At 56.5% G+C, this 121,896-nt stretch overlaps 4 protein-coding genes across 8 annotated transcripts; all 4 read right to left on the bottom strand.

Annotated features, from left to right (window-relative positions):
• Positions 1-17,368: 17,368 nt before the first annotated feature.
• On the bottom strand, positions 17,369-21,475 carry FDX2 (ferredoxin 2). 2 transcript variants are annotated; one of them, XM_077838430.1, is made up of 5 exons: positions 21,356-21,475; positions 20,269-20,320; positions 19,328-19,434; positions 18,630-18,717; positions 17,369-18,144 (listed from the first exon to the last, which is right to left on the bottom strand). In XM_077838430.1, exons 1-5 carry the CDS (start codon positions 21,456-21,458, stop codon positions 17,988-17,990), a joined length of 507 nt encoding a protein of 168 aa, XP_077694556.1. In that variant the 5' UTR covers positions 21,459-21,475; the 3' UTR covers positions 17,369-17,987. The 2 variants fall into 2 exon arrangements, with proteins under 2 accessions (XP_077694556.1, XP_077694555.1); XM_077838429.1 differs by lacking the exon at positions 21,356-21,475 and adding an exon at positions 20,534-20,990.
• Positions 21,476-24,229: 2,754 nt separating this feature from the next.
• On the bottom strand, positions 24,230-45,332 carry RAVER1 (ribonucleoprotein, PTB binding 1). 2 transcript variants are annotated; one of them, XM_077838657.1, is made up of 15 exons: positions 45,296-45,332; positions 44,299-44,530; positions 39,898-39,964; positions 38,224-38,693; positions 36,710-36,901; positions 35,075-35,204; positions 34,199-34,299; positions 31,017-31,128; positions 30,188-30,432; positions 29,843-29,936; positions 28,757-28,899; positions 28,457-28,537; positions 26,969-27,097; positions 26,107-26,190; positions 24,230-25,992 (listed from the first exon to the last, which is right to left on the bottom strand). In XM_077838657.1, the coding sequence occupies exons 1-15, from the start codon at positions 45,301-45,303 to the stop codon at positions 25,846-25,848; spliced, it is 2,235 nt and encodes a 744-aa protein (XP_077694783.1). In that variant the 5' UTR covers positions 45,304-45,332; the 3' UTR covers positions 24,230-25,845. The 2 variants fall into 2 exon arrangements, with proteins under 2 accessions (XP_077694783.1, XP_077694782.1); XM_077838656.1 differs by lacking the exon at positions 45,296-45,332 and having other exon boundaries at positions 44,299-44,613.
• Positions 45,333-47,959: 2,627 nt separating this feature from the next.
• TYK2 (tyrosine kinase 2) lies at positions 47,960-79,982 on the bottom strand. 3 transcript variants are annotated; one of them, XM_077838654.1, is made up of 24 exons: positions 79,905-79,982; positions 73,315-73,509; positions 71,240-71,363; positions 67,125-67,269; positions 66,189-66,352; positions 65,343-65,727; positions 64,097-64,291; positions 63,208-63,365; positions 63,007-63,127; positions 60,380-60,572; positions 60,090-60,196; positions 59,640-59,816; positions 59,164-59,251; positions 58,727-58,854; positions 57,801-57,936; positions 56,534-56,685; positions 55,967-56,117; positions 55,429-55,526; positions 54,634-54,826; positions 53,977-54,095; positions 53,404-53,576; positions 52,572-52,689; positions 52,349-52,459; positions 47,960-51,483 (listed from the first exon to the last, which is right to left on the bottom strand). In XM_077838654.1, exons 2-24 carry the CDS (start codon positions 73,496-73,498, stop codon positions 51,349-51,351), a joined length of 3,555 nt encoding a protein of 1,184 aa, XP_077694780.1. In that variant the 5' UTR covers positions 73,499-73,509; positions 79,905-79,982; the 3' UTR covers positions 47,960-51,348. The 3 variants fall into 3 exon arrangements, 2 of the variants coding, with proteins under 2 accessions (XP_077694780.1, XP_077694781.1); XM_077838655.1 differs by lacking the exon at positions 79,905-79,982 and adding an exon at positions 74,833-74,896; XR_013348478.1 differs by lacking the exons at positions 47,960-51,483; positions 52,349-52,459; positions 53,977-54,095.
• A 5,588-nt stretch (positions 79,983-85,570) lies between these two features.
• Positions 85,571-95,359, bottom strand: CDC37 (cell division cycle 37, HSP90 cochaperone). Its single transcript, XM_077838568.1, has 8 exons — positions 95,175-95,359; positions 90,957-91,238; positions 90,701-90,806; positions 89,104-89,219; positions 88,347-88,469; positions 87,053-87,235; positions 86,422-86,493; positions 85,571-86,096 (listed from the first exon to the last, which is right to left on the bottom strand). Exons 1-8 carry the CDS (start codon positions 95,274-95,276, stop codon positions 85,941-85,943), a joined length of 1,140 nt encoding a protein of 379 aa, XP_077694694.1. The 5' UTR covers positions 95,277-95,359; the 3' UTR covers positions 85,571-85,940.
• Between the last annotated feature and the right edge of the window lie 26,537 nt (positions 95,360-121,896).

Here is a 121,896-nt window from a genome sequence, read left to right as displayed (position 1 = left end):
CCCGCGTGCTCCCTGCGGTGCTGGCCTCAGCTTGGGAATGGTTTTAATACGTGTTTCCCCGAGGGATAAGAAAGGGCAAGGCTGTAAAGCTGGGTTTAAAAAAAAAGGGCAAAAAAAGGGTTGATAATAGTTCCATAATGCCCCCCCTGCTGTGCCCGAGTGCTCACAGCGTGGCAGAAATGAGTCGTTTGGCGCTCCTCCACTATGGATCAAAAGCCCCAGTGAACTCCCCCCGTGGCACTCCACGGTGGCTGTCATACCCGAGGGCTATACAGACTTTGCTACAAGGTAAATATCAATAGCCACGTGCTCAGATATTCATTCTGTTAGCTAAGGTTGCAGCGTGTTTAATTTTATGAACTAAAATGGCACATAAACGACAGGAAACCAGGAGCTCCGTGGGTGTCAGAGCAGCGGGGCGAGAGTGACAGTGAGCGACGGTCGTTTCTGTTTGAGAGGTTGGATGTGGACTTGCCCTTGTCTTCGCTAGGCGCCTCTGCACGTGTGAGCGTGGGTTTTGGGGCAGCGTTAAGAAGCCATGGAGGCCCAGTGCTCTCCCTGGGGCGAGTTTCCGTGCCAGTTATCGAGCAGATGGAACACTGGCCTCTTCCCCCTGGCCCCAGCCGCCATGCTGACATCAGGGTTTTATTGCTGAGGGCACGGCCAGCAGCTCGTCCTGCCTCTCCAGAATGGGCAGCTGGGTAACGGGTGAAATTTTGGAGCATCAGACTTGCCTGAGCGCCTGAGGCCGTCTCTCGCCCCGAGGGCAGCTGGGCTGGTGAAGATGCAGCCTATACCAACGAAAGGGGTTTGGCCCCCGGCACAGGAACACCCCGTCCCCACGCACGGGTAGTGAGGCCGGCGGAAGCCTTCGGCCACCCCCGGAGTTCTGTCTACACCAAGCGTCAGGGGGCAGAACTCCACGGCTTTCTTCACACCCCAACCGCCGTAGTTCTGGGCAAATCTCTGCTCGTGGGCCACGGCTCTGGGGCCGCCGCTATTGTGCCGTAGCACGGGCATTTCCTACCCCCCGGAGAGGGGTTTCCAGCACCGAGGTTCATCCACCTCGCTGAGGGGCTGGAGCTGGGGCGAGGGAACGATTCTTCCATCGTCCCAGCTGCAGTTACAGGGTGTGTGCGTGCGTGTGGGGGGGGGGGGGGGGGGTGTGGGGGGGGGGGGGGGTTTAGCTGGTCTCAAAACACAACGTTTTTCCCAGCCCTCGGCCGTGCAGCGAGGTCGAGGTCAGCGTCAACCAGGCCTCAGTGCCTGAGGGCTTGGCTACCCCCAGCCGCTGTCGCACTTTAACAGTACCTGTCTCGTTAAAGCAGCCCGCGCCGCCCGGCCTGGGGAGTGGCTTACCCCAGCGTAAAGGCGTTTATACCAGGACAGCTCTGCCGAGGACGGGGACCAAGCCTGACTGGTAGAACAGGGCCACGCTCATTGATAGATCTAATGTTGGCCAAAAATCACACGCGCCACCCCGCTGAGACAGTTCTGTTGCTACGGAAGCTGCACGGAGCAGCCCGTAGGAGCGCACGTCGGCCTGTGCCCCTAGGGCCCCGGGACGAGTCCAGCTCCACCCGCGGGGAGAGCTGGACCCAGGCAATGACCCACAAAGCACGTGCTTAAATTTTCAGTACGTAGTCAAAGGGACGTGCATACACGAGGGCGGCAGCATTGCCTAATGGATGGAGCAGGGGCCTGGGAGTCGGGGTTCCTGGGCTCTGACGCTGGCCTGCAGGGTGCCCTTGCTGTGCCTCGGTTTCCCCACCTGTAAAATGAGGCTAATGCCGTTGCCCTCCTGTGCAAAGTGCCCTGGGGAGGAGACGTGCTAATTGCGCTTTGCTGCATCACCGGCACGAGTGGCATCTGTCGGCCTCCTCGTGTGCTGACTGTTAAGTACGGGGCGGGGCGGGGCAGGGGGCGGCACGGGGAGTGGAAGCTCCCTGCAAATAGGAGGGGGAGCTACTGAGACTGGCCAGGGGGCCAGCAGCCCAGGGCTGGGAAGGAGCTTTCCAGTTGCTCCTAAAGCTGCTCCTGTGTCCGTTCCTCTACGGGTGGTGCCCAGAGCCCTGCTCTCCCCCCACTGGCAGTAGCAGGTGCCCTGGGCACTGCTGACCCCCCACCCCACCCTGGTGGTGGACACAGGCTCCTGCCCCTCCCGCACTGGACAGTGGGCCAGAGAGTCCCACCTGCTCCCCCACGGCTGGATCCATCTCAGGGGCTGCTCGAGCCTGTCCGCTACACCCCCTCTTCCGGCCCCCCGCCTCCAGTCGCTCCCACTCGCCTCGGAGCTCGCAGTCTCCTGCTTCCGGGACCATGTGATCCTTCTGACTGTTGGCCCGGGAGACATTCCTGTGTTTTGCTCTGGGGAGAGCCAAATCAAAAACGGTTGCATTTTAACAAGTGCCAGCTCCCGGCCCGGCAGGGCCTGCACCCAAGCCAGCAATGCACCAAATCGATTCCCCACAGCCTGGGCTAGAAAGCTGGAATGCCCTGACTCCAGGACCCCGTCTCCCGCCCCACCGTCTCCGAGCCCTGCAGCCTTCACTGTGTTTAACCTCACAATGCCCCAAGAAATGTAAACCCCACTGTAGAGATGGGAAACAGGCACAGAGAGGCTGGCCAAGGCGAAGCGCTCTGTGTCAGCACCAAAGTCGGGCCAATGCAAGATATTCCCCCCCCTGCCTTGTCCCTCTGACTTGGCCCAGGTCATGGCACAACAGGGAATCGAACCCAACGGCTGCACTGGGAGTTTGGTTCCACGGCTAATCGGGCCGTTTGCGTTCATCCTTTTGCAGGCTGATTCTCTTTTAAAGAGAACCTGCTCTTAAAAATCCCCAATGGCGGAGATTCCACAGCCTCCCTGGGCAATTTATTCCAGAGCTTCACCGATAATGGTGGGTGCTGGGCCCTTATCAATCTGGTCCTGAGCTCTGCAAACTTTGGTCCTCAAGCACAGACTAGCCGAGCAGGATTATTATTATTTACTAGTTGGCTGCTAACAAGGTGTGCTCCCATACCATGACAACTGCCCTACAATACGGTAACGGACAGGCCAACCCACCGGGCACTGACCCAGGGACCTGCAGGACCAAAAGCATCAGCTACTAGAGCTTGACCTAAGGAATCAGGGCTCCCCTATCCCCTGCGGCTTGGGAGCAAGGGGGCCTGACCCGTGACACGCATTTGCCCGGGGGTTACACTGTGTTTATTATACAACATCACAACTCATCCCATAATAAATCCTGAAACCCCGGACTCTGAATCCCGCATTGGTCTCGTGCTCTGCACGTCAGAAGCTTTTCAGTCAATTCAGCCCAGCACTTGGGCATTCATTCGGTTTTAATTTTGACTTCAGTGGAGTTAAACCCATCAGTAAAGTCAGCCACACGCCCAAACGCTTCGCTGAATCAGAGCCTTAATAGCGAGCAGGAGCAGCACCACCAAGCAGCTTAAGCAAGAAACTGCGTAAACAGGAATCCCAAGGCTGGATCAGATCCAAGGTCCCTCTCGACCACTGTCTCATTTCCTAGAGTGCCCAGTCCAGATGCTGTATAGGAAGCTATAAGAACCGCCCCCCCCCCCCACAGTAGCAGATGTGAGATAAGCTGCTCCTGGTGTCTACTAGTTAGATTGGCTTAAACCCTGAAGCACAAGGTTCAAAATCCCTCTCAAAATCTGTGTAGCTAATTAGGAGAACTCTGGGTACTCTTGCTATCCATATAAATTTCCAATTCCCCTTTGAATCTTGCTAATTTTTTTGCCTTCTGTGACTTCCAGTGGCAGTGAGTTCCACAGACTAATCACACAGTATGAAAAAGCATTTGCTTTCATCTGTTTTGAAGTGGGCTTCTTTTAACTGAGCATCCCCCTGGCCCTTGCGTGATAAGACATGGGAGAGCAGAAACTCCCGCTCTCCTTTCTCTGCCCCACTCTTTATTTTATGTACCAACCTCACTTCATCGCCTTTCTGAGGTCAACACTTCTAAGCTTTCCACTCTCTTTTCATAGCGGGTCTTTTCCATGCCAAAGCAGAGACCAGTCCGTTCTCAGGGTTTTCATTGTTTTGAGAAGTTCATTGGCAGAATAAACCAAGCCCATAGTCACTGTCCAGAGACAGGAAGATAATGCCCCTGAGATGGGTTTCTCTAGTAATAGCTAATGCATCCAGCCAAGGAACATCTGAATTCACTGCCTATTGGCTTCCTATTAAGGCCCTGACATGGCAAAGACCTTGACTTTAAGCACATGCTTAAGTGCTGTGTTGAATAGGGATGGGATTGCTCATGGTAATGTTCTCAGAAGCAGCTAAGCCTCTAAGTCACTTAGGCCTAGCTCCTCTAAGGTGTTTAGGCATCTAACACCCATTGATTTCAAGACTCTTTTTGCCGCTTGTAAACCACTGAGACAGCACCTTGAATGGATTGAACCAGCTGGGAATAGGGGAGGCCTGGCTTTATATCTCCCGTGAGAAACAAACATGTCACATCAAAACTCAAAAGGGACGCAGGGAGTAGAGTCTTTCCATACACAGCTACAAGAAACCAGTTTTATTCTAAAGTGCAACCATTAGACTTCTGAACGAAAGCCAAAAACCCAACAACACTTGATCACCTTACACCAGATCTCTTCCCCGTATTGTCACCACATTGAAGTGCTTGAACATTTGTACCAGAAAGGAGAAAACATGACAATTTTCATCCATATTTACAACTTGGCACATAAACTGTGTGTGTGTGTGTGTGAACAATGTCACACTGCAAAAATAAATATATTATTTACACATATAAATATATCTAGATAATCATTTTGTACAAGAATGCCCCATAGGAACTATTTTACGTAACAAACTAATTGAGAATTGACATAAATTTCTGAAATACATAACAAGCTAATGAAGGAGATAATAGCTATTCAACAAGTGCAACCCTTACTAAGTTTAGTGCAACAAAACAAATGAGGTTCATGTTAATTATCCCCAACTAACTTCTTGTTGTTTAGTTTTTTAAATTAGCAAATATAAAAGCTTTGAAGTCTGAGCCCTGAATTCACTAAGTTTACAAGTCTTAGTGTCTCTCCTTGGAAAGACATCAGCACGTTAACAGGAAAGCTCTTCATTGGGGTCTGTGAATGAATATTGATCTAAAACATTCTTAAACCCTTAACAAGGCTTCATTTCATTTTGAGCGGGTTTTTTTAAGCATTGCCAGAATCTACATGGTTGCTGGCACAGGTGCACATTACTATCTGAAGGGAGCTAATATTTTATTCTCCTTAACGTCTTTTGTTTTTTCTTTAACATCCAGAGTGATCTCAATTTTTTCTGGATTCTACATTTGCCCCATAAACAGGCCTGACAGAAAGAGCCACGCTGCAGTGATCTATTCTACTGTCAAGGCAGGTTAGACCCAGGCCGTATCACTGCTGGCCAGGGTACCCTGGGGTCCGAACAAGCAGCCACCCACACTCACAAACACGGCTAGCCAGGAGCAAGCTTAAGATTCAAACTCTTATTTTCCCACCCCTTATTCAATCTCTAACAACTTCACCTGTGCAAAAACATGGGTTCATTTTCTCGTCCACTTCCCGAGTTGCTCGCGCAAACCAAAGGCAGGATCGAACATTCCTTTTACAGAAAACAACAGCATGAGAGGAAGGGAAAAAAGCAACAACTGGTCTTAAAGGCAACTGGACTGAGCCAACGCTTCTTGCAAACCTCCGCTCAGACTGCAGGGCAGCGTTGGCCTACTGCTCACTCCAGCAGATACCAGCGCCCTCTGCTATGCAGCCTGCTGTCCGGCTAATAGCAAAGAGTCCTTGCTTGAGATTTAAGGAAGTCGTCGCATTTTCTAGAAATTGAAACAAAAGGAGCCTAATTCAGTTATGTCCTTTAACCCTACAGTTACTATGATTGTTCCCCGTTCGAGCTCTAGGGATGAAAAGGGCTGGATCTGAGGCAGGCATCCATCGTCATGGGGAAGTGTGTGCATTATAGCGGCATGAGAAGACCCCAAGTGAGACTGGGGCCCTGTTGGGCCGGGTGCTGCACAAACATAGTGCAAGAGACACTCCCAGCCCCAAAGAGCAGGAAACAGAGACCTTGAGAGGCAACTCAGCGGAGGTCAGTACAGAGCCAGGCCTGGAACCCAGAGCTCCTGACTCGCCGGCCGCTGGACCATCCAGCACCCAGCTGACTCTTGTTAAAGATGCACTGAGAGTGCAGAGAGAGACAGAGGTGCAGGATGGACACATTTCAGAGTGTTCAGCCTCCAAAATACTTGAGACCAGGCCAGAGTAGGGAGCTGGGAGAGGGAGGGACGACAAACCACTCTAGAACCAGTGCTACTGGGAGAGCTTGTTGCACTTAACTACAATCAGCCACTTCCCTCTTGCTAATCTGAGCCCCCAGCCTGCCCCGGCTCTTTTCAACTCTGTCACTTTGCTAAACGAACGCAGGCGAACGCTGCAGCAGAAAACAAATGCAACACAACAGAGAGAAAAGCCAGCGAAAGACATGTGACAAAGGAAGGAGGCTGGTAACATGTTTAAATATCTGGTGCATAAGGCAACCTCTGGCTGCAGACATGTCCAGCTGTGTCAGGTGTGCGTTGTTTCTACTTGGAGGCAATTCCTTCCTGCCTCACAACACACATAGAGGGCAGGACTCATCTCTTCCAGCAGGGCCAGGGAAGGAGGGACACACACACGCGTGCACACACTCCCAAAGTACAGAGAGGATGAGAATGTTTCTACTGCAAAATAACTTCTTGTAGCAAAATAATATCTATTTTCCAGGGGAAAAATATCTCCAATAAGTGAAACTTAACATGTGGGAAGAGCCAGTACAAGGCTCCCTGCTTAAATGGAACAAAAGTCCCTAGATTTTGTTCTGACTCCCTGCAAAAGGGTAAATTTCACCTTCAAAGCACAAACTAACTTCACTGTAACCAAGAGCTGCCTCCATGGACACATTTAAACCATTCACACCTTCCATTCCCCTTCACTAGGGTAAACAATTTCACTGGATCAGATCTGTGGCTTCCACACCCCAACTTGTCTGATCAAAGGCTCTGGAAGGGGAGCAGGGGTTAATTTTAAAATAAGGATGTTGCAATTCAGCCAAAGCTGTTCCTTTTTTAAACATAAATAAATAAAATGGGAATGACCTTTTCACGGTTCTCTGCTGGGCCACGGCCACGCGCAGTCTGTCTCCACAGTTAGAGCAACGGGAGTAAGGTTTTCCACTTTTCTTCGGGATATTCCAGCAGCGGAAACATCGTATCCTGTACTTTTTGTACCTGGGGGGGAACGGGGGGGGGAGAGAAATCAGTTGGTTCAGATAATTACATTTTTAGCCAAAAGTGGAATAATCATTTTATTTCCCCTTAGTCTTTTGAAATGTTCCCTCTGCTTAGAAGGGGAATACTTAGGGTGGAATTTATTTAGGAAAATGCCTTGGGCCAAGTTTTTTGGAAATGGGGCCCAGATTCTCAAAGGTCTTTAGGTGCCTTGAAATCAAGAGGAGTTAGGCAACTTTTGAGAATCTGGGCCTGGGTTCAGGTCTTAAATCCATATTTAGGGGCCTTGCCAGCCCCAAGTGTCCAAAACCTACGAGTCAGCAGACCCTCAAAAAAAATCAAGGGATTAGCTTAAAAATCAAACAAACAAAAAATAAAATGTTGATTTTTTTTGTAATTGCTGTCAGGCTTCAGAGCCTTTATATGGTAGACTAGGGTCATGTTTTCAGCTCTGTCATTTTTCAAAGTTTAAAGCTTTTTTTCTGAACCGTTTTTCAAAAATTAAAGCTTAGTGTTGTGGGTAATCACATGACTCTGGGAGATGGAGCTTCCAGCAAAATACCAGTTATGGCAAGATTCCCAATAAGATCATGGGAGCCAGCAATATTGATTTAGGCACCTAAATAAGAGCCTGGCGTCACTGCCATCTTACGCCAGGCACCTACCCAGTTTTAACCTAAACTGCTGCATCAGTGGGAACTGCTGGGTGCTCAGAACGTGGAAACAAGCTGCTCGTTTAGGTGCCTGAATACAGGAATCTAACCTCAGTCCTGCAAACACTTACCCACATAGTTAATTTTGCACAGACCTTGGCCTGGCCCTTTTGTGCACAGTTTCAGAAAGCAACATCAGCAGCACGATGTCACAGGTACCTGATGCCACAAGCGTTGCAGAGTGGGGTGCCGTCCTCAGCAATCCTCCACAGGGGAGTTTTCCTCGTCTGGCAGGACGCACAACACTTACTACCTAAGGAACAGACAAAGCGTCAGACGTGGGCTGCGTGGTGGCTTTATGGCGTAGTTTCATGGAGTTTAAGGCCAGAAGGCATCATGCATTGAGTGCAGGGGACTGCACTATGACCTATTGACATCCCTTCCAGCCCTACCCTTCTATGATTAGATCATCTAGCCTGACCTCCTACCTGCCACAGGCCATTACATTTCACCCGTTTATTTACCCCTATATTGAGCCCAATAACTTGTGTTTTGCTAAAACACCTCCCCAGTCTGGATATAAAGACCTCATGAGATGAAGAACCCACCACTTCCCTTGGTAGTGTTTTTCCAATGGTGAGTCACCCTCCCTGTTAAAAATTTGTGCCTAATTTCTGATGTGCCTTATGTCACAGCAAGACAAAGCAACAGCTCTGGGTGTATTAAAACCACAATCCCCAGGAACTGGAAAACAAGTGAAAGGGCTTAGAGATCTATTTATTTTCTGGTGGATAAACATGGTTTTAGTTTGTGGTGTGGCAGAAGAAAAGGAAAAGAAAGTCACAATAGGTACAGTACCGTTGCGACTTCATTTTGTCATAGCTTTTCCTATCAACTGTATCTCCAGAACTAACCCTATAATTAAATAACACAGCTACAAAACCAGTGTCCAGTCATTCAAGTACTATTGTGCTTACAACAATAGAGTATTGCCTGTTGAAAATTAAGGAGACTGCTCACAGCAGTAAGTTCTACACCTGGTAGTAAGTACATATGAGAGGAGGCACTTCAGTTATAAAAGCCCAGATCCTCCATTGGCGTAAATCAGCAGCAGACACCTCAGAAGGTTGTGGAAGTGCCTTCACTGAAGGTTTTCAAAAGGAGGCTGGATAGCCATCTCGGATGGTTTAGACACAACAAATCATAGAATCGCAGAATATCAGGGTGGGAAGGGACCTCAGGAGGTCATCTAGTCCAACCCCCTGCTCAAAGCAGGACCAATCCCCAACTAAATCATCCCAGCCAGGGCTTTGTCAAGCCTGCCCTTAAAAACTTCTAAGGAAGGAGATTCTACCACCTCCCTAGGTAACGCATTCCAGTGTTTCACCACCCTCCTAGTGAAAAAGTTTTTCCTAATATCCAACCTACACCTCCCCCACTGCAACTTGAGACCAAATCCTGCATCTTGGCAGGGAGTTAGACTAGGTGACCCTTGTGGTCCCTTCTAACCCTGTGGTTCTGTGAGTCTATGGCTGATCCTTGGAGTTATGTCTGACTTCCACCAGCTAGGATCTGGCTAGACAGGGATTTAAGTGGAGTATACATCTTAAGCTGGTCTCTGCACAGGACTGAATTTCTCCCTGCAATAGGAGAATCAGACCCAGTATCAGTATTTATAGCTGCCCCAATCATTTCAGAGTGTTACCATTTGATAGTAAAGGTTTCTGTTTCTGAAAAGCAACATACTCTGGACAGAGAGGGAGCCTTGATCCTCCTCAGAACTGCTGGCTCTGCAGAATTCTCTTGTTAAAGAGATTTGCCTTGGATTTGGGTTACGGCTTCTTTTCCCATACATTGCACTGCGGACAGATTAGATGAGACCAATTTTACCAGGTTGTGACATTACTTTCAAACAAACAAACCAAAGAGCAAAAACCAGTGGAACATCATTAAAAAAAAATCTTCCTCCCAAACCAACAAAAATTAGCTACCGAGGGTCAGATTTTCCATCTGCTTGTTGGGCAATCACGGATACCCAGCAAAGTGGCACAGAATGCCCTCAGATCAGCCTGTTGTGTTTTACAGCCTCTTTCCACTGGTGTCAATGACAGTACAAGGTGCAGGACAGAGGAACTGCCATGATGGATCTGACCTACAGGCTGCTTAGTAAGGGGACAGCACAATAGAGTCATAGATTATGGCAGATGTGGGGTAATCTGCCCCCTATGTGGGTCTCATCCTAACCCCTAGTAATTAGGGATTGATATAGGACCTAAGGCAGGAAGTTTAATGTCTCTTCCAAAATGGTTATTAGCACTAACGGTTAGTACTCCGGAGATCCTTATTATCAATATAGTGTCCAATCCCTCTTGGAATCTTGCTAAATTCTTGGCCTCTGTGACCTCCCATGGCAATGTGTTCCATGGCCTAGTTACATATTGCATTTGAAAAAGTATTTCCTATTCTCTGTTTGAATTTGCCAGTTTCTGTTTTCCTTGAATGTGGCAATGGCAAATCAGGCCCCAGCTATCTAAGGACTGAGGGGGAGCTGTTCAAAAATACCTGAAAGGATTTAGGCACAAAAGTCCCTTTCAAAAGTCAATGGAACTTGTGCTCCTAAAACACTTGGGTGGCTAAAAAACACCTCTCCCTCAATACCTGTCCGAATGTGGATTTTCAACATTTCCCCGTATCTCTACAGGCTAAAGGAGGCTGAAAACAGAACCAGAGTGAAGTCTCTTTTCTTCTGCTTCAAAAAATTTTAAAAGGAGTTTGGTGGTTGTATTTTGACAGACACTTTAGGAAGTGGGAGAAGACCAGACTGTCGTACGAGATATTACTGGAAGAGACAGTAAAGCTCATGCTCCAGGGCTTAAACCGCCTCTCTCTGATAGAGACTTAAAGTGGGGAGCAGATTATCCCACAGCTACTACTGCAGGGCTCTTACACCTGCCCTTGAGACAGCTGGTGGTGGCCACTGGCAGAGACTGGATCCTGGACTAGATGGGTGTTGGGGCTGAGCAGGTCTGGCAACGCCTCTGGTCCTAAGTCAGTTTCCACTGGCTGCAGTTTAAAGTGCCAGAGAACAGACGATTTCCCACCCCCAAAAATCAGATCACTATGTAAGCAGAAAGCACTAGAGGAGAGACAATGGAGCCTTTCCTCTGCTGGGATGGGGAAATGACATCATTTGTGTTATGATTACACACTGTCAGAGTGTCAGGACAAATCCCAGCTCAGTATCTCTGACCCCCTCCCGCCGCAGAAAGGGGATCCCTACACAGAGCTGGACAGGTCCCCAGTATCCAAAGGCTGGGGGGGGGGGAAGCTTGGAGGAGAGGTGGCAGGAGTTGGGGCTGGAGTTCCTCGAGCACCTGGAGAAGACACAGACACATACACAATAAACAACCATAAATCAAGGAACCTGCCCTCTTTGGTGTGACACGCCTTCCTATTGCTTTCAGTACCTAGATACCACAGTGACTGGCTCGCCACAACACGTGATAGGAGAGAGCTCCATAGAGAGAGGGTGTGTGCATGGGGAGGGATGGCTAAATAATGGGTGTGTCTGGGGATAGATAGATAGATAGATAGATAGATAGATAGATAGATAGATAGATAGATAGGGTGGATGGGGATAGAGGTGGTGGATGGGGATAGATAGATAGATGGGGTGAATGCGGATAGAGGTGGTGGATGAGGATAGATAGATTAGGTAGATGGGGTGAATGGGGATGGGGGGTGGATGGGGATAGATAGATAGATAGATAGATAGATAGATGGGGATGATGGAGATAGATCGATCGATCGATAGATCATGGGCCTGTTTGGCAAGTGGATGGATAGATAAATCCTGGGTGTGTACAGGGGTAGCTAGCAAGCTAGCTCTGGGTGCCTATGTGGGTCCTTTAGACAGACAGAAAAGCCATGTCTCCCTTAGCAGAGAGCCAGTGATCAGTGCCCGCGCTGTGGCAGGAGCCCTGTACCTGCTGTACTGTGGGCGGATGAGGAGCTGGTACTCATCAGAGCTGCCTTGGCAAAGACACAGGCGCATGCAGAGGGTCACCCCCTGGAAAGAGGGGTCTCGGGCCTCAGCGCTCCGGCTGGGTGCGGGCTGCTTGCGGGGATTTCTCCTCCTGCAGCTTGGCTCAGGCTGGCTGGGGCTGCCGGCCCCTGGCTCCCAGCTCCGCCCCTCCTGCCCGGCCGCCCCGGCCTCTCTGGAGGGGTTGCCATTGCAGTCTATGGGGAGGAGGCAGGGGGACATCGTTTGGGGCCCTGCCCTCGTCTCGGGGCGGCTGGCGGGGGCCGCCGCGCCGGACACCAGATGAGAACAATGCAGGCTGATGAGACTCAGGGTGTCCATGGGGCTGCAGGTGCCCAGGGAAGCGAGGGGGCTGGCGCCGGCCTGGGGCTGCGGGGCGCTGCGCCCTGGGCGCACGGCTGGCCCCGGCGGCGGCGGCGGCTGCGCCCTGGGCGCACGGCTCGGCTCCTCCTGGCCCCCCGGCGCCTGGGGCAGCCGCTGGGCGGACTCCTGCAGGAAGCTCAGGGCGCTGCTGTCGGGGACCTGCAGGCAACAGGCCATGATGGGCAGGGGCTCCGGGCGGGGGCGCCCCGCGGGCCTGGGGGGGAGAACAAGGGCGTTAGGGGGGCGGGGCACCCAGGGGCCCGCGGGAGGGGGGACAGGGGTCAGGGGCAGCTCCCCACTCAGCCCCCCCTCGGGCAGGTCCCCCCCCCGGAGCCTGATCACCCTCCCCGTCGCCCGGGGCAGCTCCCCACTCTGCCCCCCCCAGGGTCAGCTTCCCCCACCCCGTCCCCCTGGGGTCTGATCACTCCCCCCTCCCCCGGGGCAGCTCCCCACTCAGCCCCCCCAGGGTCAGCTTCCCCCCACCCCGTCCCCCTGGGGTCTGATCACTCCCCCCTCCCCCGGGGCAGCTCCCCACTCAGCCCCCCCAGGGTCAGCTCCCCCCCACCGAAGCCTGATCACCCTCCCCCTCCCCCTGGGGTCTGATCACCCTCCCCCTCGGCAGCTCCCCACTCAGCCCCCCCGGGCAGGTCCCCACTCACCCCCCCCGTGGGCAGCTCCCCGCCCGGGGTCTGATCACCCTCCCCCTCGGCAGCTCCCCACTCAGCCCCCCCGGGCAGGTCCCCACTCACCCCCCCCGTGGGCAGCTCCCCCCCCCGGGGTCTGATCACCCTCCCCCTCGGCAGCTCCCCACTCAGCCCCCCCGGGCAGGTCCCCACTCACCCCCCCCGTGGGCAGCTCCCCCCCCGGGGTCTGATCACCCTCCCCCTCGGCAGCTCCCCACTCAGCCCCCCCGGGCAGGTCCCCACTCACCCCCCCCGTGGGCAGCTCCCCCCCCGGGGTCTGATCACCCTCCCCCTCCCCCGGGGCAGCTCTCCTCCTTCTCCCCCCGGCAGCCCCCCTCCCCAGGGGTGGCCCCCCCTCAGCCCCCCACTGGCCCCTCCCAGCCCCCAGGCTCAGGTCCCCATCGACCTGCCCCCTCCCCGGCCTGGGCGCTGCCGGCCTCGGGATCCCGCCCGCAGCCCCGGCCAATGGCAGCTGGAGGCTGCGGCTCGCGAGCTGCCCGCCCAAAACAGCCCCGGAGCTCGCGCCCAGCTCGAGAGCAAGCGCGTGGGGCCGATCCGGATCCTCCCCTCCCGCGGGGCAAGCGCGTGGGGCCGATCCGGATCCCCCTCTCCCGCGGGGCAAGCGCGTGGGGCCGATCCGGATCCTCCCCTCCCGCGGGGCAAGCGCGTGGGGCCGATCCGGATCCCCCCCTCCCGCGGGGCAAGCGCGTGGGGCCGATCCGGATCCTCCCCTCCCGCGGGGCAAGCGCGTGGGGCCGATCCGGATCCTCCCCTCCCGCGGGGCAAGCGCGTGGGGCCGATCCGGATCCCCCCCCTCCCGCGGGGCAAGCGCGTGGGGCCGATCCGGATCCCCCCCTCCCGCGGGGCAAGCGCGTGGGGCCGATCCGGATCCCCCCCTCCCGCGGGGCAAGCGCGTGGGGCCGATCCGGACCCTCCCCTCCCCCGGGGCCGATCCGGATCCCCCCCTCCCCACGAGGCAAGTGCGTGGGGCCGATCCGGATCCCCCCCTCCCCACGAGGCAAGTGCGTGGGGCCGATCCGGATCCCCCCCTCCCCACGGGGCAAGTGCGTGGGGCCGATCCGGATCCCCCCCTCCCCACGGGGCAAGTGCGTGGGGCCGATCCGGATCCCCCCCTCCCCACGGGGCAAGTGCGTGGGGCCGATCCGGATCCCCCCCTCCCCACGGGGCAAGTGCGTGGGGCCGATCCGGATCCCCCCCCTCCCCACGGGGCAAGTGCGTGGGGCCGATCCGGATCCCCCCCTCCCCCCGGGGCAAGTGCGTGGGGCCGATCCGGATCCCCCCCTCCCCCCGGGGCAAGTGCGTGGGGCCGATCCGGATCCCCCCCTCCCCACGGGGCAAGTGCGTGGGGCCGATCCGGATCCCCCCCTCCCCACGGGGCAAGTGCGTGGGGCCGATCCGGATCCCCCCCTCCCCACGGGGCAAGTGCGTGGGGGCCGATCCGGACCCTCCCCTCCCGCGGGGCAAGTGCGTGGGGCCGATCCGGATCCCCCCCCTCCCGCGGGGCAAGTGCGTGGGGCCGATCCGGACCCTCCCCTCCCCCGGGGCCGATCCGGATCCCCCCCTCCCGCGGGGCAAGTGCGTGGGGCCGATCCGGATCCTCCCCTCCCACGGGGCAAGTGCGTGGGGCCGATCCGGACCCTACCCTCCCCCCGGGGCAAGTGCGTGGGGCCAATCCGGACCCTCCCCTCCCCCCGGAGCAAGTGCGTGGGGCCGATCCGGATCCCCCCCCTCCTCCGGGGCAAGCGCTTGAGGCCGATCCGAATTCCCGTCCCTACGGGCAGGTGCCTGGGGAGGAATCGGATCTCCCCTCCCTCCTGGGAGGCATGTCCATGGAACTTATCCCGATTCCTCGTCTCTTCCCCCACTCCCCCTGGGGACGGGTCCATGGGGCTGATCCGGATTCCCCCCGCGCGAGGGGAGGGGTGGGCGCCCAGGGCTGACCTGGCTCCCCGTCCCGGGCTGGCCGGGCCCCGGGCCGGGCTGCCGGGCTCTGGCTCCAGGCAGGGCGGGGAGAGCAGCTGCTGCAGGAGGGAGAAGTCGGGGGGTTGCCCGTCCAGGAACAGCTCCCCCTCCATGCGCGGGCCGGGAGCCTCGCTGCGGGGAGCGGCCGGTGCAAGGAGCAGCCCCAGCTGGGGGGACTTAACCGGACACACCTGGGCAGCGGGGCCCTCGCCCTATAAGAGCCGGGAGGGCCGGGGGTCCTGGGCTGGCTGCAGCAGGAGGACTGGGGGGGAGGTGGAAGAGGTCTGGCTGGTGTATGGGGACAGGAGGGGATCTCATGTCTATTTGTGCTGGTGCCGGGGGTGCTGCCGCGGGGGGGTTAATGTCCACCTGCCCCCCTAGGGGCTGCAGCGGGTTTGCAGCTGGGGAGGGTCAGGGGCCTGTCTAGCTCTGCCAAACCCTGAACCTGCTGAGGAGCCCAGAGCTGCTCCCCCAATACTAGGGGCTCTCAGCCCCATCTAGCTGGGGGAGACCCAGAGCCCCCCGCCCCCAGTGTCCAGACCTGGTCTCCCCCTTGCCCTGGCTGCGGATGGTGAGCGCCACCCGCCAAACAACACAGCCCCTGCCTCCGCTGTTCCCTACCCCCCAGTCAGTGGGGCAGCCCCAGATGCAACCTGGCAGGTGAGTGAGTGCTGTGTGTGACCCCCCCCAGCTGTGAGCGCTGGATGGGGTGGGGGCAGGGACTCCCCCGGGTACTGCTGTAGTAATGCCAAGGGTGAATTTGCTTCCCCCCCCCCGGCCACTCTGGCCTGTGCTTTGCAGGGGGTCCAACTAGGTGCTCCCAAGGGTCCCTTCTGGCCTGGGGGTCTGTGCATACAGCCAGGGCCCCGCTGGGCCTGGGAGCCCCTCGGGCGCTTGGTGCTGCATGTGGCAGAGTGGCTGGATGGGCCCGAGGCCACAGCAAGGGAGCTGGGGCTTGGTTCAATCCCTGGCTATGCCATTGCTGCCCTGGGTGGCTCTGGCGAGTCCTGGTGTGTCTGGGTCCCCATTCCCTCTGTCCTGGCTCGGGGTGAGCTCTCTGGGACTGGGTCTGTGCTGTACCCAGCACGATGGGGCCCATCAGACCTACCATAATACACGCAATGAACAGGGGAAGAGCTGCCCTGGGGCAAGTGCGTGGGGCTGATCTGAATTCCCATCCCTACGGGCAGGTGCCTGGGTTTCAGGTCTCCTGCAGGCTCCGGGTGCCTGGCTTGGCAGAGCTGGGCAAGATGAATCACACAGGGCTGGCTCTGGCATCCCACCCCATGCCGGCGAGCCCTAGGAGGCTGAGCAGCTCCTGGGGACTCAGCTTGGTTCCTGCTGGGTGAATGACCTTGGGCTCAGGAATCCAGACTGTCCATGGACTGAGTCTGTCGGGTCTCAGACCACCTGCCCTCAGCTGCCCTACCAGTGCCAAACCATGCAGGGTGCTCACTGCCCCGTCAGGACACAGAGCTACCCGGGGGCTAGAACATTCCCGCTGCCCCAGGCAGGAGACCAAGTGACCCTGCAAATGCCACCAAAGCTAAAAGGCTTCAGGTCAGACGCCCCAATGACTTGCTAAGCTGCTGTGGCTGTTCACAGCCCCCTAGACCAACCAGCTTCCCAGCTCTTCCCCACAGTGGGGGCTGGGTGGCGAGATGGTGCAGCAGAAGCCAACTCTACCAGTTGCGCACATCTCATGGGAGGGTGGAGGCCGTTCCAAAGGGCAGGGGCACTGCCCCCATCACTACAATGGAGCCACCTCTGGGGCGGGACACAACAGCTGTTTGTCAACCAGACAGCAACAGTTTAGTGCGGGGGGGGGGTGCAGCTGGGAGCAGATGCAGTATCCTCTCTTTGCAGGAACCTAAAATAGTCAGCACCTGGATGGGCGTCCGGCTTGCAAAGCTGGTTCCTGGCTTTCAATGGGATCTGGGGCGTCTGGCAGCTCAGCTCCCCTTAAGCACCGATTCCAAGGGAGGAGAGCAGCAGCAGCCGCCAGCTGTCCTGGGGCTCCCCCCAGCACCAGCCCAGCCAGCGCCTGCGTGTCCCAGTAAGACACCTGCTGGCAGTGTGTGTGCAATCTGGCAAGCCCCTTGTCCTATGTTTGCCCACCTCCCTGTGCTCCATGGGGGGCTGCGGAAGGGTCTGGGTTCTGCAGCTGCCTGTGAACCACTGAAGCCCCTCAGTAGTGGCACCAACAAGGGGTAAATCTTGTGCCACTGACCCTCAGGGCAGCTGTAGCTATTGCTTGGCTCCTGCTGGAAAGCGCGGGGCTCTCTGCTGCGCCCCTGTGGCCAGTCCCAGGCCTGTGGGCCGGGGAAGAGAGCAGGCAGCGCGTCATACAAACGTGAGCTTTAATAATAAAATATGGCTGCGGGAGGGGCGTTGGCCCTGATCCCGAGGTTACAGCGTGACACTGGGTGATCCACAGCGACCAGCCCAGAGAACGTGCTGCTTTGGTCCCTGCCGTCCCACGTCAAATGGCACAGAGAACGCACCAAGGCTCCTAATGCATATTAAAGCACGCCATGAGAAACGGTGACCTCCAGACAGGAAGAATGCAGAGCACCCCCTCCTGGCCCCCCACAACCTGCCCTCCTTCTGCTCCCTGGGACGGGCTGCAGGATTTGGTAACCAACACCAAAAAATGCAGATTCCCTGAACAGAAAAGATAGGGCTGTTGTATGGCCCCACGTCGCCTCTGGGGCTGTGAGCAAAGGTGCTGGGGGGGGGCTATTCTAGCATCTTTGCTTCTGACATCCCCTCCCCACCTTGGCCTGTAGGAAGCTCAGGGCTTCACCCTGGGCCTATAAAACTAACCCCGCCCCGCACCTCTCTGTGTCACCAGCAGTGCTGCAGGCCCCCAGGGGGAGCCTTCTCCAACCAGCCCCCCTTGCTTTGGGCTCTATAAGGCCCAGCCCCATAGCCACGGGCAGCCCAGAGACTCCTCCAGCCTTCAGTGGGGCTTGGGAACATGGCCATCCACATAGAAGTTCCTGGTGATTTTGGGCAGGGTGAACTCCACCCCCTCCAGCTCTTTGGTGAGGATGATCTGACAGCCGAGCCGGGAGTTCTCCTGTAGCTGTGGGGCCAGGTCCAGCATGTCTTCCTCCCTAGGAAAGCCGAAGAGTCAAGGGTGAGCCTGCAGGGCAGGGGGGGCGTTCGCTGGCTGGCAGCATTCTCCAGGCTGACTGCAAGGACCTGTTTCCCTGAAATGCAGCAGCTGCTGCTGTGGGGGAGGGCAGCCGCCTTGCAGTATTGCAAAGGGAAAGAACAGGCTTGGGGCTAAAACATTGGGCCCCAGGAGCCCTGGGTTTGAGTCACAGCTTCGGCAATGCCTGTGGTGACCCGGGGGGAGGCACTGACTGGCTCTGGGCCTCAGTTTCCCTCACTTGTAAAATGGAGATAATTCTTCATTGGTCTGTTCAGACTATGAGGGGCAGGGACACCACTGCTGCACCCAGCACACAGGGGGGCCCGCTCTCGCTCACTTGGCACTCCTGGGGGAGGAATACACTGTTTGGCTCTTGCAGAGCCCTGCCCTCCTGGTGGGGGCGGGGGGAGGGGCAGCAGGGCCCAGGCACCCAGAGGCTGTTACCTTTCGTCAGGGGCAGGCAGCTTGTCCACCAACTCCTGGCTCACATAGACATGGCAGGTGGAGCAAGCCAGGGAGGCTTCGCAGGCACCTGGGAACATAAGAGTGGAAGGTCAGGGTGAAGACAAGGCCCCTGCAGTGGAAAGGGGGGCGGGGGCTGAGCTGCCCCCAGGGAGTAGGGGGAGCCCAGCTGTGTGTCTGTACAGTGAGGGCAGACTTCCCCATGGAACAAACAGGATTCTACTTGAGTCCCTCACCTCTGACCCCTCCCGCTGGCAGCTCCCCCCTCCTGTCCCCGGGCCCAGCTCTGGGACACCCTCCAGCAGCCTGCCTGTCTCAGTGACCCTGCTCCAAACGGACCCACTCTGGATTCTTGGGCCTCCCTCTCATCCTCGGCCTCAGCTCCTGCCGGCTCCTATGGGGAAGAGGAGTCCGGCTACAGGGAGGGATGTGCGAGGACCATGAGCTGGAAGAGCCATGGGAGGAGGTGAGATAGAAGCTACAGCCTTGACCCTGCCCTGCCCCTTCCCACCTCCCTGCACCATGCCACCCTCTGGGGACCTGGCAAATCCCCTGAAATGCAGGGAGCGGCAATGAAGAGATTCCAGTGCTCCCGTGCCCATAGCGGACCCACAGAGCTGTCTGCATCCCCTATTATCTGCCACCCAGCATGGGGGAGGGGAGGGCAGAGCGGCACAGACCTTCCAGTTCAATGTTGTGCCTCTGGGCCAGGCGGAGCACATCCTCCCCCACACGCCCCTGCACGGGGATCCGGAGCCCGGAACGGTCAATGAAAACCACGTTCACTCTAGAGGAGGGAAAGGGGGGTGTTGGGGAAACACAATGAGATCCAGCGACCTCCTGGAACCTGCAGCCACTGGAAGATGGGGGCTAGCAGGATTATACAGAGTGACTGGATCCAGGGCTGCTGACTGGGGTGGGTGGGGATCAGTTCTCGGGGCACACATAGCAAACGTCAGGGAAGCCTGTGAGCCAGCTGGAATGGCACCACAAGGCAATCCTGGTGCTTCTCCCTTCCGCCAGGGCGATTGACAAGCATTAGCCACGCACCTCCCAGCCAGATTGCACAGTGCATTACAGAGCAAGGTCAGGGTCATCCTAGTCATGTGACAGGTGGGGAAACTGAGGCACAGAGCAAGCCAGAGACTCGGCCAAGATCAGCAGCAGAGCTGGGAACAGAACCCTGGTCTCCCGAATCCCAGTCCAGCACTGCACCCACATGGCCATGCTGCCACTCTTGTAGGGCTATAGAGTCCCCCAGGACCCCATTCACTGAGCACCCCTACAGAGGGTCAGGGGCAGGATCTGGAAATATCATTTGGATACATCAGTGTTCACATCCACCTGGTGAGGGAGGCAGATATGATCCTCGTTTTACTGACCAGGGACAAAGAGGGGAAGTGAGTTGCCAGAGGTCACACAGGGAGTTGGTGACTAGAACCCAGGCATCCTGCACTCCAGTGCTGTGCTCAGCCCACTACTATCCCACATCCTTCTGGACCATGTCTGGCAGCCTCTGAAAACAGAGACCATCCTGGCTGAGGAAGCAGCGTAAATCCTCCAACGCAATGGCTGTGAAGAGGGCCTGAGCTTAGTCCCATCCGCGGCTCCTGGTACTCACACGTCGCCCGCGGGCTCTGCTGTGCAGCTCTCATCTTCCGCCTGGAACACCCCTGGGGAAAACACATTGCAGCCCAGGTCGCATCACTCCCCCCCGGGGCCTTTCAGCCCCACCTGAGCAGGGCAGGAGCTTGAAAGCACACGGGGCCCAGTTCAAATAGGCAATGGACGGAACAAGTGTCAGTCTCAAGCCCATCTATACGTCGGGACCATTAATCCCAGCTGGACTGAGACCTAAGGGCATTAGAAGCCGGATTCACACTGACCAGGAGCGGGGAGGGGGGTGCGTCCTGTTGGCACCCAACGGATTTCACGCAGGCTCCCGCAGAACAAATCCAGCTGGAAACCGCAGCCTTGTCCCCAGCCGGGATCGGCCCCCGTGCACACCCCATTGGCTCCAGCACTGTGCGACTGGCACGGAGGAGGGTCAGGCCGGGTTGCGATCACGCCCCACCAGGGTGAAGATGAGAATTTGGGTCCCTTTGGTGGCTCCCCAGGTGACATGAGTCTGGTGGGTCTCAGCCCAGTTCACAGGGGTCCAAGCCCCCCCCGGCCCCATGGCAGCTTCAGCAGGGAGGCCCAAGGCGGGGCCGACCAGAGGCTGAGCCTGCTTCCCCCCCAGGCCTCCGCCCGCCCGCGGCTGGGAACCACCAACGGGGGGGATCCCGCTCGGGGGGGCCGGCCCCCTCCTCTACTGCCTGGGCCCCCAATGCTGCCACCCCATAGAGACCGGGGGGAGCTGGGCAGCCCCCCGGTTCCCAGCCCCCCCCTCCCTCACCCCCTCGGCCTGGCCTCCTGGTTCCCAGCCCCCCCCGGGGCTCGCCCCCCGGTTCCCAGCCCCCCCGGGGCTCGCCCCCCGGTTCCCAGCCCCCCCCCGCCCTCACCCCCCCGGCCCGGCCTCTCGGTTCCCAGCCCCCCCCCCCGGGGCTCGCCCCCCGGTTCCCAGCCCCCCCGGCCCGGCCTCCCGGTTCCCAGCCCCCCCCCCAGGGCTCGCCCCCCAGTTCTCAGCCCCCCCCGCCCTCACCCCCCCGGCCCGGCCTCCCGGTTCCCAGCCCCCCCCCGGGGCTCGCCCCCCGGCCCGGCCCCACCTGCCGTGCGGAAGCCCCGCCCCAGGCGGAGCCGGAGCCCCCCGGCCGCCCCCAGCATCAGGCGAGTCACCGACCCGCCACCGCCGGCCACGGGGGCCGCCATGACACACGTCACGTGATCCAGGCCGGAGTCAGAGGTCACGGGCGTGGCTGCTGAGCCCGGGGGGAGGGGCTGGGACCAGGAGGGAGGTCGGGGGGGGAGGGGGCAGGGCCCTGCTGGGGGGCGAGGGGCTGGGACCAGGAGGGAGGGGTGGGGGGGGGGCCCTGCTGGGGGGTGAGGGGCTGGGACCAGGAGGGGCGCAGGGGGGCAGGGCCCTGCTGGGGGGTGAGGGGCTGGGACCAGGAGGGAGGTGGTGGGGGGCGGGGCCCTGCTGGGGGGTGAGGGGCTGGGACCCAGAGGGGCGCAGGGGGGCAGGGCCCTGCTGGGGGGTGAGGGGCTGGGACCAGGAGGGGGGCACCGCCGATGGGGCCAAAGGGACCTGCCTTGTTCCCGTTTCAGTGGAATCAGACCAAGCCTCCTTGGGTCCCTCTGCCCCAGCGTAACACCGACAGACCCCGCTCCTCTTCGGGCGGGATCGGACCTGGGATCTCTGGAGCTTCGTGCATGAACCTCTACAGCAAGGATCCGTAACCTTTACCTGCACCCCTTTGGTTCACCAGCTGTGTTCTCACCCCCCTTATCAAAAATCGCTGAAGTAGGTCAGTTCTTTAAACCTGTGTTTTTTGTTTGTATGTTACAGTAATCGTTAAAAAAGGTCTCATGTTAATACACACACAGGTTTGATGAAACAAAGTATTTGTACTTACGTGCCTGTGCTTAATTTGTGTTTTCGATGATTTACCTTCTAAAAAAATCTGGCCTGTCTCACACCCCCAGAAAGGGCATCTCGCCGCCTCAGGGGGGAGTGCACCCCAGGTTAAGAACCACTGCTCTACAGCATGAGCTAAAACCCAACGGGCTGCTAGCTAAGGCTGCAGAGGAGACTCGTTCTCTCTCTCTCTCTCTAAGTGGTCTCGGCCAGTAGCCGAGACAGAACCCCACACCCAGAAGGCACGTGGGTCTCACCAGCACCCCAGGAGCTGAGCACCTGAGCGATCGGGCGCCTGGGCCAGGAGCCCCAGCGGATCACACGCTAGCGTGGCATGCAGCAGAGCTGGGTTTTGGTGGCAGGGCTCGCTGCCCAACCTTGGGCACAGCACATCCCTGCTCTACCCTCATTTCCAGAGGCGAGAGCTGAATGTTACCAACCTGCTGCGTAATGCGCTTTGAGATCTGCCCCCGAAAGGCACCTGCTAAGAGCTGGGACGTGCCCTCTCCCTTTGACAGATGAGGAACTGGGCCAAGGAGGCTGCAGCAGAGCTGGGAACTCAGCTGGGAAGTGGGAGAAGGGCTCAGGACCCTCACCCCTGCTCGCCCCCAGCTTAGTGCTGCAGTTTGCACAGGTTCAAGTCTGTTTTGCATTCATTGCGCTGACATGGCGCTGTCCCTGTGTGAGGACGTCATGGCCTAGGCTGAAGGTGCACCGGCCCTGTGCCTGCAGGGTAGCACAAGGTGGAGATGAGCTCAGTGGAAATGCGCCGACAGCAGCCACGTAACCAGCTGACAGATCCTTCTCAGCCAGTTGTCTCCATTAGCTGAAAGCAGGGACAAGCCTCATCAGCCCCCTCAGCATGTAGCAGTTAAGGTGAGATGGGTCTTGCTGCTACTTCCCACCACGGCCATCCCAGGGGCTCTGTATGTGCAAGCTGCAAGGGACAGACTTCCCCGAAGAACCCACAGGGCAGGGAGCAGCTGACGGAATCCACTAAGAAGTTGCCCCTATTCCAGTGCGGGAGATCCCCTCCCGCTTCTCCCCTGATGTCTGCCACCCTCACCTTGTCTTCTTGGGCCACTGCTCCCCTTCTAATTAAATCCACCCCCACCAACATGGAAGGGGACTGCCGGGTACTCCCTCCCCTTGGGGGTTACACCCTTTCTCTCCCCCTCCCCCGGGGCTTGTCAATGCAGAGCGCAAGCTCACTCTCCAGGCAGTGGCTAGTCGCCCAGGAGACCGCGTGGGGTGGGCCTATGCCCCGCCCTACTAAACGTTAATCAGGATAAAGTCAGCCACAGGGAGTTCATTACATGTTTTTTTCCTTTTTTCAATTCAGCAACCAGAAGGCTCGCATGGAGCCGCATTCCCAGCTCAACCCAGACTCAGGCCAGAGCACGAGAGGTGCTACCCACAGCATTCCCGCCTCTCAACAGCAGTGAGCAATGAGCAGAAAAGGGCAGAGATGGGAAACAGAGTCAAGGCAGGGATGAAGTAAAAATGAGAACAAAATCCCCAGCAAACACAACAGCAGAGATGTGAAAGCTCGGACGCAGCAGCTGCACCAGGAGCAGATTCCAAATCCCAAGCCGAGTGGCAGGAAGGGAACTGGGTCTGACAGAAGCTCAGCACAGCTGCAGTCACCAATATAGAGCACCCTGGACATGAGCTATGCTTACCCCAGGCCTTCATGTGTAAGCAAGAGGGGATGCAGCTCAGTGTAGCAAAGGGGGTGTCTGGATGCTGAAAGCTGCCATGAGGTTGTAGGGTGCAGTATTGGAGTGATGGGGCTTGTGAATCACCAGGACTGTTAGTTCAGTGAGGTCTCCCCGGTGACAGAAAGTTGAAGGGTCCAACCTGTAGCTGGATGGACACACATACCAGTGTCTGTAGGACTAGGCACTGGTGTCCATGGACTTAGCCATGGCCAAGAGAAACATGATTAAATCCAGTCTGCCTGGCTCCCAGACCACCCTCTGGCCAATGGCTCCCGGCTCCAGGGGAAGTGTAAGTGTTCAGAAAATGACACATTTTTACAGCAAGTAGAGAAAGGAGACAAGGCTCGATATAAATCTCTCTTTACTTTGGAAAGGCAATGTCCAGCTCTCGAGGGCTTGGAAGCCCCACAAATACAGCAAGCCAGACAGCATCTATAGTAGAAACATGGTAGCAATTTTATAAACCTCAAATCAAAAGAGTGTGGGGAGTCTACATAAAAAGACCTGCAAATCCTCCCCAGAGAAAGCAGCTTCTCACCCTCCCCTCAACAGAGGCCAGCAGGGCACCGTTCTCAATCACTGGACACCGGCTTGCTTTGCAACTCTACGTCCTGCGCGACTATCTCAGCTGGCTAGTGGCTCAGTCCCAAGGCATTAAACAGTCCCATTCTCAGCAGCACACACTGTTAAGGGCTTGACACCCAAAGCTGCCAGCATCCTACTACATTGGCTCAGCTGCATTTAATATGATATTACAAATGGAGCTGGAGAAAGGGTGTAAAGGACTGAGCGTCTCATTCCACACAGAGCACAAGGGCGGCCTTGTGTTGGACATTGCGAAACCACAATCACCCTCCAAGCTTGGTCAACAGAAGGGGAAAGGCAGATCGGCTTCCTGAGAAGCAGTGTCCGGAGGCTGCCTGGCTGCAGGGAAAGCAGGTCTGTTTGCCACGCTGCAGCTGGCTCCTATTGAAAGGCTCAGCAAAACAGAAATCAAGGAAAATGTTTGACTCCCCGCACCACAAAAGAAACTTCTAGAACAAAAGTTCATGCCCAGGAGGGAGAAACTAAAAAAAGGAATGACCAGGCTCAGCAACTTTACAATGGACCAAGATTCCTGCTCCTAGCTAGTTAAAAAAGGAAATAAAAACCAAAGCATGAATTAAAAAGGCAACTTACAAATCTCATTACCAAAGAAAAGTGTAAAATGTCAGCATCTGAAGGGTTTAAAAAAAACAAAACAGAACAGGAATTTGGAGAGGCAGGCAGGGCCCGAGACCTCAAGCTCAGTGTGAGCCTCCAGGGAGCGCTGCATCCCAGATGCAGCTCCGAAGGCTTTGAGCAGGGTGGGACCAGGAACCAGGCAGATCCTGAGTCCCACGGCGTAACTAGAACTCTGTACGTGTATCCAAATCGCCACCCCCTAGATCGCCACCTCTGCGCTACCAGAACTTCCATGCTCACGTTACGGTGAGCAGAGGGCACCTGCTGGAGTCGGTTCCATTCCTGTCTCTGAAGCAGCAGTTTAAGGCAGGGAACATGCATCTCCCTAGGACTTACTGTCCTCACTCAGGACTGTGTGTCGATTCCCAGTTACTGCAATCAGATTACAGCATGACTCCAACAGGTTCTGCCTCGTGGGCCCCGAAACACAGGGAGGCCCCGAGGGCAGCAGTGACAGGGGCCACAGGGGTGAGCTTTGTCCTTACCCCATACAGTATGTTTTCCGAGCGCTTGCCTCTGCTCTGGCTGCCCGTGCTGCAGAGAAGTGCTGGTTCTGGAGCAGGGGGTAACTGGAAGGGCCCATCCTCCGGCAGGAAGCCCATGGGGCTTCCCTCCCCACTCAGAGAAGCCAAGTCTTTCACACACACGTAAAAACCTCAAAATCAAGACTAACGTTAAAAAAAGTTTGTACAGATTTACACGTGGAGGGGACGATAGTGCTTCAGCAGGGAAGGGGTTAAAATATCCTCTTCCGCTTCAGGTAGGAGTCTGCATAGTGCCCTCCCAGGCCCTGAGAATGCTGTCCGACGTAGCCGCCCTCCGGGCTGGGCTCCGGGGATGGCAGCAGGTGGGAGAAGGCCCGTTTCTGGCCCCCGATCGGAGTCTGGAAGAGAGAGCGGGGCGTTGAGCATCAGGGGACTGGCAAAGCACCCGGGGGGGGTGGGGGGGGTTTGCAGGTCAGTAGCAAAGCTCTGCCCTTGTCCCCAGAGCTACTCACCTTGGAGTGGGAGCTGTGGGAATGGCTGTTTGGTCCCACGCCCAGGATATTGTCCCCACTGCCCACAGGTGGCATCCCAACTGCCTGGAAGAGAGGAGTCACCACTGATGTCCCTGTTTAACAGCACTGTGTGCAGCCCACAAGCGCCCTGCAGTCCCACTGTCCCAACACAGCCACCTTCCATTCAAGGGACCCATCAAAGGCCTATTCCCACCTCAAGGGGGCTAGCATCCTGCGCAAACACCTCTCCCCACCCTCTCGGGAACAGGGCTGCAGCTGCATCTCCTGGCCTGCGACCCCAGTGACAGATTTTATGGCACTGAATGGCACATCGAGACAGCAGGAAACGCGCCCATTCTCCTCCAGGGAGAGCAGCTCCCTTTGGGAGCCGGCCCAGTGACTCTTACAGGAAGGGTTGGGCTTCAAATATCAGGCCATTTCTAAATCACTATTGGCTGACCCCAGAGGGAAGGTACCGGCCCCCAGGTCACATCTCAGCGCTCTGCCTTAGCTGAGTGTGCGTCTCTCAGAGCCACCCCGCTGCCTCGAGAGCCTACAACTGGCCGGCTTGCTCAGTTGCCAGGCGGTTCCATTTCACGACAGCACAAGAGCAAGGCGGAGGCCTGGACTTTTCGATTAAAAGCGGAGACCCCACAGCCATTGGTGGCTCCTGCACAACCTGGGTTTTACACAGTCTGGGACCTAGGCTGGCCTCCCAGCCCACAGTCCCTGCCAGGAATCACCGAGCCCGCCTGGCTGGATCTTTGACTAGTGGGAGCGAGCTGACCCACGCCCATCTGCACTGTTAGCAGCCAGAAGCACAGACGCTCCCTTCCTGGCACACACACAAGTGACGTCTCACTTTGTTCAAGTGGCTTTGTTTAAGCCCAGCTTGAAGGCCACTGGTGAAGTAGGAGGTTGGGGATCCTGAGTAGAAGGGCGGCAGGGGTGGCCCCAAGCTGCTCCGCTCAAATCCAGGAGATGAAGACATCTGGAAGAGAAGCGGCTCCGCATCACAAGCTGGATCAAGGCTCGGTTCAGCCCCCCGGAGGCAGAACTGCAGGCTGTGCCTCCGTGCTCTGCAGCATGGAAATAGATCAATGGGCATGTCTACGTCGCGATCAAAGACCCACGGCAGGCCTGGGTCAGCTGACTTGGGCTCGGGCTGCAGGACTGAAAATTGCAGCGTAGGCATTTGGGCTGGGGATCCAAAACTCCGCCGTGGGGAGGGTCTCAGAGCCGGGGCCCCAGCTCGAGCCCAAATGTCTACACCGCAATTTTCACCCCGCAGCCGGAGTCAATTGACCCGGACCCAGGCTTGGTGCCACGGGTTTCATTGCAGTGTAGACGCACCCAATGAGACCAAATTCTCTTTGGCACAGAGGACACAATACCCCCTCTTGCTCAGGGAAAGGGGGCTGCTGGGCGGGATCCCCCTTGAAGCAGGCCCACAGGACTCGTGGAAAAGTGAGACCACGTCACCGTGGACCCCGAAGACCTGGGCTAGCTGAGTATAGAAAGGCGTGAGGCTAGGGATTGGCTAGTGTGGTCTAACACACTGGAAATCGAATGTAGACAAGGTAGACGGTACTTTAACCATGAAGATAGTGAAGTTAACACCCCACCACCCCAGCTCTAACTAGACCCCGCTACAGAGACAGTATGACCCGTCTGCACTGGACTTCCCAGCATGTTAGCTGGAAGACACTGGCCAACACGACCTAACAGCCCTCCCACTTCCCTCCCGATCCTGCTCTGGGCAAGGCGAAAAACGGTTCTCTGAGCAGCGACCAGACACATCACAGATTTTCTAGCCAGCCTGGGAATTGTTTCTCCACTTGGCAGCTTGCCCTGAGGAGATCCACAAATCAGGTCCTTGTTATCGATACCCTCATGAGCAGCCATGGACACCTGGGACAGGCAACTGCCTGGCGCCTCTGTGGCAATGGTGCTGGGAGGAGAAGCCAGAAAGCTGTACAGAGCTGCAGGGCTCACGCAGGGCACAACTCCACATAACCTGATGCATGCCACTAGTGACCCAGGGAGGCGCTTAGGGTGGAATGCTCCTCCCACACCCCAAAACCAGCCAAACCAGGGAGCCCCAACAGCTGCAGGCCACACTCCCAGATAGCAGACGTTAACCCCGTAAGCCACAGGGGTGAAGAATGGGAGAACTGGGAAGGCAGAGACAGAAGGAGCACATGGGGGGGCCGGGAGAGAGCAGAGTCTCAGAGAGCTGCCAGTCCAGTGCATTGTAGCCTATAAAGAGGGAGGATCAGAACCCAGCTGGTCACGTTCAGAACAGCCCCATGGCTCAGCTCCTTCCTAGCTGAATACCAGCAGAAGTTACCTTATGCCTGCTGTGTCCAAATCCACCCAGGATGGGCCCAGCATGGTCTCTCGACTGGGCATACATTCGGGATCCCAAGTCCTTCCAGGAGAAAAAAAAAGAGTAAACAAGACTCTTACATAGGCATTTCCAGAGGCCACAACACAAGATCAGGTGACTCGAGAGTGTGTGTGACCAGGGAGCGAGAAAACAGGACAATAGCAGGCAGGACCCTGGGTTCTGTTCCCAGCTCTGCTGCTTTAATACTCAGAGGACTCCACTTGTCTGGGCTAATGCTCTGTCTTGACCCAAGGTACTTACCGGCTGATAGTCAAAAGCATAGTTATCTCCTGCCAGCCCAGAAGAGGGCAGTGGCGGGTCAGCCATGGCAGGCTGTGGGATTCTGGGATTGGAAACATTGCCGAGCACTCCAGTCTTCAGATTAAATGCTTTATTGGCCCCACCTGCAGAAGAGCATTACTCATTAGCACCACAGCAGCTGGGCAGATAGCCAAGGGCCCAGCTGCACTGGCTCCCTTTCAAGGGTAATTACTGCAGGCTGTCCCATTACCCAACTGCACCATTCAGCCTGGCCCTTTGCCCCCAGGGAGAGGCAGCTCTCCTTGGAAACTCGCAGCCCTAGGGATTCCCTTTCTCCGGACACCTCATGCCTGCTAGAGGGACAGTCCCAGAGAGTACTGTCGCCCTGTGGGGGATTAGCACTGCGCTGGAGATAGAGCCTGGCCTCGCTTTGGTAACGCACGCGAGGCAAAACTAAAGTCATTTGTCCCTCTGCCCTGCCATCCATTGAGTTTAATCCCTCAGCTCAGGAGTCCCCCATGGTGGGAACACAGCTGGATCTCTGCGCTACCCGAGTCAGGGCAGCATGGTGAACTGACAGCTGCTCCTGCTCTTGGCTCTGACACCAACTGCCCCATGGCAAGCGACTTCGCTTCTCAAGTGGGGATCCCCAACCCCGTGGCAGGAGGTCAGTAAGTGAAGTCTTCCCTCCCCACCCCCATTCAAACGGAGTCTCCCGGCAGGCCTGCGCCTGAACAAGCCAAGTGCTAGGTCCCAGGCTGACCTGGTGGTAGCACTGGAGATGCACTCCCGGGCGCTTGTTGGCAGACTCCGAACGTCACCCCGCTGGAGTGACAATCCCTCTCCACTGTGCACACAAGGCACTGAGCTGAAGTAGGAGGAGTCTAGCCCTACTCCCCCAGGTTTGCAGGCAGAGACACGGTCCAGTCTGCAGCCCAGCTCTGGTCCCAGCATGGACAGATCCCTGCCCGGCTCAGGTTCAGTTCTGGCCTTGTTTGCGCCTTTCAGGGCATAGTTCGTTGAGGAGCCATGCCGACATCCAACCTTTCCTACTGCCGGTTTATGGGGCACCCCCCGCCAGCTCACCTCCCAGGTGATTTGCAGGAAGAAGGCTGTGCAGGTTTAAATAAGGGTTGAGAGGAATCTTGAAGTCTTTGGGCGGTTCTCCCAGCAGCGAGGCCTAGGAGAGAAGGAGTCCCGGGGATTAGTGCTGCTGGAGGGTATGCCCCGAGGCAGGCCGCACAGAGGAGCGTCAGGAGGACAGGAAAACGCACAAGCCGCTCAGACTCCTACGCTGCTTTGCCAGGGGACAAGAGGCTGGAAGCGTTACAGACTTTCAAGGATGCACCGAACAGACTGGAGAGTAGGCAGCATATGGAGAGTGTGAAGCACTTGTTCTAGGTAAACTCTGAACACAGCTGCTCTTCTTACCCCATTCTCCACCTGCTTTGGTTTCTGAAGTCCACTGATCACTGATCCCAGGATGGAGGTGGTGAGGCCTGGCAGGGTTGATGGGGTCCCAGGAGATGGGGTCAGCTGGGACACCTGCGTCCCCATTGCCGAGTTCTCTCTATCTGTCCCCACTGGTCCCAGAAAGGATGCCAGGGGCATGCCCCCCGAAGGCAAGATTGGTGACTTCACGTGCCCCTGCGTCATGTCAGCAGGCAGAGGCCCCCCTGGGGAGAGGAGATGCCACCACTTTACAGACAGTCACTCAGCAACATCTTTCACCCTCCCCTTCACCCACACAGGCCTTCAACTGAGCCCGAGAACAGCTAGGTCGGCACCCAGACACTTGCTGCTAGGGTTGGGTCATCCTCCTCTGCAGGCCCACGCCAACGGTTCTACTCCAGAGAGGGCAGAGGGCTCTAACACAAAAACCGAAGACATCTGAACATGCCCCAAGGTTCCCTAAAGGGCTCTGCCCTCCTCCAGGGTTATCTGCAGACCAACATGCCCGTGCTTTAGACCCCCAAGTGCTTCTCAGGCCCCCAAAGTCAATGCCAGCACAGTAATCTCCAGGGACGCGTGTGGCAGCTATTTCTCTATGCGCGAGGTGGCATGGTGAACTGGCAGTGCCCAGGGTGGCAGGCGGACGCCTGCGGTGGAAATGCAAACCCCAGCGTCTGGGATGGGGCACTGCACAGAGAACAGAAGCTGCACTCACGTGAGCTGCTGCAGCTCTGCCCAGCATCCAGCACATGCTGCAGGAATCACGACTCCTGAGCAATCGCCTCGTGCCACAAACCCACAGCGTTACCTGAGGCGAGTTCTCCCAGCAGCGAGCTTCCGGGCTGAGCCGGGGCAGTCGCCAACCCCAAGGTGCCGTGCTGTAGAGAACTGAGAGGAGAGTCCCCCAAGATCCCGGGTTTCTGCAAACAAGAGGCAGGTTAAGGCCAGGCAGAAGGCACAGCGGGAAACTCGGTTAGTATGCAATGCCAGCGGTGCAGCCAAGCGGTGAGAGCGCTGCAAGAAGCCAGCCCAAGCAAATCAGCGCCCACATGAGCAGTTCGTGCACGGCGTGCAGGGGCGGAACCTGCAGCGTACTAGCCTGCCCTGTGCTAACTAGCCCTGTGCACATGAAGAGTTCCCTAGAGCAGTGGTTCTCAACCAGGAGCACACGTAGGGGGTACAGCAACTCATCTAGAGATTTGCCTAGTTCTACAGTAGGTGACATAAAAAGCACTAGCCCAGTCAGTACACACGAAAATTTCATACAATGACTTGTTTATACTGCTCTGTGTGCTATACACTGAAAGGTCAATACTTGTATTCCAACTAATTTATTTGATAATTACATGGTAAAAATGAGGAAGACAGCCATTTTTCAGTCATAGTGGGCTGTGACACTGGTATTTTTAGGTCTGATTTTGTAAGCAAGTAGTGTTAAAGTGAGGTGAAACTTGGGGGTACACAAGACAAATCAGACTCCTGAAAGGGGCATGGTCGTCTGGAAAGGTTGAGAGCCGCTGGCCTAGAGCCCTTTGGCATACTGTTTCAAAACAGAGTCAATCCAAGAGCACTGTACCACACGGACAGGTAGTGCCCTGCAGTTATGCCCCAGCTTGCGACTCACTATCTGTTCATCTAAAAAAAAATCCCCTTGATGTGCATTGAAATAATTGGGTTCTATGCTATCATGGGCAGGACGTTGGCCTGTCATCCTCACCAGCAGAGGTGGCCATTCCAGAAGAGCAGCAGGTGGGGAGGCCGGGCCAAATACTTGATGTCCTGTTGCACCCGGGTGACTTTGTGCTAAGGAACTGCTGCTATGGCTGTCCAAGCACGCCCATCCCAGATAAGGAAGGGTCAGACACAGGAGGGAGGCGGCTGTGCACATTTTCAGATGGGGAGGGGAGGTTGGAGCTTCCCAGGAAGGGAGGAGAAGACAGAAGAGCTGGCGATCTTTGCGTGCTCAAGGACCCAACTTGCTGTTGCAGAGAGTAGGTCTAGCCAGCGCTTCCCAAGGAAACGGGTTTGGAAGCTCGGCTGGCACTGGAGTGATCTAAACACAGCAAGAGGGCCACACCACAGCCGCAGCTTGTCTTTCTAGAGCACAATTTGCATTTCAAAGCTCGCTGGGGGGGAGGGGGGGGCTGCAGCAATTTCATGGCTCTTTAAACAGACAAACCACTGAAAACAGAAACCGGGCTACTCCCACACAGCGCCCTCCCCTCTGTCCAGACCGCTTGCTTCACTAGAATCAAGGGACCAGCTCAGCCCACCCCGGGTCCTGGGTCACTAACAAATGGAGATGTTAACACAGTCCAACAGACCCAGTGCAGAGAGGCCCAAACCCGCCAGCCACAGGATCCGCTTGTGCCACTTATTCCACAGCATGGAGCTCATAAGGCCGCAGCTGAACGCGGCCATGGGCCTGGTCAGCACATGCTCTTCCACTGGCAGAAGCGCAGCACATCTGCCTGAAATCCAGCTAACTGAGCCTTACCCATGATGCGGGGAAGGGGTGGGGGGGGCAGCTCCACTCAGACAGGTTCTCTGGGGGTACTACCAAGCTCAAAAGAGATGCTCAGTTCATTAGGGGCTAGGCTGTGACCTGCAACATGCCCACCCCAGAACCCCCTTACAGCCCTACACAGGTCCCTGGATCCAGGGGCCACACCCCTGCAAGTGGGAGGGAGGGGATGGCTGGAGACCTTACTGCCCCCCAAAGCCACCGGCAGGGCTGAAGGAATCCACTGCTGATACAGGCTGGATCCTGCTCCTGTGGAAGTGCAGACTGCCATTGACTTCCATGGCAGCAGGGTCAAGCCCCTAGACCAGCAGTAAGTTGTGACCGCCCAGGAGCAAGGAGGTGACAGGAGAAACTGTCACAGGTGGCGGCATCACCCCCCAGGACAGTGCAGCGCACACACTGCTCCTTGCACCGCGTGTCACAATCCAGCCCCGAAGGGCAGCGCACAAGTGGAATTCGGACAAGGCCTGAGGGCACATCTGGTGCTGCGTCTCCACACCACACACACAGGAAGCCCCCTACCACTCACATGGAATATGGCTTGGTTCTCCTTGTTCTGCAGCAGCTGCGTCCAGACTTGGTTCTGCAGTAACAGGGAGTTCCCAAGCAATGCCTTCTGGGGCAGAAAGCAAAGCAAGACAGACCAGAAAGACAGATCACTTCATGAACCAGGGGAGGCTAAAGGAGCAGATGTTAGCTAACAACAGCTAGAGTCAGCATTAAGCCAGCCTCCAAATGCTCAGATTTACACCAACCGCTCTGGGGAGGTGGGGAACTCCGTTAGGAGCAAACCCAGTTACATCAGGGTGAAAGAGAGAGCGAGGCAAACAGAGACAGCGAAGTGTAACAGGTGCAATGCAGAGCGCCACTGACTGAGATGGCAAAGAGTTCAGATTCAGTCCTCCAGCTGTAGGTTTGGTGGGCAAGGGCTCAAGGCCAACCACTCCGGAAGAGGTCACTGAACATGTCTCTGTGTGTGATTTGTGTACCCGATCAGAGCTACGGGAAGAGTCAGGCCCAGGGCATCTCAAGCTGGGCACACAAGAAGTGAGGCACATGGATTCAGTGGCCACTTCTGAAAGTCTGGTTGTTATTCAGCTTCCACCCTGACAGAGGGGCCTGTTTATAACTGGGGCTGGGGGGGCTCACCCCACTCCCCCTGAAGTGGGATGTAGCTAGAAGAGGAGGGGCAGCCTCACGGTTAGAGCACTGCTCGCTGCAGAAGAGCTTGGTTCTACTCCTGGCGGCAGCAGACTCGGGGGGCGGTGCTAAGGAAGACAGTTTCTGTCTGCGTCCCCCAGCCTACCACCTCCCGGGGTGCCGTGAGGGCAGATTCGCTTGGGTTCCTGAGGTGCCCTGTTGCTCCAGCGACGGGAGCAATATCAATACAGAGACAAGCACAGGACGTTCTTAACTCTGAAGCAGAGCAGCTTCTAGGACGTTCCAGGAGCGTCTTGGGTGAGTACCTGCTGTGCTTGAGTTTGGTTCTGCAGAGCTAGCTGAAGCAGCGCCGTGGAGAGGGCTGGATTGGTCATGAGTGGCATGGACGGGGGAGCGCCCAGGATTCCTGCAAAGGAAAAGGGCAAGACCATTTTGATACTGGCTGCCGACACACGGACATTGCAGACTCTCGCATGCAGGCGGCATGGCACAGGCCCTCTAGCAACTAGGCATTGTTCTCAGTGGAACAGAATACCTGGTTAACCAGGCTCTGTCCCACCACTCGGCACCTCTGCCTGTGTGCGCTCAGACCTCTGCCTTGGTGTGCATGGCTCCCCGCAGTGACGCGAGACCCTGGGCTAGCACCATGCAAATACAAACAGGAAGTCATCCGTGCACCATGTCAGCACTGCCAGCAGAGCAGAGAACTGGAGCAGGTCGGACTGGGGCCGATACGCTGACAAAACGGGAACAAGCCTGGAAGTGTCAGGCACCTGGGTTCCTACGCAGCGTACGCTTAGCTCAGTAGGAGAACGCTGGGCTCTGTGGCTGGCTGCTGGCCAGCCTCTCTGGAGCTCCACAGAGGACTACAAGCCTGGGCTTGCTAAGGACTAGCTGAACAGGCTCAGCCTCGATCCCGTTCTCTGCTCCCAGCCAGGGTCGGTCATTTTCCTTATTATGAAGGAGTAGCGTGATCATCCAGCTAAAGAGCAACTGTGACCATGGGTACAAGACACCATCTGCTCCTGCTGCTAGAGAAGAGTCAGCAAATCTAGCTGTCTGGGGAGCTTTGGCAGCTCCCACAGTACCTCACGGGCACAGGGCCTGCCGGGGACCTGTTCCCTACAACAGCTACACCAGGGCCGTAGCACCACGTAAGAAAACCCGTTACTCATTCTTACCCTGTTTTCCACTGACGGCTCCGTGAAGTAGGGGGTTGAGTAAGAGCTGGATCGAAGCGGGGTTCCCCAGGCTGTTCAGTATCTGGAGGATATTTGGCTCTGGAAGGAGCCCTTTCCCACGATTAAGTGCCTTAAAAAACGTTGCAGATGTCAGAGTCTGAATTTCTCTATTTCATTACGGCAGTCCAGAGAGCCCAGGCAGGGTCATGCCAAGGGCTGTACACACAGTGCCAGACTGACACAGATATTTAGGCACCTAAAGATGCAGACAGGTGCCCAATGGGATTACAGTACACCTGAGTGAGTTATGCACCTGAGCCTATTGACTTTCCACTGGAAATCCAGAGTCGTGCCCTGGCAAAGCCCCCCCGCAGCTCCAGGGGCCTAAATACCTTTGTCAGCCTAGCTCATGAGGGTTTGACATTTGTTCTGGATTTGAAGGAGCCGGGGTGGGGGGGAGGTACTGACTAACCGAGAACTTCAGCTGACGCTAAGAGCAGTCTGAATTACACAGTTGTACTTCACAATGAAACGGATACCTGGTGGTGACTGGGCAAGCCAGCATCTGCGACAAATCGAGGGCCACTCTACGCTCTGAATACAGGCAGCACATCCCAAAAACCAGACCCTCTGCTGTCCCAGTGACCCAGTTCGGTCACAATCATTACTAGCCCAATTTCTTCCTCAATCTAAAGCCTGGATCCAGCTCTCAAAAAGAGCAGCATATATTTGCTTTACGACTCCAGCACTGAACTATTCCATCACGACCACCAACCTGACATCCCTGGCCACTCCCGATCACCTGGGAGCTGAAGCAGTGCATTCAGCAGGAGCATTTCATCCTGGTGTTCGGGGGAGCACTGGGAGAGGGTTAACAACCCCAGCATGGAGCCAGGTTGCTAACATTGTTAGCGCAGACAGAAACCCTGCGGTACAGGAGCAGTAACACAGAGCTAACAGCTTTCACTACCCAGCCTCCCCTCTCTGCAAAACCTCATGGGTCTTTCAGTATCTTAACTTGCACAGGAAGTGAGTATTTATAACATGGAAGCTGCAGGACACTGGCCTGCAGGGAAGGTGGGACATTCTGATTGCTAGAAAGGAACTGAAATTCCAGAGCTCGGTACATTTTACAGTCCACGTCTTAGGTGCAGAGAGACAGGGCAGATGCCCCGTCCCCTCTGAGCATGGAACGCGAGCATCAAGGCTCTTCATGCAGAACAGCCTGTCGGTTTCTGTCGTGACAACACTGCCACATTAGATGTTGCTACTGTGAACAGTAACTCCCACTTTAGCAGTAAGTTACTTCACCTCCCGTTCCCTTCAGTCCAGCTGAGCGCTAGCCGTATCTGCAGGGGCTCTGCACGCAGACTGACCCTTGTAACAAACACTGGATGCCCGCAAGCAATAGCCGCAGAGGAAGCTCTGCGGGCAGAGAGCTGTTGGAACAAGCACCGTGCCAGTAGTCTGAACTAAGACAGCCTGTTCTAGGCTGGAGATCTGGCCTTGGAAAGGTGCAAGGAGAAGCCCCTGGGGTCTCTGGACAGAGCTGTGAACAGACTGCAGGGAAAATGCGGGGGAAGGGGGAGGTAACACCACAGGGGGCCTGAGCAGATTTGTATAAGTGAGCCTTACCGTCACCTGTGCAGCTGTAAGCGCAGCCAGCATGCTGCGCCCAGGAGGGCCCGGGGCACAGAAGGAGACGCGGATGTGGTTCCCAGCGAGTGGCAGGCCATCTGTGGCCTGCTGGACCAGTTCTGCTATCTCTGCTGACTCATACTCCAGGACTGCAAAGCCTTTCAGCTGGCCATCCTGACCGTACGCCAGCTACACAAAAACAAGGCAGTGAAAAGGAGGTTTAGCACAATAGGGAGAGGACACTGGCTGCTAGCGCATGAAGGCCAGAGGAGCCGTGTGCTGGCCGGTGCTAACAGGACCAGGGGCTTTCAGACCCTTCAGGCGATGAATTTTTCCAATCCACATCCGCACAACTGGAAATGTAACATGCCTGGATCTCAGGCCTGGGCATTGAAACCTTACAATGGGCTCTAATGGAGCTCAAAGCCCTGGGCTGAGCAGGGGAGCGTGCCAACACGTCACCACCATCCGCAGGCAGGCAGGAGACGCCACATCATCCAGGAACTCAGTGGTTTAGGGTGGGATAGTCAAAGGAATTTGGATACCCAACTGCTCTAGGATGCTTTGGAAATCCCTGCTTTAAAGGCCATGCCTGCCTCACAGAGCTGTGCTTCGCCAGACTGTTTAACTGCAAAGCATTTAGCTTCACGATCTTTTTGTTCCTTAACGCAGGGAGCCTCAGATCATTTCCCCTCCCTTTCTTCGAAGGAGGGAGCTAGAGGCTGTGAGCCGGATGGTAGCATCCCAGCACATGGGAGCAGGTACATTCAGGATGACTGAACAGACACTAGACTGATGGCACAAGGACAAGTCATTTCCACACGGGTGTCGTGGAGCCAGATGGCACTTTCCAGTGGGACAGCCCACAGGTCACTTCCAGGACCTACCCAGAGATGCAAATTTACACTTGTCATTTTCCTAGTGAAAGGCAAGGGCCTGAACCTTTACATCACTGAAAGATCCTAGCTAGGGAGGGAATCCCCTAACCTCACTGCCTTCCTTAACCTTGGCTAGCTTACCCAGCCAGGAACTGCCCCAGGGCAAGATCCAACCTCTCCCATTGACCCTGGCCCCGCCAGCCTAGGGGAAGCCTTTCAGAGGCAGCACTAAGGCATTTGGGGTACAGACCGCGTCTTCCATATAGGCCAGGCCTGCACTGAAAAGCTCTGGCTGGCTCACTAATGTCCATTGGGGTGGGATTGTTTTATGATTTTTTTATTCCAGCAAAAGCCCTAGCGCAGACGCAGTTACACCAGAAAAAGGGCACTCCCCGAGTGAAGTCAGCTATACCGGCAAACCAGCATAAGCTGGACCAGCCAGCGCTCCATTGCTGGCATAAGCTGTGTCTATGCCAAGAGGCTTTGCTAGATAACCACTCTGGCAAAGCTTTTCTAGTGCAGACTAGGTGTCAGCGCACCCTACATGGTGTATGGGGCCAGGTCTGTACAACACCAGACAGACATAGCATCGCGGACACACAGGAAACCCACCCCTGGGGCTGAGCTCCGCACCTGGCAGAAGGTCGGGGCAGAAATTGCTGAGAAGACCTGCCTCAGCTCCTCCAGGTCATGGTAGTTTGGGGGTAATTTGCCCACACTCAAGCACCTGGAATGAACCAGGTCTACGGTCAGCTGGTTGACGTCGGTCCAGTGAACATACAGAGTCCGCGTCCCCAGCTGCTTGCCCAGCAGCTCGGACTTTGCCCTGGCTGCCGAGTCCTTTTTCATGTACTCGACGAAACCGTAGCCTTTAGAGTGGCCTGTCTTCTCACTATACACCAAGAAGCAGCGCTCCAGGTTTCCAAAAGGTCGAACCAGCTCCTCAAACTGCTGTTGCGTATAGAGCTGGGGGAGGTTGGCAATGCACAAGAGGGCATCCGTGGGCTGCAGCTGCACAGAGATCTCCTTGTCCCGGAGCTTGCTCAGGTGGAATTTCTTGATGGCCGACTCGGCCTGTTCCCCATTCAGCAAGGTGACAAACGCTGCAAGCAGAGAAGTTATGACAAGAAACCCTGCAACCCAGCAGCAAGCACTTAGCTAGCGCATCACACCTTCACCAACTCCAGAGTCACACCACATTGTCCATACCCACACATCACAGAGCCACTGAGAGGAGAGGGATAAACTGCAGTGTTAGCGGCTCTAGATTACAAGAAAGGGCTCAAGTCCCCATGAGGCAGTCACTTCGACTGTCGGCTAACAGCGTGTGCTGGCACAGTAGACATCTTGCTTAGAAAACGTATCATGCACTCATGCTTTCTAGCAGCCTTCAGGACAAGGCAGAAGTCTTGGTCTAAGCACTGGAACATTGTAATCAATATTAACAGACGATCAGTCCGCAGGTGTCCTACGGTCCCAGACACTAGCACACCATGCTCCTAACTCTCTGGACTAATGGCCCAACAGGGAGGAGACTGGGAGCATCCAGTGATTGCTAGCAATGCCCAAGACATAATGGCAGCTAGAGGCTCAAACCATTCGCGTCCCAACCTCCACCTTGGCACTCAGACGGACAGTGAATGGCCCAGCATCACAGTAACCTCATGCAACCCCACAAGCTTTTCACATCCACGGGAACCTTTAGCCACACAGATTGTACGAGTGTTAGAGAGGCAGAGCAAAGTGCTGCCATGAAAAATCTGCAAGGAGAGTCAGGGGCTGGCTTGACTGAAAATCCCTCAGGTCAGCACCGCACAGGAGAAGCAGTCCTGTGGGTTCCATAAAGTAATGCAACCCCACATTGCAGGCACATTACAGCCCCACATCATCTGCTGGGGCCGTAAGCCCCAAGTTTCCTTACAGATGCTACTAGCCCCCTTGCTAATAGGATCCGATGTGTACAACTGACGGAAGACCTACCCAAAGAACAGTAAGAAAAACAGTTCCCAGCCCTGCCAGAGAACAACCCGGCAAGCTGTGTTTACACTGAGGTAGATTAGCACTCGGATAAAGCAAAACCGCATTTTAATAAAGTGCAGGCACCACACCCCCTTCCAGGGCACCAGAGACGCTGTCCTGAGGTCTTGGAGTTGGGAAAAGGACCCATTCACTCACACAGCACCCTGTGAGTGGGCTGCCCGATAGCTGCATCCTGGCATAGATTAGCCTGAATCTGAGAAGATTCAACATTTAAACAGAATGTCCCCTTTGTGGGAGACTTGCTCTCTGCAACAGACGCTTACTCACCAGTCCCTTTGTATTTGTCCACAAAGCAGTACTTCAGTTCATAGTCGTTCAGCAGATCATGAACTTCCTGCATAAACAAAGTCAAAGAGAAATCAGCTCCCGAGGAGAGAGTGACATTACCTCTTGCATTTAACAGCCCCAGAGAAGAGCATTACCTGCCCTCCATTCCCAGGCTCCCAAGCAGAGTATCTGGAGCCAGTCAGGACTGTGCTCCTCATGGCAGAATTCTCCAGGACCCTAATTAGCTAGTGGGAAAGGGCAGCATGTCGTCCCCACCCCCCTACACAGCCAGGGAGAAGAGTCCATCAGCAGCAGGGCTGACCACAAAAACAAGCAGGGCTGGTTCTCACCGCCACACTCCAGCAGAGCCGAAGGTCTTGGGCATTTCCTGCCTCAGAAGTACTTACCTGCACTTGGGCAGGTCTGGGGTACATGCCTGAATAAACAAGGCCCAACAGAGCATACCTCACACTGCTCCAGCTAGACAGCTTTTCACAGAGCTAGTTTTTAACAGGTCCCTCTGGTTTCACGGGATGACTGAGGCTAAGGCAAGACCTGTGGCTGGCAGTTTGAATTAGGAGCTCCACAGAATGCCACAAAGCTGCTGCTACTTCAGTCCTTGAGTTTAAAAGTCACAGAGTTCAATCTGGACACAAGAAATCGCCCACTCTGCGTATTAGATTTATTTTTACCTCGTGAGACATCGCTTCGAGTCCCAACCAGCTTAGAGCCCGCAGAAAAGTGATTACACTCGTTCGGAGTTCAGCTGCTCCCATGCACTACCTGGTTCCCAGGGTTAACCCTCAGACATGACTAGCTTCCATCACAGCAATGACTGGCCTTGCAAACCAAGGAGGCTTTTCTCCATCTTCATAGCATCGGAAGGCAAGTTCGACACTGCTGCATGCTCATGGGGCGTGCAATCCATGCCTCTGCTGTAGTATTTAGATGCCCTCCCCTGATTGAACACTCACACCCCATGTCACATCAAGGGCAGGGTTATGAAATGGGTAGCAGTGCAGTGGAATTCTCCAGCTGTGAGAGCAAGGGAGCTGGGTTTTGTTGTGGAAGGAGTGGCTGGCATTAGGCTGTAGGATGTCTGTACAGCAAGTTGCTACAGTGGACCTAAGTCACTTAGAGGGACAAAAGAAAAAACAATCTGACCCATCAAATGAAAACAAGATGCACAAACTGTGGGACATCCTGCTACTGATGCCAATCCTTTTAACAGCCACAGGGTTTTGAGGGTGGCTGATGTGTAGTGAGCACTCAATGTTGCTGTTTTGTCTGCCTCAAAGAAACATCCCATTCCAACTATATAGCGTGTGTATCATCCGAGTGGCACAATCCCATCAACCCAAGCAACAGCAGCCTATTTCCCAACAAGAATGTTGGGTGTTTTGCCAGAGCTCTACCCTGAAGTTACACACTTCTCCTTTCAGATAACGATCTTCAAACCAGTGAGTTAACATCTCCATGTTACAGCTGCCCCCGGCAGTAATTTCATGTAATGCTTTACGCAAGACTTTGCCCTTCTCTAGCAGCTCTCAGCTAAGCAGCGCAAGTGACTTATAAACTTTGAACCTTTCATTCCCCACCAGCAGGTGGTTCTCTGTGTTTTACAGATTAAGAGATGGATGTACAGAGAGAGATGACATAACTTGCTCTCAACAACATCGCAAGTCCAAGGTAGAGTTAGAAACAAAGCCCAGAAATCCTGACCCTGGCTCCCTGCTTCATCCAGGAACGTTGACTACCTTCAAGAAAACCCACCCGCCAAAGTGGATGGGCGTGATTCTGTGTGCAACGACAAAGGAGACCTAAGCTGCCGGAGACATTCCAGAAAAAGCCCTACACTGCCCTTCCAATGCGAGCCTGCTGCCCTCCGAGATGGACTGCTCCTTGTTCAGTCTCTTGTGATACAGATTACATGTGCTTCTGGAAAGCCAGGCTGCCACACTCTGGAGGCAATGGACAGCATTAGGAAGTCCTGTGATCCAGCTGAACAATGACAGTAGGTCATGGGATCACACCATTACCTGCTGGCCTGATGAGCTGATTCTGTGGAACGACAATAGAAATGTGTTCACAAGGATTTCCTGCAAAGTCCCATTGTCCTTTCTAACAGCCAGGTCACCTCATCCAAGCTCCCATACAGAGAGCTGAATAGAAACCTTAGCCATGCTGAAGAGAGGACAAGAAAGCCAGGTGCTTTTATGCACAGGGCCCTGTGTTGCTTCTTATGCAGGAGATGGTCTACCGAAGACCAAAGACTAAAGCTGCATTAGATTTTGGAGCAAATGTAAAAATTCACAAGTTCTGGGTTTTGTATCAACTTGAAACAGACCAATTCCAGTAAAAGATTGAAGATTGTGGAAATTTACTGTTTTGCACCTTGAGTAATGCAACATTTCCAGCTTCACGATGAAACGAGGCACTATTGATTATGTTTCTCTTGGTGTTTGAGGGTTCACTTGAACCAGACACTCAGGTGATGAGATCTCAGGAACTCTAGTTGTTTGCACAAACCTCTGAGAAGCAAAAATCAGATGTCCTACTCCCTAAGCAGGATTTGAGAAAAAAAAAATCAGTCTTATTAGAGGAGACCTGCTCCTCCTCCAGAGTTTTTGGGAGTCAGTTTAACAAATCAAAACTATGCAGCAACTAAATTACGAGAAACGCACTTGTCTAAAAAGAAATACTTTGTGCCTCACAAGCATAGCCTGCAATATAGATTTAATTTCTTGTCCAATAAAGTGAGGAAAATAAGGAGAGTATAATTTGGGGAGACAAGAGTGAACTACAGAAAAGAAACCTGCCACCAGATCAGAAGCAAACAGACTTGTGTACACAGTATAAAAATCCATTTCTATTGTGGTGCCTCCTCCCAAACTATTTAACTTTAGCAACAATTGTAACCCTTTAGCTACCCTGAGACACTTGAAGACTCAAAATGCAGGCTGGCTAACTTTCCCAGGAGCACTGGGCAAGTCACTTCCCCTCTCTGCATCCCATCTGCAAACAGGAAAACAGCCTGCAGCAAATTCGGGGATCGAGAGGGTTAGTTGATGTTTGTAAAGTGCTTTGATGCTGGAAAGTCCAACTTTGTGGGTGTGGAGGGAGGAGGACGTCATCTCATGTCTCAGCCAGGGACCAAAGATTACAAAGACACAAACCAACCAGCACGAGACTAGCAAATAGCATAAATGGCCTGTTCAACTCTACCGTTGCGTCATCCAGGAGCTGTTTAGAGGAAAGATTCTAATCACTGCCTGAGACATCAGCTGAAGTTTGAGAAGTTAAATCAGCAAGGAAGCAGGTGACAGCCACCTGAACACCCAGGTAACCCTGGTGAGAAGTCAGGGATCAGAGTCAGACACCAGAAGGGCTGGGGAAGGGAGACACTCGTCACACCCCTCAACTTCAGAAAGTAGCTGACCTCCCGTTACAGCTGAGGGGCTGTTCCATGAGCTAGGGATAAGATAAAGCTTCACCAATTTCATGCTGTTACTACCCTGCTTCTTGAATCCAACTCTCCCCTCCACATCTGCATGATCACAGCCCACGATCAGTCTCCCCCACATCCCTAATTTTCCCTCAGTGGTCACACTTGCAGCCCACCCCCCACATTCCCCCAGATTGACACACCCCTGGGACCTAACAGCTCTTTCTCCCCCTACCCCCACCCCATCTACCTGGGGAGTCACATCCTCACCCATCCTCTGCTCAATCACATTCCTAGCCCAGTCCAGCTGAATACCAGGCCCCCAAACTCAACAGAGTGTGGTTCAGCCTCCCCCCTCCCAGGGCCAGGGTAGTGATGTTAAGAACATAAGAACAGCCAGACTGGGTCAGACCAAAGGTCCATCAAGCCCAGTATCCGGTCTACCGACAATGGCAAATGGCAGGTGCCCCAGAGGGAATGAAGAGAACAGGGAATTGCCCAGTGATCCGTCTATCGCCCATTCCCAGCTTCTGGCAAACAGAGGCTAGGGACACCGTCCCTGCCCATCCTGGCTAATACGTCCCTCAATGGCTATCTTCCATGAATCTATCTAGCTCCCTTTTGAACGCCGTTGTAGTCTTGGCCTTCACAACACCCTCCAGCAAGGAGTTCCACAGGTTGACTGTGCGTTGTGTGACAAAATACTTTCTTGTGTTTGTTTTAAACCTGCTGCCTATTCATTTCATTGGGTGGTCCCTCGTTCTTGTGTTATGAGAAGGAGTAAATACCACGTCCCTACTCACTCGCGATTTTACAGACCTCTGTCACGTCCCCCCTTAGTCGCCTCTTTTCCAAGTTGAAAAGTCCCCGTCTCTCCTCACGCGGCAGCTGTTCCCCGCCCCCGGCGAGTCGCGCCCCCCCGCGGTACCTGGCGAATCGCCCCCCCCCCGCGGTACCTGGTTGGTGACGTCCCCGGGCAGCCCCCGGATCAGGACCTTGCGGCGGTTGCGGAACTGGTGCGAGCTCCGCTCCAGGCGGCTCCGCACCTCGGCCGGGTCCAGCGAGGGCAGCTCCTCTTCGGGGACTCGGGCCGGGCCAGGCCCCGGCTCCAGCCCGGGGGGCTCCGGGCTAGGGACCGACGCGGCGCCTGACACGGACACCACCGCCATCTTGGGAGCCCTCCGCCTCCTGAGACCATAGAGCGGGAGACGGTCAGAAAGGAGCGGCGCCAATATCCCGCCTCCCGATTGGGCCATCGTAACCCCGCCCATCCACCCGCATCCCGCCCGCCCACAGGCCCAATATCTCGTCTGCGCATTGGCTAGTGACACAACCCGCCCGCTAGCATCCGCGCTTCCCATTGGTCGAGAGAGCCCACCCGCACTAGCATCGGGCCGATTGATTGGCTAGGATAGGAAGAGCCTTCAGTCGCTGCAGCTGCCATCCGCCCCGCCCCCCCGCCGGCCCCCCAGTGACCTCGTCCCCCATTGCGTCACTAAGCCCCCCCCGCACGACTCGAGTACCGCACGTCCACCCCTCCCCCACTGACCCCCCAGCCAGCCCCCCTCTCTCCCCCTCCCCCACAGCCAGCCCCTCCTCCCTCTCCCCCCCCAGCCAGCCCCCCTCCCTCTTCCGCCCCCCCTCTCTCCCCCTCCCCCCCAGCCAGCCCCCCCCTTCCGCCCCTCTCTCTCCCCCTCCCCCACAGCCAGCCCCCCTTCTGCCCCCCCTTCTCCCCCCCCCCCCCCCCGGGCTGACTCCAGGGGCCTTCCACTGAGCTAAACGCAACTGGAGGCTGCAACGGCTGCAAACCGCAGATTGTTCAAAAGCCCGGCAACCCCCAACTCAGAAACCTGTGAGAGCCACCCCCCCCCCAAGTCTACCAGAGACAGACAAAAACCAGGACCCTTTAACGAGGGGCAGTCAGACCCCAGCACGGAGAGCACAGGCACCAACCGGCGCATGGAGCATCAAAGTTTAGGGAGGCCCAGAATGAATTTGAAGAGCAACAAGCCAAGGGCACAAAAACTAACAGGAAATAAAGTGAAGTGTCCCAGGAGCCTGCCAAGAAGGAAGTGAGGGCAGGAGCTGATGACCGAGCTAAAGGAGCACATAATAAAGATAAGGCAGGTGTGGAAAAGCTAAGTGAATTCTTTGCATTGGTCTTCACGCCAGAGGACATGGGGGAAATCCCCACTCCTGGGCTGTTCTTTTTCGGTGTCAAATCTGAGGAACTGGCCCAGGTTGAGTGTCATTAGAGTAAATTAAACAGTAATAAGTCAGCAGGACCAGAGTGTATTCATCCAAGAATGCAGAAAGAACTTGTATGAAATTGCAGAACTGCTAACTATGGTCTGTAACCCATCACTTAAAGGAGCAGATGACATTACCGATCTGAGTCATTTTAAAATCAATCAGGAACAAAAAGAATCTTGACCATGATATTGGTCTATTACTAGACAGAAATTGTAGAATTTTCAATAATAATTCAGAAAAGGCAGAAGTGTTCAATATTTCTATTCTGTCATTGGAGAAAAATAATTAGAAAGTCGTCATATGGTGGTAGCTCTTCCCTGTCTACTGGTACCTGTGGAGAATATTAAAGACAAGCTACTGCAGGCAGACATTTTTAAATCATCAGGTCCAAAGTGCTTGCACCTACAAGTTTTATAACTGCTGGCTGAGTAGTTCGGTGGAATGTCCATGTTGATATCTAGTTAAGTCTGGGAGCACTGAAGAAGTTCTAGAAAACTGGAAGAAAGCAAGTGATGTGCTGGTTTAGGGTGTCCTAAATAGGGTGACCTGGGTAATTTATAGGCCTTCAGCCAGACATCACTCTCAAGCAAGATAATAGAGTGGCTGATATGACACCTCATTAATATAGAATTAAAGGAGGGTAACAATTAACATCAACCAACATGAGTTTATGAAAAATAGATCCTGTCAGACTAATGTGATATCTTTTTCTTGATGAGATTGTAAGTGTGATTGATAAAGGTAACAGTATTGATGCAATGTACTTACACGTCTGTAGACTCAGTACCACACATTTTGATTAAACTAGAATATAAAATTAACATGGCACACATTAAAGGCATTAAAAATTGGCTGATAGGTCTCCAAAAAAAAAAAAAAACTAACTATAAATGGGGACTCAAGCAGTTTTTAGGGGGATCTTTTTTTAAAAATCAAGGACCTGGAAGAAAATAAAATCACTGATAAAGTTTACAGATGAGACACACCTTGGGGGAGTGGTAAATCAAATTAAGAGGACCAGTCACTGATTCAGAGCACTCTGGATTGGTTCGTAAATTGGTTAAGCAAACAATGAGTATTAAGACAGCTATATGTGAATGCATACATCTAGAAACAAAAAATGTAGTCCATACTTACAGGATGGAGGGCTATCTTGGGAAGCAGTGACTCTGAATAAGATTTAGGGGTCATGGTGGAGTTAGGTCCCAGTGCAATGTTGTGGCCAAAAGAGCTAATGCGATCCTGGACACAAACAGGGGAATGGTGAGTAGGAATAGAGAAGCTATTTTACATCTGTGTTGGACACTGGTACAACTGTTGCTGGAATATTGTGTCAAGGGTGGATGCCCACAATTCAAAGATGTTGATAAATCAGAGAAGAGCCACGAGAACGATTAAAGGGGTTAGAAAACCTGCCTTTGAGTGAGAAGATAAATAGGTTTAGCTCTTTGTATTTAACAAAGAAAAGGCTAAGGGGTGACTTGATTACAGCGTGCAAGTATCTACATGGGGAAAAAACATTTAAGAATGGGCTCTTCGTTTTTGTAGAGAAAGGTCTAACATGATCCAATGGCTGGAAGTCAAAGCTAGACACATTCAGATTAGAAGTAATGCTTACCTTTTAATGGTGAGTAATTAACCATTGGAACACTTTACTGGGGTCATGGTAGATTCTCCACTACTGAATTTTTAAAATCAAGATGAGATGTTGTTCTAAGAGAGCTGCTCTAGGAATTATTTGGGGGAAGATCTCGGGCCTGTGTTATACAGGAGGTCAGACTAGATGATCACAATGGTTGCTTCCAGCTTCGGAATCTATGAATTTCCTCTCAACCTGCTTCCTTCCACCCCGGACAGGTTCTGTGGGGTTAAGGACCCTTGCAAAAGACATTCCTGAGGTCTGAGAGGCTTGAGCTGCTCTTAGCTGGTGAGGCAGCACGGAGCGTTTATAGGGATGTATGTGCCTTACACCACCAGTTTGCCGTCAGATTACTTCTCTAGCTGCTGAAAGTTGCAAAGAAAGCGAGACTCACACACTAGTGCTCAGAGCGTCTTGCAGGGGCTGCCTAAATGTTCTGCTTTATTCTGCTCTGTGCGATGCAGGACACAGGACATGCTGCGTGGCACTCCGCGCTAAGAGGGGATGCAGTGAAACAGCAGCCCTGGATTTGTATCACCCTAAAAAAATTGTCCCTTCATTTTGTTCCTGCACAGCACGTAGCACAAAGGGACCCAGATCCATAGTTAGGGACTACAAATGTTAAATAACACCAGCGAGAGCCTGCCCTCCTTCTGCAATCTGTTTGGAAGCAGATCCATCAGAGGAGCCCGGGCGCGCAGAGCAGCAGCAAAAAAGAGACCGTACTTTACAGAGTAATTTATTTGAAGAAAAGTTCAGGGATGTTACCAGCTACAGGTTACACTAGCCAGTAGCAGATTAGCACTGAGACCAGTGACGTTCACATTAGATAATCATCTCCCGCTGTCCAATAGAAAAAAGGTCTCTACACACAGGTGCTTTGGCCAGAAGCAAGGAAGCTGCAGCTTGTTCAATCACCCATGCTTCCCTGGTGAGAGAGGAAGTCATAGCTCCAGCACAACGGCAAGACGCAAGGCACATTGCTGCAGTCTGTTTTTGCGTAAAGGTTGACACGCAGACCATGGCGCAGGATGGACCCATGAGGCAGGCAGCATTGCTCCATACTCCAGGCACATGGCTCACTGCAGAGGTTATTTCAATGGCGTTTACATAGCGGACAACAATAAATAAGGGGTGGGGAAATCAACCATTATACAGTTTAACAGCATCATTTTAGGAATAAGTCCAAGGCCTCCCTCTAGAAAGAATGACCTTTGCTAACTCAGGCAAAATGACCCTCCATCCTTTACAAAAACATTGCACTTTTTATACACACAAGTCTCTTCCCAAGCCTTTTATTTACTTTGAACCAAATCAACAAACTGGTTGCATTAGAAGATTCCTCACTAATTGTCCAGGCCAGGAGATAACGAGCCTTTGGAGACAGAGAGACTGGTCAGGGAAGAGCTGTGTATGTGGAAATACAGTGGCAAGATACAAAGGCAAGACTAGAGGTATGTTACAAATACTAAAGGAAGATTTTCTCATGTAGCAGCCTCCGAGGAGGAGAGGTCAGGTGACCACAGCTGTCCAATGCAGTGGCTGGCCAGTGGTGTCCAATCTGTAGCCCTCAAGGGTCACTAAGTTAAGAAAATGCATCTTTGATTATGAAATCGGAAGTGCATTCCCTGACCGTGTCTTGTGATTTTTAAACTGAAGCATTGGCCCCATTACAATGGGAGACTGTGGAAGCAGCTCTGACATACAGCCACGTGCCCTTGGAGCTGCTGAGGGAGGGAGGGAAGGAAGTGGGAGCAGCTCTGGCTGTTCCAATGCCAGAGTCCTTCCTGGACTGCAAACACCTCAGGGCCAGTGGGATTGGCGCTTGAGTGACTATTTCCCTTGGTGCAGGCACCATATTGACTTTGGCTCCTTGACCTCATTGAAATCTGTTTGGCTCTGAGGCTGGGCACCAGGCCATATCACCTGCTCTGGAGCCTGTGGCTACAAGAGATTGAGGGACAGGGGACTCCAGAAATCACATTTGAAAGACCAACCAACTGAGACACCCAACTGCTAACATTTCTTTAGTAATAAAGTGCCACAAATGTTCACTTGCTCAAAGCTGGTGATCATCCCTGGTGAGGAGAGAGAACCAACAGACCCCAAATGTTCTGCAGAGTCAGATGGGCTGGGTATAGCCCACACCCATTTCCTTAGGAAAATACATTCCAGGCATTTAGGTGAGAGAGTGAGCAACTAACACTAAAGGCTACATGCATGCTGGTTGAGTGGATGTTGGCAGTGCATGGAGCTAAGGCCTTGTTCATTCAAGGCTTGAGCCGTCCCTCCACTGGGTTTTGCAACATAACCGAAGATGGCAACGCAGCAGTCTCTGCAGCGCATGGAGAATGAATCTGAGACATCAAGACGAGCACACACGCGACCCCAGCAGACCCTGTTGTTCAAGAGGGCATTCGACTGGATGGTGTTTGCCCTGCTTCTCTAGACACAGCCCCACAACCAGGGCGTACTGGCTTTTTCAGGACCAGTTCGGCTAACGCTGGCGTTAGGTAGCCAGAGGACAGGACGGGGCTGTGATTTGGTGGGCAGATAAAGGCAGTTCGTGTCTTGTGATCTGAATTTGGTTTAAGGCCAGCAGACTCCAGCCCCCTCCCCGACCACATGATCTAATTCACAGTGCTTGGCCCCTGGGAGAGGCGGGAAAAACCTTTGGTTGGCATGTGGACAGCGGCAGCCGAGCGAATGGCCTTGGTACGTCCCTTTGGAGCACGCAGCCCTGGGGGGCACAGGAGGGCGTCGCTCACCAAGGCATTCGAGAGACATGGACGGACAGGCTGGGACAGCTGCTGCCTGTTCAGGGAGGTTTCCCCGTGAATGGGGGTAGTGGCCAAGATGTGGACCCCAAGCAGCCCTTACGGGGGGCACAGGAGCTCCCCTCATTGCTCGCTGGGTGGCAGCCAAGGCTGCAGGAGTGCATCAAAGGGCTACCCCGGAGCAAAGAAAGGCCTCTGACTGAAGGGCCAGCAGAGGCCATGGTCAGCTGCTGTACAGCAAGAGGGGACGGCCCTGGAGAAAGCCAGGCCCCGCAGGCAATGCGGAGAGGGCAGCCCCCGTCAGTCTGCCTGCACCTGCTCCCGGGGTCTTTCGATGGGGGAAACGTCTCTCCGCCCAAGGAGAGATGGGAGCAGAGGGGGGCACAGGCAGCTGCACAGGGGGTTACAGGCCAGGGGGCAGAGCACCTCTGCCAGGGCTCAGGGGTTGCCGGCGGAAGCAGGCACTGTGGTGCTTTATGGTACAAACCAGGCAAGAGCCCAAGCAGCTGGGGGATGGGCCAGAGGTTTCCCCAGCTCAAAGACCAAAGCATCAGTGAAGAGCGGGCAGGGCACAGGCCCGTTCCCAAGCTGCAAACGCACCACAGAGCAGGGCAGGCTGGGAGCCCGTCCGGCTGGAGGAGGGAGCAGGCATGGGCCCAGTGTATCTTTTTTAACGATGCTTCAAGCCCTCACTCGGCAGCCATCTTAACCATACACCCTCCTCCTCCCCTTGCACCAGATGTGGCATTACAGGGCTAAACTCAGGCCTGTACCCACCCCTCAAGCTCCAGCCTCTTCCCCCACAGCTCCCTGCAACGGCTTCAGGAGCTCCTGATAGCGGCCTGGGGTGCGGCGCATTAGGCTCCAAGGAGGCTTTTGCACACGTCCGCCCCTTTCAAGACACGCAATGCTCTGGCTGCACAGCTCCAACACCAGCCAAGAGGTTGGATGAGATGCGCCAGGAAGGCAGTTTGCCCTTTTTGCTAGACAGCCCCACAGCTTCCTCTGGCTGCATTGCCTAGAAGGAAACCACTTTCCGGGATTAAAATCCACCTGACTGGAGAGCCTACGCATCCAGGCCAAAGCGGCAGGTCCGTACTTCAGAAGTGGCAACAGAAGCTTCACCAGCCATCTCTGTTTACACAGGGTTCCCGGGACTCCAAGGCACAAGGTGGAAAACCGGATCGCGTAGGACGGTTCCATGCAGCAGCAAGCACCGAGGCAGCAAGTGGTGAAGTCCCAACCCTCCCCAGCACTTTGAAGTGGCCTTTCCATCTGAGGGATTCCAGCTGAAGGCAGCCGTGGTCCTTCCCCGAGCAAGTTCTCAAGCATCCCACTCAGCACACGCTGAAGACCGAAGGAGCCTGAGCCTTGTATTTCTCGTGGAAGCTCTTCAGGATGGGGACGAGGTTTTTGAACGCTGGGCGGAAGGATGCTTTGGATTCCCAGCAGTTTCTCATTAAGCAGTAGATCTGAGGAAGGAAAGAGCAGGTGAAGGCAGGCGGAGCACATCTCAAACCCACGTCACAACGCAGCCGCCCCCACCCCGAGCCGGAAGGCAGTTGGGAACAGGCCTGTGAGCAGGCAGCCGTGGAACGGCCCTCTGGCCGACATGCACCTTCCCCTGCTCCAAAGCCTGTCAAAACCAAACCCAAGTAACAGAAGCCACCACTGCTCCCTTACTGTGCTAGCTGAGGGTTCTCTCTGCCTGTGGCCATGGGCGTTGGAGGACAGAGCCCCTGCCGAGGGCAGGGCAGGGCGGCTGGCGGGCGAGACTTCAAGCTTGCCCAGTCTGAGTGGAATCCCAGGGAGAGCTCTCGCTGGACTTCAGCAAGGGCTGGATTTCACCCTGCATTCTTTTAGCAGCATGTAGGAGAAAGGCCAGCCTACTGCTTCCATTCCTAATCAGAGTGAAAGCAATTAATCCTTAGCCAGGCCCTCTGGAGGCAAAGCCCCCGTTGGGCAGGCAGAGAGACTGCCTCAGTATGTCAGTCTGTGACATACCGAGTATTTCCGCGCATCGAGGGCCTGCCCGAGCCCAGCACCTGTACAGTTGTGGTGCTCTCCCTGGCGTCACGGGGGAAAGGGAGTCAGTTCTGCTTCCCTGCGTCCCCATGCCGCGTCAGTGGATTCTTCACTTCCTGTCCTAGGCTGCTGAGCAGCAGGAAGTAGCCCTCAGGTCCCACATGAGAGGTGGCTGCATTCCAGGGGCTGAAGAAGCGATCCCTGTACAGTCTGTGAAGCACTTGGGGTTCCGCTGGGATGGAATGGGCTGTAGCGCCGCGTGAAGTTATTAACAAGTGCCACTCAGCGCTGACTACACCGCAACAGCCTCACCTCACAAGGACAGTCCTTCGGGCTTGGGAGCCTCTTCCCCCTGTCCAGCAGCTCGATCAGCCTCAGCACTGTCATCTGACCCTGAGTCGCTCCGATCATCTCAATGAATTTCTAAGAGGGAGGGAGAACAAAGCTGGCTGGTGGGGGTGGGTCCTGCTGGTTACTTGTTCAGCAAACTGAACCCCAGGAGCAGGAAACCCCCCATCAGTCCCTCTCCACTCACCACCGGGGGGCTCTGGCTGGAGTCACAGCGTGTCAGGAGCTCGTAGAGAGTGACCCCGAAGGACCAGACATCGGAGGCGTAATAGAACTTGCACTCCTTCAGGCACTCCATGGCGTACCTGCGGGGTGGGGCGGGGAGACAGGCACCATCAAGCTATAGCTGCAACCACAGGGCATCAGCACAAGGGACCCACAGCCAGAGCGTGGCAAGAATCCCTCCAAACGGCACTTGAGCTCCAAGGGGCTCACAACAGAGAGTCTGCACCATGGCCCTGCACAGCTTCCCAGAGAGTCCCAGGCCAGACCCTGCACGGACAGCAGTTTCCCATTCCTCAGGGCCTCCTAGGCACATCTCTGGCATGGCAGAGAGCGGACAGAAGGAAGCTGTCACGTTCTGACGCAGTCTCTGGGCAGACTTGCTCTGGCAGTCGCCGAAGACACTGGTTACCCAGTCATCGTCCTTGCCACGGCTGCGCTTCAGACCAACCCTCAGAGCACACAGCCTGCGGGTGTTCCCGCGTGCACTGAGCCTGCAGGTTGCATTTCCACCACAGCTCACACGTGGCATGTACAATGGAGTGTACAGGCATGTACTTGTGTGTGGCTCACAAAGACTACAGGTCCCAGCATGCAATGCTCCAACCCGAGCTGTGCTGGGACCTATATTTTCATCAGGCCAACCCTCTCTATTTACAAGAGGCGGCCAGCTAGTCAGCTCCACACAATGCAGATTCACCAGGGCACTGGGATGGCTAGCAAGCTACCGGTGTTGCCCTCAGAGGGAAAAGATGGGGACCCCTGGGAGGGCTCTCTTGGGACACCACAACACTTACCAGAAGACGGGGCTGTCTCCGTCCTCGCAGACGCGGTAATATTCGTGCCCTTCGGGGATGGCTTTGGCCAGTCCAAAATCACCGATCTTCACCACGTTCTCATTCTCCAGCAGCACGTTCCTGGCAGCCAGGTCCCTGTGGATGTAGTGCAGGGAGTGCAGGTAAGCCATGCCCTGTGGAGAGCAAACACCGGATTATCCCCATTCTGCAGCCAGGAACATGAAGCATCCAGAGAGATGGGGACTGGCCCAAGGTCACATGGAGAGTCTGTGACAGAACTGAGGAAAGGACCCAGGAGTCCCAACGCCCAGATTCCCCCCTGCTCTAGCCACTAGACCCCATTCCCCTCCCACAGCTGGCAGCAGAACCCCAGGAGTCCCAGCACTCAGACCCCTTACTCTAGCCACTGGACCCCACTCCTTCCCCTGGACATTGCACTGCACAATCATTGGTTTCCCCAGCCCCCACCCCAGCTCTGGAGCGGCAGACACACAGCATAGCCCCTTCTCGCCTGGGCAGGGGCAGTATCAGCACAGTCCCCCACGCGCTGCCTGGCTTGGGCCCTGTCGTTACCTCACAGATTTGCTGGGCAAAGAGGAGGATGTGGGCCAGGCTGACGTTGTGTTTGGGCAGGTAATCCCGCAGGCTGCCCAGGGGCACGTACTCCATGATGAGCTGCACGATCTTCTCCCCTGGAAGAGGAGCCAGATGTGAGCGATGCACTCGGCGGGATGGGCTGCGGCAGGCAGCAGAGCAGAGAGGCACGTCCGAGGGGGACGCAGCCATGGCCCGAATCCCCAACACTGTCCTACCAGAGGACAAGCCCCCTCCTGCAATGCTGCAGCTTCACGCCTTAAGTCCCACGCTCCTGGAGAGTGACCCCTGGGCAGCTGGGCAGCCTCTGCAGGGAGTGCCTAGGGCTCCCTTCTGCCAGCTGACTGAGAGGTGCAACTGTTCTGCTCTGGCCTGGGGATTCGCACTCGAGACGTAACCTCTCTGGCACCAAGCCACAGCCTCGGGGGGCACATGCATAGTTACCCTGCCTTGGGGGAAGCATAGGAGCCCCACAGCACACTCAGCCTACAGAGGGAGGGGTATCCATAGAGCACGTGCCCTGGGCTGTTAGGGAGGGAGCCATGTACAGCGCAGCACACACAGGACTAGGGGAGACAACGCTCTGCCGCGATCCTCCCCCAGGAGCCCCACTCCGCAGGGGAGGCTGGGCTGTACCTTGCTCGCTGCAGCAGCCCTTGTACTTGACAATGTTCTCGTGGTAGAGCGTCTTGAGGATCTCAATCTCCCTCTTCCAGCTGGTGAGAAGCTGCTGGCTGCAGCCAGACTTCAGTGACTTCACGGCCACCATCTCCCCGGTGCCGTCGTTGGTGGGGTCATAGCAGTACAGGCTCACTTTGCCGAAGTGACCCTGGGAGAGACAGAAACAGGGCTTTGAGATCCTGCCATGGAGCAGGGCTCCAGCTGTCTGATGCGGGGAGAGGCCCCAGTGGGACGCACTAGCTGGGGCAGAAAAGCTCCTCAGACAGAAAGGTCTCCAGTGGAAATGTCCTCTGCCAGAAGCCAGCTCAAGGACTGCTCGTGGCAGGTTGGGAGCAGTGCCCACAGAGCACTGCTAGACAGGGATGGGTGGAGGCCCCCCGCTGGGCTGGAAACGAACAGTAACAGCCAGGGAATCCCAGCTTCCCAAGGGCAGGGCCGCACAGAGCGGACCTAAAAACACAGGCCGGAGCAGACGAGAGGCTCATCTGTCCAAGCACTCTCAGCCAGCAGTCACGCCCTAACCTGCCGGTAGGGCAAGCATCCTCCTGCTGCAGGGCCTCAGCCAGCGGCTTTGCTCTCACTTCCCTGACATACAGCCTATCCTCGCTAAAGTGACAGGGCGAAAATCCCGGATCCTTTTGTGAAACCCGCCAAGCTCTCGGGAAACGCAGCCACTTCTACCTCCCTCTGTCGGTGCATCAACGTGGTGCCACTGAACCAGGGCCAAGGGTTGCTCTGGATGCAATTTACCTCCCCCAGTTCTCGGATCTTCTTCAGGTAGCGTTTCTGAAAGACCGTGGGGTCCGAGACAGGAAAGTCAGGGCTCACAGAGGTGATATCGACGAGGTCTGGAACACAAGGAGAAGAGCCATGTGGCTGACAGGACTGGCACAAGCCACACAACACCAGTGCGACACTTCGCTCAGTGACGACCTCCTCCGGCCAGCCGAGGAGCAGCAAAGGGAGCTCCCTCATGGCCAGAAGGATGCGGGGCACCAGGTGTGAGGCATGGGCTAGGCTGAGGGTAGCTGCACGTGCCTGGCTAGGCTCCAGGGGTGACAGGTTTGTTTTGCCTGGGTCCTCCCTTCTACTGAGGGCCAGGAGGGAGAGTCACGTATTGACGCACGGCAGATGCCAGCAGAGCTGCAATCCCTGCTGAGGGCCCCTCACCCTCCCTGCCTGGCCTGAAACAGAGCAGAGCAGCCACCCAGGAGTCAGGAAGTCTCCCTCAGTCTGTTTCCAGCCCCCGCATGGGCTCTGCCAGCTGGCGGGGGGCAGGAGGGCTTACTGTGAGGCTGCAGCTGAGTGAGGTCCCGCAGGATGGTCCGGAAAGAGGGCCGCTCGCTGGGGGCGTATGTCAGACACTGGCTGATCAAGGCGGCCAGCTCCTTGCAGGATGGCTCGGGCAGGCGGTGTTTCTTTTCATAGAAGCGCTCTTTCTACGGGGAAAGGAGGGTCCCACTGAGCTCTCCCAGGGCTGAGCAAGCCGCACCCCAGCTGTGGCAAGCCACACAGCCCCCCGCCCCCCAAGCCCTCCAGTGCACACGGCCCCCACTCCTGCTGTCTCTCAAGACACTCGGTGAATGTTTCCTCTGCAGCCCCCCGGGGCCCAGAGGAGCACTGGCCTGCCACAGAACAGACCAGCCTCTTCCCAGTGGGGTTTAGAGCCCCAGATATTCACCCCACTCAACATGTCCCATTCCCACTGCCACGCCAGCCTCAGAAGAGATGCTAGCCTAGAGTCTGAGCGTTTCCAGCCGCTACAGCTACCCTTGTCACTAGCTGGAGGGCAGCTCGTGAGCATAGCTGAGGTTATGGGACAGGTGCGTTCCAGGCTGGGGGGTACAGGCGTTACCTCGGAGGGGGTGCGCTCCTTCAATGGGACGTCCGCATCAAAGCAGATCTCCAGCAGGGTGGTGCCGAAGCTCCACTTGTCGGCCGCGGTGCTGAGGCTGCTGACATCCTGGACGCACTCGGGGGCGATCCAGGGGATCCGGTCCACTCGCTCTTTGGGGAAGAGGCAAGAGGGGTTCATAGCTGCTGCAGGGACACTGCCTGAGCGACCATGCACACCATTAAGAACTCGGGTTTGGGGAGAGCCCCTTGCAGCGGGACCTCAGAAATGGGGCAGAGGCAGAGGCTGGGAATTTCAGAGACGCCAAAGGAGTCGGCCCCGGTCACCTTTCAAGGGCAGTTTCAAGCCCAGTCACATGTGCAGCTCTGGCAGGAAGAGCTGCCGAGTCCCCAGCCCTGCTTGGGGGAGCAGGAGGGTCCGGGCTCCTGGCTAGGAGAGGACAAAGCAAACACCGACCAAACAGAAGTCCCACGAGCAGGGCTTGGTGGCCGGAGTCACCCACAGGCGTGTAACCCACACCACCGTGTGCGCCAATCCTGTCACATCTCACAAAGGCGAGCCCCTCAGAGACAGGGGTAGGGGACAGGAAATGGAATGGGTGGCTCAGTAGGAGGTGCTCTCCCCCCAGCGTCATTGCTCACCCCAGTGTGGCTGGGGGGCCTGCACTGCAGGGAGTGGGGTTCAGATCTCAGGACTCCAGCATGGTGCTCAGGGGATGGTGGAGATGCAACATCCTGGTCACAGCCAATCCCACCCCTCTTTTGGCCCCAGGGCCCTGGCCAAATTCTAGCATAGATGATTACGTGCTGCATCCAATTCTCCTGACTGTTTCTACCGAAAACTATCCCTCCACTTCCTGTCCTCAGCTGGTACGTAGCGTTGCTGTGCGCTGTTCCAACAGCTGTGACAGCAGACCCCAGAGGTGGCTGCACATCGGGGCAGATGCAGCGAATCCTTGAGTAGCTTCGCAACTGATCGAGGACCCCCTGGGTGGGAAGGTGCCGGAGAAAGGCCTTTTGTTTGCTTATGGGATCCATGCTGGAGCGGGCGACTCACGCAGCTCCGCTCAGGGTCAGAAAGGAGCACATGAGCCAAGCCTGGCTAGTGCTCCCAATGAAACCTGGGATGATTGCACTCAGCCCAGCTGATGCATAATTCACAGGAATCCCCGCTGCAGAGCCTGGCAAGAAAGCACAGGCTGCCGCGGGGAGGTGACCGCACTCTGAACTAGGAACTAGTGAGGGAACTAGGCAGGAGGAGAAGGTACCTTCTCGGGAGAGCACCGTGAAGCTGACCCCAGGGTCGCTGAGCTTCACGAAAGGCAGCAACCCGTCCTCCAGCCCCTTCCTGGCCAGCAGGATGTTCTTGGCACACACATTGCCATGCACCAGGTTTTTGTCCTCCTTTAAAAATAAAACAGGAAACAATGAGAGCTGAGGAGCCCCGACCCTTTAGGTACACCCAGGTGCTCCGCAGGGTCTGAAGACCAGGCTGGGAAGGTGGCCCCAAGCCAGGAGCAGGGCACCAACCTCCTGGGTCCTCGCCACAGCTCCGGCACACAAGCACTCGCTTCCTGCCTCTGTCCCCCTCTGCAAAACAGGCGTGGGGGCAGAACAGGAGCAGGCCGAACCGGCCTTTGTGCAGCTCTGCACAGGGCTACGTCCCGCCACCCACAGCCTTTCCAAGCGGCTGCCGAGCGTGGGAGCACTCCTCAGCCGCTGGCCACGCTCCTAGCAAGGAAGGGAGGCAGCAGCAGTCCACTCCCGGCTCTCTCCAGCCTCCAGGCCTCACTCGGACCAGGGAGCGCGGTTCACGTGTAACCAGAGGAGTCACGAGGTTTCAGACCGAGCGGTGCACCTTGGCGACGGGGCTGGGCCAGGCCTCGGTTCAAGCCCCAGCTCTGCCAGCGTCCCGCTGGGCAACCTCGGGTGAGTCGCTCCTCTGCTTGGTGCTTCCCAGGGGTGGGGAGGTGCTGGGACACTGCAGCGAGGGAGAGGGTTTGAGGACCTACCCAGATCTATCTGCATTGCTGAAGTGGACACCCAGCTGCATGCTGGCAGATGGTGCTCCCCGGGGACTGGAGCAGGGGCAAAAGGTGCCTAAAGAAGCCCGGGGCTCTCCAGAGCAGCCTCACATGAACGCACCAGGGCACGCCCCAGGGAAAGAGCCCAGTTCCAAAGCACAGCTTCTCACCAAGTAGCTCAGGGCGCTGGCGAGCTGCTTCGCGACAGTGACCTTCCAGCCGACGGTCACCCGGCCTTTCTCCTTCCGCAGCAAGACATCCAGGGGGCCGTGCTCGACGTACTCCTCCACCATGATATCTGAGAGGCAGAAGAGGCCGTTCCTTACCAGCCCAGCTCTTTGGCACTGGAGGGCAAGGCAGGGCCGCAGGCTGGGGCCCAGCTGAGGACACTCAGGGCAGACGTGCCGGCAAGTTGCACCCTGATCAACTGTTGCTAGGATGAGACCCCCCCCCCCCCCGCACAGGCCGGATGGGGCGGGGAGGCATTGAGGGAGACTTCTGCCCTCTCAGAGGGTCCCTGAGCCCCTCAGCAGGGGCAAAGGGCCAGGCAGGCTGTTAGGGAGGGATGGTGCAGGGGAGGGCCACGCGCTGGGGAGCCGTTACTCACTCTCGGAGCCCCGCACGCAGACGCCGTGCACGAAGGCCAGGTGGATGTGCGAGACCTGGCTCATGAGGCTGGCCGTCTCGAAGAACGCCTGCAGAGAGAAGCGGGGAAGTCAGGTACTGGCGCGCGGTCCCTGGGATAGCCAGCCACCTTGGGCCAGCTAACCGAAGCGTGGGGAAGAGGGGGTAGCTCAGCAGTTGCAGCCAGCAGGCTTGGGGTGGGGCTTTTGCTAGCAGGACCAATGTGTGGCGATTTCACCCCTCCTCCCGCAGGCTCCTATCCAGATCCAGGGCTGTCTCCCCACATTCAGAGTACCCTCCTCCTCACCCCACGGTCCCCTGGGCTACGGCACCATCGGGAGGCTCCCAGGCAGGGTCCCGCACACACTGCAGAGCTCCGGCCCTGAGCTGCCAGCAGGCTGGGCTCTGCACCTCCGCGTGCCCGGCACTCCCTTCCGCCATCCCCAGGGCTCTGCTCACCAGGGCGATGTCCCGGTGGCTGGGGTCCAGCACCTTGAGCACCACGTGCATCTCGCGACTGTTGTTGTTCTGCTCGGTGGAGAAGTACTCAGCCTCGTCGTCCCCGCCAGCGCCCCCGCAAACATGCAGCACGCCCTCGTAGATGTTGGTGCGGGTGCCCTGGCCCAGGTGAGCTCTCTGCACAGGAGACAGCAATAAGGGGGTCACTCGGTGCCGCAGGGAGAACCCTGCTTGCCCCCCACCATGTCCAGAGGGAGACTGGCCCTAGGCTGAAGGTGCTGCCTTTGCTGAGCCCCCACTCCTGATGGGGTTGCTGGGCCAGGCCCAGTACCTGCTCCCCCGTCCTCCCCATTGCACCAGCTTTCAGCTTCCCTTGCGCACTGATTCTCCTCCAGGACACCGACCCGTCTCCCTGGAGCCTCCCCCCGAGCACTTGTCAGGGAGGCCAACCTGGGTGATCTCATTTTTCCGGATCTGGTGGAAGCTGAGCTGGGTCAGGTTCAGGATCTGCCGGGTGCTGTCCTTCACCTTCCGGGCGATGATCAGATCTGAAATCTCTGTGTGGAGAGGCCCACAGGAAGAGGAGGTCAGAGACCCCATCAGCCTTGACACAAGCCATTTCGGAGACTCTGCTCTGGCTCTCTGCACATGGGAGCTCTGGGCTGGGGCAGAGCCCCGGCTGCTGCCAAAGGCTCCTGGGGAGAATCTCACTCCCCAAGGGCTTGGGACGGGGCTCGTACCTCCTGGCTTCGGCGGGCAGCACCTCCTCACAGCAAAGCTCTCTTCTCCCGACTTGAGCGTGCAGCCTTTGAGAACGTCCATCAGCTCCCGCACGGTGGAGAACTCCCGCTCCCAGCCCTCCAGCACGAAGGAGACGCCTCTCTTTTGGATCCGGAACTGCCTATACGTGGGGGTGGTCTGTGTCCCGGAGCCCTGGGGCAGGGGGAGGAAGGGGAAGAGAGACTGTTGTGACAGGGCAACCCAACGTCCATGGCTCCAGGAACCCCTGCTCAGCACGCTCATGCCCCCTTGACGGTCTTACGCCTGAGCACGCGGACCCTGCTGTCACCCACCCATGCCACGAAAACCCATCAGTGGGCAGCAGGGGCCTGCAGCTTCTCCCTAGTCACTTGCTGGTTCAGAGTGCCGTGCTCCAGCAGGGTCTGGGGTCAGGCCCCTGCGCTTGGCTAACCAGCGTCTCACTACCACGGGCTGCCTAGATTTCATTGCATTCCTTCCAGCTCCTCTCTCCAAGCAGTCAGCCCAGCAGCATCTCTCCCATGTGAGCTGCAGCCAGCTGGCCACACCCCAGGCTCACCAAGGAGACTGCAGCAGGGTTCTGGGCAGTGCTGCCATTTCAGACAGTGGCCGGGCAAGGTCTCTGCCTGTCAATTAAGCCTGTCTGCTGCCACTGCCCTACGCCGGCCGTTCCAGCACGCCCAAGACTGGGAAGGAAATTGTTGCTCGGCTCCAGCATTTCCTGCAGTAACTGGGTCGGCTCAGGAGAACGCACTCACTGCAAGCGAGACGCCAGGGCAGCCCCTACGTTCCCGTCCGGATACACGGCACGCCCAGATTCTGCACCAGCTGCAGCCTTCCTCCCAAGGCTCCTTCTGGCACCGGCCGCCCCCAGGCTCCCTGTGTCTGCTGGCATCGTGGCCTGCGTTCCCCAGGGCGATCATGTGGAGGGTTGCGCTAGGGACCTGCCATGCAAGGCTTGGAGGCGCCAGGGAAAGGGAGTGTGCAGGGCACATGCCCAAGCAGCCCTGCGTTCATGGCAGCTGCATGCTGGGACACGCGTGTACTTGAGCGAGACTAATGAGACTTTCAGACAAGATGCCGTCTGCTGCGCCTGTTTGGGCCCCTCGGGGTCCTGGGAAAATCCCTTGGCTCACCCCAGTGTCTTTGCTCTAAGTCTCCCTTTGCCCCACTCTTGTGTTCTGTGTCCATTAGTCGCCACACTTTCCACGCCAGAGGTGGCTGCACATATTTTTGGCATGCCTGGAGCTGCCCGGATCAGACACAGGTTGGACCAACCCCTCCAAACGCAGGGGGAGCAGTAAAAACCAGCCAGAGCGAGACCGGCTCTGCTGCGTGCCACGCCAACGCGTGGAGTCCACATTTAGCGCTGGGTCTGCAGACTGCGCCCAATTGGAGCACATCACTCCCAAACCCCTGTTGCACCCGGAGCCACTGGCTGGCTCCCGGCCCAGACGCGGTTCAAGACAAGTGGGTCTCATGAGCAGAAAACTAGGTCTCCGACATGCAGTTGGCAGGGCGTCCCAGGAACGAGACCAAGTCTCTGGGTGGGAGACAGGGCTGGGCCGGGACTGGAGAACAAACTTCTCCAGGGAACCAAGTGTGACGAAGCGGGACTGTTCTTAATGTTTCCTCTGAATACTGTAGGGGTGCCTCAGTTTCCCCTAGGCAGTTCTTAAGTATCTAGGGGGTGGGGTAAGGGGGTATGATCATTGCAGAGCCCTAGAGGGCAGGTGTGTGCAGGGGTCTGGACACAGAGAATGGCCGACACCCTGTTTCCTGGCAACTGATGGCCTGGGCCCTTCCCCCCTGCAAGGTGAGAGCTAAAGGATTGGAGAACAAAGGAATCCGGTGACCTCCTGGCCCGGGAAAGGGACAAAGCCCAGAGGAGGAGGGGCTGGAGGGAGTTTCAGTTTGGGGCTGGCTGGGACATGGAGTGAAGGGCAGATGGGGTTGTCTGGCTCACTGCCCCCCAAAATGGACTTGGCTGAGGGGGTCCTGTTCTCTGCACCTACAAGCTCTGTGTTAGACCATGTTCCTGTCATCTAATAAACCTTCTGTTTTACTGGCTGGCTGAGAGTCCCGTCTGACTGCGGAGTTGGGGGGCAGGACCCTCTGGCTTCCCCAGGACCCCACCTGGGCAGACTCGCTGTGGGAAGCGCAGGGAGGGGCAGAGGAGGCTGAATGCTCCGAGGTCAGACCCAGGAAGGTGGAGCCGGGTGAGCTGTGTGTCCTGCAGACAGGCTGCTCCCCGAGAGGAGACTCCCCAGAGTCCTGCCTGGCTTCCAAGGGAGCAGTTCCAGAGCATCGCCCGGGGACGCCGTGACACCAAGGACCATCCCAACCCTCCCCCGACACCACTCCAAGTGCCAGGGCACTGCTCTAACCTGCCTCCTCCCCCCGCCAGCAAACCCTACCAAAACAAGACACTCCTCCGCCCGCACAGTCCTCCCTCTGCAGAGGATGAGTGCGCAACCCACACGTGCTGGCAGGAGCTCTGAGCACAGCGCAAGAACGTACAGCCAACGCAGCAGCGGTCACGCGCACGGGGCCTTTGCTCATTCGAGTCCATCTCGGATGGATGTTGCTCACCCCACGCCTGCCTTACCTGGCCAGGGTCCCTCTTCACCACCGACAGGATCAGCCTGTTGAAGTTGAGGACGCTCCAGCGGATGATGTACAGACCATCCTGCTCCTCCCGCTTCAGCTTGGCGAAGACGAACTCCTCCCTGGGGGCGGGAAAGGCGTCAGACAGGCCCAGGCCCTGCAGAGCCCCCAGGTCTCCCGCTCGGCAGCAGGCGCCACTTACTGCATTGGCCCATGGATGCCATTCAGGACGCTCATCACCAGCCGTGGCGGGGCCACCTCATGGCACAGGTAGTGGCTGGAGTCGGCCGTGAGCCTGAAGTAGCCATCCACCAGCGACACCAGGGACAGGGCCGTTTCGTATGACGGGAGAACCAACTCCTGGGGAGGGGGGAGAACAGCCACAGGGTGTCACCACTGGCTGGCTGAGAGGCTGCCCAGGCCTCATCCCCCCCTTCACCGTCCAAGCTCCGCTTTCTGAGCCAGCCAGTGGTTCAAGGATCAAGCCCTGAGCGCTCAACACATGGGCGGGAACTCCCCCCCGCTGGGCAGGTCAGGAACAGGAACAGCAACACCTGTGGAATCCTGATGCACTATGGGAAAGCCCCAAGATTCTGGTATTGGCCCTCACCCCCTCTGCACACAACCCACAGCTCCCTTAGGTCCCCTCCCCGGCACCCCCCATCCTGGAGATGGGCGGGAGCCAGTAGCTGTTCCTTGGTCTGCCCTCTAATGCCAGTCCCCTCCCATCTCCAACGGACTGACCCTGCTGCCAAGGGGCAGGGGGATGGGAAAGGAGAAATACTCCCCCAACTCGCACTGTCTCGGAGCCACAGGTCTCAAGGCATGGGACAGACATTCAGTGGTAACATCCCCCAGTTACCAGGGAATAGACCCATGCAGGATTGACTTGGCCAAGCCCACACAAGGTGGAGCTGGGGATGAAACCAGGATTTCCCTGCTCTAACCACTAGACCCCACACCCCGTCCAGAGCTGGGGAGAGAACTCGGGAGTCCTGGCTCCCAGGCCCCCTGCTCTAACCCACTAGCCCCCACGGCAAGAGGAAGATAGTCCCCGCTCCAGAGACCCATCACGCAGGGAGAGCCCTCACCAGGCACTTGTTGTCTTGGCGGTTGATGCTGACTTTGCAGTCCTTGAGGACAATGTGCGTGATCTCCTGGAAGTCACAGAAGCGCACCCACTTGGCCTCGCTCCTCTCCACTGGCTGACACAGCCCTTTGGGGTCCAGCTCTTTGGCCCTAGTCTTCCTCCCAAAATAACTCCGGTGGGGGTGGCTTTCTGCACTCTGCGGAAGACAGAAAGCAGGGTCACAGCTCCGGCTTTCCAGGCGGCTGGGCAGTATCCACAGGGCAGGCGAAGCGGTGGCCAGACCTGGCCTGCATTCTCCCACAGCACGAGTACAGGTGAGTGTTCCTCCAGGCTTCACGGCGTCAGCTCCTGCCAGCGAGCATCTAGCCCTTCACCCCGCCACATGCACCTCCCGCCCCACTGCTTTGTCCCACATCAGTTCTGACTCGGCCTGAGCAGGTGCCGTCCCTCGAGGTTTCAGATGCCGCACGCCCCAGGAAGCTGGGCTTGCCCCTTCTTCTTCCAGAGGCAGCCTTTTCAACTCCAGCAGCAGGCATGGCTCGTGCCAGCGCTGAGGCAAGACTGAGCGTGCCATTTCCAGGGCGAACTCTCAGCACTTGCCAGGGCTAGAAACATGCTTTGCAGAGCGGAGCGAGTCCCTGGGGCTAGCAGTGCTTGTGTGGCACTGAACACACTGGCCCGATGCCACCCTCCTTCATTGGGCCAGGCTATTCTGTGCCTTCAGGGAGGGGGGGTTTCCACAGGCGCATACCATTAGCAGCCGCTCCCTGGCTCTTGCCTAGCACTTTTCAGCAGCGGCTCTCTCAGGAGGTTAGAACCGTCACCTATGTGAGTGCCTGAACGGTGCGGAAGAGCCTGCCCAGGGACCTGCCAGGGGAGAGGGGTACCCCTCCCCTGGCCCAGACCTGTCACGGCTGGGGCGCTCCTACCCAGGCCCGGACCGAACACTGACCATCACCCTCATTTTACTGATGGGAAACTGAGGCACAGAGCGGAGCCATGACTCACCCAGCAGGCCAGCAGCAGAGCCAGGAATAGAACCCAGATCTCCTGAGCCCAAGCCCTGGGCTCTATCCACTAGGTCACAGTGCCTTTGAACGAGAGGGGGTCAGCCCTAGCTAGAACAGGGCCAGCACTGCCCATTGCGACCCCCAATGCAGAGGGGCCAGTGCTATCTGCGTTGTGCCGGGCAGGTTCTTGTAGGAGCCAGCGGCCCCCCATGGCAGGGGAGCCGGGTACAAGCCTACCTCAACAGGGACGGTCCGCCACTGAATGCCGTCCGTGCCAGTGACCAAGACTTCGTGGGTGGCGGGCCTGTCCCTGGGAGATGACACGCAGCCGCCCTCCAGCTGCGTGTGCCCTCCATTGACATAGAGCAGCACCTTCTCGCCCTCAGAGGCCGTCTCCAAGGAAAGGACCGGGAAGAGCTCGCTCCCGAAGCGGGGGGCCAGGTTCTCCAAGGTGGCCAGGTACTTGTACATGACGTCCTGCTCCGTCAGCTTCCCAGCACTGACCGTGTGCCGCTGGAAGCGCTGCACGAACTTCCTGAAGACGTTCCTCATGCGGAACCTGGTCAGGTAGTTGTTCTGCTGGATCTGCCGGCAGAAGGAGCGCGGGATGCAACCCTTGAAGCTGCGAGAGAGAGAGGGGAAGGTTAGCACAGCAGGGGCATCACACAGGAGGGAGAGCAAATGGCAAATCAGAGCATGCAGAAAGGAAGTTGCAGTCACGCAACGCTGTTCCACCATGAACCCTAGTACCCGTCGCAGTGCGATGCGTCTTAGGCCCTACCGCCCCCTGGATCGCAGGGGGCCTGCTGGATGAGGGCACAGCCTTTGCACTGTCAAGGAGAAGCAGTGCAATGTGAAAGTGTGCTCTGGGGTCAACTCAATTCCAACACCGGCTGCCAGGGCGAGTACCATGATGGGCTCCAGAAACAACCTCCATGAAAGCCGTGTTATTTTCAGCACTGGCGTGAGGCAAGCTCCACCCCAGAAGAGGCTGCCATTCAGTGGCCACACACCAGCTGCACTGCAGGGCCTGGGAAGGAGGTGGACAGCACAGCCCCAATGCCCATCCACCCCACAAATCACCTGGTTTTTTTGGCCACTTCTTCGAGAGAGATGCCTCGTTTGAGAGCCATGTGAGAGAGGTGAAGGACAGCCATGCCTAAGCTCTCGTTCTTAAACCGGTGGATCTCCTGTTCGCTCTGAAGGTCTTTCAGAGACACAACGTCATTAATGAACTCATATTTCCCCTGCAAAGGGAACCAAAATTAAAAAAAAAAAAAAAAAAAGCGTTATACAAAGAGAAAAGAGGACGCAAAGCATCCACTCAGATTTAGCTGTCTTCCTTCTCAGCCTCACAGAGGGAGCCCTTTGATCAGCTCCTACGGCCTGTAGCATATTTGGAATATCTTTAAATCAAATGAGGCAAAACCTTAAAGACTCTTCTGTGTTGGAAGGGCTGCAGACCCTCCTGCTTCAGGGCAGGCGCCCTGACCTCAAGTTATCAGGGCTCAGGAGGAAATTTCCCTCAGGGGCAGGATATTCCGCACCTTCCTCTGAGGCAGCTGGTGTGGCCCCTGTCGGAGACAGGATACCAGACTAGAGGGACATGGGCCCCTGCTCTGATCCAGTTTGGCCCTTTCCCCAGCCCCCAGCTTGGAGGCCAGGTGGCCTCCTACCACTGAATTCGGAAATGCAAGCGCAGCAGATCGGAGCGCCGGCTCGGGTGACAGGGAAGCTGAGAAAACATTGTGCCAGCGCACTTGGGAAGCCGCGCCCAAGTCCCCGCTGCGGCAGGTGGCAGATCCTTGTCTGTTCCATTCTGCACAGGTTCTCGTCCTGCACTCGGCACGGTCATAGCCGAGCATCAGCGGCGTCCAGCGAGAAGCGCTGGTGAAAGTGGCCCTCATCCCTCGGGAGTCAAGGGTCTCTATCTAGCCCTCTGGGCTGCCGGCCCTTCTCAGAGGCGAACGTCCCAGTCACGGCACCGGGGTTTCCGGTTCGCATAGAGCGGCACCCCACCTGCTCAAAGAGATACTCGAAGGACGACTTGTCCAGAAGCGCACCGCCCTGCAGCTTGTCCTCAGGGGCGTCGCTCTGCCGGGGAACGTTGCGATAAACGGCCGGCTCTTTGTCGCTCATCCCGTGCCAGTTGCGGAAGTAGTACCTGCGGGAGACAGGCACGGACAAGCCTGTGAGAGGCGGGAAAGGCCACAGCACCACTGAGCCCATCAGGCACCTGCTGGAATCAACGCAGAGCCAGTGGTTCAGCAGCTGCCAGACCCCGGCTACAAAATCCTCCCTCTTCTCCTTCTGGCACTCCTGTCCGAGTCAGTCCCCGCAAAGCTGCCCCGAGCAGCAGGCAGGAGCCTGGTCTCCACAGCAGCAGCAGCATGGAAAGCCACAGCTGTGAGGCTCAGCTCTGACGGCCATGCAGCCAGCTTTTCACTAGTGCATCTCCAAGGGAGGCCAGTATCATTACTACCGTTTACAACTGGGGAAACTGAGGCACATAAAGGTGGAGTGACTTGCCCAAGGTCACCCAGCAGGTCAGTGGCAGAGCTGGGAATAGAACCCAGGTCTCCTGGGTCCCAGTCCAGTGCTCTCTCCACTAAACCACGCTGCCTCCCCTCTGGGACTGGCAATACAGCCAAGCAGACCTACACCCTGCTAGAGTTAAGGGCCAGCTCCACAGCTGGTACAAACTAGTACAGTTTCAGGGGTTTATACCAGCAAGGACCTGACCCCACCAGCCTCCCCACTGCTGCAGGGAGAGCGTAGAAAGGAACACGGACCCTCCAGGCGCAGCTTGGCGCAGCCTAGCCAGGCAAGTGCTTTCCTGGTCGGGGCTGAGGTCTCCGCCCCTTGCACTGGTACCCCACAGCTGCTGCCCGAGCCGCGGCACACTACCGGCCGCTCCGTACAGATGAACGAGGGCTGGGGCTTGGCCAGAGAAACGCCTGCCCATGCTCCAGCGAGGAAGGGCACGAGCCAGCGCTCGCCCAAGGTGCAGGCGGTTTAAATCTGGCAGACAGCGCCCATGCCAATGCAGTGAGCTGGGGACCAAAAGCCTCTACTACAGCAGAGATTCAGCCGGAGAAACAGCAGGGCGAGCGTCCCGGGACGTTTTCCCCAATTCTGCCAGCAAGGCCCCGCCGGAGGAGTTCAGACCGCAAGGCCCATTCAGCAGGGACAAGACAGACTCGGGCTGCAAGCGAGGGGGGCAGTGCTGCACTGGCCACGGGGACCAAGACCCCATCCAGGCCACTGAACAGGAATGGCTCTCCGCATATCACAGCCCTGCACCCTCTTTGCCCATCACCCCGATCCAGGGACCCTCCCACACACATCTCCAGCTTGTGTTTCCAGGGGCCAGGTCTTATGGCCAGGGAAACGCGCCAGACTACACACCCCTCTGGGGTGCAGCTGGCTTCTTCCAAAGGAATGCAGTTCACCTGCCTTGTGCTCACTTGGCTGAGAGTGCCCTCTTCTTTCAGTGCCCAGCTCCACATTCACCCAACTTAAATTGTTCTCAGGGCGCAGAGAGGAGACGGGGTTACAAAGGCTCCTGGGATCAGAGGTCTCAGCCAGAGCAGAGATACCTCAGAGCAAAGGACTTTTGGGTTCTACGCCCAGTGCTGCCACTGATTCAGTCACCTTGGGGCAGGCTATGCTGCTCCTCTGGGCCTCAGTTTCCCTGCCTATAAAGTGGCAAGAACATGGCTCTCCATCGAGCACTTCAAAACAAGAGTGCTTCCCCAGGGCGAGCCTGCTCCAGTGGGCGCTGCAGCACCAGAGCTGCTGAGGACAGGAGTCACTTATGTGCAGCGCAAGTGGTCCCCGAGCCCGTCAAGCAGAAATCAACACAGGGATGCTCAGCAGCAAGACTTGCACGGACAGCAAGGCTCCTGAGCCGTTAAACAGCAACGGAATCAAACGACGACCAGTGCGGCAAGCAAGCTACTGTCACAGGCCCTAAGCCTGCCAAAGGCCTCTCCGGACACAGGTGTGGGTAGAATCAGGGGCTCCTCGAAGCACAGAGTGCATCGTCTCACATGGACTGTCCAGCACCTCGCACAGCAAAGCTCTGATCCAGGCTGGATGAGTTAGGAGAGGGAAGCTTGCAGCATGGCCGCTTGCATCCCGGAGGCCCCTCATGCTGGCTGCTGAAGACACAGCAACAGTGCCTGCCCCAGAATGCTCACGGTCTGAAAGGCAAGAGGCAGCAGCCGGGGAGGGAGGAGGTAACAGCAACAAAGGCACATTGTACAAAGACTGGCAGGCCACACAATTGGTAGCCAGAGCACTGTCAGCTCACCAGCTGTCTTGCGCCTGCACTGTGGCTAGAGGCCTCCAGTCTCCCTGCTCGGCACCTCTCCCCAGCACCCTGCTCCGCTATTAAAGACCACCTCTGACGTGTTGCTCTTTGGACTGTATCCAGAGGGGCTAGCCCGGAGCAGGACCCTGCTGTGCTGGGCCCCTTACACCCATATGGGAGAGTCGCTATGGAAATGGGGCAGAGGCACAACCTGCAGCCAAAGCGAGTTTGTTGTTTCCACTGCCCGCGTCCTCCCCAGAACCCTCAAAGCCACAGCTCAGTCTGCGGTAGCGAGCACGAAGGTATTCTGACGCTCACACACACAGAGACGCAATTTCCTGCAGCCGCGCTCCACCGTGGGTGGCTTAGCCACCCATCCGGACTGAGGACAGAGCAGCAACAGAGCTGCACCTAGCTGAGCCTCGGAGGGGAAGGAAACAGAGCGCGGCTGCCGGGAGATCGTAGCATCCAACGTGAGCCATTTGTAATCTCGGGGCTGGATGGGGCCGTTGCATCAGGCTGTCCGTTGTCAATGTGACCTATGCTCTGTCCAACCCAAGGGCTCAGCTGCCAGAAACCTATGCTCTATCTGCACTCAGACTGCATGTGTCCTCACCTTTGGTACAGAGATTGTGGCCTATAGCGATGTTGTTTAGAGCAACACAAAAACTACATATCCCAGCATGCTTTGTCCCACCTTGAGCTGAGCAGCTAAGCATGCTGGGATATGTGGTCTGCGCTGAAGAGGAGGTTGGCAACAGGCTGCTTCTTAGAAGCCCAAGATCCACACTCCAGTACCATGGCAATGCACATGGCCAAAGCCCTCCCACACAGACCCTTTGGCCACTGCTGATTTACAGGCCGGCAGCGCAGTGCCAGTCAGATGGTCTCCTACTGGTCAGCGCAGTCCTCAGCACCTGCATACCGGACAGTGACATCCGAGAGGCCTACAAGCAAACATTCCACTTTCTAATGAGCAGTGCACTGGTGCCAAGGAGGAAAGTTGCCAGAGGGGAGCTTCACAGGACCTAATAAAATCCCAGACCTGTAATCACTGGTCACTTTTGCCTTTATTAGGACTCAGATGCTATAAAAATGAGCCTGAAAGCCCTGCTAATCCGATGGTGACTGCATTCTAGGAGGATATGCTGGGTCACGCAGCTGGATTCCCACGATATGTAAGAGCCTCACCGAGAGGATATCAATAAGCAGAGCCCACACACTACTCTCTTCATACCTGGAGACCTATATCAACACGCTGCCCCCCAGTCACAGGTAGAATGAGTTCAGTGGGTCTTAGCCTATTTCCCTTTGGGCCTTTGTCCACGTCGCCAGCACCACGTAATAACGTGACTGGTAGATTCTGCTCAGGAGAAGCCCAAGTCTGGAAGAGCAGAAGCAGAGCTGACTGTGGGGAGCACAGACTTGAACAGCAGGGGATGTGGGTTGGGATTGAGGGGCACAAAGAACCTTGTGAACAGATTTCCACTGCACCGTCCAGCTCTCAGCCATGCAGTCAGCCCAAGTGAGACCCAGAAAGGCGTGCACAGCCTCTCACCTCCCCAGAGATGCTGCCCGGTCGCCATTTGACCTGACGCTAACCTTCATCCAGGTTTCTTAATTGCTTCTGTTGCCTCCCTTCCCAGGTAACCAGGCAAACCACCAAGGGATGCCTCTCCCCAGCACGAGCGTTCCTATTCAAATGCCTGGCACATTACCCCATAGCATCTGGCTAAGGGGCCCCTCACCCCTGAACTGCAGCTGGCAAAAGCAGAGTGTGTGGGGAGCCACCTGTGACCCCCCAGGGAGCAATTCTCACCTCATGCGGAAGAACAGATTCAGGTTGGTGTCTTTGCTGATTTCAAACACATGGTTGGGAGGGAGCCAGACTCTGGTCTGCACATCACAGAGCGCGAAGAGGCTGTAGCAGAGCGGCGTGATCCCTGCAGGAGACAAGAGAATTCCTGTGTGATGGCAGGGGCTCATTTCCCCTCTGCCCCTGCTTTAAACTGCATGGTTTTATAGCTGCTGCAAAGCTGTTTCTCTCCTTGTCTTGTCCTGAAAGCTGTTTCCAGTTCTCTCCTCCCCATTACAGGATTTTACTGGTAACAGACTCCTTCACTGAGTGCCAACAGCAGGCATAGTGCCTGATGCTCTGAGACTCAAGATCTAGGCCCAAGTCCCACAGTGCGAGCACGGAATTAGCTTTTTCTGAGCCATGCAGACATCACGCGACAGCTCATGAATTTAAAGATACTTATTAAAACTAGCCTGCTTTTAACAATAATCCTCATAGCTAGCTTTTAAATAGCACTTCGGCCGCAGATCTCTAAGGGCTTTACAAAGCAGGTCAGTATCATTAACTCTGTTTTGCAGATGGGGAAACTGAAACACACGGAGGGACAGTGACTTGCCCAAGGTCACCCAGCAGCAGGCCAGTGGTGGAACCAAGATTAGAATCCAGGTCTCCTGAGTCCCAGTCCAGTGCTCTCTGCATTAGGCCACACTGCATCCTCCAGAGACATCGTCACACCCCAGGCTGGTTGCTTAGAGGCAGCCAGTTGGCCTGACAAGCCTCTCAGCAGTGTGACGGGTTTTGTGGGGTTGGGGTTTTTTTAAACTTCACCAAGCAGAAAACACCACGATGGTTTGTCAGCTGGCCTCATGCAGGAGGAAAGGGGGTTTGCAGCAAACCCGGGGTTAACAGGCACTTCAGCCGCTCCCTCCTCCTCCCAGTGGGCAGGGAAATACCCCTGCACAGACAGTCAGGGCAGCCCTGGCAGCTCGGCTCTGACGGGGCCTAAGAACCAGGCCCCGATGACATCTACGGCTCCTGCGGCTCACCAGGGAAAGTCCCTGGAGAGCGGCAGACTGTTTATCGTGCGTGGATGCCAACAAGTCAGAGGCCATGTCACCACACTCGAGCTAGTCATGCTCCGTACCTCAGCCTTCCAGTAAAGCCCGACAGCCAGAGCACAGGGGAAGAGGGAGATTCATCCCAATGCCTAGGAATGCCAGAGACACAGGAGGCTAGAGCCCATGGTCCTGATTAGTAAGAGCTACAGCTCTAATGGACACAGAGCTTCTACGGGCAACGTGAACTCTCAACACATAGCCGGGGGACTCGGTGGTGACAGGGGAAGGTAGGAATTAGAGCCTTTTGCCTCTGGTCAGGGACTGGCTGGCTCAGAGCGGGGAGGTGGTCAGGGGATGGAGTAACAGCCCTTTCAGCTCTACAGCACCAGCCCATGGCTGGTATCGTCCTAATGACATGATTCATAATCCCCAGTGGACAGAGCAACATCATCGCAGACAGCACTGGCCAGCGAGAGCTCTGGGTGACCCAGAGAACAAGGTTCCTTGCACGCGCAGTGGGCACATGCAGAGGGTGCCAGGGCCGGGCTGGCCGTGCGGCTGCCTTCATAGACAGGGCAGAGGGTGGCTTGCGGAGTGGCTGCACACTAGCAACCCGGGGTCACACGAGTTCACGGTTCTTGGTATCTCAGGAGGACACTGGCCCCAACCGCCCCTTGAAGCTAAAGGAAAGAACCAGCTTTGGATCGTACCCCACGGGGCAGCAACAGACAGGCCGGGCAGGAAGAAAACGTTATAACGACACTGGCTCTGCCGTAACACCTGCGCTGCTCGCTGGCCCAGCGGGCTACCAGCATCATAGGGAAGCAGAGGAATCCTTTGTCTTTGAGTCTGAAGCGAGGGATCAGCCCACACGACCTCTCACCCCAATGCAGCCTGGGCAGTGACCCTCCCTGGCAGGCCCAGCAGCGTTAAGCCCAAGCGATTGCTCAGAGCCCTGTCTTTGGGGCAGGGGCAGGCTCACGTAGGCTTGTCTGGAGAGGCGGTAGCCCAGGGACACTCCAGGCTGCCAGCGCTCACCGATTTTCTGGGCAATGTTGATGCAGATCTCCTCTGCGCTCAGCACCCCCTGCGTGTAGGTCTGGCACCGCTCCTCCTCCTCGCCATTCCAGTGCAGGTACACCTTCAGGCCCCCGCCCACCGAGAAGCAGCAGCCCTCCACGTCTGACTCACTGTGCTTCACCGCACACTGGCACAGAGACATCTCGCCGATGCCTGAGAGGAGAGAGGGAAGCGTTTGTAAGAAAAGGGTGGGGCGATCTCTGGTAGGACTCAGGGCAGTGTTGCAAGTGTCTCTGGGCCTGACGGCATCAAAGGAACGCTGCTGCTCCGGCTCACTGGTGAGACGTGTGGCTGCGGGTGCTTGTGTCCCAGATTCCTTCTGGGTCCAGTCAGGGACCAGCCAGCTGGAAGAAGCCTGCCATGGCTGCATTCAGTAGGGGAGGGCCCCCAGGAGGGCCCCAGAAAGGCAGCAAGTCCAGCAGGGAGAAGAAAGAAGAACTAGCCGTCCAGTGAGGAGTGAAGCTTCAATGCAGAACCACAAATGCCCTGGGCCAGCTCCCAACATTTGCCTCTGAGTGATGGGGTCCCTACGACACCCCCTCCCCCAGGGTGGAGGAACACTAGCCCCCCAAAGCCCAGTCACCCTCCCATAAGCCTTACAACAACAGGGACATACTCTGGCCCTCACTCCACCACCCAATTACTCTGCAATAGCTGAGCTTGCCGCACCACACCTAAACGACTGGGGGAAGCAAGGGGTCAGCGCCCGGAACCCTGAAAGCAAAGATGTCCTCCCCCCGCTCCCCACCTGCCCCTCACTCTCTGGTGGGGCTCTCTCTCTCTCATGGGTGATGAGACAGTGGGCCAGGCTCCACCGCTCTGCTCACACAACAAAGGATCCATCAGCCTTGCAGGTAGGGCGCCCCGCAACCCCAGCAGACAAAACACAGCTGGATCCAAGTCTAACAGCACTTTGCCCAGCAGAACACACCACGTGACCCAGCGTAAGATACAGACCAAAGACATTTCTCGACTGAGCCAAGAGAGGGAAGGACTTAGATAAGGGGGTGCAGCAAGTCAGTGACAGAAATGGGAACAGAACCCAGGAATCCTGGCTCCCAGCCCTCCCCCACCATTCTAACCCACTAGATCCCAGTCCCCTCCCAGAGTTGGGGAGAACCCAGGAGTCCCAACTCCCTTCTCTCCTGTTCTAATCACAAGACAACACTCTAAGCCAGGGCCCAGTTCTGCCCACAGTTACATGGGTGCTTCCCCCTAGAGAAGCCAGTGGGAGCTGTGCCTTTGTAACAAGGCAGGCCTTGGCCTCGATACCCGGCCAAACATGCAGCCAGGTGCCTTTTGCTGACTAAAGACCGATCTTAGCATACAGCTATTGTCTTCCTCTGCCAGCTCTAGACACATCGTTCAGTGGGGAACTCCCACATAGGAAAGGCAGTATCCTACCATTCCCCGGTATTCATTCCCCACCAGAGCCAACGCCACAGGGCCGGAGGGGACAGAGGAGGTCCTGCCTACCATGCAGCCCGTAAGCAGACTGAAGAACTGCAGAAATAAAAATCCTGCTTCCCGGAGACACAACGGATCACACAGACGCCCAGTGCAACAGCAGCTTGCCGCAAGATTTATGGGGCTCGTCTCCAGAGTAACTCAGGAGGGGGAGAAAGGCGAACCTCTTGGGTCTGTAGTTTTGCATCTCTGGCAGGCGATACCACAATGAGCATTAAGCACGTGCGACCACAGAACAGGATATAAGCGCAGGGCTTGCTTTGACCTCAGACACGCCTGGGGAGCTCAGAAAAACGGGCTAGTCCCAGTGACAACAGAGACTGCATATGCCATGCTGCCATGGAGCCACAATAGGGCCTGGATGTGCAGAAACTAGACATCCGCACGCACACGCCCTGTGCTGGAGATGGGAGCAGACAGAGCCACACAGTAAAACACACACCCCCATTCCAGAGTGGATTAAGCCACTCCAGAGGGCCAAACAGCCCCGCGCAGTACTGGTTCCCAGGATAAAGCCTGGCTGATCCTTTTCTGTTTGGGGAAGGAGGCGGCTGTCAGCAAAACAGCTGAAGAAAATGCAGCTGTTTAGGTTTTTAAGCAAATACACCAGAGACCTTACTAGGTGTCTGCTCCCTGTGAGTGCTCTGTGCATTTCAGTGGCTTGCCGCAGGAGCTAGATTGTGGGGGGAGGGTGGGTGTTGTGCTTGAGTGAGTAGGCTTATCTCAAGCCACCACTCACTCCTGGGGGAGCTCATCAGATATGTCCATCCCCCTCATTCTCCCCATGGCACAGCTGCTACCGCATGGCTGGTTACTCCAGAGAGCAGGAAGGTTAAATTATTGCCAGGTCATGTTCCTCCTACTGACTCAGCAGAGGAACGCTGCACAGCATAGACCAGTGTCACTTTCTGGAGCGTGGGCTGCCGGGTTTGATTTACTCTTGCTGGGGGAAGAGGAAAGGGGGAGAAGAGAGGATAAAACGACAGTGAGAAGCAGTTTTCTAGGGATTCCTCATCCATACCCGGTTCCAGACGGGGGACCTAGTGGAGGAAAGACGGGTTCCTTTGGGTTCTGTCCTGCTGCTCAGAGGACAAAGCCTCTCAAACCTCAGTGCTTAACAGGATCCCTCAGACACATCCTCACGCTAAACCTTGGCACAGTTCCCCACCCCTGCCAATGACCAGAATGGAATCCAAAACAGACAGCTGTTCCTCCTCTCAAAAAGCCTTGCTTCCTCATTTCTATAAACCAGGCAACGTGAAGATTTGCTTCCCCGGTGTTGGCTTTGCCCCTGCATTCAGTTGGCGGGAGGGCTCAATGCCTCCAACTCTAAGGAGTTGCAGGTACTCGGCACCAGCACCCCATGCTCCCACAGAAGCCAACAGGGCATGTGCACTGCACCTTTGAAAAATCAGAACCTTTATCAGCCCTGCAGGCAGGCTACCCGCTGGCAGCAACGGAGATGGTGGTTTTCAGCAGTCCATTATTCTGGGGAAGAGCTCAAAGGGTTTTTCCAGCTTTCAAGTTGCAACGTCAACAGTTTGACAAAGCAAAACACAGGAAAAACGTTGACAATTACAGGAGTCTGGGGTTTATTTCGTATTCGTTAAGTTCCATAACAGTATGGAGGCACAGGAACTGGGGAAACCCAAACTGGTCTGCAAAGTTGCGGGTTCTTGATTTAAGGACCCTGGGGGTGTCCCAGGGTTGTGACCACACTGCCCCTCCCATATTGCTAAATAGAAGTGTGGAGGGGTCTCAGAATGGAAGCTATTGACAGCCACTGCCCTAAATGTTTTCCTTTGGCTTCCCCCATTTTCACCGGTGGCCTCTCTCCTGTCCCTTGTAACAGGGACAAGTGCTCCAAAATGTTTGCTGTTCCTGGAGAGCAGGAATCCTGTTGATTCAGGCCTCCGGACCTTAGGGCAAGAGCGAAGCTGGCAAGATGTCAGAAGCACACATCGTCAATGTCTGTGGTTTATTTTCACGCACATGAAGGCCTGGGGACCTGTCACCAGAGAAAGCCCCTAGAGCAGACAGGCAAAACTGCTGTTCACCACACTTTGCAATGTGGTGAGTCCCCCCCTGCTTGCAACTGGAGTACAGCTGCAAATCATGGCCTACGGCGGCTTTGTCCATCTACGCTAGAGATCTGCAGTGGTAAATCTACACCAACGGCTGCAACTGGGCATGTCTCCAGTGCAGACAGATCCTAAGCAACCATAAACTCAAGGCTCAGGGGAGAAGAACTGGACACCAACTAAAGAGCAGATCACCAAAGCCAAAGCGGAGGCACTTCCCTTCTTCATAGCAGCACCCCTTCAGGAACCTAGACTTTGTCTACACACACAAATTGCGCTGGTTTACCTTAAACTGTTTTTGAAACCAATTTAGTTAAGCCAGTGCCTACCAGTGTGGACATTCTTATTTTGCTTTAAGAGTGGCTCATCTGGGCTTGAGTTAAACAGATTCCTGATGGACTTAAGATAAATCAAAATGAGCCCAGCTTAAACCAACAGATCAGTGTCCATTCAGCCTTTTGCACCGATTTAATCAATTGGTTAAAACCAGCTGAAGTCAAACAAACGCAGTTGGGGCAGGCAGGCGAGCCTCTATTCACCAAACCTTCACTCTGGCTTCGACCTAACCACCCCTAAGAGATCATCTCTGCAGCACCACCCTGCCAAAGGAGGGCCAAAGCCTCACCTGGTGTAAACAGACACAGCCGCTCCACTGTCTTCAGTGAAGCTAGGCCCACTGACACCCGCTGAGGTTCCGGCCCCCAGCGCTTACACTTTAATCTTTATATTAATACACTTGGAACCTCCTGGACATACAATTGCCTACACCGAATAACCACAAAGTCCTTTTGGCTCTTCCCGGCGTAGGTTACAAGAGCCCATGGCTGGAAGTTGAAACTAGATAGATTTAGACTGGAAACAAGGGGCAAAGTTTTAACCACGGAGGTCATTAGCCATGGGAACAACTTACTAAGGCCTGGGATGGGTTCTCCATCATGGGCAATTTTAAAATCAAAATTGGATTTTTGCTCTAGTTCAAACGAGGAATTAATCTGGGGAAGTAACATGGCCCATGTTCTGCAGGAGGTTAGACCAGAGGGCGGGAATGGTCCCTTCCAGGCTTTGAACCAGTGAATCTGGTCTATTTTGCTCTTGCCTGTCAAGTCAGCTCAATAGATTCTCACCCCAGAAGGGGCCATTGGGACCAGCTAGTCTCACCTGCGTCTACCCTGGAGACTATCTACTCCCTGAGGCAAGGACCCACTACAAGGCCTAGAGGATCAGCCTTCTGTACTCTCCCTTGCCTTGGAAATTAGAGGAGCCCCCCCAAAGGTTAAGCCCACAAGGGCTTCAGGGCAAGGAACCGTTTGAAAGTGCTGCTCATGTTCTCTGCTCGGCTAAGGAAAGAATAAAAACAGATCCAAGATGAGCCACATGCTCCCACAAGCCAAGAGCTTCACCCGGGAAAAATTAAAGGGAAGACGCACACCAGCCGGGATATCAAGAAAATCCTGCACCTCCAGGAAGGGTGGAGCGGGGGGGGCCCACAGTCAGACAGAGAGCACCCCAACTCAAAGAAGTCCATGGGAAAGGTGGCGTCAGAGGGCATGCTGGCAGCGCCCTGGCCCCTGGGGAGGGCAGCTGTTTTGCATTCAACAAGCAAGTCAGCTGTCGGAGGTTCACACTTCTTGTGCCCCTCCCCACTAGCACAGGAGGGGAGCTGGCATCTTCCCGCAACTGACACCCCACTGCCCCCACAACACCCCATTTCTGCTGCAGCCAGCCTGACTCCTCATGCCAGACACCCCTTCTCCCAGCTTCTGCGCCGCAGCCTCCTGGCCCCTCTCCCGTCCCAGAGCAGCGGACAGCCTCGCCAGGGCCAGAGGGGTTAGACTTGACAGAGGAAGGAGATAGACGAGGCGTTCCCATCTCCATGACTTCCCCACTCTTTCCAGCAGCAGAGCCACCTACGCCCGCTTTCCCCCACTCCCTGACACCCCTCATCCACCTCCTGGCCCCTCCCTGTACCCCTCCCGATCAGCCCTTCCTCTCTGACCCTAACCCGGCATCCCCCGCTTCCCGCCACCCCAGTCCTTCCCACAGATCCCTGCCATCCCCATACCCTCCCCCTTCCCTACAGACAGCCCCTCTTCCCAGGGCCAGCCCCCTCCTGCCCCCCCACCACCTCCCCACACCCCCACCCGTTACCCACCTCCCCACACCCCATCCTCCCTCTTCCCAGGGCCAGCCAGCCCCCCCCCACTCCCTACCCACCTCCCATGCCCCCCCCCAACTTCCCTACAGACAGCCCCTCTTCCCAGGGCCAGCCCTAGCCCCCTCCTGCCCCCCACCCTCCCCGGCCCCCTTCTTCCCAGGGCCAGCCCCCTCCACCACCACCACCCGTTACCCACCTCCCCACACCCCATCCTCCCTCTTCCCAGGGCCAGCCAGCCCCCCCCCACTCCCTACCCACCTCCCATGCCCCCCCCCAACTTCCCTACAGACAGCCCCTCTTCCCAGGGCCAGCCCTAGCCCCCTCCTGCCCCCCACCCTCCCCGGCCCCCCTCTTCCCAGGGCCAGCCCCCTCCCCACCACCACCACCACCACCACCCGTTACCCACCTCCCCACACCCCATCCTCCCTCTTCCCAGGGCCAGCCCCCTCCCCACCACCCGTTACCCACCTCCCCACACCCCATCCTCCCTCTTCCCAGGGCCAGCCAGCCCCCCCCCACTCCCTACCCACCTCCCATGCCCCCCCCCCAACTTCCCTACAGACAGCCCCTCTTCCCAGGGCCAGCCCCTGCCCGCGCCCAGCCCCCTCCTGCCCATACCCCCTGCCCCCCACACCCTATCCCCCCTCTTCCCAGGGCCAGCCCCAGCCCCCTCCTGCCCCCCACCCTCCCCGGCCCCCCTCTTCCCAGGGCCAGCCCCCTCCTGCCCCCCACCCCTCTTCCCAGGGCCGGCCAGCCAGCCTCCCCCACATCCCACGGCCCCCCCAACTTCCCTACAGACAGCCCCCCTTCTCAGCCCAGCCCCCACACTCCCCGCCCCCACCTACCCCCGCTCCGGGTCGCGCTCCCCGCCCCAGGCGGCCCGAGCCCGGCCGCCGCGCCAGCGCCTTCAGCTCAGCTCAGCTCAGCACCGCCGTGAGGCCGCCTCCCATTGGGCCCATGAGCCGCTCGCTCCCATTGGCCGCTCCCACGTCCGGCCTTCCCATTGGCGGCGCCCGCCCCGGCGGCCCGGGCCGGGCGGGGCGGGAGCAACGGGCGCGCCCCGCCCACAAGGGGCGCGGGGCCGACGCTCATTGGCGGCCGCAGCCGGCCCCGCCCCCGGCCCCAGCTGGAGGGGGCGGGCGCCGCTGGATGGCCGCCGGGCGGGGCCCCTGGCGTGGGCGGGGCCCTTTGCGCGGTGCGGGGGGGGGTGGCCCCTCCCCCTCCGGTGAGCGCGGCGCCCTACGGGGCCCGGGCTGCCCGCTGCAGAGGTTCCAGTGACCATGACACCCGCTGACCCATGCCCAGGCCCTTAGGAAAGGGACCCCCCCCAGCACTTTACAAACCTCCCCGGTCAGCAAACCCATCCGCAGGGGCGTCCAGCGTCCCCATTTTACAGGCTGGAACACCGAGGCACGCCGCCATGAGACCTCGTGGCACCTTAGAGACCAAGGCATTTATTGGGGCATAAGCTTCCGGGGCTACAGCCCCCTGCATCCGATGCAGGGAGTGAAAAATACCGTGAGCAGCGGATATATCATAGCACCTGAAAAGATGGGCGTTGCCTTACCAGGTGGGGGGGTCAGTGCTAAGGAGCCAGTTCAGTTAAGGTGGAAGTGGCCTAGCCTCCACAGTAGACAAGAAGGGGTGAATTACTTTTGTAGTGCTAACGAGGCCAATGCAATCCAGGTGGCTCATTTCCAACTGTTGACAAGAAGGTGTGAGTAGCACCAGGGGGAAAATTACTTTTTGTAGTGACCCATCCACTCCCAGCCTTTATTCAGGCCTAATTTGATGGTGTCCAGTTTGCAAATTAATCCCAGTTCTGCAGTTTCTCGGAGAAAGTAGAAAGGAGTTTATGCCCGGCCTGCCCCAGTCCATTACCATATTGACAATAGAGAGACTATAGCAGTGCAAACAACCACTTGGGCCCACAGACCGAACGAGAGAAGACACTTTGTTCTGACTCAGTGAGTTAGTGCAACCAGAGATCAGCTGTTAAGGTGCAGCTATCATTTCTAGGGTCAGGGTTTCAAGCACTCTAGATGGGTGACTCCCCTTTGATACTTGACATTAAGAGGTGGTGGATTTTATTAATTTGCCCACAACGAAGCTCTGCTTAGATGTGAACCCAACTATTATACATAGCAGCAGGAAAGTTCAGTCCGAGCAAGAGAAGTGTAAATGTCTCAGCTCTCAGAACTCCCACCGAGCTTCGGACGAAGGACATCATCTATTAGCAGCCACTCGTTCCTCAGATCTTGGCTGTCAGCAGCTCCACCTGCAGCTGGACTGTCCGACAGCAACTGCTCATGGTTCATCAGCAAGGCCTGCAGAGGCCGAGCCTCAGCAGAGGCAGGATGTTAGAACTACGAGTATTGCAGTTTGGCTAAGACAGCAATGTTCTTCCTTTTCTCCCCGGCCTCCATAGTGTAGCAGTTGAATACAGGGTCATTCATCCCTTCCTGCACTGAAGGGGTGCATAATTTAAGCGATGGAGACCAAAGTAACTCGGACTTAGACCCCACCAACCCACGTGCCCATCGTGGCCAGAGGGACAGTTCACTGACAGGCTGGAACAAGCAGCAAATAAATTCCTTTATGCTTTCTTCCATACCATCCCTCCTACGCAGGATGGGCTCTCGCAGAACAACCTCAGACTAGGTCCTTGGCCTCCCTCACAGCCCTCCTTAAGAGCTGGCTTTTGTTTGTAGGCATGAGGACAAAAAAATAAATCAGTCTTGTGCTGGTGCGTTGAGAGCACTGCCTGTCATGCTGACCAGCAACGGCTCAGTGCTTCCTTGTACACCCTTCTCTATCCTCACCTGATGGCTCGTCTTATGCTGAGAGCATCCGCTTTTGGGGGAAAGGGCCCCCCCTTTGGTTCTGTGTTTGTACAGCAGGGTCCTGCTCCATGGGGCGGGAGGGGGGCGCTCCTAGATACTACAATAATAGAAATAAGGAACAATAAGCTAGGCAGGTATATTGTAAAGGCTCAAGCCCACTAATTCAGGTTCATACGTTCATTCATGCTCTTCAGAATCACGTTCCCAATACAAAAGACAGGCTAGAGTCGTGCCAAAGGCTGGATGAGAGGAGCAGATGTGTAGCTAAGCACTAGCCCTAGCAAGTGACAGAGGGGCCTCGGGCTCTGAAAGAGCCTCGGGGAGTTTTCACATTCCTGCCAGTTCAGTGATTCTTCCCCCGCCTCCCAGAGACCAACTTCTCTTGAGTTTGGAATTGGGCCATGAATCATTCCAAACAGAGCAAAGGACGTTCACAGCCACCCACACATCCGCCCACCCTGCTGGCAAGGAGCTGCCTTCACTTTCACATCTAGAAAGAGGCCCCAGGGGCGGGGAGGGATGGAGGCCATTGGTATAAGAGAGGTTATAAAACCATGAGGAATATCATCAAGGGAAAGGCTGAAAGGGGAGGCACTTGTGTGGAGAGCGAAACCGTGATGAAAACTGAAGAGTAGGGCTTGAAGCTGCTTGTGACTCTCCGAAGCTGGCTAGGAGCCTGCTGTAGAGAATCATCATCTCTCAACACGGAGATGACACAGAACCAAGGTCTTGGCTCCGGCTCCCCTCAAACCCTGACGGAAAAATCACAAGAGGCCTTGCAGAGTAGGCAACTGTCGTAGAGGGGAAACTAAGGAAGAGAGTGGCTCCAGTTCCAGCTACACTAGAGACCGCAGCCCCAGCTGAGAGCTGCCCGGACCGCTGCCCTCCACTGGGAAGATGCAAACAACAATGTACGGAACAAGGAGTGGAAGAGTGGAGGAGACAGTACTCAGCTGAGCGGGTCCAGCCATGGAACCAGGTTCCAGAGGGACTAGATGAATCCAGAATCTGACCGCCTGCTCGGAAACACAGCAAAACCTTTCTCTTCCTTATGATCAAGCTTTTCTGGCATCATCAGACAGATGTTCACATCCTTCTCCCCAGCTCCCAGCCAAAACAGCCTGCTCCATGAAGAGCTTCCTAGAACTCACAGCCAGACTCTGGACTTGCCTATTGTGACTCTACATTTCATCAGAGATACTCAGAGACAAAGGTGATGAACACTGAATGACGTACAGCCCCCAGCCCAATGCTACATGCCTGAATGTCACACGGGCACTCCATCCACACCCCTCCCTGCCTGGACAGAGGCTGTCCCTGCTACTCCACCAGCCAGTCCCTCGCTTTACAGCCCCCTTTGGTGGCTAGAGATTCAGTCCAATTCCTAACGGAGAGCTTCACTCTCCTATGCCAATGCCCCCGCTTATCAGCAGCATGTTGATGCCCAGGTTATACCTATACTGGGCACAAGCAGAACTGTCAACCTGGGCACTTTGCACCAGAACTAAATTCACTTCCAAGAGAGAGGCAGTTTCATTGTCCTTATTGCCACACGCACACTCACAAGTGCACACCCAGAGGCTGTGCTAGCCCACTGGGGGCCTAAGCAGCAATGTTTTTAGGGTCCCCCCCCCTTACACCTCACCCACCCCCTCTAAATTCCCATTCTATTATTTCCACAAACAAAAAAAACCCCACATCAACATCTACTAAATACATGTTAAAAAGCCCAAATTAAATAAGATGAATGGTATTTCGGGGGTACTACCAAATTGGGGCCCCCAGCAATTGCTTAGTCTGCGTCTGTCTACCGCCACCACTGCACATGCCTGTCAATGCCCTTTCCGACCCGGCAGGCACAAAGGCAAGCTCTGGTCTGAGTCACACTGGCTGGGCCGCTGTCCTGCTCACTCACCCCTGCTGGATCCTCCAGCCTGAACCCCCCCAGGAGCGATGTGTGAAGGCAGATTTGGATCACGTCTCCCAGACCATGCTGGTATGTCACTCTTCATGCCAAGGCTCATGCTATCACCAAGCAGACCCCCCCTCTGGCTCCAAGAAGGGGCTGAGAACTTTTAAAAGCAGGTTTTAGGTCTCTGGGCACAGCCCTTGCCATGTGGCTCGTAGGGTGTTGATTTGTAGCACTGCATGTTTTCCAATCTCACACTGGGACCAGTCACGCTTTCCACAGGGCCTTCATGCCAGGAAGTTAAGGCAGGGCAGAGAACACTGTATCTCCATTTTACAGATGGGGAAACGGAAGCAGAGAAGGGAAAACACTTGTCCAGGGATCTGTCCCCACAGGCATTGCTAGTACCGACCTACCACACCCAAGCCAGGGGACACACCACTTAACAAGCTGGTCACTTGTCCAGCATTTCGCTCAGAAACGTGCGTGTGCCCCAAATTCTTTATACATATATTTCCCCCTCAACCTTCCTCCCCCCACCCGCACGGCCCTAGCTCTGGGTACACAACAGCGACTGCATTCCATAGTACATGGAGTCCCAGCCAAAGCTAGGGAATCGGATAATAAATGCCTTTATTCAGTCAGTAGAGTTGTCTCCCTCCCTGACAGCTTCTGAAAATGGAGGAAATGAAGCATTCCAGCTAGAAGACCCAGGGTCCCCCCATCTGCAGCCCACCTCCTTGGGCAGTTAGTATCGGGCGGAACCAGCAGAACCTGGGCCTAACACCCAAGCGCTTCCCACCCACTGGGAAGGCCTGGCCCAAGGCCACGGAATTGCATAAGGAAGTTTTGGTATGGAGTCAGCACAGCGTGATCCCAGCTGGACCAGAGTCAAACTGGCACCCCTAAGCCCAACTGGCACCCCTAAGCCCATTGATATTCTACTGCCAACTCCCTGCTTTGCCACACCTGGGCACGGGATTTGCCTGTTAAAAATTCAGGTGGATTTTGCCTTGTGCTATTCTACCATGGCACTCCCTAGGGCTGCTCCCCCTTTGAATGCGGCAAAGCAGGCCGGTTACCCACTGCCCTTCTGAGTGCTGGGGCACTGAGCCACCTGCAGAAGAAACAGAGCTTGGCACTGGAGAAGTTCACAGCAGCACCAGAAATAACAGAGCCACTGGGCACAGCGTGGCCAAGCCCCGCTCTCATGGCTACCCAGGGAGCAGACAGTCGCATGGGCTCAGCTGTGCGTCCCCATCAATGTAGGGTGTCACTTGGCATAGGCTCCATGCCCTGTGCACTCCGCAGCCCTACGGGTGAAGCCGTCACCCTCAGCACGGGACAGGGCTGGACAGAGACGGGCGACTGGTAAGGAAACTGAGAGTCTGCTCACGCACTGTGCTGGTCAGCAGAGCTGGGCCGAAGCCTCGGGCACGTTCACAGCACAGCCCGCTCCACCAGGCCCCGGAGCGCACACCGGGAGATGGCCCAGGTGGCACAGGAGCTACCCCAGGTGCAGGTTGGCTGGTGTGTCGGCCTGCAGGCCCTGCCAGGTGCCACGGCAGCCCATACAGTTTGTTTTGGCCACCAAGGGCTCCTGCAGACTACGGAAGGCCAATGCCTTCAGGCTGGCCTGCAACGTAACTCCCAGCACCGGGGACAACTTTTTAGGTCAATTTCTCTCTTTTCAGAAGCCACAACAAAAGCACAGCTGCTTCCACGACTCTGCCCCCAGCAAGTGCGTGCCACGCTCAGCTCCTTCAATCTCTTTATTCGTGTAATAGCCGTACTGGCTACCAACAGAAAAGATACAACAGCACATTTGTAACTCTGACCAGCGGGAGGCCTAGAACCTAAACGGCCATGCCAAGTCCCTAGAGTAACTGGCTGGGACGGCCCCAGTGCAAATACAGGGGCTTCCGGCTGCTCCCCCAAGGCAGCCCAGGGCTTGGAGTTGGATACAAAGAGCCAGCAAGCAGCTCACACATTCACAAAGTGTCTACGTGTGTAAAGCATGTGTCATCCTGAGGGATAATTGGGTGAGAGAGGAAGGCGAGAGGGGGTAGGGTGGTGGCAGTGGGGGAGAGGTGAGGGGACAGTCTGCTTTACGCATTTCCAGCAGTAGTTCATGGGTTTCCTTTCTCCTCCTCGCTGCTCTCCTTCGTGACCTCCTCGTAGACAGCCTCCGCCTCCTCACCTCCCTTCTCCGCTCCCTCCGCCGTCTTGGCATTTGGCACCCAGAGCCCAGAATCGATGCAACGCTGCATATGGTACTTGGCTTCCTGGAACGCAGAGCATGGGCTAAGGGATTTCAGCCCAGCACTCGCCCCACGGGTCTCTGCTTCCTCCCAGAGCTCCCAAAGCCCACCTCCATCCCCTGCCAGACACTGCATTGCAGCCTTCAGCCAAGGGCCCATTGCCACTTGGTTGGCTGGAGATCAGTGACTTGGGAAGAAGCCAATAGCTACGTAGGAAGATGCGATAACGTGCCTGGGAATGGACCCCAATTCACAGCAACAGAAAGCTGATGGCTCTCCTGTGCCTCAAGAGCTGGGCACTCTCGGCCTTCACCTAGGCCCCGTGTCTCCCCACCCAAGGCATACTCACCGCCGGCTCCATTTTGCTGATTGCATCCTGCAGCATCTGAACGTCTTTCGAATCGAAACACTTTTGCAGCTCCTGGGGGAGGAGAGGGCAGCATGGTGAGCTGGTCGGGGACATGGCCCCTTCCACAGCCCCGTGCAATAGATAGTGCCCAGGAGCTCACGTCTTGTCTCTTAGCTGAGCGGGAGCACAAGGCCTAGGAAGGCAGTGGAGACTGTGCACCTGGCTCAGGCACCTGGAGGCACTCCGCAGTGACCCACCCATGCCCCGGGGCATGGAGGAATGCCACCTTGCCCACTTCCCTGGGAGGGTGGTGCAGTGGCCAGGACACTAGCCTGAGGGCTTGGAAGACCTGGGTTCACTTCCCTGCTCTGTCAGACTTGGGTAAGTCAGTCTCGCTATGCCTCAGTGCCCCACCTGTAAAATGGGGATAGGGCTTTCTGACCTGGGGGGTGGGGAGAATAAACCCATCAGAGCGTCTGAGCTGCTCAGAGAATGGGGCCAGATAAGTACCCTAGACAGGATAGGGAGTGGGAAGGAAACCCTTTTAAGTGGGAGCCAGGATGCGAGATCGACACCAGCTGCTCTTGATTAGAGCGCAAGACACCTGCTGCTCAGCGATCAGGCTACTCACAGCCGGGAGGGATTCGTACACCTCCACGGGATCCAGCCCGCCTGGGCCCAGCCGTTTCTGCCGCTCCTCCTCTTCATACTCTTTCATGGCTTTCTCGATGCGCACCTTGGCACGGCCTCTCACCCGCTCCTTGAAGGCCTCCAGCTCGTCGGTGAACCCCTCCATGTACTGCTGATCGGCCGTCTGCAACGAGCAGGGAGAAGCAGGGTAGCAGAGTCAGAGGCCAGAATGTTAACGAAGGAGCCAAGATGGCACAGGATCCAGCCAGTGGCCGACCGTGGCCGACCCCAGATGACACACCCCCATGCTCAGGCTAGAGTGTGCCAGTGTAGCCACGCTCCCATTCAATCAGGCTAATTGCAGGGCTGGGGGGAGGGGAAGTGCTGCCTATTAGCCCACGTGCTTCCTTCATTAAAAGCCACCTGCTGCAGGAGGATGGACGGCTCAGAAGCATTTGTGACAGACTGACACTCTCTCCTCCTGCGGCATCCCGACAACCCATTGCCGTGGGAGCAAGCACAGCGCCACAAATACACAGGCAGGCGGTGGTAGGGCACAAGCAACAGGTGGCAGGAAAAAGTCCAGCAAGTAGGAGGGATAAAACTTACAGTCCAATATGTTCTCCGAGCTTGGGGCCCTCTGGGCACAGAGCTCTCAGGAGGCAGCTCCCCAAGTGTCTTTCAGATGGCCCAGTAACAAAGGAGAAGGATCTTCAGCTTTAGCTATTAGCCACAGTGGTGACCCCAGCCACACCTCACACTACTGAGCCAGAGAGCTGGCCATGGGAAGCTGGGCAAAAGTCAGACTGTATTTAAACCTCACTCCTGAGCGGGCCTTGGGCCCCCTCTCTCCAGAGAGGGCAGACTGAGAACGAAGAAGGATGTCACCACGTGGTATCGGAATTGCCAGACTGGCTCAGATCTAAGGTCCACATAGCGCAGTAGCTTGTCTCTGACAGTGGCCAGAATCAGAAGCTGCAGAGGACAGTGCGAGAAACCACACAGGATGTAGACATGGGGTAATTTGCCTCATGAAGATCTCTTCTTAACTTCTAATAGAGGCTGTCTCAAACCCTGAAGCAGGTTTGTATCCTTAGCAGTAACTGTTCGAATTCGGGATATTCTGGGAATCCGTGTGTCCGCTCCCTCTTGGAATCTTGCTAAATTCCTGACCTAACCAACACTCTACAGCAGGGAGTTCCACACTGTCCACTGCATTCCTCCTGACTTCAGGCCACCTGTGAGAGGGGGAAATGGGGAGAAAACAGCACAGCTGAAGGGGACTTGGAACTTACCTTGATTTTGGTGAAGAACTGTCTAAAACAAGCTCTGGGGTCCACCTTCAGGCTCTTGGCCAGCTCTAGGATGAACTGCATCACGATGGTCTGATGGGCAACCTGCTCCATCAGGGCGTGTTTCTAGGAGGCGGAAGAGAAAGGCACCTGTGGCTCTAGGGACTGTGCTGTGCGGTGCATTGCCAGCTGAGGGCATGCTCAAATTCTGACAGACCCCGAGACGCCAGCCACCACAGCCTTGCCCCTCGTTACTCAGGGAGGCAGTGGGAAGACGACACTGGCTGGCAGGGAGCCATGATAAGCGAGTCCGCTGCAGTCTGAGCCCGTGGCCCATTCCCTTCCAGACTCAGCTGCCAGGATTTCTCAAATGTCAGCGCCATCTTTAAAGCAAACGGAGGAGGCCGTCTTTGAAAGAGACACTGGCTCCCCGGGGGGCAGCTGGTCACAAGACAACCAAGGCTGACTCAGGAAGAGAATGAGCAGCTAGTGGATCAGATGAACAGCTGCTGGAACAACAGTACTGACGGGGAAACTAATGCACGAGCCATGGAGCCACTTGGGTACACACTTTCCGGGTCTCGTTCCCCCAGCACAGGTTCACTATGCCATGAGGTGTCCATTAGGGAAGGGATTCTAATGGGAAAGAGTTTGGCCCACCACAAACGTGAATGGGTCAGAACTCAGCAGGGCACCTGGGATTTATTCCTCGCTGCTATCAGCTGCAGTCACAACTCCTGGGGAAACACAGCAGCCTCACCTCTTCCACTTCCAGATCAATGCACCAGATGACCAGGTAATTGGCGGTCTCCTCACACACCAGATGCGGGTTATCAGATAGATACTTCTGGCTGTCGTCCCAGCGCCGCAGCATCCCTTCAAAGCAGGAGAGCCCCAGTTAACAGCAGACAGTCACCTTGCCACATGGTCAGAGAGAAGAGCCCACCCACAAAGCCGTTGCGGAGCCTGGACAGGGCTAGAGAGGATCAGCAGTACTTTAGGAGGCAGGATTCCACCTGCTGGAGGGGAAAGATGGTGGTGTGGTCAGGGCACTCGCCTGTGATTGGGAGACCTGGGTTCAATTCCCTCTTCTGCTCCAGGTTGTGTTTGTGACCTTGGCCAAGTCACTTAGTATTAGGTATTTAGGTAAACACCTCGGAGGATCTGGGCCTTTGTGCCTCAGCTCTCTATCTGTGCAGCTGAGCCAGCAGCAGTAGGATCCCTCATGAGAGGCTCTTTTGGTATCTGAGCACCTCACCATCTACAAGGTCAAGGGGCCACCTAAGTACCTAGGACAGATCAAACACGGGACAGTGGATTAACTTCTCCTCCTGGCTGCATTTCACAGGAACAGCCCAAATGAAGGCAGGGCATGCTGTCTTTAGATGGGGTGGGTGGGCCAGAAGCATTGTAGGAATTTAACCGAAGAACACCCAGCTGAATTTACCAAGCATATTTATTAGAGGCCTATGACTTTGGTATCCAAGCAGCAGGATTATGAAGGCAGAATCCAGTGCAGGACCCAATGATGTGGCAACATAGAGCTAACCTGCTGACTCGCCTGACCAATCAGACCAAGAGGGTCCCATAAGAAAAGACAGGCCTGTGGGAAGGCACTAGATTGGGACTCAAGAAATCTGGGGTCATTTCTTGGCTCCGCCAGACTCTCCATGTGACCCTGGCTAAGTCACTTCATCCCTTTGTACTTGAGATCCACCTCTGTAAAATGGGGCTAACCCCTCCCCACCCCAGGACTGTGGGGCGGATAGATGCACTGGTAAGTGAGCAGCTCCAGAGTTCTGGTGAAGGGCACCTGAGCGAAGCTCCAGTTCAGAATGATTAAAGTAGTGAAGAGTTAGGAGGAGGCAGAGACGGTCCAGCAAAGTCGGGGGTGGGACTCAAGAGAAGAGCCGTTCAGGAGAAAGCCTACATGCTACAGCCGGATGTTGGTTCGTACAGACCTGCAGTAGGGCTTTGTAAGTGAAGTTAAGGGTAAAAACAAGCCCCAGGAGTGGGCTGTGTTAGTAGACCTCTGGCTTATTGGTGCCTTTTACATATGGTTCTGAAAGGAGGCAGGGACCCCCGCTGAGAACACTCTGCTACCCCACACTGAACATGGGTCTCTCCAACTGCATGTGCTTTCCTTTCTAAGTCTGCAGCATGGGAGAAGACAGGTATGGTGGACATGACCCAGGTAGCCGGGAGTCCAACTGCGTTGCGATCGCTTCCCTCACCCTGCTGGAAGAGTCTCTCACAGCCTCGCTAACCCAGAGCCCTTTTCTAAGTCAAGAGGGACTTTTGACGCTTTCATTGCCTCGACTGCCAGGGAGCACTACGTTTGCAGCTGGCTAACTTACCAAAGTGTTTGATCTGCTTCTCGTACTTCTCCACAAACGTCTTGTGTTTCTTCTCTTTCTGTTCCTCCGATTCATCGTCCTCTTCAGGTTTGACGTTGAAAACACTCTGCAGAGAGAGAGAAGGCTGGTTCATGGTGCTGCTGCATCGCCAGCTGTGCTTCCAGCACAACAAGTCTGATGCCATGTTTGCAAGGCAGCTTCCCCAGCCAGACACCCACGCAGCTCCTTCCCCTCACCAGGCACCCTTCAGACCAACCTTGCTGAAGCCGTCTTTGCTCAGGGTGTCCACGTTCCAAGGCATGTTCTTCTCCTTCTTCCTCAGCTCCTCGATCTTCTTTTCCCAGCTTTTCTCTTCTTTTCTCAGCTGCTGCGCTTCGGCCTGAAGTCTCTGCAGCTCCCCTTTCCCGCTCACCGCGTCTGCCACCTCCAGCTCCTTCATTTTCTTCTGGCACTCGGCTAGTTTCCGTTTGCATTCCCTGCACCCTTTATCCAGCTCTTCTTTCTCCTTCTGGAACTGCTCCATCCTCTCCACTCGGGCCTGCAGATATCAATTTACAGCTTTTTTTAAAGTACTCTTCATCACTGGCTCTTGGAATAGAAGAGCCAACTGATTCACTGGCAAAGAGGAGAGTACAGACAGGTTGAGTAACACTGGGAACCCTCTCCTTGCCTCATGCACCACACACAGGAGATGATCGTTGGGCTGATTCGAACCCTGATAGGATCTAACAGAACAGCAATTGACATGCTGAATTACATTACACCAACAGGACAGTATCTTCTGTGCCAGAGAAGGGTTAGCCTACCTGCACTGTCATGCTTCCCAACTCATCGACTTTTCGCTTAATCCCGTATCACAGAGCATGTGGCTAATTTCTTGCCTCTGTAGAGAACTGAACCTTCAACCTCTCACTCATTGCAACGAGCCTGTTGGAGCCTTATCGTTTAATCAGACTTTTTAGCCATCTCTCTTCTGTGCTGCACTGACATTCTCACACACACAGCCACCCTGTGCTGCTAAATGAGAGCTCAGTGCCACTTAGTAGTTAGAGTTTCCCGAGGGCTTGGCATGTCTGCAGAGACTCCAATTATGCTCGACAGAGCACGCGATGCAGGAAATCAGTGTTAACCCAGAAGCAGGAGAATGAACGTTCCTCTCCTCTCCAGTATCAATTTGTACTAGCTGAAAATTAAGAGGTGGAAGAGTCCTATTGATCCCCACATCATCCACCCTCACAGGCCAGGGCAGGGCTGTTCACTACTGTACAATCTTTAGTCTAATCTAGGTGCAACTGCCTCAAGCAATGGAGTTTCTACCACCTCCCTTAGGCTGATAGCATTGGAGATTCCCTTGATATTCAACTCAAATTTGCCCCCTGTTCTGTTTCAGTCTGTGTGTCCTAGCTATAGGCATTCTAATGCTGCCTTCCTTCCAGAGACCCAACAGTTAACTACTGAACACGTTTGCTGTGTTATGTTTTCAAGAGGGTTCTAAGATCCTTAGGATTTTGTTTGCTGTTGATTGGACATGGCTTTTGCTGTGGCTGTTGGAGAACAATTTCTTCCCCCTCTGAGCCTGGAAAACAAAAGCTGAATTCCCATTTTCTTCTCCATGTGGAGAAAAACATTTATTTCTCCACATGGAGCAGAGATCCTTCCTGGGCATAACATGCTAGTCTGGAGGAAGAACACCCTAGCTGAGATACAGTTACTCACACTGCACATGCGCTCTCAAAGTAGGGATGCACAACACTCAGGGAAGGAGGGTTTGAAAAAGATCACAGTTTATTTCTCCATTGTCTCCCAGTACTTAGTACTTACACAGTGCTTTAGATTACCAAAACACTCCTCAATTAGCCACCAAAACTTCAGCTTCCCCCATCGCAGCTCCCTCTAACAGGTATTATCCCCATTTTACAGATAGGGAAACTGAGGCAGGGGAATGAAATGAGTTGCTCAGCACGAGTGAGTGGCAGAATCATTATTGGACCTCAGCATCGCATTCCCTTCTCAAATCCCTGGAATTCCCAAGGGAAGGAGAAAAGGCAAAGTGCACTGCCAACATTCTAGGACCTTTGAGAGACCGGTCGATGTTGGTATCTATACCACATATGCAGCAGAGGTGAAAAGCCCCCATCTTACCCAGAATAAAACTGGATTTTCCCCAGCGTTTGCCACTCAAACAAGATCAGAACTCCCTAAGCCAACAGGGTGGGTTCCCAGCCCCAATAAAAGGTGACTGACAGGTGATGCATTAGAAACTAAGCCTTTGCATTCACACACACTGCATCCAGAGCTCATTTATTCCATAAAGAAGGCAGGTAAGGCTGACTCAATGCCTCATCTGTTAAACTGGAACCAGTTACAAATACATGGGGACTTAGTAGAGCGTCTTACCACACCTGCCTGTCTGAGGCTTTAGTCTGTTGGGTAGTATCCACTACAGCACCTGCACACTGGTGTTACTGGTATCAGAGTCAGTTAAGGCCATGACATTGGTTTTCCTTTCTGTTGGCTCCCAAGTGCAGACTGGCTGTGGTGGAGAAAGTTACTGGAAGACTGCGGAATGGATTTCTGCCCAGACAGCTTGCTGGGGTTTCACAAGCGAGCATATGGAGACAGTAAGCCCCAGGGTTTCCTCTTGGACTCGCAGTCAGGACTCCTGAGTTGTAGTCCAGACACTACTCCTGCTTTGCTGCACCATTGCAGGTGATTCCCCTCCCTGCTCTGTGCCTCCGTTTCTCTTTCTGTACTAAGGGAATATAAATCAGCCCTCCACTGGAGGATCACAGATCTCCTGATAAAACAAAATCATAGAAATATCAGGCTGGAAGGGACCTTAAGAGGTCATCAAGTCCAGCCCCCTGTGCTGAGGCAAGACCAAGTAACCCTAGACCATCCCTGACCGTTTGTCCATCTGTTCTTAAAACCCTCCAATGATGTGGAATCCACAAACTCCCTTGGGAAGCCTGTTCCAGAGCTAGCAAGTTTTTCCTTGGGGCTGGGGCAGGGGGGCTGGCCGGGGGACGGGGAGAAGGGGCTATCGGGGAGGGGCTGGGGCTAGGGCAGGGGGAATAGGTCAGTGCTCTCCTCTCTCAACAGCGCCGCGGCAGAGGCCGGTCTCTGCAATGGGCTGAGCCCGGGGGGGTGTGTGTGTGTGTGTGTGTGTGCGCGCTGTAGGTCACGAAAGCTCATGCTCAAATAAATTGGTTAGTCTTTAAGGTGCCACAAGTCCTCCTTTTCTTTTTGTGTGTGTGTGTGTGTGGCCTGGGGCTGGGGCTGGGGCCCCGGGTTGGGAGCACAGTGGCACTGGGGCGGGCGGGGGATCTCGGCGCCGGGCGCACTGGGGCAGGGGCTAGCCGGGGGGGGGGGGAAGAGGGGGCGCCGGGCGCGCTGGGGCAGGGGCTAGCCGGGGGGGGGGGAGAGGGGCTGGGGCAGGGGTTTTGGGGAGGGCCTGGCTGGGGGGGGGCAGAGAGGAGAGGGGCTGGGGCAGGGGTTTGGGGGAGGGGCTGGCCGGGGGGGCGGGGAGGAGAGGGGCTGGGGCAGGGGTTTGGGGGAGGGGCTGGCCGGGGGGGCAGAGGAGAGAGGGGCTGGGGCAGGGGTTTGGGGGAGGGCCTGGCCGGGGGGGCAGAGAGGAGAGGGGCTAGGGCAGGGGTTTGGGGGAGGGCCTGGCCGGGGGGGCAGAGAGGAGAGGGGCTAGGGCAGGGGTTTGGGGGAGGGCCTGGCCGGGGGGGGCAGAGGGGAGAGGGGCTGGGGCAGGGGTTTGGGGGAGGGGCTGGCCGGGGGGGGCAGGGGGGAGAGGGGCTGGGGCAGGGGTTTGGGGGAGGGGCTGGCCGGGGGGGGCAGGGGGGAGAGGGGCTGGGGCAGGGGTTTGGGGGAGGGGCTGGCCGGGGGGGGCAGGGGGGAGAGGGGCTGGGGCAGGGGTTTGGGGGAGGGGCTGGCCAGGGGGGGGCAGAGGGGAGAGGGGCTGGGGCAGGGGTTTGGGGGAGGGGCTGGCCGGGGGGGGGCAGAGAGGAGAGGGGCTGGGGCAGGGGTTTGGGGGAGGGGCTGGCCGGGGGGGGCAGAGGGGAGAGGGCCTGGGACAGGGGTTTTGGGGAGGGGCTGGCCGGGGGGGGGCAGAGGGGCAGGGGTTTTGGGGAGGGGCTGGCCGGGGGGGCAGAGGGGCAGGGGTTTTGGGGAGGGGCTGGCCGGGGGGGCAGAGGGGCTGGGGCAGGGGTTTGGGGGAGAGGGGCTGGGACAGGGGTTTGGGGGAGAGGGGCTGGCCGGGGGGGGGGCAGGGGGGCTGGGGCAGGGGGGGAGAGGGGCTGGGACAGGGGTTTGGGGGAGAGGGGCTGGGGCCGGGGGGCAGGGGGCAGGGGCTGGCCGGGGGCTGGGGCCCCGGGTTGGGAGCACAGCGGCACTGGGGCGGGAACCCCGCCCGGGCCGGGTCTCTGCAGGCCCGGGGCGCTCGCTGGGGGCGGGGGCCGGGCCGCACCTGGTGCCGCCAGCGGAAGAGGCTGGCCGTGTCGATGTTGGGGTGAGTCTCATCCTCGTCGTCGGACACCTCGATGTGGTCCCAGACGCTGTAATCCACCATGGTGCCGCCGGGCCGCGCCGGCCAGGCCCTTCTGGAAGCCTCCGCAGCCGCCGCGGCGCTTCCGCCCTCGCCCTGACTCACTTCCGGGGGGGGGAAGGGCTTCGCCCGCGCCACCGCGCGTGCGCGGGCCGAGGCCGGGCGCGCCCGCTCCCCAGCCGGATACGCATGCGCAGAAGAGGCCGGCGGCCCTCCGCAGCGGCTACTGCGCGTGCGTAGGAGGACTTTGGCCGCCGCACGGGATTCCGCGGCCGCTCAGTGCGCATGCGTCCCCCCTCCCGCGCCCCACCTGGCGTAGGCCTTAAAGGGCGACGCGCCGCAAATAGGGCCTGAGGGGTCAGGGGGCGGAAGGCTCCCGCCCAGCTGTGTGCACGCTGCAGGGAGGGGGGAGCAACCTCCCAAAGCCACAGGCAGCGTGGGGGAGGGCCCCCCCCCCAGTGATGATGGCCCTTTGCTGGGGGGGCTGTGGAAGCCCCAGCACCCCCACAGAGAGCGGGGTGCCCGCCGTGCCAGGGGCTGCCCCCCACAGCGCGGCCCCCTGCCCCCCGCCCCGCCGGGCCTACGCGCGCCAAGGCAGAGCCAGGCCCGGGAGCGGGGCAGCATGCCCAACTCGGGACGTCTCCCAAAAGGGGGGTGGCTGTACCGGCCCGCTGGGTTCCTTTGCCCCGGCGGGGTCGCGTGTGCCAGCTTCTCCCCGCACCCGAGGGCTAGACCTTCGCCTTCGGAGAAAGTCTCCTGTAGCCTGAGAACGCCGGGAGCCGGAGCTTTGAGGAAAATCCCAAATATCGTGAGACCCTCGAGGAAAATCCTGAGAATCGGCAGCACGATTCTCTCACCTCAGCGCGTGAGGTCTGGACCCTTGTTCTTGCAAAGCCCAAGTCGCCCATTAGACCTCTGAGGTCAGCCCAGTCTGGCAATGGGTTCCCTGAGGACAGCAAAGCTGTGAACTTCGCTCCCACAGGGACAGCACCTGCGTTTGTACTGAAGCTCCCTCAGAACTGCTGGGTTCGGGCTGTTCTGACCCAGGGTGCCTTTGAGCCAAGTTTCCCTTTGAGGCTTAACCTGCCACGTGGGGCTAAGTGGTGTATATAGGCAAAGCCTCATTGTTTTAAGGGAGGATGCACCCATTTCTGTCAGCTGAGGATCTGGGCATCAGCATGGCAGCTGGCAGCTGCACCCGATCCACAGAGGATATAAGGTTTGTCATCCCCCCTTGGGAACTGGAGCCAGATTTGGAATGGACTCTCGCCAGGAGCAGGATCAGTCCACTCTGCTACCCTACAGCAGGGGTTCTCAAACTTTTTCTTTCTGAGCCCCTCCCTGTGCTATAAAAACTCCACAGCTCACTTGTGCCCCAAGAACTGTTTTTCTGCATATAAAAGCCAGGGCCAGCATTAGGGGGGTAACAAACAGGGCAATGGCCCAGGGCTGCACGCCACAGGGGCCCTGCGAAGCTAAGTTGCTCAGAATTCTGCTTCCACCATGAGTGGTGGGGCTCAGAGCCCCGGGCTTCAGCCCCATGCCATGGGGCTTTGGCTTTCTGCTCTCGGCCCCAGCAAGTCTAGTGCTGGCCCTGCTTGGCGGACCCCTTGAAACCTGCTCACAGCCCCCCCGGAGGTCCCGGATGACTGGTTGAGAACGACAGTGTGCTGCAATATGAACAGAGAACTGCACTTAACCCTGCAGCCACTGGGGGTCTCCCTGCCACAGAAGTATGGGTGCAAATATTCTTGGCAGAATGGCCATCAGATCCCTTCCTAACCCTAGGGTGCAGGTTTGGGACATGGCCCACAGGGTATTCCTCAGTGTCCCTGGCACTCTGCAGTCTCCGGAGCTGGGAAGGGTGAGAATTGACTCCTTTACTCTCAAGAGGCAGAGGAGGCTTCCCAGTTTGCACCCCTGCAATCCCGTAAGGGGCATCCCATTGGAAAGCAATGAGGAAAAGCTGTGTCTGACCTCAAGCGGCATTGTGCTAGGTAGCAGCCTCCCTCCAAGTCAGGAATGGACAGCAATGACCAATGGACATGGGGGAGCAAACCCCAAATACAGCATGAAGCCCTCTCCTGGTGGGTTTATCCCACCTCTGACAACGACCCAAGGGAGCTGGCTTTTCCTGACACGTTGGCAGCACGTTGTACGGCTTGTCATGTCACTGAAGCGAAGAGAGCTACCCAGCTCTGCAGTGAGGGCTCAGTTCCCAGTCTCCCTTACGTGTCATGGGGCTATTTCCACCAGGGCCAGTTGCTACCCAATGAGAATGGTGCTGGATTTTTATATCCACTTTGCACAAGTGCGAATGACCGCACAAAGTGCAGGGAAATGGAGACCCTGGCATGCTGCCTCGGCCACTTGACAGCACGTCCTGACTGATGACCCTGGAATAGAACCAGAGGAGAATATTTTCCTCCTGAGCATCTGGGATCCAAACACTGCTGTCCTTGCGCAATCGAAAATACCTCTCATTTTCAGTGCAGGCTCTGGCCCCAGAGTCTCAGCCTCACGCTGCCTGTCTCCTTTCCTTATCCGCTCTCTTAACACCCCTGGTAACAACAATGCCAATCAAACACAGCATTGAACGCAGACAGCCTTGACTAAGCAACTCTGTGAAGAGCTGTCACAACCTCATCAGCTCTGCATGGAAGGAGCCACTACTTGATATTCTAGCCTTCAGCTGGGTGTCGAGACTGTGCTCCATGCTTGACAGGGAGATGACTTCCTGAGCCAAGAATCTGCCTCCCAGGTGTCAGCACTTGTTGCAGGGATTGTGGGGGATGGATTGTGGCTGGGCTCAGCTGGTCTAATTGCAGTTAGGAAGGAGGGTTTATGGAGGATGGAATTTACTGGTGCTTTGGGGTTTTGAGAGTGTTGGAAGTCAAACAGGAAGGATGGGCCATCCTCCAGCCCACAAACTGTGTGGCCAATAAACAGATGCTGTATGCTGCTCCAGAGGTGGCTACTTTAAGTGGAGGGTAAAATGATCCTTGTGTGGCCTAGCAGACAGGGTGCTGGACTGGGCCAGAATAGCCCTGGCTTCTATTCCTGGCTCTGGTAATGGCCTGCTGGGTAACCTTGGACAAGTCACTTCTTCCCTCTGTGCCTCAGTTTCCCCATCAGTAAAATGGGTATAATGACAGTGATCTGCTTGGTAATGCACTTTTGGAGCTATGTAAAAGCGAGGTATTATTGTTATGGACCCCCTCGGAGGGGTAACTAATGCTCTGATCATCTCCTCTGGAAGCTGCTAGAGAAGCTCAGGGTGGTGTTATCCTGCTGACTTTTTGCTTTGTTTTGGGTTTTTTACTTTACCCTCTAATCACTTACACCCTCTGCTTCGAAATCCCAGCACTGACCCTGTGATGACACCTCTTTCCTTTCCCGTCAGGGGCTGATCCCAGAGAGCCTCTTCTTCACTCTTCCAATTCGTCTTATTGCCCTGGAGTGGCAGCTTCGCCCTCTGAGGCCCTGACCCCACAGTGATTATGCATGTTACGTTAGAAGCAGGTGAGTAGCCCCTTTGAGCTCAGTGGGTCTGATTCTGAGGTACTCTGTACCTGGGGCAGGCATGGATGGGGTGGAGAAGATGGCTTTAAGCATCCCTGTGTGCGCCTTGTATTCCTGGGCCTCCATGGTCCCTGTGTAAGTTAGAGTGGCCGAAGGGCTGCTCTAGCACTCTGCCTCCCAGCAACCAGGGGAAAAGGAGATGAGCCGTAGTGCAGTGACCCTCCGCCTTCACCTCTGACCTTCCCTTACTCGGGGAGCAGGCAGGGTGTACTTGCAGAGCCTCTGTACTAGCTGGTGAGGCCCCTGCATGGGGGAGGATTCTTAAGGGGGTGCATTTCCCCCCACTTTAAGGCCCCTTTATGTAGCCGAACTGGCCTGAAGGAGCCAGAGTGTAAGTGAGGTTTCACACACAGCAGCAATCCTATCTCTCCCAAGTCAAACAGATGCGTAAGTCTTTGCCAGATTGGCGCCCAGGTGCGTGACCTCATCACTGTCTCCATGGCAACAAGATGTGATGTCATACATGCAGGGCTGTGTCCTCGTTTCCCACAAGTCTTGCCGCTAAACTGACAGCCGCCAATCTTTAAAGCGACGACTGCAGTTGGTTCCTGAGCACAGTCTCTCCCCGGGCTTTCAATTCTTTCCCTCTTGCAGGGAGCAATGTGACCAGAGAGAAAGCGGCTCAGGGGAGACCAGACCACAGCTCTGGAATGACCAAAAAACGGAAACTTCATCTTGCCACTGAGACACCTTTAGAAACTATCCCTGGGAGGAGGGGGGGAAAGTTTTGTGCTCTGGTTATCTGCAAATAATCTGTCATTTCTGAGGAGATGAGACACATGCACGCCAGGGCTGAGGAGGTGAGTAATCCCCACTATGACAGAGATGACAAGGAGCCTTCACCACTCTTTTCTAGTTAGAAATGATCAGGCTAAACCCTCGGGATCAGGAGTTCGAACAAACAGCTATGCTCTGGGAGACAGCAGCTTGGGGTGTGAGCCTGGGTTTGCTCTCTAGCAAGCTTCCTAGAACCCTGCACTCCCTTGCACGGGGCTAGTTATTGCTAGGATTAAAGGCAGTGTGACCTAGAGGGTAGAGCGCTGAGACTTGGGAGACCTGGGTTCTATTCCTGGCTCTTACACTAGTAGCATTATTGATAGAATCAGGATCCATTGTGCTAGGCGCTGTACAGACAGAACAAAAAGACAGTCCCTGCCCCAGAGAGCTTCCAGTCTACGTATAAGACAAGAGATGACAGATCGGTACAGACGGGGGAGTGCAATGAGTGAATACTGGTCAGCATGGCGGGGAGTGGTCTCTGCATACCAGTAGCCGACTATTGCCAGGTTGGTTGTTTTGTTGCTGGATCACCTCGGAGCAAGTCACATTGCCTGCCTGTGCCTCAGTTTCCCTAGCTGTCAAGTGGTGATAATGATATTTATCCCTTGATAGCCATGGACGGAAAGTACCGGGTATTAACCCAGTTTAGTTAAAGTGCTGGAAGCCCTTGTGTGGGCCCCCTTTTTCTTGTGGTTTAAGGCCTTGGGAACGTTCACCAGTTTAATTTCAACTGGATTTAGCTAAACTGCTGCAAATGTGCTGTGAGGTCGCTCTTATTTCCGCATAAGAGCGGCTTAGCTTCAGTCCCCCATTAACTCCAACTACACCACAAAGAGCCACTTGTAAACTGGATTAAGAGCGTCTACTTGGCTGTTTCCCACCAGTTTAACTGAACTGACTCAGTTCTGGATGTAGACAAGTGGGACGGCAAAACAAACTCCTCCTGCTCTGCTCTGCTCTGCGACACATCTGTACTGCTACTCAGATGGCAGGTGGGTGGCTGGGACAGCCCAGGGCTCCGAGTCCGAATTATGCCCTGCATCATGTGCTATCATTTACACCAGAGCAGGATGGACCTGTTCTGATCTAGAAATGTTTCCCACCATGCTGCCCTGGTGTAAGCGCAGAGCAGCTGAGAGTCAGGCCCCAGGTGGATCTGCAGGGGTCAGAACGGATAGGTTGCGATGCAGAAGCTCCATGCTCAGAGGACACCTGCACTATCCTGAAGCCTGCTGCCCCACATTTAGGGGTTCAAGTCCATACTGAGCTGGGGAGGGCAAGGCTGGCTTTACAACCCCTTTACTCTGGATTCTGGGCTGCTGTGGGGCAAAAATGGCTCCTGACGTAAGACAGAGCAAACAGGTGCCCATCAGTGGCACAGAGCAGAATCCATGAAGCACCAGGTTATCCAGGCCTGCCCCCAATCTGCCCACAGCAGCCGCACGCTGTTCTTGGGTGATGAGATTCTCTCCAGTCCATTGTGTTGAGTTTATGTCCCATTTGCCCCTGCACACCCCCAGAGCAAGGGGCAGATTCTGTCTCACTGTTAACAAGAGATCTGATAAGTCAGGCTATTTTGCATTCCCCCCCCCCCCCGCCCCATTAGTGCCATGAGCTATTCTCGGTCTGCGAAAACCCTCACTGAGCTTGCTGAGCGATGCCTCGGTCACAGGGCTCCTCGCCTCCGAGTGACCATTGGCCATGATTAATTTTGTGACGTAGTGACTGAGAACTTAACTGAGATCACCAAAAAGATGTCAGATAATATAATGCAGGAGTGACCAAACTTACTGACCCTCTGAGCCACATACAACAATCTTCAGAAGTTCAAGAGCCGGGGCACACCTGCCAGGACTCGGGGCTTCAGCCCCACGGGATGCAGCTGTCGTGATCTGGGGCTTCAGTCCCACTTCTGCTGAAGCCTTGAGCCCCAGCAAATGCACCCCGCCTGGCAGAAGCCCCGAGACAGCCAACAGGAGGGGCGTCGTTTCGAGCCCCGCAAAGATCTGCAGGTTGCGGACTTCACGCAAGTCGAGCACGTCTAGGCCTAGACCTTGTGGGGAATGAGGAGGTGGCCGGGGAGCAGGCAGTGCCACAAGCTGCTGAGGAGCTTGGTTAGCGCAACAGAAGGCCGAGCCTCCCGTGGAGTTCTCTCCGCAGGCAGCTGATGCTTATAAGGAAGGGGAAATGAGGGGAACGAGCGCAGTGCCCTGGTGGGGTGCAATGGATGCAGCAGGGTTCGTGGATAGGGCGCTGAACCAGGAGGCAGAAGGTGGTTTTAGTCCTTCCTCTGTCACTGCCTGGCTGGATGAGCTGGGGCAAGTCCCTCCTGCTCTCGGTGCTTCTGTTTAGCCTGGAAGCATAACTCACGGCTCCGGGTGACGTGAGTCTGCGACAGCCTCCAGCTGGGGAGTCTGGCTCTTCAGCACAAGCTACAGAGACGTGTGTAGGTCTCTGGTCCTATCCCCAGTGCTCACCTAGATGGTCACAAAAGCTCTTTAGGGTAACGCTGTCTCTTGTTTTGTCTGTGCAGCGCCCGGCACAGTGTGGGAGCCAGTCTTGATAGGGGTCTGTGCAGTGGGGACCTGGTAGGGGTCTGTGCAGCGCCCTGCACAGTGTGCGTCTTTGTCAGGGTCTGTCCAGTGCCCAGCCCAAGGTGGGTGTCAGTTGGGGGTCATGCAGTGACAGGCACAGTGGGGGCACTGTTCTAGGTTGGGGTCTGTGCAGCACCCAGCGCAGCGAGGGGCCCGTAGGGGTCTGCAGTGCCTGGTGCAGTGGGGCTCTCATCTCCGTTGCGGCCTCTAGGGGGTTACAGTAACTGATGTACTATTAAGTGTCTGTTGTGGCTGTAAATTGTTCACGTGACAGCTAGCATGAAGAGGCAGGGGCCAGAGACGTGGTCCTTTCCCCAAGACCTCCATAATGCTGCAGAGTAACCGCTTAATTGTATTATTGATCCAGGTTAAGCCTTAAGCTGTTTGTCAGAAGGACTCTCTCCCAGTAAAAGCAGCCTGGATTGTCTTGTCTCCTGATCGATTGCATGCTTCCCTCTGGGTCAGGGCCTGGCACAAACAGCCCTGGCTGCAGCTGTGTAGGACAGCAGCACCTGTGCGGGTAGGGTCTGGGGCACAGAGAGACTAAGTGACTTGCTCAGAGTCGCTCAGGGGAGTCAGTGGCAGAGCCAGAAATTGGACCCAGCTTTCCTGGGTCCCAAGCCAGCCCCCAAGTCATCAGCCCAGTCTTCCTAGTGCCGTGAAGTCATTCAAGCCCCCCAGTGAGCTGGAGCTGGGGTTGGTGGCGGGGCGGGCCTCTGGCTCAGTCACCAAAGCTGCAGCGCCTCGCTCACCACTTACCCCAGCTCTGAGTGGCGTGAACTCTGCGAGCTTTTTCATCTCCCTGGACTCATTTGAGGATTCCTTGGCCGCTTAGCAACTCCTGCTTTGCTTCGCCCTCCCTTCCTGCTTATGAGATTGCTTCTCCCCATGCTGAACTTACCTGTGGTTCTGCCTGTGGGGCTTGGAATAGATTCTGTTCCAAGAGGGAAACAGAGTCACAGAGCATTGTGCGAGTGAGGAGACCCCAAACGCACAGCACCTTCCCCGTGAGTCGCCCACCTAGGGCTGAGGATTGCCGGATGGGGAATGCCCTCTGGCTGAGCCTGGAGCCGGATAGAGAGCGGAGTCCTGCAGTACCATCAGCCTCCAGTAACCAAGGCCAGGAGCTCTCTCTATTATTTGCATTAGGGTAGCAACTGTGAGGAAGGACGGCCCAGTGATTAGGCACTAGCCAGACACATGGGAGACCTGGGGTCATGTCCCTGCTCTGCCACAGACTCCCCGTGCGATATTGGGCAGGTTACTGCAGCTCTGTGCCTCAATTTCCTCTTGCGGTACACTGGGGATACTAGACCTGCCTGGCCTCACGGGGGGGTTGGAAGGATTAATGCCCTAAAGGCTGTGATGTGCTTAGATACAAGGCAGTACCTAAGAGAGAGGCCCCAGCTGAGAGCGTGGCCCCATTGCGCCCTGCAGGGACAGTCCCTGCTACAGAAATCTGAACGCACGTCACCAGGGTTCTGACCCTCATTTGACAGCTGGAGAAGGGGGGCATGGAGCGGTAAGCCTCAGCTTTGGAAAGGTATTTAACTCCCATGGACACTAAGTGACTTCCCCATGGTCGCACCAGAGGTCTGCCGCGTCCCAAGCCAATGTCACGATGCATCCGATGCAGCGCCCAGTGCATCTAGCGCCTGGAGCAGCAGCTGGATTTCAGGGACGTTCCTGGCTGGTGGAAGGTCTCGTGCCAGCCCTCCACACAGGACTGTCCAGGCAAGACTGGCTGTTGTGCTCCAGGGGGATCTCGGAGGGCATAAGCCCCAGACAAAGTGGCCGCAGGGTGTTGCCAGTCTTAGTGGGATGAGAGGGAAGCACCAAAGGACTCTCCAGTTACTCACCCTCCCCGGTGGCCAACCTGCAGAGCCCATGCAAGGCATAGGCAGACCAAGCAATTGCTTAGGGCTCCGAGCAGCTCAAGGAGGCCCCCTGTTTGCTTTTTATTATAAGAGCTTGCCTGTTTTGGGGGGGGTGTGATATTCCTGCGTAGAGCCCCCAGTGACTGCCAACTTGGCATTCGTGTGTGTCATCCCTGGCGTCAGCGCTGGGCCTGGTAGGATTCTGCGTACTCCTTTTCCTTGCTTGCGAATTAATTCCTCAGCTGCAGAGTCTGGCTGATCAAAGGCTGGGACAGCTGTGGGGAATTCCGTCTGCGGCAGCTAGTCGCTGTCACAGCTCCCTGCAGCAGCTAGCCACGCGCTGGCCTGAGCCCCTTCTGTGAAAGGCCTAGGGCGGAGCCCCAGAGCAGGGACAGCTGGGCTGTGCAGGGAGCGGTCCCCCCCATGCCACCCCTGCCAGAGTGTCCCTGTGAACAGGTTTGGCCTCTGGGCGGGGCTTACAGACCCCCCTACTGTCCTAGCTCGGCCCCCCAGCTGGGCTCCTGAGGAGCAGGGCTTTCAGGGCCCTGGGTTCAAGCCCTGGTTCTGCTGCAGGCTCCCCCGTATGCTGTTGTCCCTTGGGGGTGGGGGGCAGGGGGCTGGTGCTGCCAAGGGAACTGGCCACCAGCTGGGGCATGGTCCCTGCTGCCAGTTACAGGGCTGTCCCATCGACCCAATAGGCATGGGTGTGAATCAGGAGTGACTTCAGGTGTGAGCAGAGGAGAACTGGGCTCCTAATTGCCTCCCCTCTTCCAGCCCCTGGTGAAGCCCTCCCAGCAGCATTTCCACTTCAGCGCCGATTCTCTGCTTCACCATTTGTAATGGGGATGGAGAATGGCAGCCACAGGATCCTGCCCCCTGAGCTGAAAGGCAAAGCCTGTGTCTGTTGCTCTGAGCTTGGCTGGAGCTGGGAGGACATAGGCCAAGGCCCCTTCAGCCCTTAAAAAGGGGCCAAAAATGCCCCTTGCTCAATTGGAACCTCCTGGTCAGCAAGGAGATGCAGGAAGGGCACTGCTTCCAGCCCCCAGTACAGGGATGGATATGGGGCATTCCTGCAATACACTGCTTCGGGGGGGCGGGGCGGGGTGAGCATGGGAATCAGAGCAAGAGTTAGAGCAGCCCTGGGACTGCTCTAACTGCCTCATGGGGGGCACCACAGGTAGGGGGAGAGGGCTGCTGCCATTGAGGCAGCGATATCCACTAAGCAGTGAGTCTGAGCTGGAGGCTGGGATAGCAGTTGAATTGCAGAAACATCTTTCCCTCTGGGGTCTGCCAGGAAAATCCCAGAGACAGCTCACCACTGCCCCCAGCACGGGATTTGCAGGGCAGGTGGGAACCACTCTCTCCCCTCGGCCAATTTGCATAATCTAATTGCCTTGTGGGCTCATTAAGCCTCATGCTGCAATGAATTCCCTGCTGTGGAGCCATGGATTCCAGTCCCTGAGCTTAAAGAGTACAGACCGAGGGGGCCGACCTGCAGCTGTGTAAGCGTGCCCAAAGCTTGCACCACCCCAGCCTGTGTGAGATGAGCTGTGTTTGGAGTAAGCGACAGATAGCGGAGCCCGTGACACTTTTTGGTTTGAAAATGGCTTGTTTCTCCCCAAACCAACCATTTTTATTTGTAACTTTTCCCATTGTTGATGAGAGAGCTGCCCAGACCTGAGCTACTTCTGTTTTGAGAAGTGAAGAAAAGATGGGGGTTGTTTGTTTTCCTTTTTCCAGTTATTACACCCTGGCCACCTTTTCCAGCAGGAAAACAGGGGGCAGGTGAAAAACAAACAACAGGGAAAAATCATTTTAACTTTTGTAAACTGAAAATTATCCGGATTTTCGGGGCTGGTTTTCTTTGGGAAAAAAATCAGGAACTTTTGAGTTGGGGTGAAAAACGCTGTCAGGGTGTTTAGGAAAGTCGGAGACGCTTCTTTTGAGTGGCAGTGACAGGCGATGAATACGAGCCAGGTGCCACGGCTACTCTGCATTTCCTGGCCATTTCCCATTTTCTGTGGGGAAAATTACCCGTGTCATGGCTGCCATAAGGGGTCAGCCCGACAGCCTCTCTGGCCTGCCATCTTGTCTTGACCGTGATCAGTACCAGAGCTTCATGGGGAATATACAGAACAGGGCAATTTCAGAGATCCCCACCCCTCTTCTTGGTGTCTGTCAGTCAGAGGTTTAGGATCACCCTAAGGGTGATGGGGCTATATCCCTGGCCAGCTTGGCTAATAGCCATTGATGGACCTGCCCTCCAGGAGCTTATCTAGTTCTTTTTTAACCCCATTATAGTTTTGGCCATTATATAGACTAGCAGGGTTGGAAGGGACCTCATGAGGTATCTAGTCCAACCCCCTGCTCAAAGCAGGGCCAATCCCCAATTTTTGCCCCAGATCCCTAAATGGCCCCCTCAAGCATTGAACTCACTACCCTGGGTTTAACAGGCCAAACCACCGAGCTGTCCCTCCCCCCAGGTTAATTGTGCATTGTGTGAAAAAGTATTTCCTCTCGTTTGTATTAACCCGTGGCCTGTTTAATTGGGTGGCCCGCTGGATTTTGTATTATGGGAAGGGGTCAATAAGACTTCACTTTCCCCACACCAGCCATGATTTTGGAGACCTCTATCACAGGGGTTCTCAACTTTTTCTTTCTGAGCCCCCCCGCTATAAAAAAATCCACAGCCCACCTGTGCCACAACTAGTTTTCTGTATACAAAATCCAGGACGGGCATTAGGGGGTAGCAAGCTGGGCGATTGTCTGGGGACCCCCAGGCAGCTAAGTTGCTCAGACTTTGACTTCAGCCCCCGGTGACGGGACTCAGGGCCCCAGGCTTCAGCCCCATGCGATGGGATTTCAGCTTTCGGCCCTGGGCCCCAGTGAGTCTAATGCTTGGGGACCCCCTGAAGCCTGCTCATGGCCCCCCAGGGGGCCTCGGACCCTGGTTGAGAACCACTGATCTATCATATCCCCCCTTAATCTTTCTTTGTGCTAGGGCAGCAAGGGTGGTCCTTGAGCCAGGTGTTTTCCACCCACAAGAGACAGAAGATCTTAGGAACAAATGAAATAGACAAAGTCGAGGAATTTTGATAGTTCTCTGTTTTCAGATGGGGAAACTGAGGCAGGGGCCACTAAGTGTTTAGATTTCAGAGTAACAGCCGTGTTAGTCTGTATTCTCAAAAAGAAAAGGAGGACTTGTGGCACCTTACAGACTAACCAATTTATTTGAGCATAAATTGGTTAGTCTCTAAGGTGCCACAAGTCCTCCTTTTCTTTAAGTGCTTAGAGGAATTGTTTTGTTCTGGGCGGTTAGACTAATGGGCTTAGCACCAGGGGACTCTGGACATCTAATATCCCCTTCCTTTGGGGAAGATGGGACAGGGGTCTTCCTCATTGAGTTGGCAGCTGTCACGGAGATTTACCTGTGTGTGTGACCTGTCTGTGCCTCCGTGAGGCTAGCTGAGGCAGGGGAAAGCTGCAGAGAGCAGCAGTACATCCCTGTGGGCAGGGCACCGACCTGCAACTCGGCAGACCTGTCTCCTCGTCCTGGCTTGGCCACTGGCCAGTCGAGCAACCTTGGGCAAGTCACTTCCCCACTCCCCTGCCTCTTTTTCCCCAGCAGTAAAAGGAGGGCAGTGATGCTGAGCTCTCCTGAGGGAAAGCGCTGTAGGAGAGCTCGGGACCATCCCTACTCCTGGGGCTAGTGAGGGCGCGCGGGGGGGGCGAATGCGCCCCTTAATTCACCACTGCCCTGTGCTTGCACCCCCAAGCGTGGGGCTTGGCTCCCACCTTGCCCTGAGGCGAAGGCGAGCTGGAGGAGCCATGGCCCCTTCCCCCCTGCAGCTGGTGCGATGGGAGAGTCGGGGGCCCCTTTTATCCCTGCCTTGCAGACTTGTCCCCACCGCACCCCCCGGCTGCTTGCGGGGCTGGGGGGGCCCGCCTGGCTGGGGGGTTCCTCCGCGGCGCTCGCCCTCGCTGCGCCCTGCTGGGGGTCCGAGCCCCCGCCACCCCCGGCGCTGCGCCCCGCCGGTTGCTCGCTCTCGGGGCAACCCGCGCTGCCCGGGGCTCCCTCGCCGCCGCCTGCAGAGGGGGAGCAGCCGCCCGCGCTCGCTGCGCTCCCCCCTCGCCGGAATCTGCGCGCCCGTCTCCATTCATGCGCCGCGCTGGGGCGGGAGGGACCTGCCCCAGCCCTCCCCTCCGCCAGCCCCCCGCCACCCCGGCCGGCGGCCAGCTGCCCAGCCCCGCTCCTGTCGCCGGCTCGGCCCCCGGCCGTCAACAAAGGGCGAGCGGCTGCTCCGCCGGGCTGGGGCGCAGCCGCGCCGTGGGGACGCGCAGCCGGGGAGCCGCTCCTAGCCGGCCCAGCGAGGTAAGCGCGCCGCGGGATGCCGCGGGCCCCTGCCCTCCCCCGGGCAGCCCCTCCCCGGAGCCGCTCGACGCCCCGTTATCCGCCGGCGGCTGCTGCAGCGTCCTGGGGCGCAGCCTTCGCATCCCCGCCGGGCCGGGCCGGGCCCCCCGGGTGTGGGCGCTGCCGGCCGGGGGCGCACGGCGGGTCCCGGAGGGGAGATGCGGGTAGCGCTCGGCCGCCAGGACCGCAGCTTGCCGGAGCGTGTGTGAGAGTCAGCTGGGGGGGGGGGTGAAATCCATACCGACAATCAACTGTGTGTGAGAGAGAGAAAGAGAAATCCATAGGGACCGTCAGCTGGTGTGTGTGTGTGAAATCTATAGGGACAGTCAGCTGGTGTGTATGTGTTTGTAATCCGTAGGGACAGTCAGCTGGTGTGTATATGTGTGAAATCCATTGGGACAGTCAGCTGGTGTGTGTGTGTGTGTGAAATCTATAGGGACAGTCAACTGGGTTGTGTGTGTGTAATTCATAGGGACAGTCAGGGGGGTGTGTGTTTGTAATCCATAGGGACAGTCCTGTGTGTGTGTGCACGTGTGTGAAATCCATAGGGAGTCAGCTGGGGGGTGTGCGTGTGAGGCTGCAATACGTGGGCACAGTTAGCTAGAGGGGTTGCAGGGCCTCGGCACCGTCTTTTGCCCTGTGCGCTGCTCCTTTTCTGAGCACCGAGGCTCTGCACCGGGCACTCCCTTTAGGGTCTGCAGCATGGCCCTTCGTCTCTCTCCCCTCCCCACCCTGGGTTTTCGGGCTGGATGTGCACATTGCAAACCTCTCCCTTGGTTGTTTTCACCACGGCCGTGGTACTGCTCCATTTCTCAGTGGGGGAAGGGGGGAGCCATATCCCTGCATGTGCCCAGAGTTGTGGTTGTTTGTTTTTACTTTGCATTCATGGTGGATTCCACCCTCTCCGTAACGCTGCCACAGAGACCGGCTCGCTGGATTGATGAATCACCCCGTGGCTATCAGTCCTCATTAAATCCATCCAATCGCCCCGTGGCTGTCAATCCCCATTAAAGTCTCAGGCTTTCCCCCTAGATCTGGGGCCTGCGCAGCTCCCCACCTGCCCAGCAGCCGTGGCGGTGTTGGTGCGGTGCTGGAAAAGCCCATATTTTCCCTCCTCCAGCAGCTCGGTGGAATCTCCCCTGCAAGGCACGGCATCCTGCCTCCCACAGGGCAAGCAGACCGTGCGCTGCATAGCAAACGTGAATCGCATCGGCCGTGCCAAAGCAAAAAAGGGACCAGGAGATTAAGGAGGAGCAGAAGCCCTGATGCAAATCTAGAGTAATTCTACTGAAGGATCCTGATAGACACCAGCATTTCTGACACTAGACTCTGGCCCTCCTGGTGGTTTCAGCTGGTGGGTTAGGAATCCCTCATTATAGCATGAAGTAAAGCCATGTTCTAGTTGGGAGCTGGGGCCTGCAGCCTCTGGTTTCTGGCACAAAGCACTAAACCACTGCACAGAGCATATTTTGCTCTCCTCTCCATTCAGCACAAATTAAGTTCCTCCCAGTATGCAAGGGTTAATGACTTGAGTTGCCCAGTGATCTCTGGGAGCTAGGGGTCAAGTTCCCAGCATGCAACTTGCTCCATCTCATAATGCCGCCCATAAACCATAATTTTTGCGCCTTTTATTAAAAATCCCACAAACCTGCATGGGACTTTTCTGACTCCGCCTCCTCTGACAGAAGCATGGAGCTCAGAGAGCTCTATGCTGTTCTCATGAACATTGCAAATACAGGATGCACAATTCTCCTGTATTTGTAGACCCGCAGGGAGTACCAGGGGACATGACCATTTCTTTGAGGACAGTTTGCTGATGGACATAGCAAAAAACAATTCAAAGGTGCTGGTGGCATTCACAGAGCAGCTGCAAATGGTGGAGTCCTGCTTCTGGGCCCAAGAAAGGAGCACGGGCTGGTAGGATCGCGTTGTGGTGCAAGGAGGATGCGCAGTAGCTACAGAACTTTTGGATGCGAAAGGCCACATTCCTGGAGCGGGGTGCCAAGCTTGCCCCAGGCCTCCAGCGCAGGAACACGAGAATAAGAGCTGCACTGACAGTGGAGAAGCGAGTGGTGATTGTGCTGTGAAAACTTGCAATGCCGGATGGCTCCTGGTCAGCAGGAAATCATTCTGGAGTGGGAAAATCCACTGTTGCCATGCGAGAGTGTGGGGCCATTTATCGTCTCCTGCTCTGCAGGACTGTGGCTCTTGGCAATGTGCAGGACAGAGCGGATGGATTTGCAGCAATGGGGTTTCTGAACTGCGGTGAGGCAATCGATGGCACAGATATCCCTGTTTTGGCATCTGCATACAGAAAAGGCCACTTTCCTATGGTTATGCGAGTGTTGGTGGATCACTGGGCATGTTTCACCAGTGTCCATGTGGGCTGGTCAGGGCATGTGCAGGACGCTCACATCTTTAAGAACACAGGACTGTTCAGAGAGCTGCAAGTGGAGACATACTTTCTCAGCCAGTATATTACCATTTAAATGCTGGTAATGGTCCTGGGGGACCCATCCTACTCCTTGCTCCCCCAGCTCATGCAGCCTTACACTGGCCACCTTGACAGCACCACAGATTGATCCAACTTCTGGCTCAGCAGGGCAGAAAGGCAGTTGACTGTGCTTTTGGTAGCCTGAAGGGGCGCTGGCGGTGTTTACTTACTGGATTGGATCTCAGTGAGAAATATATCCCCATGGTTACAGCTGCCTGCTGCGTCCTGCGAAGTGTCTGCGACGCAAAGGGGGAAAAGCTGGCACCAGGGCGGAGGTGGAGCAGCTGTCAGCTGAGTTTGAACAGCCAGACAGAAGGGCTAGTATGAGAGCCCACCGGGGAGCTAGGCTGTAGAAGGAGGCTTGGAAAGAACAGTTTAACTGTCAGCCGCAGCAGCATTCTGAGCCAGACTGGTCTTTGGACCTTGAACACTGGGAGTTGCTAAGAATTGTGCAGTGCCAGCTGTACGTTTACAGAGGTGGCTGGGAGTTTTCCTGAAGCCATGAATTCTGTGGCACTTGCTGTACATTTACAAGCACTGTTTGCTTTGACTATGGCTCTGCATTCTGCAATATTTGTTGTGAACTAAGAAAGACAGTTTGATTCTCCAAAAATAGAACTTGATTGAGCCGGGAAAAACCAGTGCAGAAAATCAATGGGCAAAAAACCACCCAGGCAAAGTTTATATACATTTTAACATAAATTAATGTAGTGAAACTTTAAAATAAGAAAGGGAGTAAATGTTTATGTCCATTTGACTGCACAAATGTCGTCCATTGTGGCTACACGTACACTGACCTGTGAGAACCAAAGCTATGGCTTTCCTTGCTGGCCCTCAGGGTGGAGTGGTCGGGTAGGGATATGGCCCATGATAGAACCATAGAACTGGATGGGACCTTGAGAGGTTATCTAGTCCAGTCCCCTGTACTCATGGCAGGACTAATGCCACGTGGAATGATTCCAGGCGTAGGGAGCAGTGATCACGGAGTTCTTCTAGGAGTGCAAAGGGTGGGGAGTCTGGGATTTTTGGACCTGTACGTCAACCAGGGTCTGCAGCATTTGAGTTTGCTGCTTGAGAAGACCCAATATGTCCTGATCCATCTCCCTCTCCTTATCCTGCTGGCAGTCCTGGGCGTTTCTCTTGTCCACTCTTTCCTTCTCCAGGCTGCTGGTCATATTGACACTCCAGATCCTTTGTTCACGGTCCGAGGCAGCACGGGCTTGCAGGATCTCATTGAGCATGTTCTCCCTCGTCCTCTTCTTTCTCCTGCTCATCAGGGTCAGGTGTTCCATGGGCATGGAGGGTGCACCCGTCAAGGCCGCAATGGCAAAAGCTGCTGGTGAAAGCAGACCAGTGTGCTATTGTATTGACAGTCTCAACGGAAAGGGAACAAGAAGTTTCAAAACTCCCTTCCCTTAGTTCCATAAACACTTTTAATAAGACACGCTTCTTGACACAGGTCCGCTCGCCAGCACCAGCCACGTGAGTCTGGCCTGCCAGGGACAAGGGGTGGGGGGAAGGATTTTCCGTCTGTGAAGGGTTTCAGAGTTGTAGCCCTGTTAGTCTGTATCAGCAAAAACAAAGAGGAGTCCTTGTGGCACACCTTCTTGTCAACTGTTTGAAATGGGCCACCTTGATTACATTAGCTTCATTAGCACCACAAATGTGATTTTTTCCTCCCTTGGTATTCACCCCTTCTTATCAACTGTAGAGAATAGCGCACTTCCACCTTAATTGAATTGGCTCATTAGCACTGATGCCCCACTTGGTAAGGCAACTCCCATCTTTTCATGTGCTGTGTATTTATACCTCCCTACTGTATTTTCCACTCCATGCATCTGATGAAGTGGGTTTAGCCCATGAAAGCTTATGCCCAAATAAATTTGTTAGTCTCTAAGGACCCCTTGTTGTTTTTTCTGTTGGTGAAGCTCTTAAATTTCCCTATCCCTGGCACTGAACGTTGGCACTGTTGTCTCCAGTGGTGGTGGGTTTAGTTGGCTTCTCGCTCCTGAGGCTGACAAAGGCACAGAGAGCTCAGCTGGTGCTGGTGTCCAGAAGCCGCCCAGGCCTGCCTGCTGCTAGCCTGGTTGCTGCAAGGGGGCCAGCTAGAATCATCCCAGAGCGGTGTGGGGAAGTGTCCTACGGCAGAGGAAGCAATAAGGCAGCCCTTCCTGGAAACCGTTGGGTTGCAGAGTATCTCCCTGAAAGTGTCCCAGAGATCTCTCAGGAGGTGAAAGGGGAGCTCCCTAAGCACCTAAACAAAGGGTTCCGCATGGCCACCCCGCCAAGCCCTACAGAGCGATGAAAAGCAGATGACAACGGTTGTACCTCTTCTCGTAGGAGTCAAACACTGAGACGTTTGTCTTGTTAGGGTGGGGATGGGCCATCGTTAAATGTAATAATTCCAAGGAAAAATGTATGGACACGCTTATCCGAGGTCCCTTCTCCGACCCCAGGCTCATACGCGCTCGCCTGGCGGTACTGGCTAGACCCATGGAGTCTCAAGCAGGTGCTGAGGGCTCACGACGTGGCTGGACCCCACCTCTGCCTCTTGCCAGGCCCCCTCCTTTTCTTCCTCCTCTCTGTTCATGACAGGGGTCTCTGCCTCGGTCTCCTTCAAGGGGCCCATGGTGCTCTGCGGGGCACTGGTGAGGGCTCCACCAGGTCTGGCAAGCAGTTCATTGTAAAAGCAGCAGGTCTGTGAGCCTGCCCCTGATCTATTGTTGCCCTCCCTGGCCTAAGTTCCTTCACCTGCACACGGCATAGCGGCTGATCGCTGTCATGCCCCTTTGCCCACATCCCCTGGGCAGTCTCCTCATAGGTGCCCACATTTCTACGGCGGGCCCATAACTGTGCCTGGATCCCAGGGGATCCAACACATTCTGTCTGCTCCCGACAGGAGCCTGTCTAGTGCTTGGAGCCGGCGTGGTCGGCTGGGCAGCTGCACGCAATGAGGGAGAGCTGCCAGGTGTGCTCACCAAGGTGGGTCATCAGGAAAAGACATTTCAAAACCACACACGTGGCTTTAAAGTGGGGGGTGTGGGGCGTGTCCTTCCCGTTTTGACTCTGACCCCTGGATGGTGGAGTTTAAAATTGTGAGCAGGGCGGTCGCTGTCGCAGGGAATGGGGCATTGTGGGACAGCTGCTGGAGGACTCTCAGGGTTGACACGGGTCATGCCGTGTCTACATTTGCACTGCGTCAACCACAGCAGGTCAGCCCCGGCTCCACGCCTTTCAGGGAGACGGTTTTACTGCGCCGCTTACGCTGACGGGAGCTGAACGTGAGTGTAGAGTCGCCCAAATAGGGTGACGCGCATCGATGTACAGCAACCTAATGCTGTAGCGTAGATCAGACCTTAGCCGGACCTCTGGTCCGATCCAGCCTGGCAGTTCCTGGGTTCATACCATGAAAAATGCACCTCTTGTTTCCAGTCCAAATGTATCTTGCTTCAGTGTCTGGCCACTGGGTCTCATTCTGTCTCTTATCAGCTCTTATCAGAAATCTCCCCCTGCTTCCCGGTAGGTACTTATAGACCTTAACCGTGTCCCCGCTCCTCCTTCTCTTGGCGCTAATGAGATGGTGCTTTGTAAGTCTCTGACAGCTAGGCAGGTTTTCCAGCTCTTGGCTCGCTCTCTGAAAGTATCCGTGTTTGTAGATTGCCAGCGCGGGCAGGTCTAGATTCCCCCCCCCCATCAGATGCATGCTTGGAAAGGTTCAGTTGCGTTAGTGCAATTTGTTCTGTGTAAGGGTTAAATTCACCCCACAGGGCCGAGACACCCTTTAAGTCTTGCTTCATGCCTTTAGGCAAGACTTGAAGGACACCTAGATCTTGTGTGGCTTCCTCGGCAGCAGGCTGAATTTCAGAGTCCGTCTCTGCATCAGGGGCAAGGGTGCATTTCCTACCAACAGTATCACCCTGGCTGGGTTGTCCAGAGAGAGCAGCCAAGCCCCCCACCCACGCTCGGAAGGAGCCTGGCTTTCAACCCCACTGCCACCCACGCAGGAGCAATCGGGCCACGTTTCCTGTTGGCACATGGGACACTGGAGCCAAGAAAAAAGCCCCCAGAAACTGCATTCCTGCAGCCAGCCAGCTCTGCGCAAGCAGCCCGAAAGGAGAAGCTGCAAAGGTCTTTATATGGCAATTATTATTCCCCCCGCCCTCTGTGTTCGCACTAAGGCGGGGGGTGGGGGGGAAACCAGTGCTACGTAAAATGATCAGATGTGTTTCCCTAATAATGCCAGCCATGCATAGCTAGTACCAGCACCCAGGAGAGTTTGTTGATTCCTTTCCATCTCAGTCAATATACAGCATAGAAACTCTCTAGTCCAGCAGTGCAGAATTCCTGCCCCCCCCCCCATCTGTTCCCTCCTCCTCAGCATTGGGTAGGAATTCTTAATGTTGGGGACAGGGAAAGTAGACAAGGACAGATTGAAACTGTTGACCTTCGCTTATTCTGTATCCCTCTATTGTCTCTCCTCTCTGTTTTAGGGTTTGTCTACACAGGGACACTCAGGCAAATTAATCCAAATGAATTTTTAAAGTGGATTAGTTAAACCACGTTAAATCGCTGCATGGACACTCTCATTCAGAATTAAAGTGGTCTGATTTTGGTTTAGCGTAATTCACTTTGGAAGCTAAAGCAAATTAAGGCCACATTAATTCTGAATGAGAGTGTCCATGCAGCGATTTAACGTGGTTTAACTAATCCACTTTAAATTCTCATTTATTCAGATTAATTTTCCTGAGTATCTCTATCTTAGTACTTAGCTGGCTCCTATCACCGTAGGATCTGGGCACTGCTCCGACACACTGAACCTCGCAGTGCCCCTGGGAGGCCAGGCACTGCAATTACTCCCATTGTAGAGATGAGCTAACTGAGGCACAGATCCTCTAAAGTGCTTAGGCTCCTCACTTCCATTGATTTCAGTGGAGCCTAAATATCTTTGAGGGCCTGGGCCAGAGAGCATAAGGGAGCACCTGTGCTGTAATTCCCAGCTCGAGGGGATGCAGCCACGTGAGGTCTGATCCAGCCAGCATGCTAACAGCAGCAGTGTACCTGCAGGAGGAGCCAGCTGCCCCGAGTCCACGTTGAGTGTCTCCCACGGGATCACGCTCAGGGCAGCTGGCTCCTCCTGCTGCAGCTACACTCCCGACTGACAGCGTGTGGGCTGGGTCGGAGCTAGCGCGGCTCTGGCTCCTTGAGCTGGCAAGGACGGGGACGTACCCTCAGGGCCGTACCCAAAGGTGAAGAGAGATGCTGTGGGAGTCCCAGGAGTTGAACTCGCATCGCCCCCACCTCAGCTGGCACCCGAGCCACCGGCCTGCCCTTCCTCTCCGCAGTAGCTGGGGTGGAGAAGGTCATTGCACCAGCTGCGGATCTGGCCCGGTGGTAGGAAATGGGGAGCCCCCGTCTCTGCCCGCAGCTCCAGCCCCATCACAGTTCGACACTCCTCCGGGGCTCGTGTTCTGGGCGCCAGCCCCTTCCCCGCGTGAACACAGGGCCCTCTAGGGCTCGTGGGGGGAGTGCTGGCCCCTTACGCGCGATTCGAGATCTCTGTGTGGTCCCCGTAGGCCGCCGCAGGCCAGTCCAGCATATGGCCAGGTGGACCAGGCCTGGTGGGAGAGAATGAATCACTCATTCGCCTTGGCTGTGGGGTCTCTGCTGGCTGCTCAGTTACCTCCTGGGGTGGGGGCAGGGATGGATCCTGGAGGGGAAGGACCCATGCGCTGGGAGGTGGAGATGCGTCGGGATGGGCGGGGATGGACCCGCGTTGCAGGATTGGGGTTGGGGGGTGGACCCATGCTGCAAGAGTGGGAGATGGGTGGGGGTGGGCAGGGACAGACCTGTGCTGGGAGTGGGAGGGGCAGAGATAGTAGGGGGCAGCCGGGTGGACCCATGTTCTGCGGGTGGGGGGGCAGGGTGGACTCATGTTCTGGGGGGCAGGGCGGGTGGAATCTTGGCCAACCAGCCCTGGGCCTCTCAGCTGCCCTATGCAGTCCGGCATTTAGGACTGGCAGCAAGGGGCCAGTCGAGCTGGTGCCCTTGGATCTCGTTGCCTGGGGCTGGAGGGGGCTGACCTGGTGCCCACCCCTGGTGAGAGGTATGGCCATGTCTCCTGCAGAGGAAGGGGCCCTGCACCCTGGGTCTCAGAGGCCCCTGGGTCTGAACCTCCCACCAGCCTGGCTTCCTGCCGTGGGTGTGACGTCTGCTGTCCCTGGTGCAGCATAAATATTTAGGCATCAGCAGATTTATGGGGAGCTGGCTGGGGGTGGGTAGAGCCAGAGCGAGCAGGGGACTCAGCTGGGGGGGACCTGCTGGGTCAGGGCTGGGGGTGTGGGTGGAGATGGACCCCCTAGCGAGCCACCATGCACGTAGCCTGCCCAGGTCAGGAGCGATGGGAGCCGATCCAGGCTGACAGCCCTGTGGGGACCCCCAGGCGCAAGGGTCTCCGCCCGCTTCCCATCGAGTGTGGGGGGGTGACATCCTCCAAACTCAGCATGGCATGAATGGGCCCCAGGCACGGAAACACAGTGGAGACTCCCAGGAGCGAGGGGCCACAGCTTTCACATGGACTGGGTAGCCCAGGAGGGGGGCAGAAAATGGGACACGGGGCCTTTCCCCTTTAGGGGGCGCTGTCTTCCATCCGGCCCCAGGGCGAGAACTGGCTGGCTCAGGGGGGCGGGGAATGGGACCCAGGGCCTTTCCCTCCATGGGGACTGGCTCTGATCTGGCCCCAGGGCAGGGACTGACTGGGTGTGGGGGAGCGGGGGGCAGGGAATGGGCCGTGGGGCACCAGCTCCGATCCAGCTGCGGGCTGCGGCCCTGGGGAGTGGAGCAGAGCAGTTAAGTTGTAAAATGGCTACTCAGGGGGCAACAGAAGGCTGCTTCGCGGGCATGGCCTGCTTTCCACACGCTCCCCCAGGCTCTCGGATGGGCTGCCTGGCCCGGCCCGGCCCGGCTGCTCTGCAGTGTCAACCCAGCACCTGGCTCCACGACTGTGTGTGCATAACAGTGTACTAGAGAGAGTGTGAGTGTGTGTGTGTGAGAGCATTCCTGAGCCACTGCAGGGTAACAGCCTCCTGCTGCTGCCAGCTGAGGTACTCCTTAGCGCCAGGGGTCTGGGCCGGGGCCGCGGGTTCTGCATGCAAACCCCGGTTATGCCCCCTGGTGAACTCAGACCCGGACGGTGTTTTCTTGCCCCCCACCGGCTGCTCCGTCGGTCCGTCCTTTGAAAGCCGGACCTCTCCGCGGAGCAGCGTCCCGCAGTGCTCCCACTGCTGTTTCCCCTCCCGCGTGCCTGCAGTGGCCTTAAACAATTAATTATTCAGAGAAGAGCTCCCCAAGCTGCTGCTTAATGCAGGGGGTTGATTCCGCGAAGGCTCCTGCCCTGCTCGGAGCTACCCTGGGCCGGGGGCTGGTTTTGTAGCGCGATCATGGCAGCTGGGAGCTGCAGTGCTGAAATATTTATAGTGTCATAAGGGAGAGCGGGAGAGACGGTGTTTGGGTTCCATGCCCCCCACCTCCCTGTGGGCAGTGCAGCGGGGTGCAAAGTTTGTTCTCTGGGACCTGCCTCCCCCTGCGCCCCCCTGGCCCCACGAAACAGCCCCTGGGCGGGAGGGAACTGGGAGGGAAGAATCTTCTCGGTGTGAGTCTTGTAGCCAGCAGTGACCAAGGGGCAACAGAATGGGCCGGCAGAGAGGCAGGCATGGTGGGGTAATGGGTGGGGACTCAGGACTCCGGGGTTCTATTCCTGGCTCTGTCGCTGACCCGCTGCGTGACTGAGGCCAGTCCCTTCTCCTGTTTCTCTTCCCATCCCTGGACTGTCTCTGGGGCCAGGGCCGGGGCCGTGCAGCGTTCAGGGCTCTGATCTGCAGTCTATAGATTCTGCTGCGACCAGAGTTTCCGGGGCTGGGGGAGAGGGAGGAATCCTGGGGGGTTGGTCTGACAGAGCCCAGATCTGCTGATCTCTGCTGGGGTTGGGGCCAGAGGGGCAGCTAGAGCCTGAGCCCATCCTCCTTTGGCCTCATCACCCTCTGGTTGACAGCAGCCTAGCCTGCCCCAGAGCCCCCTGCTGCCTGCCCCCCACCCAGCGCCTCTCGCTCCAGCGCATCCGTCCCTTGAGGAGTCCCTGGCCCTGGCTGGCGAGCCGCAGGGCTCTCCGAAGTCCATGCTGACGCAGTTCCCCCCACTCGGCTCAGCGCAGGGCTCGTGCGGCGCCCTGCTAGGCTTGCCCTGTTAGCCCCAGGCCCCTGTGCAGGCCTGTCCTGGGCTGCTGGGGGTTAGAAACAAGTGCGGGAGCTGCAGGAGGCGGGTGACACTCATCCTGTGCCACTCACTGGGCCCTGCCCTGCTACTCCCAGGGGAACACCCCTGCCCTGGTACCCCTTGTCTTGGGGGTGGATGCCCCTGCCTCCAAGGTCCACGAGCTGCCAGCTGAGGGTGGGTGTCTGTTGCGAAGGCCCCTGGTGCTCCGGGGGCTCCATGGTAGGGTTTGGGGGACCCCCGGCTTGCAGTAGAGTTGCACCCGTCTTGGAAGGGCAGCTCAGAGGCTGCTGGCTGGCCTCACCCCTGCTGCTTTCCCCAGCTGTCCCCTGGCTGGAGGGCGATTCAGAGACAGACGCTTCCCAGCAGCAGCGTCCTGGTTAAATACAGCCCCAGGCAGGTGAGAACCGTAAAGAATGAACGAGTGCCGGGTGGGACCCACTTGGCACTGTCACTGCTGAGAGTGACAGCTCATCCATGCACGGATCCTTCCCTTGCCTTCCTCCACCCCCAGAACCCCGCTGGTCCTGGTTTGGGACTGGGGCAAGAATTCCCCAAAGTCCCATCTCAGCCCCTCTTGGGAGCCGTGTGGTCTTAATTATTGATACTGCGGTAGAGCTGCCCAGACCCCGACCAAGATCATTGGCCCCATGTCACGGGGTCCCTGGGCGATGCTCTGGAGCTGCTCCCCATGAAGCCAGTCAGGACTCTGGGGCAGTCTCCTCTCTGGGAGCAGCCTGTCTGCAGGACACACAGCTCACCCGGCTCCACCTTCCTGGGTCTGACCTCGGAGCCTTCAGCCTCCTCTGCCCCTCCGTGCGCTTCCCACAGTGAGTCCGCTCAGGCGGGGTCCTGGGGAAGCCAGAGGGTCCTGCCCCCCCACTCCGCAGTCAGATGTGACTCTCAGCCAGCCAGTAAAACAGAGGTTTATTAGACGACAGGAACATGGTCTAACACAGAGCTTGTAGGTGCAGAGAACAGGACCCCTCAGCTGGGTCCATTTTGGGGGAGCAATGAGCCAGACAACCATGTCTGCCTTCACTCCACGTCCCAGCCAGCCCCAAACTGACTCCCCCTCCAGCCCCCCTCCTCTGGGCTTTGTCCCTTTCCCGGGCCAGGAGGTCACCGGATTCCTTTGTTCTCCATCCCTTTAGCTCTCACCTCGCAGGGGGGAAGGGCCCAGGCCATCAGTGGCCAGGAAACAGGGTGTCGGCCATTCTCTGTGTCCAGACCCCTGCACACACCTGCCCTCTAGGGCTCTGCAACGATCATACACCCTTACCCCACCCCCTAGATACTTAACAACTGCACAGGGGAAACTGAGGCACCCCCACACTATTCAGAGGAAACATTAAGAACAGTCCCGCTTCGTCACACCCCGTTGTGCTGGGTGCTGCGCAGACCCCGACCGAGATCAGGGCACCGTTGGGTACTCACCACCGTGCCATTCCCGGCTCCTTGCCGGGTGCCTGTGGATGCTGTGGCTGTTCTGACCTGGCAGCTGGTGCCGTTTCACAGGTGCAGTGGCAGGATGCGAATGCAGAGGCTCCCTCCCAGGAGCCGGCCAAGCTCTTTGCTTGAGTGTGTTGAGGGAGCGACCTGTCCTGAGCCAGCCCCGCGCTCTGGCCTGAGCACTCTGAGCAGGGCAGCTATTCTCAGGTCCCCAGAGGAGCTGCCCGGGGCACCTGGCCTGGGCTCCGGCTCTGCCTCCTTCCATCTTTCCTGCTCTCGGTACCAAACCCGGCCCGAGTCGCCAATGGCAACAGAGACCGATGGCTCCAGCTGGGGTGGGCTGAGCCGAGGCTGGTGACTTTCAGCCCTGGGTTCCCCATTCCCGTCGGGCTGGGCCCCCCTGCCCGTCCAAGGGCCCAGGGCTCCCTTGCTGCTCGCGGTGCCCCCTCCTCGCGGGGAGTGGAGGTGGTGGATTGCCCTGGGCTGCACAGAGGAAGCCAGGACTCGCGGGGGCACCTGCAGCATCTGTTCCCCCCGAGACTCTGAACACGGCTGCAGGAAGTGCGTTGGGCCTCAGGGCTGCTGGGGTGTGGGGGCAGTTCAGGGACACACGCTGTGCACATGTGGGTGCATGGCGCAGGCAGTTCCGTTTCCCCGGGGGGGCATGGCACGTCCGTGTGTGTGCCCGTATGGGGGGCTGTGCAAGCGTTCACACGTACGTGGGTTGCAGAGCCACACCTGTCCTGCCAGCCCTTCCCCTGGATCCTCTGCGGCAGGGTCGGGGTGAATTAACCCTTCCCCTCCCTCTCTGTTGTGAACCTGCCTCCCCATTTCGCATGAGCCGGGGTCATTAGCTCATGAAATCGCCCACTGGGGAGTGGAAAGAGACGTTGGAGGCTGGTCTGAGTTGGGCACACACCAGGCTGAGGGCCGCTGGGCTGGTTCCTGCGACGTGCACAACCCCTGCCCGTCCTGGATCTGGCCCCGCTCCCCTCACCGCTGGGGGCTGGGAGCCAGGATTCCTGGGTTCTGTTCCCAGCTCTGGGAGGGGAGTGGGATCTAGATGAGGCTGGGGATTTGGAGGGGATGGGACAGGACGCTGTCCTAAGAGACTTGTCAGCAGGGGGCCCCTGTTGCTGGGGAATTGTGAGGGGGGGTGGGGGATGGAGCAGCCAGGATCTAATGCCGC

The sequence above is a fragment of the Eretmochelys imbricata genome, chromosome 20 (assembly GCF_965152235.1).
Source record: "Eretmochelys imbricata isolate rEreImb1 chromosome 20, rEreImb1.hap1, whole genome shotgun sequence".
NCBI lineage: Eukaryota > Metazoa > Chordata > Testudines > Cheloniidae > Eretmochelys > Eretmochelys imbricata.
This window is presented reverse-complemented; position numbering and strand designations above follow the sequence as displayed.

Excerpts from the sequence above, each read along its gene's own strand:
- TYK2 (XM_077838654.1), bottom strand. The coding sequence starts at position 73,498 with ATGTCTCTGTGCCAGTGTGCGGTGAAGCACAGTGAGTCAGACGTGGAG. Across the intron at positions 64,292-65,342 it reads GGCGGACCGTCCCTGTTGAG|AGTGCAGAAAGCCACCCCCA; the intron begins GTAGGCTTGTAC and ends TGTCTTCCGCAG. Across the intron at positions 55,527-55,966 it reads CACTCAGCTGCAGCCTCACA|ACCTCGTCGATATCACCTCT; the intron begins GTAAGCCCTCCT and ends CTTGTGTTCCAG.
- RAVER1 (XM_077838656.1), bottom strand. The coding sequence starts at position 44,613 with ATGGGCGGGGTTACGATGGCCCAATCGGGAGGCGGGATATTGGCGCCG. Across the intron at positions 35,205-36,709 it reads TTACAGCTGCACAGGTGACG|GCACTTAATCGTGGGAAAGG; the intron begins GTAAGGCTCACT and ends ACGTTTTTTAAG. Across the intron at positions 31,129-34,198 it reads ACCAAACTCAAGCACAGCAG|AAACCCGGGATCTTGGGGGA; the intron begins GTACTCACCCAA and ends TCTTGTTTGCAG.
- CDC37 (XM_077838568.1), bottom strand. The coding sequence starts at position 95,276 with ATGGTGGATTACAGCGTCTGGGACCACATCGAGGTGTCCGACGACGAG. Across the intron at positions 91,239-95,174 it reads TCTTCCGCTGGCGGCACCAG|GCCCGAGTGGAGAGGATGGA; the intron begins GTGCGGCCCGGC and ends TGATATCTGCAG. Across the intron at positions 90,807-90,956 it reads GCAAAGACGGCTTCAGCAAG|AGTGTTTTCAACGTCAAACC; the intron begins GTTGGTCTGAAG and ends CTCTCTCTGCAG.
- FDX2 (XM_077838429.1), bottom strand. The coding sequence starts at position 20,771 with ATGTCACCTGGGGAGCCACCAAAGGGACCCAAATTCTCATCTTCACCC. Across the intron at positions 19,435-20,268 it reads GCAGAGCCCGCGGGCGACGT|AGTGAACGTGGTTTTCATTG; the intron begins GTGAGTACCAGG and ends TCCCTCCTCTAG. Across the intron at positions 18,145-18,629 it reads CTGCCTGCCCCTGACGAAAG|GGAGGAAGACATGCTGGACC; the intron begins GTAACAGCCTCT and ends CGGCTTTCCTAG.